The sequence below is a fragment of the Microcebus murinus genome, chromosome 14 (genome assembly GCF_040939455.1).
Source record: "Microcebus murinus isolate Inina chromosome 14, M.murinus_Inina_mat1.0, whole genome shotgun sequence".
Classification (NCBI taxonomy): Eukaryota; Metazoa; Chordata; class Mammalia; order Primates; family Cheirogaleidae; genus Microcebus; species Microcebus murinus.
The window spans coordinates 81,172,105-81,296,362 of record NC_134117.1 but is presented as its reverse complement, the minus strand read 5'-3'; the positions used below and the strand labels follow the sequence as shown (position 1 = coordinate 81,296,362).

The window sequence follows — 124,258 nt, the reverse complement described above, 5'->3', positions numbered from 1 at the left end:
GAGCCCATAGAACCCCCAAAAGCAACGGGACGAGTTCTGGTCACATACTCCCTCAAAATGACATCCTGGCCTTCTTCTGGAACTCCCTCCCCTCTCAGACTCTCAAGGTTTTCTCCAGCGTGTCTGTTCCCACAGAGCAGACCTTTGGTCTGAGACCTGACAGTGCAGATGCCACGCATGCTGCCGCGTGGCGGCGGTGTCGCGGCTTGGGACAAGAGGAGGCCCCACGGTGCGGGCTGAGGCGCCAGGCAGCGCGGCGGGCGCTGAGGGTTGGGGTCACCCCCACCCCGGGCCGCCGCCGCGCTCCCAGAAAGGGGACAGAACAAGAGGCAAAAAAAAAAAAAAAAAAAAAGAAGCAGCCTGTGGCCCCCGGTATTCCCAGGCAGTCTCCCATCCAAGTACTGACCGGGCCCGACCCTGCTTAGCTTCCGAGACCAGACGAGATCGGGGGCGTTCAGGGTGGTGTGGCCCTAGACGGCGGCGGAGGGCGCCCCTGCCCCGCTCAAGAAGCCGAGCCTCTCTGCGCTTTCCCGCCGCCGCCGCCGCCGCCGCCGCCGCCGCCGCCGCCGCCGCCGCCGCCTCCCGCCCCAGGCCCCGCGCCGGGCCGGGCCTGTTGAGTTCGCCGGCCGGGTCCCGTGGGCTCCCAGGGACGGGGGTGATGGGCGGGGCGGGGCGGGGGGCTGTCTCTCTATACACACACACACACACTCACACTCACTCACACTCACACAAGATGCGCCTCCACGGCTGGACTCGCCAAGGTGGAGCCCTCCCAGCCCCCCTCGTCTCCTCGCCCGGCCTCCTTCACCTACCCGCTGCCCACCCCCAGCGCGTCGCCGCCGCTGACGCTGACTGCGCACGCGCGCGCCCTTTGACCCCAGCCAGGGGCCGCCCTCCCCCACAACCCCTTTCAGCTGTGCCCCCCCTCGCCCTGTGGGTGGGCTGCCGCCTATTCCCCCGGGCCAGGGCTGGGGCACAGCGCAAGGGGGAGGGGAGCCAGTGTATGGGGCGTCTCTCTCTGGGGATGTGTCCCATGGGTGGGGTGGGGTGGCGTGGTTTGTGGGGCGCTGAAGAAATCAGTCCCCTCCATCTCCTACCTCTGGAAAACGCCCAAGCCCGTGGAGAACCGCCGGCACCGCTTCGTGGGGGCCGGGACCCTCCTCTGTGTCCTCCTGTGGCCCGGTCCAAGGGGCCTGGGCCTGGCCGGGGCTGCATTGGACCCCGACCACCCTGGCGTGTGGACTCGCTAAAAATCGGCCATTAGATATTGGATTCCAGCTTCATTGAGGTCATTTCACTAATGAGTGCACCGGAAAGAGTTTCCTAATCCATCTGTGAGGGTGGCAACTGAAAGAGAATTTGAAAGCTGACAGAATAGGCGAGGGAAGGCATAGGAGATTTCCACACCCAGCAAGGAAGCCTTTCCCGAAATGGAAGAAAGAAACGAGCAAACAGAGACACCGGTAGCCCGCCCGGAAAAGAGTCTGCCCCCGAGAGAAAGCACCCTGACCAGGTTCACCCGTGGGTGGGTGGCGAGCTAGCGGCGTTCAGAAGAGCGAGGCCCGCAGTCTGTGCGGAAGACACCTGCACTCGGGTGTGTGTGGCGGCCCGATTCACAAGCAGCTCTAGATGTTAAACCAAGGAGAAGCCAGGGAGTTCCCAAGGCCCCAGGTGTCCTCAGCCCACGACTGGCTGCTGTGGGAATGCGAAGCCCGGCTCCTTGTCTCAGAGCGGGGTTCCCAGGAGGATCAGGCTGAAGCTGGGACTTGGCCTCAAAGTGTCCCCTCGCATGGCCACCCCCTTCCCCTTCCTGCTCCTCTACTCCTGGTGCCCCTCCATCCAGGGGCCAGACCTTAAAGAGTCACCGCAAGAGAATCCTGGTCCCAAAGGAGCCTTCTGGGGGACCGGTGCTGAGAGAGGTTGTGGGCATGGCCCGCTGGGGCTCTGCCCGACCCAGGGCTGAGAGATGCCACCTCCCAGCTCTGGGTCCCTGCAGGAAGTGTTGGCAAGCACAGGGCCAGTCCCCCAAAGGCCCAGGTGCAGGGAGCCCAGGCCAAGCAGCCTGTGGAAGAAGCCACTTGCCGTGCCACCCCGGGAACAGGACTGCAGGCCCCGGCCCTTCCCACCTCCTCCTCCTCCTCCTCCTCCCCCCCCCGCGCCCCCCCCGGACATGGCACAGGGCTCAGAGACACCTCAGACTCTTGCTACCCAAGGTGCGAAGGGCATCAGTTGCTCCTCCAAACCCCCCCCCGCCCAGCAGACCACGTTGTCCAGCCAGCCCCCGGGCCTCCCTGGGGTGCCCAGCACAAAAGTGCAGACACCCACCGGACCCTCAGTCTCAGCTTTCGGATGTTTTTGCCACTCTAAGGACCCGCAGGCCCGCTGGGCCTTCGGGCAGGACAGAGAGCCCCGGGATCCGACGTGGAGAGCTGCGTGTACGTACGTCCCCATCAGGAGGCGGTCCCCACCTCCGCGGCTCTCCCCTCGCGGGGAGCGGCAGCCCCAGCCGGCAGCCGCAGGGCATCAGGGAAGACACCAGGCTGGGCCCCCCGCGGCACAGCGGGGGCACGTCCCCCGCACTCGACTTAGGGAAGGCTGCTGGAGACTGCTGCGGCCACCCTGCTGCCGGGTTTCTGGAGGGCTTCCTGGAAGCAGCCTCCACACCAAGCCCTTGGAAGGCCCAGGCGACGGAGGAGCCGGTCAGGCAGGGGCCGAGGACGGTGAGAGGCCGGGCGGGAAGGAGCATGTCAGGCAGGGGCAGAGGACGGTGACAGGCCGGGCGGGGAGGAGCCGGTCAGGCGGGGGCCCAGGACAGTGACGGGCCTGGCCGGGGAGGAGTGCGTCAGGCAGGGGCAGAGGAGACGGGCTGGGTAAGGGGTAGGGTGACAGTTAGGGCACAATTCACAATCGCAAAGACGTGGAAGCGACCCGAGTGCCCATCCATCCAGGAGTGCATTAATAAAATGTGGCGCGTGGACACCACGGAGTGCCATTCGGCTGTGAGGAGCAGCGGTGAGAGGGCGCCTCTCGTGTTCTCCTGGCCAGAGCTGGAACCCGTTCCAGTAAGCCAGGTATCCCAAGAATGGACACACGAGCACCACGTGAGCGCGCTCACCAGCAAATTGGTACGAACGGATGGACACCTAAGTGGACGGAGAGGAATCACCTTCATCGGGTGGGTGTCGGGCGGGTGGGGGGAGGCGATGGGCATCCACATCCATTAGGAATGGGGTGGGTGCGCACCGACTGGGGGATGGGCGCACTTGAAGCTCTGACCCCAGGGGGGAGGCTTGGAGAGGGCAACTGTACCCGACCTTAACACTGGTACCCCCACAATACGCTGGAACAACATGAGAGGTATATGAATGAGAACACAGGGGGGAGGGGTGCACGGGCAACACATGTCACCTGAATACTTGTACTCCCATCATCTGCTTGAAAAGAGAGAGAAAAGAAAATGCAATCATAGAGGTAAGAGACACTTTTTAAAAATCATGAATCCGAAGAGAAAAGTAAAAGGAGGCCTGTGGAGCAGGTCTGGGTGTGACTCCGGATCCCCCAACATCAGGTGCCACCACCAAAGATTCCTGCGTGGAGCCCATAGAACCCCCAAAAGCAACGGGACGAGTTCTGGTCACATACTCCCTCAAAATGACATCCTGGCCTTCTTCTGGAACTCCCTCCCCTCTCAGACTCTCAAGGTTTTCTCCAGCGTGTCTGTTCCCACAGAGCAGACCTTTGGTCTGAGACCTGACAGTGCAGATGCCACGCATGCTGCCGCGTGGCGGCGGTGTCGCGGCTTGGGACAAGAGGAGGCCCCACGGTGCGGGCTGAGGCGCCAGGCAGCGCGGCGGGCGCTGAGGGTTGGGGTCACCCCCACCCCGGGCCGCCGCCGCGCTCCCAGAAAGGGGACAGAACAAGAGGCAAAAAAAAAAAAAAAAAAAAAGAAGCAGCCTGTGGCCCCCGGTATTCCCAGGCAGTCTCCCATCCAAGTACTGACCGGGCCCGACCCTGCTTAGCTTCCGAGACCAGACGAGATCGGGGGCGTTCAGGGTGGTGTGGCCCTAGACGGCGGCGGAGGGCGCCCCTGCCCCGCTCAAGAAGCCGAGCCTCTCTGCGCTTTCCCGCCGCCGCCGCCGCCGCCGCCGCCTCCCGCCCCAGGCCCCGCGCCAGGCCGGGCCTGTTGAGTTCGCCGGCCGGGTCCCGTGGGCTCCCAGGGACGGGGGTGATGGGCGGGGCGGGGCGGGGGGCTGTCTCTCTATACACACACACACACACTCACACTCACTCACACTCACACAAGATGCGCCTCCACGGCTGGACTCGCCAAGGTGGAGCCCTCCCAGCCCCCCTCGTCTCCTCGCCCGGCCTCCTTCACCTACCCGCTGCCCACCCCCAGCGCGTCGCCGCCGCTGACGCTGACTGCGCACGCGCGCGCCCTTTGACCCCAGCCAGGGGCCGCCCTCCCCCACAACCCCTTTCAGCTGTGCCCCCCCTCGCCCTGTGGGTGGGCTGCCGCCTATTCCCCCGGGCCAGGGCTGGGGCACAGCGCAAGGGGGAGGGGAGCCAGTGTATGGGGCGTCTCTCTCTGGGGATGTGTCCCATGGGTGGGGTGGGGTGGCGTGGTTTGTGGGGCGCTGAAGAAATCAGTCCCCTCCATCTCCTACCTCTGGAAAACGCCCAAGCCCGTGGAGAACCGCCGGCACCGCTTCGTGGGGGCCGGGACCCTCCTCTGTGTCCTCCTGTGGCCCGGTCCAAGGGGCCTGGGCCTGGCCGGGGCTGCATTGGACCCCGACCACCCTGGCGTGTGGACTCGCTAAAAATCGGCCATTAGATATTGGATTCCAGCTTCATTGAGGTCATTTCACTAATGAGTGCACCGGAAAGAGTTTCCTAATCCATCTGTGAGGGTGGCAACTGAAAGAGAATTTGAAAGCTGACAGAATAGGCGAGGGAAGGCATAGGAGATTTCCACACCCAGCAAGGAAGCCTTTCCCGAAATGGAAGAAAGAAACGAGCAAACAGAGACACCGGTAGCCCGCCCGGAAAAGAGTCTGCCCCCGAGAGAAAGCACCCTGACCAGGTTCACCCGTGGGTGGGTGGCGAGCTAGCGGCGTTCAGAAGAGCGAGGCCCGCAGTCTGTGCGGAAGACACCTGCACTCGGGTGTGTGTGGCGGCCCGATTCACAAGCAGCTCTAGATGTTAAACCAAGGAGAAGCCAGGGAGTTCCCAAGGCCCCAGGTGTCCTCAGCCCACGACTGGCTGCTGTGGGAATGCGAAGCCCGGCTCCTTGTCTCAGAGCGGGGTTCCCAGGAGGATCAGGCTGAAGCTGGGACTTGGCCTCAAAGTGTCCCCTCGCATGGCCACCCCCTTCCCCTTCCTGCTCCTCTACTCCTGGTGCCCCTCCATCCAGGGGCCAGACCTTAAAGAGTCACCGCAAGAGAATCCTGGTCCCAAAGGAGCCTTCTGGGGGACCGGTGCTGAGAGAGGTTGTGGGCATGGCCCGCTGGGGCTCTGCCCGACCCAGGGCTGAGAGATGCCACCTCCCAGCTCTGGGTCCCTGCAGGAAGTGTTGGCAAGCACAGGGCCAGTCCCCCAAAGGCCCAGGTGCAGGGAGCCCAGGCCAAGCAGCCTGTGGAAGAAGCCACTTGCCGTGCCACCCCGGGAACAGGACTGCAGGCCCCGGCCCTTCCCACCTCCTCCTCCTCCTCCTCCTCCCCCCCCCCGCGCCCCCCCCCCGGACATGGCACAGGGCTCAGAGACACCTCAGACTCTTGCTACCCAAGGTGCGAAGGGCATCAGTTGCTCCTCCAAACCCTCCCCCGCCCAGCAGACCACGTTGTCCAGCCAGCCCCCGGGCCTCCCTGGGGTGCCCAGCACAAAAGTGCAGACACCCACCGGACCCTCAGTCTCAGCTTTCGGATGTTTTTGCCACTCTAAGGACCCGCAGGCCCGCTGGGCCTTCGGGCAGGACAGAGAGCCCCGGGATCCGACGTGGAGAGCTGCGTGTACGTACGTCCCCATCAGGAGGCGGTCCCCACCTCCGCGGCTCTCCCCTCGCGGGGAGCGGCAGCCCCAGCCGGCAGCCGCAGGGCATCAGGGAAGACACCAGGCTGGGCCCCCCGCGGCACAGCGGGGGCACGTCCCCCGCACTCGACTTAGGGAAGGCTGCTGGAGACTGCTGCGGCCACCCTGCTGCCGGGTTTCTGGAGGGCTTCCTGGAAGCAGCCTCCACACCAAGCCCTTGGAAGGCCCAGGCGACGGAGGAGCCGGTCAGGCAGGGGCCGAGGACGGTGAGAGGCCGGGCGGGAAGGAGCATGTCAGGCAGGGGCAGAGGACGGTGACAGGCCGGGCGGGGAGGAGCCGGTCAGGCGGGGGCCCAGGACAGTGACGGGCCTGGCCGGGGAGGAGTGCGTCAGGCAGGGGCAGAGGAGACGGGCTGGGTAAGGGGTAGGGTGACAGTTAGGGCACAATTCACAATCGCAAAGACGTGGAAGCGACCCGAGTGCCCATCCATCCAGGAGTGCATTAATAAAATGTGGCGCGTGGACACCACGGAGTGCCATTCGGCTGTGAGGAGCAGCGGTGAGAGGGCGCCTCTCGTGTTCTCCTGGCCAGAGCTGGAACCCGTTCCAGTAAGCCAGGTATCCCAAGAATGGACACACGAGCACCACGTGAGCGCGCTCACCAGCAAATTGGTACGAACGGATGGACACCTAAGTGGACGGAGAGGAATCACCTTCATCGGGTGGGTGTCGGGCGGGTGGGGGGAGGCGATGGGCATCCACATCCATTAGGAATGGGGTGGGTGCGCACCGACTGGGGGATGGGCGCACTTGAAGCTCTGACCCCAGGGGGGAGGCTTGGAGAGGGCAACTGTACCCGACCTTAACACTGGTACCCCCACAATACGCTGGAACAACATGAGAGGTATATGAATGAGAACACAGGGGGGAGGGGTGCACGGGCAACACATGTCACCTGAATACTTGTACTCCCATCATCTGCTTGAAAAGAGAGAGAAAAGAAAATGCAATCATAGAGGTAAGAGACACTTTTTAAAAATCATGAATCCGAAGAGAAAAGTAAAAGGAGGCCTGTGGAGCAGGTCTGGGTGTGACTCCGGATCCCCCAACATCAGGTGCCACCACCAAAGATTCCTGCGTGGAGCCCATAGAACCCCCAAAAGCAACGGGACGAGTTCTGGTCACATACTCCCTCAAAATGACATCCTGGCCTTCTTCTGGAACTCCCTCCCCTCTCAGACTCTCAAGGTTTTCTCCAGCGTGTCTGTTCCCACAGAGCAGACCTTTGGTCTGAGACCTGACAGTCCAGATGCCACGCATGCTGCCGCGTGGCGGCGGTGTCGCGGCTTGGGACAAGAGGAGGCCCCACGGTGCGGGCTGAGGCGCCAGGCACCGCGGCGGGCGCTGAGGGTTGGGGTCACCCCCACCCCGGGCCGCCGCCGCGCTCCCAGAAAGGGGACAGAACAAGAGGCAAAAAAAAAAAAAAAAAAAAAAGAAGCAGCCTGTGGCCCCCGGTATTCCCAGGCAGTCTCCCATCCAAGTACTGACCGGGCCCGACCCTGCTTAGCTTCCGAGACCAGACGAGATCGGGGGCGTTCAGGGTGGTGTGGCCCTAGACGGCGGCGGAGGGCGCCCCTGCCCCGCTCAAGAAGCCGAGCCTCTCTGCGCTTTCCCGCCGCCGCCGCCGCCGCCTCCCGCCCCAGGCCCCGCGCCGGGCCGGGCCTGTTGAGTTCGCCGGCCGGGTCCCGTGGGCTCCCAGGGACGGGGGTGATGGGCGGGGCGGGGCGGGGGGCTGTCTCTCTATACACACACACACACACTCACACTCACTCACACTCACACAAGATGCGCCTCCACGGCTGGACTCGCCAAGGTGGAGCCCTCCCAGCCCCCCTCGTCTCCTCGCCCGGCCTCCTTCACCTACCCGCTGCCCACCCCCAGCGCGTCGCCGCCGCTGACGCTGACTGCGCACGCGCGCGCCCTTTGACCCCAGCCAGGGGCCGCCCTCCCCCACAACCCCTTTCAGCTGTGCCCCCCCTCGCCCTGTGGGTGGGCTGCCGCCTATTCCCCCGGGCCAGGGCTGGGGCACAGCGCAAGGGGGAGGGGAGCCAGTGTATGGGGCGTCTCTCTCTGGGGATGTGTCCCATGGGTGGGGTGGGGTGGCGTGGTTTGTGGGGCGCTGAAGAAATCAGTCCCCTCCATCTCCTACCTCTGGAAAACGCCCAAGCCCGTGGAGAACCGCCGGCACCGCTTCGTGGGGGCCGGGACCCTCCTCTGTGTCCTCCTGTGGCCCGGTCCAAGGGGCCTGGGCCTGGCCGGGGCTGCATTGGACCCCGACCACCCTGGCGTGTGGACTCGCTAAAAATCGGCCATTAGATATTGGATTCCAGCTTCATTGAGGTCATTTCACTAATGAGTGCACCGGAAAGAGTTTCCTAATCCATCTGTGAGGGTGGCAACTGAAAGAGAATTTGAAAGCTGACAGAATAGGCGAGGGAAGGCATAGGAGATTTCCACACCCAGCAAGGAAGCCTTTCCCGAAATGGAAGAAAGAAACGAGCAAACAGAGACACCGGTAGCCCGCCCGGAAAAGAGTCTGCCCCCGAGAGAAAGCACCCTGACCAGGTTCACCCGTGGGTGGGTGGCGAGCTAGCGGCATTCAGAAGAGCGAGGCCCGCAGTCTGTGCGGAAGACACCTGCACTCGGGTGTGTGTGGCGGCCCGATTCACAAGCAGCTCTAGATGTTAAACCAAGGAGAAGCCAGGGAGTTCCCAAGGCCCCAGGTGTCCTCAGCCCACGACTGGCTGCTGTGGGAATGCGAAGCCCGGCTCCTTGTCTCAGAGCGGGGTTCCCAGGAGGATCAGGCTGAAGCTGGGACTTGGCCTCAAAGTGTCCCCTCGCATGGCCACCCCCTTCCCCTTCCTGCTCCTCTACTCCTGGTGCCCCTCCATCCAGGGGCCAGACCTTAAAGAGTCACCGCAAGAGAATCCTGGTCCCAAAGGAGCCTTCTGGGGGACCGGTGCTGAGAGAGGTTGTGGGCATGGCCCGCTGGGGCTCTGCCCGACCCAGGGCTGAGAGATGCCACCTCCCAGCTCTGGGTCCCTGCAGGAAGTGTTGGCAAGCACAGGGCCAGTCCCCCAAAGGCCCAGGTGCAGGGAGCCCAGGCCAAGCAGCCTGTGGAAGAAGCCACTTGCCGTGCCACCCCGGGAACAGGACTGCAGGCCCCGGCCCTTCCCACCTCCTCCTCCTCCTCCTCCTCCCCCCCCCCGCGCCCCCCCCCCGGACATGGCACAGGGCTCAGAGACACCTCAGACTCTTGCTACCCAAGGTGCGAAGGGCATCAGTTGCTCCTCCAAACCCTCCCCCGCCCAGCAGACCACGTTGTCCAGCCAGCCCCCGGGCCTCCCTGGGGTGCCCAGCACAAAAGTGCAGACACCCACCGGACCCTCAGTCTCAGCTTTCGGATGTTTTTGCCACTCTAAGGACCCGCAGGCCCGCTGGGCCTTCGGGCAGGACAGAGAGCCCCGGGATCCGACGTGGAGAGCTGCGTGTACGTACGTCCCCATCAGGAGGCGGTCCCCACCTCCGCGGCTCTCCCCTCGCGGGGAGCGGCAGCCCCAGCCGGCAGCCGCAGGGCATCAGGGAAGACACCAGGCTGGGCCCCCCGCGGCACAGCGGGGGCACGTCCCCCGCACTCGACTTAGGGAAGGCTGCTGGAGACTGCTGCGGCCACCCTGCTGCCGGGTTTCTGGAGGGCTTCCTGGAAGCAGCCTCCACACCAAGCCCTTGGAAGGCCCAGGCGACGGAGGAGCCGGTCAGGCAGGGGCCGAGGACGGTGAGAGGCCGGGCGGGAAGGAGCATGTCAGGCAGGGGCAGAGGACGGTGACAGGCCGGGCGGGGAGGAGCCGGTCAGGCGGGGGCCCAGGACAGTGACGGGCCTGGCCGGGGAGGAGTGCGTCAGGCAGGGGCAGAGGAGACGGGCTGGGTAAGGGGTAGGGTGACAGTTAGGGCACAATTCACAATCGCAAAGACGTGGAAGCGACCCGAGTGCCCATCCATCCAGGAGTGCATTAATAAAATGTGGCGCGTGGACACCACGGAGTGCCATTCGGCTGTGAGGAGCAGCGGTGAGAGGGCGCCTCTCGTGTTCTCCTGGCCAGAGCTGGAACCCGTTCCAGTAAGCCAGGTATCCCAAGAATGGACACACGAGCACCACGTGAGCGCGCTCACCAGCAAATTGGTACGAACGGATGGACACCTAAGTGGACGGAGAGGAATCACCTTCATCGGGTGGGTGTCGGGCGGGTGGGGGGAGGCGATGGGCATCCACATCCATTAGGAATGGGGTGGGTGCGCACCGACTGGGGGATGGGCGCACTTGAAGCTCTGACCCCAGGGGGGAGGCTTGGAGAGGGCAACTGTACCCGACCTTAACACTGGTACCCCCACAATACGCTGGAACAACATGAGAGGTATATGAATGAGAACACAGGGGGGAGGGGTGCACGGGCAACACATGTCACCTGAATACTTGTACTCCCATCATCTGCTTGAAAAGAGAGAGAAAAGAAAATGCAATCATACTTTTTCACAAGATGGCGCCGAAGGCAAAGAAGGAAGCTCCTGCCCCTCCCAAAGCCGAAGCCAAAGCAAAGGCTTTGAAGGCCAAGAAGGCAGTGCTAAAAGGCGTCCACAGCCACAAAAAAAAGAAGATCCGTACGTCACCCACCTTCCGGCGGCCAAAGACACTGCGGCTCCGGAGGCAGCCTAAATATCCTCGGAAGAGCGCCCCCAGGAGAAACAAGCTTGACCACTATGCCATCATCAAGTTCCCCTTGACCACAGAGTCTGCCATGAAGAAGATAGAAGACAACAACACACTTGTGTTCATTGTGGATGTCAAAGCCAATAAGCACCAGATCAAACAGGCTGTGAAGAAGCTCTATGACATTGATGTGGCTAAGGTCAACACCCTGATCAGGCCTGATGGAGAGAAGAAGGCATATGTTCGACTGGCTCCTGATTATGATGCTTTGGACGTTGCCAACAAGATTGGGATCATCTAAACCAAGTCCAGCTGGCTAATTCTAAATATATATATCTTCTCACCTTAAAAAAAAAAAAAAAAAAAAAAAAAAAAAAAAAAAAAGAAAATGCAATCATAGAGGTAAGAGACACTTTTTAAAAATCATGAATCCGAAGAGAAAAGTAAAAGGAGGCCTGTGGAGCAGGTCTGGGTGTGACTCCGGATCCCCCAACATCAGGTGCCACCACCAAAGATTCCTGCGTGGAGCCCATAGAACCCCCAAAAGCAACGGGACGAGTTCTGGTCACATACTCCCTCAAAATGACATCCTGGCCTTCTTCTGGAACTCCCTCCCCTCTCAGACTCTCAAGGTTTTCTCCAGCGTGTCTGTTCCCACAGAGCAGACCTTTGGTCTGAGACCTGACAGTGCAGATGCCACGCATGCTGCCGCGTGGCGGCGGTGTCGCGGCTTGGGACAAGAGGAGGCCCCACGGTGCGGGCTGAGGCGCCAGGCAGCGCGGCGGGCGCTGAGGGTTGGGGTCACCCCCACCCCGGGCCGCCGCTGCGCTCCCAGAAAGGGGACAGAACAAGAGGCAAAAAAAAAAAAAAAAAAAAAGAAGCAGCCTGTGGCCCCCGGTATTCCCAGGCAGTCTCCCATCCAAGTACTGACCGGGCCCGACCCTGCTTAGCTTCCGAGACCAGACGAGATCGGGGGCGTTCAGGGTGGTGTGGCCCTAGACGGCGGCGGAGGGCGCCCCTGCCCCGCTCAAGAAGCCGAGCCTCTCTGCGCTTTCCCGCCGCCGCCGCCGCCGCCGCCGCCGCCGCCGCCGCCTCCCGCCCCAGGCCCCGCGCCGGGCCGGGCCTGTTGAGTTCGCCGGCCGGGTCCCGTGGGCTCCCAGGGACGGGGGTGATGGGCGGGGCGGGGCGGGGGGCTGTCTCTCTATACACACACACACACACTCACACTCACTCACACTCACACAAGATGCGCCTCCACGGCTGGACTCGCCAAGGTGGAGCCCTCCCAGCCCCCCTCGTCTCCTCGCCCGGCCTCCTTCACCTACCCGCTGCCCACCCCCAGCGCGTCGCCGCCGCTGACGCTGACTGCGCACGCGCGCGCCCTTTGACCCCAGCCAGGGGCCGCCCTCCCCCACAACCCCTTTCAGCTGTGCCCCCCCTCGCCCTGTGGGTGGGCTGCCGCCTATTCCCCCGGGCCAGGGCTGGGGCACAGCGCAAGGGGGAGGGGAGCCAGTGTATGGGGCGTCTCTCTCTGGGGATGTGTCCCATGGGTGGGGTGGGGTGGCGTGGTTTGTGGGGCGCTGAAGAAATCAGTCCCCTCCATCTCCTACCTCTGGAAAACGCCCAAGCCCGTGGAGAACCGCCGGCACCGCTTCGTGGGGGCCGGGACCCTCCTCTGTGTCCTCCTGTGGCCCGGTCCAAGGGGCCTGGGCCTGGCCGGGGCTGCATTGGACCCCGACCACCCTGGCGTGTGGACTCGCTAAAAATCGGCCATTAGATATTGGATTCCAGCTTCATTGAGGTCATTTCACTAATGAGTGCACCGGAAAGAGTTTCCTAATCCATCTGTGAGGGTGGCAACTGAAAGAGAATTTGAAAGCTGACAGAATAGGCGAGGGAAGGCATAGGAGATTTCCACACCCAGCAAGGAAGCCTTTCCCGAAATGGAAGAAAGAAACGAGCAAACAGAGACACCGGTAGCCCGCCCGGAAAAGAGTCTGCCCCCGAGAGAAAGCACCCTGACCAGGTTCACCCGTGGGTGGGTGGCGAGCTAGCGGCGTTCAGAAGAGCGAGGCCCGCAGTCTGTGCGGAAGACACCTGCACTCGGGTGTGTGTGGCGGCCCGATTCACAAGCAGCTCTAGATGTTAAACCAAGGAGAAGCCAGGGAGTTCCCAAGGCCCCAGGTGTCCTCAGCCCACGACTGGCTGCTGTGGGAATGCGAAGCCCGGCTCCTTGTCTCAGAGCGGGGTTCCCAGGAGGATCAGGCTGAAGCTGGGACTTGGCCTCAAAGTGTCCCCTCGCATGGCCACCCCCTTCCCCTTCCTGCTCCTCTACTCCTGGTGCCCCTCCATCCAGGGGCCAGACCTTAAAGAGTCACCGCAAGAGAATCCTGGTCCCAAAGGAGCCTTCTGGGGGACCGGTGCTGAGAGAGGTTGTGGGCATGGCCCGCTGGGGCTCTGCCCGACCCAGGGCTGAGAGATGCCACCTCCCAGCTCTGGGTCCCTGCAGGAAGTGTTGGCAAGCACAGGGCCAGTCCCCCAAAGGCCCAGGTGCAGGGAGCCCAGGCCAAGCAGCCTGTGGAAGAAGCCACTTGCCGTGCCACCCCGGGAACAGGACTGCAGGCCCCGGCCCTTCCCACCTCCTCCTCCTCCTCCTCCTCCCCCCCCCCGCGCCCCCCCCCCCGGACATGGCACAGGGCTCAGAGACACCTCAGACTCTTGCTACCCAAGGTGCGAAGGGCATCAGTTGCTCCTCCAACCCCCCCCCCGCCCAGCAGACCACGTTGTCCAGCCAGCCCCCGGGCCTCCCTGGGGTGCCCAGCACAAAAGTGCAGACACCCACCGGACCCTCAGTCTCAGCTTTCGGATGTTTTTGCCACTCTAAGGACCCGCAGGCCCGCTGGGCCTTCGGGCAGGACAGAGAGCCCCGGGATCCGACGTGGAGAGCTGCGTGTACGTACGTCCCCATCAGGAGGCGGTCCCCACCTCCGCGGCTCTCCCCTCGCGGGGAGCGGCAGCCCCAGCCGGCAGCCGCAGGGCCTCAGGGAAGACACCAGGCTGGGCCCCCCGCGGCACAGCGGGGGCACGTCCCCCGCACTCGACTTAGGGAAGGCTGCTGGAGACTGCTGCGGCCACCCTGCTGCCGGGTTTCTGGAGGGCTTCCTGGAAGCAGCCTCCACACCAAGCCCTTGGAAGGCCCAGGCGACGGAGGAGCCGGTCAGGCAGGGGCCGAGGACGGTGAGAGGCCGGGCGGGAAGGAGCATGTCAGGCAGGGGCAGAGGACGGTGACAGGCCGGGCGGGGAGGAGCCGGTCAGGCGGGGGCCCAGGACAGTGACGGGCCTGGCCGGGGAGGAGTGCGTCAGGCAGGGGCAGAGGAGACGGGCTGGGTAAGGGGTAGGGTGACAGTTAGGGCACAATTCACAATCGCAAAGACGTGGAAGCGACCCGAGTGCCCATCCATCCAGGAGTGCATTAATAAAATGTGGCGCGTGGACACCACGGAGTGCCATTCGGCTGTGAGGAGCAGCGGTGAGAGGGCGCCTCTCGTGTTCTCCTGGCCAGAGCTGGAACCCGTTCCAGTAAGCCAGGTATCCCAAGAATGGACACACGAGCACCACGTGAGCGCGCTCACCAGCAAATTGGTACGAACGGATGGACACCTAAGTGGACGGAGAGGAATCACCTTCATCGGGTGGGTGTCGGGCGGGTGGGGGGAGGCGATGGGCATCCACATCCATTAGGAATGGGGTGGGTGCGCACCGACTGGGGGATGGGCGCACTTGAAGCTCTGACCCCAGGGGGGAGGCTTGGAGAGGGCAACTGTACCCGACCTTAACACTGGTACCCCCACAATACGCTGGAACAACATGAGAGGTATATGAATGAGAACACAGGGGGGAGGGGTGCACGGGCAACACATGTCACCTGAATACTTGTACTCCCATCATCTGCTTGAAAAGAGAGAGAAAAGAAAATGCAATCATAGAGGTAAGAGACACTTTTTAAAAATCATGAATCCGAAGAGAAAAGTAAAAGGAGGCCTGTGGAGCAGGTCTGGGTGTGACTCCGGATCCCCCAACATCAGGTGCCACCACCAAAGATTCCTGCGTGGAGCCCATAGAACCCCCAAAAGCAACGGGACGAGTTCTGGTCACATACTCCCTCAAAATGACATCCTGGCCTTCTTCTGGAACTCCCTCCCCTCTCAGACTCTCAAGGTTTTCTCCAGCGTGTCTGTTCCCACAGAGCAGACCTTTGGTCTGAGACCTGACAGTGCAGATGCCACGCATGCTGCCGCGTGGCGGCGGTGTCGCGGCTTGGGACAAGAGGAGGCCCCACGGTGCGGGCTGAGGCGCCAGGCAGCGCGGCGGGCGCTGAGGGTTGGGGTCACCCCCACCCCGGGCCGCCGCCGCGCTCCCAGAAAGGGGACAGAACAAGAGGCAAAAAAAAAAAAAAAAAAAAAGAAGCAGCCTGTGGCCCCCGGTATTCCCAGGCAGTCTCCCATCCAAGTACTGACCGGGCCCGACCCTGCTTAGCTTCCGAGACCAGACGAGATCGGGGGCGTTCAGGGTGGTGTGGCCCTAGACGGCGGCGGAGGGCGCCCCTGCCCCGCTCAAGAAGCCGAGCCTCTCTGCGCTTTCCCGCCGCCGCCGCCGCCGCCGCCGCCGCCGCCGCCGCCGCCGCCTCCCGCCCCAGGCCCCGCGCCGGGCCGGGCCTGTTGAGTTCGCCGGCCGGGTCCCGTGGGCTCCCAGGGACGGGGGTGATGGGCGGGGCGGGGCGGGGGGCTGTCTCTCTATACACACACACACACACTCACACTCACTCACACTCACACAAGATGCGCCTCCACGGCTGGACTCGCCAAGGTGGAGCCCTCCCAGCCCCCCTCGTCTCCTCGCCCGGCCTCCTTCACCTACCCGCTGCCCACCCCCAGCGCGTCGCCGCCGCTGACGCTGACTGCGCACGCGCGCGCCCTTTGACCCCAGCCAGGGGCCGCCCTCCCCCACAACCCCTTTCAGCTGTGCCCCCCCTCGCCCTGTGGGTGGGCTGCCGCCTATTCCCCCGGGCCAGGGCTGGGGCACAGCGCAAGGGGGAGGGGAGCCAGTGTATGGGGCGTCTCTCTCTGGGGATGTGTCCCATGGGTGGGGTGGGGTGGCGTGGTTTGTGGGGCGCTGAAGAAATCAGTCCCCTCCATCTCCTACCTCTGGAAAACGCCCAAGCCCGTGGAGAACCGCCGGCACCGCTTCGTGGGGGCCGGGACCCTCCTCTGTGTCCTCCTGTGGCCCGGTCCAAGGGGCCTGGGCCTGGCCGGGGCTGCATTGGACCCCGACCACCCTGGCGTGTGGACTCGCTAAAAATCGGCCATTAGATATTGGATTCCAGCTTCATTGAGGTCATTTCACTAATGAGTGCACCGGAAAGAGTTTCCTAATCCATCTGTGAGGGTGGCAACTGAAAGAGAATTTGAAAGCTGACAGAATAGGCGAGGGAAGGCATAGGAGATTTCCACACCCAGCAAGGAAGCCTTTCCCGAAATGGAAGAAAGAAACGAGCAAACAGAGACACCGGTAGCCCGCCCGGAAAAGAGTCTGCCCCCGAGAGAAAGCACCCTGACCAGGTTCACCCGTGGGTGGGTGGCGAGCTAGCGGCGTTCAGAAGAGCGAGGCCCGCAGTCTGTGCGGAAGACACCTGCACTCGGGTGTGTGTGGCGGCCCGATTCACAAGCAGCTCTAGATGTTAAACCAAGGAGAAGCCAGGGAGTTCCCAAGGCCCCAGGTGTCCTCAGCCCACGACTGGCTGCTGTGGGAATGCGAAGCCCGGCTCCTTGTCTCAGAGCGGGGTTCCCAGGAGGATCAGGCTGAAGCTGGGACTTGGCCTCAAAGTGTCCCCTCGCATGGCCACCCCCTTCCCCTTCCTGCTCCTCTACTCCTGGTGCCCCTCCATCCAGGGGCCAGACCTTAAAGAGTCACCGCAAGAGAATCCTGGTCCCAAAGGAGCCTTCTGGGGGACCGGTGCTGAGAGAGGTTGTGGGCATGGCCCGCTGGGGCTCTGCCCGACCCAGGGCTGAGAGATGCCACCTCCCAGCTCTGGGTCCCTGCAGGAAGTGTTGGCAAGCACAGGGCCAGTCCCCCAAAGGCCCAGGTGCAGGGAGCCCAGGCCAAGCAGCCTGTGGAAGAAGCCACTTGCCGTGCCACCCCGGGAACAGGACTGCAGGCCCCGGCCCTTCCCACCTCCTCCTCCTCCTCCTCCTCCCCCCCCCCGCGCCCCCCCCCCCCGGACATGGCACAGGGCTCAGAGACACCTCAGACTCTTGCTACCCAAGGTGCGAAGGGCATCAGTTGCTCCTCCAACCCCCCCCCCCGCCCAGCAGACCACGTTGTCCAGCCAGCCCCCGGGCCTCCCTGGGGTGCCCAGCACAAAAGTGCAGACACCCACCGGACCCTCAGTCTCAGCTTTCGGATGTTTTTGCCACTCTAAGGACCCGCAGGCCCGCTGGGCCTTCGGGCAGGACAGAGAGCCCCGGGATCCGACGTGGAGAGCTGCGTGTACGTACGTCCCCATCAGGAGGCGGTCCCCACCTCCGCGGCTCTCCCCTCGCGGGGAGCGGCAGCCCCAGCCGGCAGCCGCAGGGCCTCAGGGAAGACACCAGGCTGGGCCCCCCGCGGCACAGCGGGGGCACGTCCCCCGCACTCGACTTAGGGAAGGCTGCTGGAGACTGCTGCGGCCACCCTGCTGCCGGGTTTCTGGAGGGCTTCCTGGAAGCAGCCTCCACACCAAGCCCTTGGAAGGCCCAGGCGACGGAGGAGCCGGTCAGGCAGGGGCCGAGGACGGTGAGAGGCCGGGCGGGAAGGAGCATGTCAGGCAGGGGCAGAGGACGGTGACAGGCCGGGCGGGGAGGAGCCGGTCAGGCGGGGGCCCAGGACAGTGACGGGCCTGGCCGGGGAGGAGTGCGTCAGGCAGGGGCAGAGGAGACGGGCTGGGTAAGGGGTAGGGTGACAGTTAGGGCACAATTCACAATCGCAAAGACGTGGAAGCGACCCGAGTGCCCATCCATCCAGGAGTGCATTAATAAAATGTGGCGCGTGGACACCACGGAGTGCCATTCGGCTGTGAGGAGCAGCGGTGAGAGGGCGCCTCTCGTGTTCTCCTGGCCAGAGCTGGAACCCGTTCCAGTAAGCCAGGTATCCCAAGAATGGACACACGAGCACCACGTGAGCGCGCTCACCAGCAAATTGGTACGAACGGATGGACACCTAAGTGGACGGAGAGGAATCACCTTCATCGGGTGGGTGTCGGGCGGGTGGGGGGAGGCGATGGGCATCCACATCCATTAGGAATGGGGTGGGTGCGCACCGACTGGGGGATGGGCGCACTTGAAGCTCTGACCCCAGGGGGGAGGCTTGGAGAGGGCAACTGTACCCGACCTTAACACTGGTACCCCCACAATACGCTGGAACAACATGAGAGGTATATGAATGAGAACACAGGGGGGAGGGGTGCACGGGCAACACATGTCACCTGAATACTTGTACTCCCATCATCTGCTTGAAAAGAGAGAGAAAAGAAAATGCAATCATAGAGGTAAGAGACACTTTTTAAAAATCATGAATCCGAAGAGAAAAGTAAAAGGAGGCCTGTGGAGCAGGTCTGGGTGTGACTCCGGATCCCCCAACATCAGGTGCCACCACCAAAGATTCCTGCGTGGAGCCCATAGAACCCCCAAAAGCAACGGGACGAGTTCTGGTCACATACTCCCTCAAAATGACATCCTGGCCTTCTTCTGGAACTCCCTCCCCTCTCAGACTCTCAAGGTTTTCTCCAGCGTGTCTGTTCCCACAGAGCAGACCTTTGGTCTGAGACCTGACAGTGCAGATGCCACGCATGCTGCCGCGTGGCGGCGGTGTCGCGGCTTGGGACAAGAGGAGGCCCCACGGTGCGGGCTGAGGCGCCAGGCAGCGCGGCGGGCGCTGAGGGTTGGGGTCACCCCCACCCCGGGCCGCCGCCGCGCTCCCAGAAAGGGGACAGAACAAGAGGCAAAAAAAAAAAAAAAAAAAAAGAAGCAGCCTGTGGCCCCCGGTATTCCCAGGCAGTCTCCCATCCAAGTACTGACCGGGCCCGACCCTGCTTAGCTTCCGAGACCAGACGAGATCGGGGGCGTTCAGGGTGGTGTGGCCCTAGACGGCGGCGGAGGGCGCCCCTGCCCCGCTCAAGAAGCCGAGCCTCTCTGCGCTTTCCCGCCGCCGCCGCCGCCGCCGCCGCCGCCGCCGCCGCCGCCGCCTCCCGCCCCAGGCCCCGCGCCGGGCCGGGCCTGTTGAGTTCGCCGGCCGGGTCCCGTGGGCTCCCAGGGACGGGGGTGATGGGCGGGGCGGGGCGGGGGGCTGTCTCTCTATACACACACACACACACTCACACTCACTCACACTCACACAAGATGCGCCTCCACGGCTGGACTCGCCAAGGTGGAGCCCTCCCAGCCCCCCTCGTCTCCTCGCCCGGCCTCCTTCACCTACCCGCTGCCCACCCCCAGCGCGTCGCCGCCGCTGACGCTGACTGCGCACGCGCGCGCCCTTTGACCCCAGCCAGGGGCCGCCCTCCCCCACAACCCCTTTCAGCTGTGCCCCCCCTCGCCCTGTGGGTGGGCTGCCGCCTATTCCCCCGGGCCAGGGCTGGGGCACAGCGCAAGGGGGAGGGGAGCCAGTGTATGGGGCGTCTCTCTCTGGGGATGTGTCCCATGGGTGGGGTGGGGTGGCGTGGTTTGTGGGGCGCTGAAGAAATCAGTCCCCTCCATCTCCTACCTCTGGAAAACGCCCAAGCCCGTGGAGAACCGCCGGCACCGCTTCGTGGGGGCCGGGACCCTCCTCTGTGTCCTCCTGTGGCCCGGTCCAAGGGGCCTGGGCCTGGCCGGGGCTGCATTGGACCCCGACCACCCTGGCGTGTGGACTCGCTAAAAATCGGCCATTAGATATTGGATTCCAGCTTCATTGAGGTCATTTCACTAATGAGTGCACCGGAAAGAGTTTCCTAATCCATCTGTGAGGGTGGCAACTGAAAGAGAATTTGAAAGCTGACAGAATAGGCGAGGGAAGGCATAGGAGATTTCCACACCCAGCAAGGAAGCCTTTCCCGAAATGGAAGAAAGAAACGAGCAAACAGAGACACCGGTAGCCCGCCCGGAAAAGAGTCTGCCCCCGAGAGAAAGCACCCTGACCAGGTTCACCCGTGGGTGGGTGGCGAGCTAGCGGCGTTCAGAAGAGCGAGGCCCGCAGTCTGTGCGGAAGACACCTGCACTCGGGTGTGTGTGGCGGCCCGATTCACAAGCAGCTCTAGATGTTAAACCAAGGAGAAGCCAGGGAGTTCCCAAGGCCCCAGGTGTCCTCAGCCCACGACTGGCTGCTGTGGGAATGCGAAGCCCGGCTCCTTGTCTCAGAGCGGGGTTCCCAGGAGGATCAGGCTGAAGCTGGGACTTGGCCTCAAAGTGTCCCCTCGCATGGCCACCCCCTTCCCCTTCCTGCTCCTCTACTCCTGGTGCCCCTCCATCCAGGGGCCAGACCTTAAAGAGTCACCGCAAGAGAATCCTGGTCCCAAAGGAGCCTTCTGGGGGACCGGTGCTGAGAGAGGTTGTGGGCATGGCCCGCTGGGGCTCTGCCCGACCCAGGGCTGAGAGATGCCACCTCCCAGCTCTGGGTCCCTGCAGGAAGTGTTGGCAAGCACAGGGCCAGTCCCCCAAAGGCCCAGGTGCAGGGAGCCCAGGCCAAGCAGCCTGTGGAAGAAGCCACTTGCCGTGCCACCCCGGGAACAGGACTGCAGGCCCCGGCCCTTCCCACCTCCTCCTCCTCCTCCTCCTCCCCCCCCCCGCGCCCCCCCCCGGACATGGCACAGGGCTCAGAGACACCTCAGACTCTTGCTACCCAAGGTGCGAAGGGCATCAGTTGCTCCTCCAAACCCCCCCCCGCCCAGCAGACCACGTTGTCCAGCCAGCCCCCGGGCCTCCCTGGGGTGCCCAGCACAAAAGTGCAGACACCCACCGGACCCTCAGTCTCAGCTTTCGGATGTTTTTGCCACTCTAAGGACCCGCAGGCCCGCTGGGCCTTCGGGCAGGACAGAGAGCCCCGGGATCCGACGTGGAGAGCTGCGTGTACGTACGTCCCCATCAGGAGGCGGTCCCCACCTCCGCGGCTCTCCCCTCGCGGGGAGCGGCAGCCCCAGCCGGCAGCCGCAGGGCATCAGGGAAGACACCAGGCTGGGCCCCCCGCGGCACAGCGGGGGCACGTCCCCCGCACTCGACTTAGGGAAGGCTGCTGGAGACTGCTGCGGCCACCCTGCTGCCGGGTTTCTGGAGGGCTTCCTGGAAGCAGCCTCCACACCAAGCCCTTGGAAGGCCCAGGCGACGGAGGAGCCGGTCAGGCAGGGGCCGAGGACGGTGAGAGGCCGGGCGGGAAGGAGCATGTCAGGCAGGGGCAGAGGACGGTGACAGGCCGGGCGGGGAGGAGCCGGTCAGGCGGGGGCCCAGGACAGTGACGGGCCTGGCCGGGGAGGAGTGCGTCAGGCAGGGGCAGAGGAGACGGGCTGGGTAAGGGGTAGGGTGACAGTTAGGGCACAATTCACAATCGCAAAGACGTGGAAGCGACCCGAGTGCCCATCCATCCAGGAGTGCATTAATAAAATGTGGCGCGTGGACACCACGGAGTGCCATTCGGCTGTGAGGAGCAGCGGTGAGAGGGCGCCTCTCGTGTTCTCCTGGCCAGAGCTGGAACCCGTTCCAGTAAGCCAGGTATCCCAAGAATGGACACACGAGCACCACGTGAGCGCGCTCACCAGCAAATTGGTACGAACGGATGGACACCTAAGTGGACGGAGAGGAATCACCTTCATCGGGTGGGTGTCGGGCGGGTGGGGGGAGGCGATGGGCATCCACATCCATTAGGAATGGGGTGGGTGCGCACCGACTGGGGGATGGGCGCACTTGAAGCTCTGACCCCAGGGGGGAGGCTTGGAGAGGGCAACTGTACCCGACCTTAACACTGGTACCCCCACAATACGCTGGAACAACATGAGAGGTATATGAATGAGAACACAGAGGGGAGGGGTGCACGGGCAACACATGTCACCTGAATACTTGTACTCCCATCATCTGCTTGAAAAGAGAGAGAAAAGAAAATGCAATCATAGAGGTAAGAGACACTTTTTAAAAATCATGAATCCGAAGAGAAAAGTAAAAGGAGGCCTGTGGAGCAGGTCTGGGTGTGACTCCGGATCCCCCAACATCAGGTGCCACCACCAAAGATTCCTGCGTGGAGCCCATAGAACCCCCAAAAGCAACGGGACGAGTTCTGGTCACATACTCCCTCAAAATGACATCCTGGCCTTCTTCTGGAACTCCCTCCCCTCTCAGACTCTCAAGGTTTTCTCCAGCGTGTCTGTTCCCACAGAGCAGACCTTTGGTCTGAGACCTGACAGTGCAGATGCCACGCATGCTGCCGCGTGGCGGCGGTGTCGCGGCTTGGGACAAGAGGAGGCCCCACGGTGCGGGCTGAGGCGCCAGGCAGCGCGGCGGGCGCTGAGGGTTGGGGTCACCCCCACCCCGGGCCGCCGCCGCGCTCCCAGAAAGGGGACAGAACAAGAGGCAAAAAAAAAAAAAAAAAAAAAGAAGCAGCCTGTGGCCCCCGGTATTCCCAGGCAGTCTCCCATCCAAGTACTGACCGGGCCCGACCCTGCTTAGCTTCCGAGACCAGACGAGATCGGGGGCGTTCAGGGTGGTGTGGCCCTAGACGGCGGCGGAGGGCGCCCCTGCCCCGCTCAAGAAGCCGAGCCTCTCTGCGCTTTCCCGCCGCCGCCGCCGCCGCCGCCGCCGCCGCCGCCGCCGCCGCCTCCCGCCCCAGGCCCCGCGCCGGGCCGGGCCTGTTGAGTTCGCCGGCCGGGTCCCGTGGGCTCCCAGGGACGGGGGTGATGGGCGGGGCGGGGCGGGGGGCTGTCTCTCTATACACACACACACACACTCACACTCACTCACACTCACACAAGATGCGCCTCCACGGCTGGACTCGCCAAGGTGGAGCCCTCCCAGCCCCCCTCGTCTCCTCGCCCGGCCTCCTTCACCTACCCGCTGCCCACCCCCAGCGCGTCGCCGCCGCTGACGCTGACTGCGCACGCGCGCGCCCTTTGACCCCAGCCAGGGGCCGCCCTCCCCCACAACCCCTTTCAGCTGTGCCCCCCCTCGCCCTGTGGGTGGGCTGCCGCCTATTCCCCCGGGCCAGGGCTGGGGCACAGCGCAAGGGGGAGGGGAGCCAGTGTATGGGGCGTCTCTCTCTGGGGATGTGTCCCATGGGTGGGGTGGGGTGGCGTGGTTTGTGGGGCGCTGAAGAAATCAGTCCCCTCCATCTCCTACCTCTGGAAAACGCCCAAGCCCGTGGAGAACCGCCGGCACCGCTTCGTGGGGGCCGGGACCCTCCTCTGTGTCCTCCTGTGGCCCGGTCCAAGGGGCCTGGGCCTGGCCGGGGCTGCATTGGACCCCGACCACCCTGGCGTGTGGACTCGCTAAAAATCGGCCATTAGATATTGGATTCCAGCTTCATTGAGGTCATTTCACTAATGAGTGCACCGGAAAGAGTTTCCTAATCCATCTGTGAGGGTGGCAACTGAAAGAGAATTTGAAAGCTGACAGAATAGGCGAGGGAAGGCATAGGAGATTTCCACACCCAGCAAGGAAGCCTTTCCCGAAATGGAAGAAAGAAACGAGCAAACAGAGACACCGGTAGCCCGCCCGGAAAAGAGTCTGCCCCCGAGAGAAAGCACCCTGACCAGGTTCACCCGTGGGTGGGTGGCGAGCTAGCGGCGTTCAGAAGAGCGAGGCCCGCAGTCTGTGCGGAAGACACCTGCACTCGGGTGTGTGTGGCGGCCCGATTCACAAGCAGCTCTAGATGTTAAACCAAGGAGAAGCCAGGGAGTTCCCAAGGCCCCAGGTGTCCTCAGCCCACGACTGGCTGCTGTGGGAATGCGAAGCCCGGCTCCTTGTCTCAGAGCGGGGTTCCCAGGAGGATCAGGCTGAAGCTGGGACTTGGCCTCAAAGTGTCCCCTCGCATGGCCACCCCCTTCCCCTTCCTGCTCCTCTACTCCTGGTGCCCCTCCATCCAGGGGCCAGACCTTAAAGAGTCACCGCAAGAGAATCCTGGTCCCAAAGGAGCCTTCTGGGGGACCGGTGCTGAGAGAGGTTGTGGGCATGGCCCGCTGGGGCTCTGCCCGACCCAGGGCTGAGAGATGCCACCTCCCAGCTCTGGGTCCCTGCAGGAAGTGTTGGCAAGCACAGGGCCAGTCCCCCAAAGGCCCAGGTGCAGGGAGCCCAGGCCAAGCAGCCTGTGGAAGAAGCCACTTGCCGTGCCACCCCGGGAACAGGACTGCAGGCCCCGGCCCTTCCCACCTCCTCCTCCTCCTCCTCCTCCCCCCCCCCGCGCCCCCCCCCGGACATGGCACAGGGCTCAGAGACACCTCAGACTCTTGCTACCCAAGGTGCGAAGGGCATCAGTTGCTCCTCCAAACCCCCCCCCGCCCAGCAGACCACGTTGTCCAGCCAGCCCCCGGGCCTCCCTGGGGTGCCCAGCACAAAAGTGCAGACACCCACCGGACCCTCAGTCTCAGCTTTCGGATGTTTTTGCCACTCTAAGGACCCGCAGGCCCGCTGGGCCTTCGGGCAGGACAGAGAGCCCCGGGATCCGACGTGGAGAGCTGCGTGTACGTACGTCCCCATCAGGAGGCGGTCCCCACCTCCGCGGCTCTCCCCTCGCGGGGAGCGGCAGCCCCAGCCGGCAGCCGCAGGGCATCAGGGAAGACACCAGGCTGGGCCCCCCGCGGCACAGCGGGGGCACGTCCCCCGCACTCGACTTAGGGAAGGCTGCTGGAGACTGCTGCGGCCACCCTGCTGCCGGGTTTCTGGAGGGCTTCCTGGAAGCAGCCTCCACACCAAGCCCTTGGAAGGCCCAGGCGACGGAGGAGCCGGTCAGGCAGGGGCCGAGGACGGTGAGAGGCCGGGCGGGAAGGAGCATGTCAGGCAGGGGCAGAGGACGGTGACAGGCCGGGCGGGGAGGAGCCGGTCAGGCGGGGGCCCAGGACAGTGACGGGCCTGGCCGGGGAGGAGTGCGTCAGGCAGGGGCAGAGGAGACGGGCTGGGTAAGGGGTAGGGTGACAGTTAGGGCACAATTCACAATCGCAAAGACGTGGAAGCGACCCGAGTGCCCATCCATCCAGGAGTGCATTAATAAAATGTGGCGCGTGGACACCACGGAGTGCCATTCGGCTGTGAGGAGCAGCGGTGAGAGGGCGCCTCTCGTGTTCTCCTGGCCAGAGCTGGAACCCGTTCCAGTAAGCCAGGTATCCCAAGAATGGACACACGAGCACCACGTGAGCGCGCTCACCAGCAAATTGGTACGAACGGATGGACACCTAAGTGGACGGAGAGGAATCACCTTCATCGGGTGGGTGTCGGGCGGGTGGGGGGAGGCGATGGGCATCCACATCCATTAGGAATGGGGTGGGTGCGCACCGACTGGGGGATGGGCGCACTTGAAGCTCTGACCCCAGGGGGGAGGCTTGGAGAGGGCAACTGTACCCGACCTTAACACTGGTACCCCCACAATACGCTGGAACAACATGAGAGGTATATGAATGAGAACACAGAGGGGAGGGGTGCACGGGCAACACATGTCACCTGAATACTTGTACTCCCATCATCTGCTTGAAAAGAGAGAGAAAAGAAAATGCAATCATAGAGGTAAGAGACACTTTTTAAAAATCATGAATCCGAAGAGAAAAGTAAAAGGAGGCCTGTGGAGCAGGTCTGGGTGTGACTCCGGATCCCCCAACATCAGGTGCCACCACCAAAGATTCCTGCGGGGAGCCCATAGAACCCCCAAAAGCAACGGGACGAGTTCTGGTCACATACTCCCTCAAAATGACATCCTGGCCTTCTTCTGGAACTCCCTCCCCTCTCAGACTCTCAAGGTTTTCTCCAGCGTGTCTGTTCCCACAGAGCAGACCTTTGGTCTGAGACCTGACAGTGCAGATGCCACGCATGCTGCCGCGTGGCGGCGGTGTCGCGGCTTGGGACAAGAGGAGGCCCCACGGTGCGGGCTGAGGCGCCAGGCAGCGCGGCGGGCGCTGAGGGTTGGGGTCACCCCCACCCCGGGCCGCCGCCGCGCTCCCAGAAAGGGGACAGAACAAGAGGCAAAAAAAAAAAAAAAAAAAAAAGAAGCAGCCTGTGGCCCCCGGTATTCCCAGGCAGTCTCCCATCCAAGTACTGACCGGGCCCGACCCTGCTTAGCTTCCGAGACCAGACGAGATCGGGGGCGTTCAGGGTGGTGTGGCCCTAGACGGCGGCGGAGGGCGCCCCTGCCCCGCTCAAGAAGCCGAGCCTCTCTGCGCTTTCCCGCCGCCGCCGCCGCCGCCGCCGCCGCCGCCGCCGCCGCCGCCGCCTCCCGCCCCAGGCCCCGCGCCGGGCCGGGCCTGTTGAGTTCGCCGGCCGGGTCCCGTGGGCTCCCAGGGACGGGGGTGATGGGCGGGGCGGGGCGGGGGGCTGTCTCTCTATACACACACACACACACTCACACTCACTCACACTCACACAAGATGCGCCTCCACGGCTGGACTCGCCAAGGTGGAGCCCTCCCAGCCCCCCTCGTCTCCTCGCCCGGCCTCCTTCACCTACCCGCTGCCCACCCCCAGCGCGTCGCCGCCGCTGACGCTGACTGCGCACGCGCGCGCCCTTTGACCCCAGCCAGGGGCCGCCCTCCCCCACAACCCCTTTCAGCTGTGCCCCCCCTCGCCCTGTGGGTGGGCTGCCGCCTATTCCCCCGGGCCAGGGCTGGGGCACAGCGCAAGGGGGAGGGGAGCCAGTGTATGGGGCGTCTCTCTCTGGGGATGTGTCCCATGGGTGGGGTGGGGTGGCGTGGTTTGTGGGGCGCTGAAGAAATCAGTCCCCTCCATCTCCTACCTCTGGAAAACGCCCAAGCCCGTGGAGAACCGCCGGCACCGCTTCGTGGGGGCCGGGACCCTCCTCTGTGTCCTCCTGTGGCCCGGTCCAAGGGGCCTGGGCCTGGCCGGGGCTGCATTGGACCCCGACCACCCTGGCGTGTGGACTCGCTAAAAATCGGCCATTAGATATTGGATTCCAGCTTCATTGAGGTCATTTCACTAATGAGTGCACCGGAAAGAGTTTCCTAATCCATCTGTGAGGGTGGCAACTGAAAGAGAATTTGAAAGCTGACAGAATAGGCGAGGGAAGGCATAGGAGATTTCCACACCCAGCAAGGAAGCCTTTCCCGAAATGGAAGAAAGAAACGAGCAAACAGAGACACCGGTAGCCCGCCCGGAAAAGAGTCTGCCCCCGAGAGAAAGCACCCTGACCAGGTTCACCCGTGGGTGGGTGGCGAGCTAGCGGCGTTCAGAAGAGCGAGGCCCGCAGTCTGTGCGGAAGACACCTGCACTCGGGTGTGTGTGGCGGCCCGATTCACAAGCAGCTCTAGATGTTAAACCAAGGAGAAGCCAGGGAGTTCCCAAGGCCCCAGGTGTCCTCAGCCCACGACTGGCTGCTGTGGGAATGCGAAGCCCGGCTCCTTGTCTCAGAGCGGGGTTCCCAGGAGGATCAGGCTGAAGCTGGGACTTGGCCTCAAAGTGTCCCCTCGCATGGCCACCCCCTTCCCCTTCCTGCTCCTCTACTCCTGGTGCCCCTCCATCCAGGGGCCAGACCTTAAAGAGTCACCGCAAGAGAATCCTGGTCCCAAAGGAGCCTTCTGGGGGACCGGTGCTGAGAGAGGTTGTGGGCATGGCCCGCTGGGGCTCTGCCCGACCCAGGGCTGAGAGATGCCACCTCCCAGCTCTGGGTCCCTGCAGGAAGTGTTGGCAAGCACAGGGCCAGTCCCCCAAAGGCCCAGGTGCAGGGAGCCCAGGCCAAGCAGCCTGTGGAAGAAGCCACTTGCCGTGCCACCCCGGGAACAGGACTGCAGGCCCCGGCCCTTCCCACCTCCTCCTCCTCCTCCTCCTCCCCCCCCCGCGCCCCCCCCGGACATGGCACAGGGCTCAGAGACACCTCAGACTCTTGCTACCCAAGGTGCGAAGGGCATCAGTTGCTCCTCCAAACCCCCCCCCGCCCAGCAGACCACGTTGTCCAGCCAGCCCCCGGGCCTCCCTGGGGTGCCCAGCACAAAAGTGCAGACACCCACCGGACCCTCAGTCTCAGCTTTCGGATGTTTTTGCCACTCTAAGGACCCGCAGGCCCGCTGGGCCTTCGGGCAGGACAGAGAGCCCCGGGATCCGACGTGGAGAGCTGCGTGTACGTACGTCCCCATCAGGAGGCGGTCCCCACCTCCGCGGCTCTCCCCTCGCGGGGAGCGGCAGCCCCAGCCGGCAGCCGCAGGGCATCAGGGAAGACACCAGGCTGGGCCCCCCGCGGCACAGCGGGGGCACGTCCCCCGCACTCGACTTAGGGAAGGCTGCTGGAGACTGCTGCGGCCACCCTGCTGCCGGGTTTCTGGAGGGCTTCCTGGAAGCAGCCTCCACACCAAGCCCTTGGAAGGCCCAGGCGACGGAGGAGCCGGTCAGGCAGGGGCCGAGGACGGTGAGAGGCCGGGCGGGAAGGAGCATGTCAGGCAGGGGCAGAGGACGGTGACAGGCCGGGCGGGGAGGAGCCGGTCAGGCGGGGGCCCAGGACAGTGACGGGCCTGGCCGGGGAGGAGTGCGTCAGGCAGGGGCAGAGGAGACGGGCTGGGTAAGGGGTAGGGTGACAGTTAGGGCACAATTCACAATCGCAAAGACGTGGAAGCGACCCGAGTGCCCATCCATCCAGGAGTGCATTAATAAAATGTGGCGCGTGGACACCACGGAGTGCCATTCGGCTGTGAGGAGCAGCGGTGAGAGGGCGCCTCTCGTGTTCTCCTGGCCAGAGCTGGAACCCGTTCCAGTAAGCCAGGTATCCCAAGAATGGACACACGAGCACCACGTGAGCGCGCTCACCAGCAAATTGGTACGAACGGATGGACACCTAAGTGGACGGAGAGGAATCACCTTCATCGGGTGGGTGTCGGGCGGGTGGGGGGAGGCGATGGGCATCCACATCCATTAGGAATGGGGTGGGTGCGCACCGACTGGGGGATGGGCGCACTTGAAGCTCTGACCCCAGGGGGGAGGCTTGGAGAGGGCAACTGTACCCGACCTTAACACTGGTACCCCCACAATACGCTGGAACAACATGAGAGGTATATGAATGAGAACACAGAGGGGAGGGGTGCACGGGCAACACATGTCACCTGAATACTTGTACTCCCATCATCTGCTTGAAAAGAGAGAGAAAAGAAAATGCAATCATAGAGGTAAGAGACACTTTTTAAAAATCATGAATCCGAAGAGAAAAGTAAAAGGAGGCCTGTGGAGCAGGTCTGGGTGTGACTCCGGATCCCCCAACATCAGGTGCCACCACCAAAGATTCCTGCGGGGAGCCCATAGAACCCCCAAAAGCAACGGGACGAGTTCTGGTCACATACTCCCTCAAAATGACATCCTGGCCTTCTTCTGGAACTCCCTCCCCTCTCAGACTCTCAAGGTTTTCTCCAGCGTGTCTGTTCCCACAGAGCAGACCTTTGGTCTGAGACCTGACAGTGCAGATGCCACGCATGCTGCCGCGTGGCGGCGGTGTCGCGGCTTGGGACAAGAGGAGGCCCCACGGTGCGGGCTGAGGCGCCAGGCAGCGCGGCGGGCGCTGAGGGTTGGGGTCACCCCCACCCCGGGCCGCCGCCGCGCTCCCAGAAAGGGGACAGAACAAGAGGCAAAAAAAAAAAAAAAAAAAAAGAAGCAGCCTGTGGCCCCCGGTATTCCCAGGCAGTCTCCCATCCAAGTACTGACCGGGCCCGACCCTGCTTAGCTTCCGAGACCAGACGAGATCGGGGGCGTTCAGGGTGGTGTGGCCCTAGACGGCGGCGGAGGGCGCCCCTGCCCCGCTCAAGAAGCCGAGCCTCTCTGCGCTTTCCCGCCGCCGCCGCCGCCGCCGCCGCCGCCGCCGCCGCCGCCGCCGCCTCCCGCCCCAGGCCCCGCGCCGGGCCGGGCCTGTTGAGTTCGCCGGCCGGGTCCCGTGGGCTCCCAGGGACGGGGGTGATGGGCGGGGCGGGGCGGGGGGCTGTCTCTCTATACACACACACACACACTCACACTCACTCACACTCACACAAGATGCGCCTCCACGGCTGGACTCGCCAAGGTGGAGCCCTCCCAGCCCCCCTCGTCTCCTCGCCCGGCCTCCTTCACCTACCCGCTGCCCACCCCCAGCGCGTCGCCGCCGCTGACGCTGACTGCGCACGCGCGCGCCCTTTGACCCCAGCCAGGGGCCGCCCTCCCCCACAACCCCTTTCAGCTGTGCCCCCCCTCGCCCTGTGGGTGGGCTGCCGCCTATTCCCCCGGGCCAGGGCTGGGGCACAGCGCAAGGGGGAGGGGAGCCAGTGTATGGGGCGTCTCTCTCTGGGGATGTGTCCCATGGGTGGGGTGGGGTGGCGTGGTTTGTGGGGCGCTGAAGAAATCAGTCCCCTCCATCTCCTACCTCTGGAAAACGCCCAAGCCCGTGGAGAACCGCCGGCACCGCTTCGTGGGGGCCGGGACCCTCCTCTGTGTCCTCCTGTGGCCCGGTCCAAGGGGCCTGGGCCTGGCCGGGGCTGCATTGGACCCCGACCACCCTGGCGTGTGGACTCGCTAAAAATCGGCCATTAGATATTGGATTCCAGCTTCATTGAGGTCATTTCACTAATGAGTGCACCGGAAAGAGTTTCCTAATCCATCTGTGAGGGTGGCAACTGAAAGAGAATTTGAAAGCTGACAGAATAGGCGAGGGAAGGCATAGGAGATTTCCACACCCAGCAAGGAAGCCTTTCCCGAAATGGAAGAAAGAAACGAGCAAACAGAGACACCGGTAGCCCGCCCGGAAAAGAGTCTGCCCCCGAGAGAAAGCACCCTGACCAGGTTCACCCGTGGGTGGGTGGCGAGCTAGCGGCGTTCAGAAGAGCGAGGCCCGCAGTCTGTGCGGAAGACACCTGCACTCGGGTGTGTGTGGCGGCCCGATTCACAAGCAGCTCTAGATGTTAAACCAAGGAGAAGCCAGGGAGTTCCCAAGGCCCCAGGTGTCCTCAGCCCACGACTGGCTGCTGTGGGAATGCGAAGCCCGGCTCCTTGTCTCAGAGCGGGGTTCCCAGGAGGATCAGGCTGAAGCTGGGACTTGGCCTCAAAGTGTCCCCTCGCATGGCCACCCCCTTCCCCTTCCTGCTCCTCTACTCCTGGTGCCCCTCCATCCAGGGGCCAGACCTTAAAGAGTCACCGCAAGAGAATCCTGGTCCCAAAGGAGCCTTCTGGGGGACCGGTGCTGAGAGAGGTTGTGGGCATGGCCCGCTGGGGCTCTGCCCGACCCAGGGCTGAGAGATGCCACCTCCCAGCTCTGGGTCCCTGCAGGAAGTGTTGGCAAGCACAGGGCCAGTCCCCCAAAGGCCCAGGTGCAGGGAGCCCAGGCCAAGCAGCCTGTGGAAGAAGCCACTTGCCGTGCCACCCCGGGAACAGGACTGCAGGCCCCGGCCCTTCCCACCTCCTCCTCCTCCTCCTCCTCCCCCCCCCGCGCCCCCCCCGGACATGGCACAGGGCTCAGAGACACCTCAGACTCTTGCTACCCAAGGTGCGAAGGGCATCAGTTGCTCCTCCAAACCCCCCCCCGCCCAGCAGACCACGTTGTCCAGCCAGCCCCCGGGCCTCCCTGGGGTGCCCAGCACAAAAGTGCAGACACCCACCGGACCCTCAGTCTCAGCTTTCGGATGTTTTTGCCACTCTAAGGACCCGCAGGCCCGCTGGGCCTTCGGGCAGGACAGAGAGCCCCGGGATCCGACGTGGAGAGCTGCGTGTACGTACGTCCCCATCAGGAGGCGGTCCCCACCTCCGCGGCTCTCCCCTCGCGGGGAGCGGCAGCCCCAGCCGGCAGCCGCAGGGCATCAGGGAAGACACCAGGCTGGGCCCCCCGCGGCACAGCGGGGGCACGTCCCCCGCACTCGACTTAGGGAAGGCTGCTGGAGACTGCTGCGGCCACCCTGCTGCCGGGTTTCTGGAGGGCTTCCTGGAAGCAGCCTCCACACCAAGCCCTTGGAAGGCCCAGGCGACGGAGGAGCCGGTCAGGCAGGGGCCGAGGACGGTGAGAGGCCGGGCGGGAAGGAGCATGTCAGGCAGGGGCAGAGGACGGTGACAGGCCGGGCGGGGAGGAGCCGGTCAGGCGGGGGCCCAGGACAGTGACGGGCCTGGCCGGGGAGGAGTGCGTCAGGCAGGGGCAGAGGAGACGGGCTGGGTAAGGGGTAGGGTGACAGTTAGGGCACAATTCACAATCGCAAAGACGTGGAAGCGACCCGAGTGCCCATCCATCCAGGAGTGCATTAATAAAATGTGGCGCGTGGACACCACGGAGTGCCATTCGGCTGTGAGGAGCAGCGGTGAGAGGGCGCCTCTCGTGTTCTCCTGGCCAGAGCTGGAACCCGTTCCAGTAAGCCAGGTATCCCAAGAATGGACACACGAGCACCACGTGAGCGCGCTCACCAGCAAATTGGTACGAACGGATGGACACCTAAGTGGACGGAGAGGAATCACCTTCATCGGGTGGGTGTCGGGCGGGTGGGGGGAGGCGATGGGCATCCACATCCATTAGGAATGGGGTGGGTGCGCACCGACTGGGGGATGGGCGCACTTGAAGCTCTGACCCCAGGGGGGAGGCTTGGAGAGGGCAACTGTACCCGACCTTAACACTGGTACCCCCACAATACGCTGGAACAACATGAGAGGTATATGAATGAGAACACAGGGGGGAGGGGTGCACGGGCAACACATGTCACCTGAATACTTGTACTCCCATCATCTGCTTGAAAAGAGAGAGAAAAGAAAATGCAATCATAGAGGTAAGAGACACTTTTTAAAAATCATGAATCCGAAGAGAAAAGTAAAAGGAGGCCTGTGGAGCAGGTCTGGGTGTGACTCCGGATCCCCCAACATCAGGTGCCACCACCAAAGATTCCTGCGTGGAGCCCATAGAACCCCCAAAAGCAACGGGACGAGTTCTGGTCACATACTCCCTCAAAATGACATCCTGGCCTTCTTCTGGAACTCCCTCCCCTCTCAGACTCTCAAGGTTTTCTCCAGCGTGTCTGTTCCCACAGAGCAGACCTTTGGTCTGAGACCTGACAGTGCAGATGCCACGCATGCTGCCGCGTGGCGGCGGTGTCGCGGCTTGGGACAAGAGGAGGCCCCACGGTGCGGGCTGAGGCGCCAGGCAGCGCGGCGGGCGCTGAGGGTTGGGGTCACCCCCACCCCGGGCCGCCGCCGCGCTCCCAGAAAGGGGACAGAACAAGAGGCAAAAAAAAAAAAAAAAAAAAAGAAGCAGCCTGTGGCCCCCGGTATTCCCAGGCAGTCTCCCATCCAAGTACTGACCGGGCCCGACCCTGCTTAGCTTCCGAGACCAGACGAGATCGGGGGCGTTCAGGGTGGTGTGGCCCTAGACGGCGGCGGAGGGCGCCCCTGCCCCGCTCAAGAAGCCGAGCCTCTCTGCGCTTTCCCGCCGCCGCCGCCGCCGCCGCCGCCTCCCGCCCCAGGCCCCGCGCCAGGCCGGGCCTGTTGAGTTCGCCGGCCGGGTCCCGTGGGCTCCCAGGGACGGGGGTGATGGGCGGGGCGGGGCGGGGGGCTGTCTCTCTATACACACACACACACACTCACACTCACTCACACTCACACAAGATGCGCCTCCACGGCTGGACTCGCCAAGGTGGAGCCCTCCCAGCCCCCCTCGTCTCCTCGCCCGGCCTCCTTCACCTACCCGCTGCCCACCCCCAGCGCGTCGCCGCCGCTGACGCTGACTGCGCACGCGCGCGCCCTTTGACCCCAGCCAGGGGCCGCCCTCCCCCACAACCCCTTTCAGCTGTGCCCCCCCTCGCCCTGTGGGTGGGCTGCCGCCTATTCCCCCGGGCCAGGGCTGGGGCACAGCGCAAGGGGGAGGGGAGCCAGTGTATGGGGCGTCTCTCTCTGGGGATGTGTCCCATGGGTGGGGTGGGGTGGCGTGGTTTGTGGGGCGCTGAAGAAATCAGTCCCCTCCATCTCCTACCTCTGGAAAACGCCCAAGCCCGTGGAGAACCGCCGGCACCGCTTCGTGGGGGCCGGGACCCTCCTCTGTGTCCTCCTGTGGCCCGGTCCAAGGGGCCTGGGCCTGGCCGGGGCTGCATTGGACCCCGACCACCCTGGCGTGTGGACTCGCTAAAAATCGGCCATTAGATATTGGATTCCAGCTTCATTGAGGTCATTTCACTAATGAGTGCACCGGAAAGAGTTTCCTAATCCATCTGTGAGGGTGGCAACTGAAAGAGAATTTGAAAGCTGACAGAATAGGCGAGGGAAGGCATAGGAGATTTCCACACCCAGCAAGGAAGCCTTTCCCGAAATGGAAGAAAGAAACGAGCAAACAGAGACACCGGTAGCCCGCCCGGAAAAGAGTCTGCCCCCGAGAGAAAGCACCCTGACCAGGTTCACCCGTGGGTGGGTGGCGAGCTAGCGGCGTTCAGAAGAGCGAGGCCCGCAGTCTGTGCGGAAGACACCTGCACTCGGGTGTGTGTGGCGGCCCGATTCACAAGCAGCTCTAGATGTTAAACCAAGGAGAAGCCAGGGAGTTCCCAAGGCCCCAGGTGTCCTCAGCCCACGACTGGCTGCTGTGGGAATGCGAAGCCCGGCTCCTTGTCTCAGAGCGGGGTTCCCAGGAGGATCAGGCTGAAGCTGGGACTTGGCCTCAAAGTGTCCCCTCGCATGGCCACCCCCTTCCCCTTCCTGCTCCTCTACTCCTGGTGCCCCTCCATCCAGGGGCCAGACCTTAAAGAGTCACCGCAAGAGAATCCTGGTCCCAAAGGAGCCTTCTGGGGGACCGGTGCTGAGAGAGGTTGTGGGCATGGCCCGCTGGGGCTCTGCCCGACCCAGGGCTGAGAGATGCCACCTCCCAGCTCTGGGTCCCTGCAGGAAGTGTTGGCAAGCACAGGGCCAGTCCCCCAAAGGCCCAGGTGCAGGGAGCCCAGGCCAAGCAGCCTGTGGAAGAAGCCACTTGCCGTGCCACCCCGGGAACAGGACTGCAGGCCCCGGCCCTTCCCACCTCCTCCTCCTCCTCCTCCTCCCCCCCCCCGCGCCCCCCCCCCGGACATGGCACAGGGCTCAGAGACACCTCAGACTCTTGCTACCCAAGGTGCGAAGGGCATCAGTTGCTCCTCCAAACCCTCCCCCGCCCAGCAGACCACGTTGTCCAGCCAGCCCCCGGGCCTCCCTGGGGTGCCCAGCACAAAAGTGCAGACACCCACCGGACCCTCAGTCTCAGCTTTCGGATGTTTTTGCCACTCTAAGGACCCGCAGGCCCGCTGGGCCTTCGGGCAGGACAGAGAGCCCCGGGATCCGACGTGGAGAGCTGCGTGTACGTACGTCCCCATCAGGAGGCGGTCCCCACCTCCGCGGCTCTCCCCTCGCGGGGAGCGGCAGCCCCAGCCGGCAGCCGCAGGGCATCAGGGAAGACACCAGGCTGGGCCCCCCGCGGCACAGCGGGGGCACGTCCCCCGCACTCGACTTAGGGAAGGCTGCTGGAGACTGCTGCGGCCACCCTGCTGCCGGGTTTCTGGAGGGCTTCCTGGAAGCAGCCTCCACACCAAGCCCTTGGAAGGCCCAGGCGACGGAGGAGCCGGTCAGGCAGGGGCCGAGGACGGTGAGAGGCCGGGCGGGAAGGAGCATGTCAGGCAGGGGCAGAGGACGGTGACAGGCCGGGCGGGGAGGAGCCGGTCAGGCGGGGGCCCAGGACAGTGACGGGCCTGGCCGGGGAGGAGTGCGTCAGGCAGGGGCAGAGGAGACGGGCTGGGTAAGGGGTAGGGTGACAGTTAGGGCACAATTCACAATCGCAAAGACGTGGAAGCGACCCGAGTGCCCATCCATCCAGGAGTGCATTAATAAAATGTGGCGCGTGGACACCACGGAGTGCCATTCGGCTGTGAGGAGCAGCGGTGAGAGGGCGCCTCTCGTGTTCTCCTGGCCAGAGCTGGAACCCGTTCCAGTAAGCCAGGTATCCCAAGAATGGACACACGAGCACCACGTGAGCGTGCTCACCAGCAAATTGGTACGAACGGATGGACACCTAAGTGGACGGAGAGGAATCACCTTCATCGGGTGGGTGTCGGGCGGGTGGGGGGAGGCGATGGGCATCCACATCCATTAGGAATGGGGTGGGTGCGCACCGACTGGGGGATGGGCGCACTTGAAGCTCTGACCCCAGGGGGGAGGCTTGGAGAGGGCAACTGTACCCGACCTTAACACTGGTACCCCCACAATACGCTGGAACAACATGAGAGGTATATGAATGAGAACACAGGGGGGAGGGGTGCACGGGCAACACATGTCACCTGAATACTTGTACTCCCATCATCTGCTTGAAAAGAGAGAGAAAAGAAAATGCAATCATAGAGGTAAGAGACACTTTTTAAAAATCATGAATCCGAAGAGAAAAGTAAAAGGAGGCCTGTGGAGCAGGTCTGGGTGTGACTCCGGATCCCCCAACATCAGGTGCCACCACCAAAGATTCCTGCGTGGAGCCCATAGAACCCCCAAAAGCAACGGGACGAGTTCTGGTCACATACTCCCTCAAAATGACATCCTGGCCTTCTTCTGGAACTCCCTCCCCTCTCAGACTCTCAAGGTTTTCTCCAGCGTGTCTGTTCCCACAGAGCAGACCTTTGGTCTGAGACCTGACAGTCCAGATGCCACGCATGCTGCCGCGTGGCGGCGGTGTCGCGGCTTGGGACAAGAGGAGGCCCCACGGTGCGGGCTGAGGCGCCAGGCACCGCGGCGGGCGCTGAGGGTTGGGGTCACCCCCACCCCGGGCCGCCGCCGCGCTCCCAGAAAGGGGACAGAACAAGAGGCAAAAAAAAAAAAAAAAAAAAAAGAAGCAGCCTGTGGCCCCCGGTATTCCCAGGCAGTCTCCCATCCAAGTACTGACCGGGCCCGACCCTGCTTAGCTTCCGAGACCAGACGAGATCGGGGGCGTTCAGGGTGGTGTGGCCCTAGACGGCGGCGGAGGGCGCCCCTGCCCCGCTCAAGAAGCCGAGCCTCTCTGCGCTTTCCCGCCGCCGCCGCCGCCGCCTCCCGCCCCAGGCCCCGCGCCGGGCCGGGCCTGTTGAGTTCGCCGGCCGGGTCCCGTGGGCTCCCAGGGACGGGGGTGATGGGCGGGGCGGGGCGGGGGGCTGTCTCTCTATACACACACACACACACTCACACTCACTCACACTCACACAAGATGCGCCTCCACGGCTGGACTCGCCAAGGTGGAGCCCTCCCAGCCCCCCTCGTCTCCTCGCCCGGCCTCCTTCACCTACCCGCTGCCCACCCCCAGCGCGTCGCCGCCGCTGACGCTGACTGCGCACGCGCGCGCCCTTTGACCCCAGCCAGGGGCCGCCCTCCCCCACAACCCCTTTCAGCTGTGCCCCCCCTCGCCCTGTGGGTGGGCTGCCGCCTATTCCCCCGGGCCAGGGCTGGGGCACAGCGCAAGGGGGAGGGGAGCCAGTGTATGGGGCGTCTCTCTCTGGGGATGTGTCCCATGGGTGGGGTGGGGTGGCGTGGTTTGTGGGGCGCTGAAGAAATCAGTCCCCTCCATCTCCTACCTCTGGAAAACGCCCAAGCCCGTGGAGAACCGCCGGCACCGCTTCGTGGGGGCCGGGACCCTCCTCTGTGTCCTCCTGTGGCCCGGTCCAAGGGGCCTGGGCCTGGCCGGGGCTGCATTGGACCCCGACCACCCTGGCGTGTGGACTCGCTAAAAATCGGCCATTAGATATTGGATTCCAGCTTCATTGAGGTCATTTCACTAATGAGTGCACCGGAAAGAGTTTCCTAATCCATCTGTGAGGGTGGCAACTGAAAGAGAATTTGAAAGCTGACAGAATAGGCGAGGGAAGGCATAGGAGATTTCCACACCCAGCAAGGAAGCCTTTCCCGAAATGGAAGAAAGAAACGAGCAAACAGAGACACCGGTAGCCCGCCCGGAAAAGAGTCTGCCCCCGAGAGAAAGCACCCTGACCAGGTTCACCCGTGGGTGGGTGGCGAGCTAGCGGCATTCAGAAGAGCGAGGCCCGCAGTCTGTGCGGAAGACACCTGCACTCGGGTGTGTGTGGCGGCCCGATTCACAAGCAGCTCTAGATGTTAAACCAAGGAGAAGCCAGGGAGTTCCCAAGGCCCCAGGTGTCCTCAGCCCACGACTGGCTGCTGTGGGAATGCGAAGCCCGGCTCCTTGTCTCAGAGCGGGGTTCCCAGGAGGATCAGGCTGAAGCTGGGACTTGGCCTCAAAGTGTCCCCTCGCATGGCCACCCCCTTCCCCTTCCTGCTCCTCTACTCCTGGTGCCCCTCCATCCAGGGGCCAGACCTTAAAGAGTCACCGCAAGAGAATCCTGGTCCCAAAGGAGCCTTCTGGGGGACCGGTGCTGAGAGAGGTTGTGGGCATGGCCCGCTGGGGCTCTGCCCGACCCAGGGCTGAGAGATGCCACCTCCCAGCTCTGGGTCCCTGCAGGAAGTGTTGGCAAGCACAGGGCCAGTCCCCCAAAGGCCCAGGTGCAGGGAGCCCAGGCCAAGCAGCCTGTGGAAGAAGCCACTTGCCGTGCCACCCCGGGAACAGGACTGCAGGCCCCGGCCCTTCCCACCTCCTCCTCCTCCTCCTCCTCCCCCCCCCCGCGCCCCCCCCCCCGGACATGGCACAGGGCTCAGAGACACCTCAGACTCTTGCTACCCAAGGTGCGAAGGGCATCAGTTGCTCCTCCAAACCCTCCCCCGCCCAGCAGACCACGTTGTCCAGCCAGCCCCCGGGCCTCCCTGGGGTGCCCAGCACAAAAGTGCAGACACCCACCGGACCCTCAGTCTCAGCTTTCGGATGTTTTTGCCACTCTAAGGACCCGCAGGCCCGCTGGGCCTTCGGGCAGGACAGAGAGCCCCGGGATCCGACGTGGAGAGCTGCGTGTACGTACGTCCCCATCAGGAGGCGGTCCCCACCTCCGCGGCTCTCCCCTCGCGGGGAGCGGCAGCCCCAGCCGGCAGCCGCAGGGCATCAGGGAAGACACCAGGCTGGGCCCCCCGCGGCACAGCGGGGGCACGTCCCCCGCACTCGACTTAGGGAAGGCTGCTGGAGACTGCTGCGGCCACCCTGCTGCCGGGTTTCTGGAGGGCTTCCTGGAAGCAGCCTCCACACCAAGCCCTTGGAAGGCCCAGGCGACGGAGGAGCCGGTCAGGCAGGGGCCGAGGACGGTGAGAGGCCGGGCGGGAAGGAGCATGTCAGGCAGGGGCAGAGGACGGTGACAGGCCGGGCGGGGAGGAGCCGGTCAGGCGGGGGCCCAGGACAGTGACGGGCCTGGCCGGGGAGGAGTGCGTCAGGCAGGGGCAGAGGAGACGGGCTGGGTAAGGGGTAGGGTGACAGTTAGGGCACAATTCACAATCGCAAAGACGTGGAAGCGACCCGAGTGCCCATCCATCCAGGAGTGCATTAATAAAATGTGGCGCGTGGACACCACGGAGTGCCATTCGGCTGTGAGGAGCAGCGGTGAGAGGGCGCCTCTCGTGTTCTCCTGGCCAGAGCTGGAACCCGTTCCAGTAAGCCAGGTATCCCAAGAATGGACACACGAGCACCACGTGAGCGCGCTCACCAGCAAATTGGTACGAACGGATGGACACCTAAGTGGACGGAGAGGAATCACCTTCATCGGGTGGGTGTCGGGCGGGTGGGGGGAGGCGATGGGCATCCACATCCATTAGGAATGGGGTGGGTGCGCACCGACTGGGGGATGGGCGCACTTGAAGCTCTGACCCCAGGGGGGAGGCTTGGAGAGGGCAACTGTACCCGACCTTAACACTGGTACCCCCACAATACGCTGGAACAACATGAGAGGTATATGAATGAGAACACAGGGGGGAGGGGTGCACGGGCAACACATGTCACCTGAATACTTGTACTCCCATCATCTGCTTGAAAAGAGAGAGAAAAGAAAATGCAATCATACTTTTTCACAAGATGGCGCCGAAGGCAAAGAAGGAAGCTCCTGCCCCTCCCAAAGCCGAAGCCAAAGCAAAGGCTTTGAAGGCCAAGAAGGCAGTGCTAAAAGGCGTCCACAGCCACAAAAAAAAGAAGATCCGTACGTCACCCACCTTCCGGCGGCCAAAGACACTGCGGCTCCGGAGGCAGCCTAAATATCCTCGGAAGAGCGCCCCCAGGAGAAACAAGCTTGACCACTATGCCATCATCAAGTTCCCCTTGACCACAGAGTCTGCCATGAAGAAGATAGAAGACAACAACACACTTGTGTTCATTGTGGATGTCAAAGCCAATAAGCACCAGATCAAACAGGCTGTGAAGAAGCTCTATGACATTGATGTGGCTAAGGTCAACACCCTGATCAGGCCTGATGGAGAGAAGAAGGCATATGTTCGACTGGCTCCTGATTATGATGCTTTGGACGTTGCCAACAAGATTGGGATCATCTAAACCAAGTCCAGCTGGCTAATTCTAAATATATATATCTTCTCACCTTAAAAAAAAAAAAAAAAAAAAAAAAAAAAAAAAAAGAAAATGCAATCATAGAGGTAAGAGACACTTTTTAAAAATCATGAATCCGAAGAGAAAAGTAAAAGGAGGCCTGTGGAGCAGGTCTGGGTGTGACTCCGGATCCCCCAACATCAGGTGCCACCACCAAAGATTCCTGCGTGGAGCCCATAGAACCCCCAAAAGCAACGGGACGAGTTCTGGTCACATACTCCCTCAAAATGACATCCTGGCCTTCTTCTGGAACTCCCTCCCCTCTCAGACTCTCAAGGTTTTCTCCAGCGTGTCTGTTCCCACAGAGCAGACCTTTGGTCTGAGACCTGACAGTGCAGATGCCACGCATGCTGCCGCGTGGCGGCGGTGTCGCGGCTTGGGACAAGAGGAGGCCCCACGGTGCGGGCTGAGGCGCCAGGCAGCGCGGCGGGCGCTGAGGGTTGGGGTCACCCCCACCCCGGGCCGCCGCCGCGCTCCCAGAAAGGGGACAGAACAAGAGGCAAAAAAAAAAAAAAAAAAAAAAAGAAGCAGCCTGTGGCCCCCGGTATTCCCAGGCAGTCTCCCATCCAAGTACTGACCGGGCCCGACCCTGCTTAGCTTCCGAGACCAGACGAGATCGGGGGCGTTCAGGGTGGTGTGGCCCTAGACGGCGGCGGAGGGCGCCCCTGCCCCGCTCAAGAAGCCGAGCCTCTCTGCGCTTTCCCGCCGCCGCCGCCGCCGCCGCCGCCGCCGCCGCCGCCTCCCGCCCCAGGCCCCGCGCCGGGCCGGGCCTGTTGAGTTCGCCGGCCGGGTCCCGTGGGCTCCCAGGGACGGGGGTGATGGGCGGGGCGGGGCGGGGGGCTGTCTCTCTATACACACACACACACACTCACACTCACTCACACTCACACAAGATGCGCCTCCACGGCTGGACTCGCCAAGGTGGAGCCCTCCCAGCCCCCCTCGTCTCCTCGCCCGGCCTCCTTCACCTACCCGCTGCCCACCCCCAGCGCGTCGCCGCCGCTGACGCTGACTGCGCACGCGCGCGCCCTTTGACCCCAGCCAGGGGCCGCCCTCCCCCACAACCCCTTTCAGCTGTGCCCCCCCTCGCCCTGTGGGTGGGCTGCCGCCTATTCCCCCGGGCCAGGGCTGGGGCACAGCGCAAGGGGGAGGGGAGCCAGTGTATGGGGCGTCTCTCTCTGGGGATGTGTCCCATGGGTGGGGTGGGGTGGCGTGGTTTGTGGGGCGCTGAAGAAATCAGTCCCCTCCATCTCCTACCTCTGGAAAACGCCCAAGCCCGTGGAGAACCGCCGGCACCGCTTCGTGGGGGCCGGGACCCTCCTCTGTGTCCTCCTGTGGCCCGGTCCAAGGGGCCTGGGCCTGGCCGGGGCTGCATTGGACCCCGACCACCCTGGCGTGTGGACTCGCTAAAAATCGGCCATTAGATATTGGATTCCAGCTTCATTGAGGTCATTTCACTAATGAGTGCACCGGAAAGAGTTTCCTAATCCATCTGTGAGGGTGGCAACTGAAAGAGAATTTGAAAGCTGACAGAATAGGCGAGGGAAGGCATAGGAGATTTCCACACCCAGCAAGGAAGCCTTTCCCGAAATGGAAGAAAGAAACGAGCAAACAGAGACACCGGTAGCCCGCCCGGAAAAGAGTCTGCCCCCGAGAGAAAGCACCCTGACCAGGTTCACCCGTGGGTGGGTGGCGAGCTAGCGGCGTTCAGAAGAGCGAGGCCCGCAGTCTGTGCGGAAGACACCTGCACTCGGGTGTGTGTGGCGGCCCGATTCACAAGCAGCTCTAGATGTTAAACCAAGGAGAAGCCAGGGAGTTCCCAAGGCCCCAGGTGTCCTCAGCCCACGACTGGCTGCTGTGGGAATGCGAAGCCCGGCTCCTTGTCTCAGAGCGGGGTTCCCAGGAGGATCAGGCTGAAGCTGGGACTTGGCCTCAAAGTGTCCCCTCGCATGGCCACCCCCTTCCCCTTCCTGCTCCTCTACTCCTGGTGCCCCTCCATCCAGGGGCCAGACCTTAAAGAGTCACCGCAAGAGAATCCTGGTCCCAAAGGAGCCTTCTGGGGGACCGGTGCTGAGAGAGGTTGTGGGCATGGCCCGCTGGGGCTCTGCCCGACCCAGGGCTGAGAGATGCCACCTCCCAGCTCTGGGTCCCTGCAGGAAGTGTTGGCAAGCACAGGGCCAGTCCCCCAAAGGCCCAGGTGCAGGGAGCCCAGGCCAAGCAGCCTGTGGAAGAAGCCACTTGCCGTGCCACCCCGGGAACAGGACTGCAGGCCCCGGCCCTTCCCACCTCCTCCTCCTCCTCCTCCTCCCCCCCCCCGCGCCCCCCCCCCCGGACATGGCACAGGGCTCAGAGACACCTCAGACTCTTGCTACCCAAGGTGCGAAGGGCATCAGTTGCTCCTCCAACCCCCCCCCGCCCAGCAGACCACGTTGTCCAGCCAGCCCCCGGGCCTCCCTGGGGTGCCCAGCACAAAAGTGCAGACACCCACCGGACCCTCAGTCTCAGCTTTCGGATGTTTTTGCCACTCTAAGGACCCGCAGGCCCGCTGGGCCTTCGGGCAGGACAGAGAGCCCCGGGATCCGACGTGGAGAGCTGCGTGTACGTACGTCCCCATCAGGAGGCGGTCCCCACCTCCGCGGCTCTCCCCTCGCGGGGAGCGGCAGCCCCAGCCGGCAGCCGCAGGGCATCAGGGAAGACACCAGGCTGGGCCCCCCGCGGCACAGCGGGGGCACGTCCCCCGCACTCGACTTAGGGAAGGCTGCTGGAGACTGCTGCGGCCACCCTGCTGCCGGGTTTCTGGAGGGCTTCCTGGAAGCAGCCTCCACACCAAGCCCTTGGAAGGCCCAGGCGACGGAGGAGCCGGTCAGGCAGGGGCCGAGGACGGTGAGAGGCCGGGCGGGAAGGAGCATGTCAGGCAGGGGCAGAGGACGGTGACAGGCCGGGCGGGGAGGAGCCGGTCAGGCGGGGGCCCAGGACAGTGACGGGCCTGGCCGGGGAGGAGTGCGTCAGGCAGGGGCAGAGGAGACGGGCTGGGTAAGGGGTAGAGTGACAGTTAGGGCACAATTCACAATCGCAAAGACGTGGAAGCGACCCGAGTGCCCATCCATCCAGGAGTGCATTAATAAAATGTGGCGCGTGGACACCACGGAGTGCCATTCGGCTGTGAGGAGCAGCGGTGAGAGGGCGCCTCTCGTGTTCTCCTGGCCAGAGCTGGAACCCGTTCCAGTAAGCCAGGTATCCCAAGAATGGACACACGAGCACCACGTGAGCGCGCTCACCAGCAAATTGGTACGAACGGATGGACACCTAAGTGGACGGAGAGGAATCACCTTCATCGGGTGGGTGTCGGGCGGGTGGGGGGAGGCGATGGGCATCCACATCCATTAGGAATGGGGTGGGTGCGCACCGACTGGGGGATGGGCGCACTTGAAGCTCTGACCCCAGGGGGGAGGCTTGGAGAGGGCAACTGTACCCGACCTTAACACTGGTACCCCCACAATACGCTGGAACAACATGAGAGGTATATGAATGAGAACACAGGGGGGAGGGGTGCACGGGCAACACATGTCACCTGAATACTTGTACTCCCATCATCTCCTTGAAAAGAGAGAGAAAAGAAAATGCAATCATAGAGGTAAGAGACACTTTTTAAAAATCATGAATCCGAAGAGAAAAGTAAAAGGAGGCCTGTGGAGCAGGTCTGGGTGTGACTCCGGATCCCCCAACATCAGGTGCCACCACCAAAGATTCCTGCGTGGAGCCCATAGAACCCCCAAAAGCAACGGGACGAGTTCTGGTCACATACTCCCTCAAAATGACATCCTGGCCTTCTTCTGGAACTCCCTCCCCTCTCAGACTCTCAAGGTTTTCTCCAGCGTGTCTGTTCCCACAGAGCAGACCTTTGGTCTGAGACCTGACAGTCCAGATGCCACGCATGCTGCCGCGTGGCGGCGGTGTCGCGGCTTGGGACAAGAGGAGGCCCCACGGTGCGGGCTGAGGCGCCAGGCACCGCGGCGGGCGCTGAGGGTTGGGGTCACCCCCACCCCGGGCCGCCGCCGCGCTCCCAGAAAGGGGACAGAACAAGAGGCAAAAAAAAAAAAAAAAAAAAAAGCAGCAGCCTGTGGCCCCCGGTATTCCCAGGCAGTCTCCCATCCAAGTACTGACCGGGCCCGACCCTGCTTAGCTTCCGAGACCAGACGAGATCGGGGGCGTTCAGGGTGGTGTGGCCCTAGACGGCGGCGGAGGGCGCCCCTGCCCCGCTCAAGAAGCCGAGCCTCTCTGCGCTTTCCCGCCGCCGCCGCCGCCGCCTCCCGCCCCAGGCCCCGCGCCAGGCCGGGCCTGTTGAGTTCGCCGGCCGGGTCCCGTGGGCTCCCAGGGACGGGGGTGATGGGCGGGGCGGGGCGGGGGGCTGTCTCTCTATACACACACACACACACTCACACTCACTCACACTCACACAAGATGCGCCTCCACGGCTGGACTCGCCAAGGTGGAGCCCTCCCAGCCCCCCTCGTCTCCTCGCCCGGCCTCCTTCACCTACCCGCTGCCCACCCCCAGCGCGTCGCCGCCGCTGACGCTGACTGCGCACGCGCGCGCCCTTTGACCCCAGCCAGGGGCCGCCCTCCCCCACAACCCCTTTCAGCTGTGCCCCCCCTCGCCCTGTGGGTGGGCTGCCGCCTATTCCCCCGGGCCAGGGCTGGGGCACAGCGCAAGGGGGAGGGGAGCCAGTGTATGGGGCGTCTCTCTCTGGGGATGTGTCCCATGGGTGGGGTGGGGTGGCGTGGTTTGTGGGGCGCTGAAGAAATCAGTCCCCTCCATCTCCTACCTCTGGAAAACGCCCAAGCCCGTGGAGAACCGCCGGCACCGCTTCGTGGGGGCCGGGACCCTCCTCTGTGTCCTCCTGTGGCCCGGTCCAAGGGGCCTGGGCCTGGCCGGGGCTGCATTGGACCCCGACCACCCTGGCGTGTGGACTCGCTAAAAATCGGCCATTAGATATTGGATTCCAGCTTCATTGAGGTCATTTCACTAATGAGTGCACCGGAAAGAGTTTCCTAATCCATCTGTGAGGGTGGCAACTGAAAGAGAATTTGAAAGCTGACAGAATAGGCGAGGGAAGGCATAGGAGATTTCCACACCCAGCAAGGAAGCCTTTCCCGAAATGGAAGAAAGAAACGAGCAAACAGAGACACCGGTAGCCCGCCCGGAAAAGAGTCTGCCCCCGAGAGAAAGCACCCTGACCAGGTTCACCCGTGGGTGGGTGGCGAGCTAGCGGCGTTCAGAAGAGCGAGGCCCGCAGTCTGTGCGGAAGACACCTGCACTCGGGTGTGTGTGGCGGCCCGATTCACAAGCAGCTCTAGATGTTAAACCAAGGAGAAGCCAGGGAGTTCCCAAGGCCCCAGGTGTCCTCAGCCCACGACTGGCTGCTGTGGGAATGCGAAGCCCGGCTCCTTGTCTCAGAGCGGGGTTCCCAGGAGGATCAGGCTGAAGCTGGGACTTGGCCTCAAAGTGTCCCCTCGCATGGCCACCCCCTTCCCCTTCCTGCTCCTCTACTCCTGGTGCCCCTCCATCCAGGGGCCAGACCTTAAAGAGTCACCGCAAGAGAATCCTGGTCCCAAAGGAGCCTTCTGGGGGACCGGTGCTGAGAGAGGTTGTGGGCATGGCCCGCTGGGGCTCTGCCCGACCCAGGGCTGAGAGATGCCACCTCCCAGCTCTGGGTCCCTGCAGGAAGTGTTGGCAAGCACAGGGCCAGTCCCCCAAAGGCCCAGGTGCAGGGAGCCCAGGCCAAGCAGCCTGTGGAAGAAGCCACTTGCCGTGCCACCCCGGGAACAGGACTGCAGGCCCCGGCCCTTCCCACCTCCTCCTCCTCCTCCTCCTCCCCCCCCCCCGCGCCCCCCCCCCGGACATGGCACAGGGCTCAGAGACACCTCAGACTCTTGCTACCCAAGGTGCGAAGGGCATCAGTTGCTCCTCCAAACCCTCCCCCGCCCAGCAGACCACGTTGTCCAGCCAGCCCCCGGGCCTCCCTGGGGTGCCCAGCACAAAAGTGCAGACACCCACCGGACCCTCAGTCTCAGCTTTCGGATGTTTTTGCCACTCTAAGGACCCGCAGGCCCGCTGGGCCTTCGGGCAGGACAGAGAGCCCCGGGATCCGACGTGGAGAGCTGCGTGTACGTACGTCCCCATCAGGAGGCGGTCCCCACCTCCGCGGCTCTCCCCTCGCGGGGAGCGGCAGCCCCAGCCGGCAGCCGCAGGGCATCAGGGAAGACACCAGGCTGGGCCCCCCGCGGCACAGCGGGGGCACGTCCCCCGCACTCGACTTAGGGAAGGCTGCTGGAGACTGCTGCGGCCACCCTGCTGCCGGGTTTCTGGAGGGCTTCCTGGAAGCAGCCTCCACACCAAGCCCTTGGAAGGCCCAGGCGACGGAGGAGCCGGTCAGGCAGGGGCCGAGGACGGTGAGAGGCCGGGCGGGAAGGAGCATGTCAGGCAGGGGCAGAGGACGGTGACAGGCCGGGCGGGGAGGAGCCGGTCAGGCGGGGGCCCAGGACAGTGACGGGCCTGGCCGGGGAGGAGTGCGTCAGGCAGGGGCAGAGGAGACGGGCTGGGTAAGGGGTAGGGTGACAGTTAGGGCACAATTCACAATCGCAAAGACGTGGAAGCGACCCGAGTGCCCATCCATCCAGGAGTGCATTAATAAAATGTGGCGCGTGGACACCACGGAGTGCCATTCGGCTGTGAGGAGCAGCGGTGAGAGGGCGCCTCTCGTGTTCTCCTGGCCAGAGCTGGAACCCGTTCCAGTAAGCCAGGTATCCCAAGAATGGACACACGAGCACCACGTGAGCGCGCTCACCAGCAAATTGGTACGAACGGATGGACACCTAAGTGGACGGAGAGGAATCACCTTCATCGGGTGGGTGTCGGGCGGGTGGGGGGAGGCGATGGGCATCCACATCCATTAGGAATGGGGTGGGTGCGCACCGACTGGGGGATGGGCGCACTTGAAGCTCTGACCCCAGGGGGGAGGCTTGGAGAGGGCAACTGTACCCGACCTTAACACTGGTACCCCCACAATACGCTGGAACAACATGAGAGGTATATGAATGAGAACACAGGGGGGAGGGGTGCACGGGCAACACATGTCACCTGAATACTTGTACTCCCATCATCTGCTTGAAAAGAGAGAGAAAAGAAAATGCAATCATAGAGGTAAGAGACACTTTTTAAAAATCATGAATCCGAAGAGAAAAGTAAAAGGAGGCCTGTGGAGCAGGTCTGGGTGTGACTCCGGATCCCCCAACATCAGGTGCCACCACCAAAGATTCCTGCGTGGAGCCCATAGAACCCCCAAAAGCAACGGGACGAGTTCTGGTCACATACTCCCTCAAAATGACATCCTGGCCTTCTTCTGGAACTCCCTCCCCTCTCAGACTCTCAAGGTTTTCTCCAGCGTGTCTGTTCCCACAGAGCAGACCTTTGGTCTGAGACCTGACAGTCCAGATGCCACGCATGCTGCCGCGTGGCGGCGGTGTCGCGGCTTGGGACAAGAGGAGGCCCCACGGTGCGGGCTGAGGCGCCAGGCACCGCGGCGGGCGCTGAGGGTTGGGGTCACCCCCACCCCGGGCCGCCGCCGCGCTCCCAGAAAGGGGACAGAACAAGAGGCAAAAAAAAAAAAAAAAAAAAAAAGCAGCAGCCTGTGGCCCCCGGTATTCCCAGGCAGTCTCCCATCCAAGTACTGACCGGGCCCGACCCTGCTTAGCTTCCGAGACCAGACGAGATCGGGGGCGTTCAGGGTGGTGTGGCCCTAGACGGCGGCGGAGGGCGCCCCTGCCCCGCTCAAGAAGCCGAGCCTCTCTGCGCTTTCCCGCCGCCGCCGCCGCCGCCGCCGCCGCCGCCGCCGCCGCCGCCGCCGCCTCCCGCCCCAGGCCCCGCGCCGGGCCGGGCCTGTTGAGTTCGCCGGCCGGGTCCCGTGGGCTCCCAGGGACGGGGGTGATGGGCGGGGCGGGGCGGGGGGCTGTCTCTCTATACACACACACACACACTCACACTCACTCACACTCACACAAGATGCGCCTCCACGGCTGGACTCGCCAAGGTGGAGCCCTCCCAGCCCCCCTCGTCTCCTCGCCCGGCCTCCTTCACCTACCCGCTGCCCACCCCCAGCGCGTCGCCGCCGCTGACGCTGACTGCGCACGCGCGCGCCCTTTGACCCCAGCCAGGGGCCGCCCTCCCCCACAACCCCTTTCAGCTGTGCCCCCCCTCGCCCTGTGGGTGGGCTGCCGCCTATTCCCCCGGGCCAGGGCTGGGGCACAGCGCAAGGGGGAGGGGAGCCAGTGTATGGGGCGTCTCTCTCTGGGGATGTGTCCCATGGGTGGGGTGGGGTGGCGTGGTTTGTGGGGCGCTGAAGAAATCAGTCCCCTCCATCTCCTACCTCTGGAAAACGCCCAAGCCCGTGGAGAACCGCCGGCACCGCTTCGTGGGGGCCGGGACCCTCCTCTGTGTCCTCCTGTGGCCCGGTCCAAGGGGCCTGGGCCTGGCCGGGGCTGCATTGGACCCCGACCACCCTGGCGTGTGGACTCGCTAAAAATCGGCCATTAGATATTGGATTCCAGCTTCATTGAGGTCATTTCACTAATGAGTGCACCGGAAAGAGTTTCCTAATCCATCTGTGAGGGTGGCAACTGAAAGAGAATTTGAAAGCTGACAGAATAGGCGAGGGAAGGCATAGGAGATTTCCACACCCAGCAAGGAAGCCTTTCCCGAAATGGAAGAAAGAAACGAGCAAACAGAGACACCGGTAGCCCGCCCGGAAAAGAGTCTGCCCCCGAGAGAAAGCACCCTGACCAGGTTCACCCGTGGGTGGGTGGCGAGCTAGCGGCGTTCAGAAGAGCGAGGCCCGCAGTCTGTGCGGAAGACACCTGCACTCGGGTGTGTGTGGCGGCCCGATTCACAAGCAGCTCTAGATGTTAAACCAAGGAGAAGCCAGGGAGTTCCCAAGGCCCCAGGTGTCCTCAGCCCACGACTGGCTGCTGTGGGAATGCGAAGCCCGGCTCCTTGTCTCAGAGCGGGGTTCCCAGGAGGATCAGGCTGAAGCTGGGACTTGGCCTCAAAGTGTCCCCTCGCATGGCCACCCCCTTCCCCTTCCTGCTCCTCTACTCCTGGTGCCCCTCCATCCAGGGGCCAGACCTTAAAGAGTCACCGCAAGAGAATCCTGGTCCCAAAGGAGCCTTCTGGGGGACCGGTGCTGAGAGAGGTTGTGGGCATGGCCCGCTGGGGCTCTGCCCGACCCAGGGCTGAGAGATGCCACCTCCCAGCTCTGGGTCCCTGCAGGAAGTGTTGGCAAGCACAGGGCCAGTCCCCCAAAGGCCCAGGTGCAGGGAGCCCAGGCCAAGCAGCCTGTGGAAGAAGCCACTTGCCGTGCCACCCCGGGAACAGGACTGCAGGCCCCGGCCCTTCCCACCTCCTCCTCCTCCTCCTCCTCCCCCCCCCCGCGCCCCCCCCCCCGGACATGGCACAGGGCTCAGAGACACCTCAGACTCTTGCTACCCAAGGTGCGAAGGGCATCAGTTGCTCCTCCAAACCCTCCCCCGCCCAGCAGACCACGTTGTCCAGCCAGCCCCCGGGCCTCCCTGGGGTGCCCAGCACAAAAGTGCAGACACCCACCGGACCCTCAGTCTCAGCTTTCGGATGTTTTTGCCACTCTAAGGACCCGCAGGCCCGCTGGGCCTTCGGGCAGGACAGAGAGCCCCGGGATCCGACGTGGAGAGCTGCGTGTACGTACGTCCCCATCAGGAGGCGGTCCCCACCTCCGCGGCTCTCCCCTCGCGGGGAGCGGCAGCCCCAGCCGGCAGCCGCAGGGCATCAGGGAAGACACCAGGCTGGGCCCCCCGCGGCACAGCGGGGGCACGTCCCCCGCACTCGACTTAGGGAAGGCTGCTGGAGACTGCTGCGGCCACCCTGCTGCCGGGTTTCTGGAGGGCTTCCTGGAAGCAGCCTCCACACCAAGCCCTTGGAAGGCCCAGGCGACGGAGGAGCCGGTCAGGCAGGGGCCGAGGACGGTGAGAGGCCGGGCGGGAAGGAGCATGTCAGGCAGGGGCAGAGGACGGTGACAGGCCGGGCGGGGAGGAGCCGGTCAGGCGGGGGCCCAGGACAGTGACGGGCCTGGCCGGGGAGGAGTGCGTCAGGCAGGGGCAGAGGAGACGGGCTGGGTAAGGGGTAGGGTGACAGTTAGGGCACAATTCACAATCGCAAAGACGTGGAAGCGACCCGAGTGCCCATCCATCCAGGAGTGCATTAATAAAATGTGGCGCGTGGACACCACGGAGTGCCATTCGGCTGTGAGGAGCAGCGGTGAGAGGGCGCCTCTCGTGTTCTCCTGGCCAGAGCTGGAACCCGTTCCAGTAAGCCAGGTATCCCAAGAATGGACACACGAGCACCACGTGAGCGCGCTCACCAGCAAATTGGTACGAACGGATGGACACCTAAGTGGACGGAGAGGAATCACCTTCATCGGGTGGGTGTCGGGCGGGTGGGGGGAGGCGATGGGCATCCACATCCATTAGGAATGGGGTGGGTGCGCACCGACTGGGGGATGGGCGCACTTGAAGCTCTGACCCCAGGGGGGAGGCTTGGAGAGGGCAACTGTACCCGACCTTAACACTGGTACCCCCACAATACGCTGGAACAACATGAGAGGTATATGAATGAGAACACAGGGGGGAGGGGTGCACGGGCAACACATGTCACCTGAATACTTGTACTCCCATCATCTGCTTGAAAAGAGAGAGAAAAGAAAATGCAATCATACTTTTTCACAAGATGGCGCCGAAGGCAAAGAAGGAAGCTCCTGCCCCTCCCAAAGCCGAAGCCAAAGCAAAGGCTTTGAAGGCCAAGAAGGCAGTGCTAAAAGGCGTCCACAGCCACAAAAAAAAGAAGATCCGTACGTCACCCACCTTCCGGCGGCCAAAGACACTGCGGCTCCGGAGGCAGCCTAAATATCCTCGGAAGAGCGCCCCCAGGAGAAACAAGCTTGACCACTATGCCATCATCAAGTTCCCCTTGACCACAGAGTCTGCCATGAAGAAGATAGAAGACAACAACACACTTGTGTTCATTGTGGATGTCAAAGCCAATAAGCACCAGATCAAACAGGCTGTGAAGAAGCTCTATGACATTGATGTGGCTAAGGTCAACACCCTGATCAGGCCTGATGGAGAGAAGAAGGCATATGTTCGACTGGCTCCTGATTATGATGCTTTGGACGTTGCCAACAAGATTGGGATCATCTAAACCAAGTCCAGCTGGCTAATTCTAAATATATATATCTTCTCACCTTAAAAAAAAAAAAAAAAAAAAAAAAAAAAAAAAAAAAGAAAATGCAATCATAGAGGTAAGAGACACTTTTTAAAAATCATGAATCCGAAGAGAAAAGTAAAAGGAGGCCTGTGGAGCAGGTCTGGGTGTGACTCCGGATCCCCCAACATCAGGTGCCACCACCAAAGATTCCTGCGTGGAGCCCATAGAACCCCCAAAAGCAACGGGACGAGTTCTGGTCACATACTCCCTCAAAATGACATCCTGGCCTTCTTCTGGAACTCCCTCCCCTCTCAGACTCTCAAGGTTTTCTCCAGCGTGTCTGTTCCCACAGAGCAGACCTTTGGTCTGAGACCTGACAGTGCAGATGCCACGCATGCTGCCGCGTGGCGGCGGTGTCGCGGCTTGGGACAAGAGGAGGCCCCACGGTGCGGGCTGAGGCGCCAGGCAGCGCGGCGGGCGCTGAGGGTTGGGGTCACCCCCACCCCGGGCCGCCGCCGCGCTCCCAGAAAGGGGACAGAACAAGAGGCAAAAAAAAAAAAAAAAAAAAAGAAGCAGCCTGTGGCCCCCGGTATTCCCAGGCAGTCTCCCATCCAAGTACTGACCGGGCCCGACCCTGCTTAGCTTCCGAGACCAGACGAGATCGGGGGCGTTCAGGGTGGTGTGGCCCTAGACGGCGGCGGAGGGCGCCCCTGCCCCGCTCAAGAAGCCGAGCCTCTCTGCGCTTTCCCGCCGCCGCCGCCGCCGCCGCCGCCGCCGCCGCCGCCTCCCGCCCCAGGCCCCGCGCCGGGCCGGGCCTGTTGAGTTCGCCGGCCGGGTCCCGTGGGCTCCCAGGGACGGGGGTGATGGGCGGGGCGGGGCGGGGGGCTGTCTCTCTATACACACACACACACACTCACACTCACTCACACTCACACAAGATGCGCCTCCACGGCTGGACTCGCCAAGGTGGAGCCCTCCCAGCCCCCCTCGTCTCCTCGCCCGGCCTCCTTCACCTACCCGCTGCCCACCCCCAGCGCGTCGCCGCCGCTGACGCTGACTGCGCACGCGCGCGCCCTTTGACCCCAGCCAGGGGCCGCCCTCCCCCACAACCCCTTTCAGCTGTGCCCCCCCTCGCCCTGTGGGTGGGCTGCCGCCTATTCCCCCGGGCCAGGGCTGGGGCACAGCGCAAGGGGGAGGGGAGCCAGTGTATGGGGCGTCTCTCTCTGGGGATGTGTCCCATGGGTGGGGTGGGGTGGCGTGGTTTGTGGGGCGCTGAAGAAATCAGTCCCCTCCATCTCCTACCTCTGGAAAACGCCCAAGCCCGTGGAGAACCGCCGGCACCGCTTCGTGGGGGCCGGGACCCTCCTCTGTGTCCTCCTGTGGCCCGGTCCAAGGGGCCTGGGCCTGGCCGGGGCTGCATTGGACCCCGACCACCCTGGCGTGTGGACTCGCTAAAAATCGGCCATTAGATATTGGATTCCAGCTTCATTGAGGTCATTTCACTAATGAGTGCACCGGAAAGAGTTTCCTAATCCATCTGTGAGGGTGGCAACTGAAAGAGAATTTGAAAGCTGACAGAATAGGCGAGGGAAGGCATAGGAGATTTCCACACCCAGCAAGGAAGCCTTTCCCGAAATGGAAGAAAGAAACGAGCAAACAGAGACACCGGTAGCCCGCCCGGAAAAGAGTCTGCCCCCGAGAGAAAGCACCCTGACCAGGTTCACCCGTGGGTGGGTGGCGAGCTAGCGGCGTTCAGAAGAGCGAGGCCCGCAGTCTGTGCGGAAGACACCTGCACTCGGGTGTGTGTGGCGGCCCGATTCACAAGCAGCTCTAGATGTTAAACCAAGGAGAAGCCAGGGAGTTCCCAAGGCCCCAGGTGTCCTCAGCCCACGACTGGCTGCTGTGGGAATGCGAAGCCCGGCTCCTTGTCTCAGAGCGGGGTTCCCAGGAGGATCAGGCTGAAGCTGGGACTTGGCCTCAAAGTGTCCCCTCGCATGGCCACCCCCTTCCCCTTCCTGCTCCTCTACTCCTGGTGCCCCTCCATCCAGGGGCCAGACCTTAAAGAGTCACCGCAAGAGAATCCTGGTCCCAAAGGAGCCTTCTGGGGGACCGGTGCTGAGAGAGGTTGTGGGCATGGCCCGCTGGGGCTCTGCCCGACCCAGGGCTGAGAGATGCCACCTCCCAGCTCTGGGTCCCTGCAGGAAGTGTTGGCAAGCACAGGGCCAGTCCCCCAAAGGCCCAGGTGCAGGGAGCCCAGGCCAAGCAGCCTGTGGAAGAAGCCACTTGCCGTGCCACCCCGGGAACAGGACTGCAGGCCCCGGCCCTTCCCACCTCCTCCTCCTCCTCCTCCTCCCCCCCCCCGCGCCCCCCCCCCCGGACATGGCACAGGGCTCAGAGACACCTCAGACTCTTGCTACCCAAGGTGCGAAGGGCATCAGTTGCTCCTCCAACCCCCCCCCGCCCAGCAGACCACGTTGTCCAGCCAGCCCCCGGGCCTCCCTGGGGTGCCCAGCACAAAAGTGCAGACACCCACCGGACCCTCAGTCTCAGCTTTCGGATGTTTTTGCCACTCTAAGGACCCGCAGGCCCGCTGGGCCTTCGGGCAGGACAGAGAGCCCCGGGATCCGACGTGGAGAGCTGCGTGTACGTACGTCCCCATCAGGAGGCGGTCCCCACCTCCGTGGCTCTCCCCTCGCGGGGAGCGGCAGCCCCAGCCGGCAGCCGCAGGGCATCAGGGAAGACACCAGGCTGGGCCCCCCGCGGCACAGCGGGGGCACGTCCCCCGCACTCGACTTAGGGAAGGCTGCTGGAGACTGCTGCGGCCACCCTGCTGCCGGGTTTCTGGAGGGCTTCCTGGAAGCAGCCTCCACACCAAGCCCTTGGAAGGCCCAGGCGACGGAGGAGCCGGTCAGGCAGGGGCCGAGGACGGTGAGAGGCCGGGCGGGAAGGAGCATGTCAGGCAGGGGCAGAGGACGGTGACAGGCCGGGCGGGGAGGAGCCGGTCAGGCGGGGGCCCAGGACAGTGACGGGCCTGGCCGGGGAGGAGTGCGTCAGGCAGGGGCAGAGGAGACGGGCTGGGTAAGGGGTAGAGTGACAGTTAGGGCACAATTCACAATCGCAAAGACGTGGAAGCGACCCGAGTGCCCATCCATCCAGGAGTGCATTAATAAAATGTGGCGCGTGGACACCACGGAGTGCCATTCGGCTGTGAGGAGCAGCGGTGAGAGGGCGCCTCTCGTGTTCTCCTGGCCAGAGCTGGAACCCGTTCCAGTAAGCCAGGTATCCCAAGAATGGACACACGAGCACCACGTGAGCGCGCTCACCAGCAAATTGGTACGAACGGATGGACACCTAAGTGGACGGAGAGGAATCACCTTCATCGGGTGGGTGTCGGGCGGGTGGGGGGAGGCGATGGGCATCCACATCCATTAGGAATGGGGTGGGTGCGCACCGACTGGGGGATGGGCGCACTTGAAGCTCTGACCCCAGGGGGGAGGCTTGGAGAGGGCAACTGTACCCGACCTTAACACTGGTACCCCCACAATACGCTGGAACAACATGAGAGGTATATGAATGAGAACACAGGGGGGAGGGGTGCACGGGCAACACATGTCACCTGAATACTTGTACTCCCATCATCTGCTTGAAAAGAGAGAGAAAAGAAAATGCAATCATAGAGGTAAGAGACACTTTTTAAAAATCATGAATCCGAAGAGAAAAGTAAAAGGAGGCCTGTGGAGCAGGTCTGGGTGTGACTCCGGATCCCCCAACATCAGGTGCCACCACCAAAGATTCCTGCGTGGAGCCCATAGAACCCCCAAAAGCAACGGGACGAGTTCTGGTCACATACTCCCTCAAAATGACATCCTGGCCTTCTTCTGGAACTCCCTCCCCTCTCAGACTCTCAAGGTTTTCTCCAGCGTGTCTGTTCCCACAGAGCAGACCTTTGGTCTGAGACCTGACAGTCCAGATGCCACGCATGCTGCCGCGTGGCGGCGGTGTCGCGGCTTGGGACAAGAGGAGGCCCCACGGTGCGGGCTGAGGCGCCAGGCACCGCGGCGGGCGCTGAGGGTTGGGGTCACCCCCACCCCGGGCCGCCGCCGCGCTCCCAGAAAGGGGACAGAACAAGAGGCAAAAAAAAAAAAAAAAAAAAAAGCAGCAGCCTGTGGCCCCCGGTATTCCCAGGCAGTCTCCCATCCAAGTACTGACCGGGCCCGACCCTGCTTAGCTTCCGAGACCAGACGAGATCGGGGGCGTTCAGGGTGGTGTGGCCCTAGACGGCGGCGGAGGGCGCCCCTGCCCCGCTCAAGAAGCCGAGCCTCTCTGCGCTTTCCCGCCGCCGCCGCCGCCGCCTCCCGCCCCAGGCCCCGCGCCAGGCCGGGCCTGTTGAGTTCGCCGGCCGGGTCCCGTGGGCTCCCAGGGACGGGGGTGATGGGCGGGGCGGGGCGGGGGGCTGTCTCTCTATACACACACACACACACTCACACTCACTCACACTCACACAAGATGCGCCTCCACGGCTGGACTCGCCAAGGTGGAGCCCTCCCAGCCCCCCTCGTCTCCTCGCCCGGCCTCCTTCACCTACCCGCTGCCCACCCCCAGCGCGTCGCCGCCGCTGACGCTGACTGCGCACGCGCGCGCCCTTTGACCCCAGCCAGGGGCCGCCCTCCCCCACAACCCCTTTCAGCTGTGCCCCCCCTCGCCCTGTGGGTGGGCTGCCGCCTATTCCCCCGGGCCAGGGCTGGGGCACAGCGCAAGGGGGAGGGGAGCCAGTGTATGGGGCGTCTCTCTCTGGGGATGTGTCCCATGGGTGGGGTGGGGTGGCGTGGTTTGTGGGGCGCTGAAGAAATCAGTCCCCTCCATCTCCTACCTCTGGAAAACGCCCAAGCCCGTGGAGAACCGCCGGCACCGCTTCGTGGGGGCCGGGACCCTCCTCTGTGTCCTCCTGTGGCCCGGTCCAAGGGGCCTGGGCCTGGCCGGGGCTGCATTGGACCCCGACCACCCTGGCGTGTGGACTCGCTAAAAATCGGCCATTAGATATTGGATTCCAGCTTCATTGAGGTCATTTCACTAATGAGTGCACCGGAAAGAGTTTCCTAATCCATCTGTGAGGGTGGCAACTGAAAGAGAATTTGAAAGCTGACAGAATAGGCGAGGGAAGGCATAGGAGATTTCCACACCCAGCAAGGAAGCCTTTCCCGAAATGGAAGAAAGAAACGAGCAAACAGAGACACCGGTAGCCCGCCCGGAAAAGAGTCTGCCCCCGAGAGAAAGCACCCTGACCAGGTTCACCCGTGGGTGGGTGGCGAGCTAGCGGCGTTCAGAAGAGCGAGGCCCGCAGTCTGTGCGGAAGACACCTGCACTCGGGTGTGTGTGGCGGCCCGATTCACAAGCAGCTCTAGATGTTAAACCAAGGAGAAGCCAGGGAGTTCCCAAGGCCCCAGGTGTCCTCAGCCCACGACTGGCTGCTGTGGGAATGCGAAGCCCGGCTCCTTGTCTCAGAGCGGGGTTCCCAGGAGGATCAGGCTGAAGCTGGGACTTGGCCTCAAAGTGTCCCCTCGCATGGCCACCCCCTTCCCCTTCCTGCTCCTCTACTCCTGGTGCCCCTCCATCCAGGGGCCAGACCTTAAAGAGTCACCGCAAGAGAATCCTGGTCCCAAAGGAGCCTTCTGGGGGACCGGTGCTGAGAGAGGTTGTGGGCATGGCCCGCTGGGGCTCTGCCCGACCCAGGGCTGAGAGATGCCACCTCCCAGCTCTGGGTCCCTGCAGGAAGTGTTGGCAAGCACAGGGCCAGTCCCCCAAAGGCCCAGGTACAGGGAGCCCAGGCCAAGCAGCCTGTGGAAGAAGCCACTTGCCGTGCCACCCCGGGAACAGGACTGCAGGCCCCGGCCCTTCCCACCTCCTCCTCCTCCTCCTCCTCCCCCCCCCCCGCGCCCCCCCCGGACATGGCACAGGGCTCAGAGACACCTCAGACTCTTGCTACCCAAGGTGCAAAGGGCATCAGTTGCTCCTCCAAACCCCCCCCCCCGCCCAGCAGACCACGTTGTCCAGCCAGCCCCCGGGCCTCCCTGGGGTGCCCAGCACAAAAGTGCAGACACCCACCGGACCCTCAGTCTCAGCTTTCGGATGTTTTTGCCACTCTAAGGACCCGCAGGCCCGCTGGGCCTTCGGGCAGGACAGAGAGCCCCGGGATCCGACGTGGAGAGCTGCGTGTACGTACGTCCCCATCAGGAGGCGGTCCCCACCTCCGCGGCTCTCCCCTCGCGGGGAGCGGCAGCCCCAGCCGGCAGCCGCAGGGCCTCAGGGAAGACACCAGGCTGGGCCCCCCGCGGCACAGCGGGGGCACGTCCCCCGCACTCGACTTAGGGAAGGCTGCTGGAGACTGCTGCGGCCACCCTGCTGCCGGGTTTCTGGAGGGCTTCCTGGAAGCAGCCTCCACACCAAGCCCTTGGAAGGCCCAGGCGACGGAGGAGCCGGTCAGGCAGGGGCCGAGGACGGTGAGAGGCCGGGCGGGAAGGAGCATGTCAGGCAGGGGCAGAGGACGGTGACAGGCCGGGCGGGGAGGAGCCGGTCAGGCGGGGGCCCAGGACAGTGACGGGCCTGGCCGGGGAGGAGTGCGTCAGGCAGGGGCAGAGGAGACGGGCTGGGTAAGGGGTAGAGTGACAGTTAGGGCACAATTCACAATCGCAAAGACGTGGAAGCGACCCGAGTGCCCATCCATCCAGGAGTGCATTAATAAAATGTGGCGCGTTGACACCACGGAGTGCCATTCGGCTGTGAGGAGCAGCGGTGAGAGGGCGCCTCTCGTGTTCTCCTGGCCAGAGCTGGAACCCGTTCCAGTAAGCCAGGTATCCCAAGAATGGACACACGAGCACCACGTGAGCGCGCTCACCAGCAAATTGGTATGAACGGATGGACACCTAAGTGGACGGAGAGGAATCACCTTCATCGGGTGGGTGTCGGGCGGGTGGGGGGAGGCGATGGGCATCCACATCCATTAGGAATGGGGTGGGTGCGCACCGACTGGGGGATGGGCGCACTTGAAGCTCTGACCCCAGGGGGGAGGCTTGGAGAGGGCAACTGTACCCGACCTTAACACTGGTACCCCCACAATACGCTGGAACAACATGAGAGGTATATGAATGAGAACACAGGGGGGAGGGGTGCACGGGCAACACATGTCACCTGAATACTTGTACTCCCATCATCTGCTTGAAAAGAGAGAGAAAAGAAAATGCAATCATAGAGGTAAGAGACACTTTTTAAAAATCATGAATCCGAAGAGAAAAGTAAAAGGAGGCCTGTGGAGCAGGTCTGGGTGTGACTCCGGATCCCCCAACATCAGGTGCCACCACCAAAGATTCCTGCGTGGAGCCCATAGAACCCCCAAAAGCAACGGGACGAGTTCTGGTCACATACTCCCTCAAAATGACATCCTGGCCTTCTTCTGGAACTCCCTCCCCTCTCAGACTCTCAAGGTTTTCTCCAGCGTGTCGGTTCCCACAGAGCAGACCTTTGGTCTGAGACCTGACAGTCCAGATGCCACGCATGCTGCCGCGTGGCGGCGGTGTCGCGGCTTGGGACAAGAGGAGGCCCCACGGTGCGGGCTGAGGCGCCAGGCAGCGCGGCGGGCGCTGAGGGTTGGGGTCACCCCCACCCCGGGCCGCCGCCGCGCTCCCAGAAAGGGGACAGAACAAGAGGCAAAAAAAAAAAAAAAAAAAAAGAAGCAGCCTGTGGCCCCCGGTATTCCCAGGCAGTCTCCCATCCAAGTACTGACCGGGCCCGACCCTGCTTAGCTTCCGAGACCAGACGAGATCGGGGGCGTTCAGGGTGGTGTGGCCCTAGACGGCGGCGGAGGGCGCCCCTGCCCCGCTCAAGAAGCCGAGCCTCTCTGCGCTTTCCCCCCGCCGCCGCCGCCGCCGCCGCCGCCGCCGCCGCCGCCGCCTCCCGCCCCAGGCCCCGCGCCGGGCCGGGCCTGTTGAGTTCGCCGGCCGGGTCCCGTGGGCTCCCAGGGACGGGGGTGATGGGCGGGGCGGGGCGGGGGGCTGTCTCTCTATACACACACACACACACTCACACTCACTCACACTCACACAAGATGCGCCTCCACGGCTGGACTCGCCAAGGTGGAGCCCTCCCAGCCCCCCTCGTCTCCTCGCCCGGCCTCCTTCACCTACCCGCTGCCCACCCCCAGCGCGTCGCCGCCGCTGACGCTGACTGCGCACGCGCGCGCCCTTTGACCCCAGCCAGGGGCCGCCCTCCCCCACAACCCCTTTCAGCTGTGCCCCCCCTCGCCCTGTGGGTGGGCTGCCGCCTATTCCCCCGGGCCAGGGCTGGGGCACAGCGCAAGGGGGAGGGGAGCCAGTGTATGGTGCGTCTCTCTCTGGGGATGTGTCCCATGGGTGGGGTGGGGTGGCGTGGTTTGTGGGGCGCTGAAGAAATCAGTCCCCTCCATCTCCTACCTCTGGAAAACGCCCAAGCCCGTGGAGAACCGCCGGCACCGCTTCGTGGGGGCCGGGACCCTCCTCTGTGTCCTCCTGTGGCCCGGTCCAAGGGGCCTGGGCCTGGCCGGGGCTGCATTGGACCCCGACCACCCTGGCGTGTGGACTCGCTAAAAATCGGCCATTTGATATTGGATTCCAGCTTCATTGAGGTCATTTCACTAATGAGTGCACCGGAAAGAGTTTCCTAATCCATCTGTGAGGGTGGCAACTGAAAGAGAATTTGAAAGCTGACAGAATAGGCGAGGGAAGGCATAGGAGATTTCCACACCCAGCAAGGAAGCCTTTCCCGAAATGGAAGAAAGAAACGAGCAAACAGAGACACCGGTAGCCCGCCCGGAAAAGAGTCTGCCCCCGAGAGAAAGCACCCTGACCAGGTTCACCCGTGGGTGGGTGGCGAGCTAGCGGCGTTCAGAAGAGCGAGGCCCGCAGTCTGTGCGGAAGACACCTGCACTCGGGTGTGTGTGGCGGCCCGATTCACAAGCAGCTCTAGATGTTAAACCAAGGAGAAGCCAGGGAGTTCCCAAGGCCCCAGGTGTCCTCAGCCCACGACTGGCTGCTGTGGGAATGCGAAGCCCGGCTCCTTGTCTCAGAGCGGGGTTCCCAGGAGGATCAGGCTGAAGCTGGGACTTGGCCTCAAAGTGTCCCCTCGCATGGCCACCCCCTTCCCCTTCCTGCTCCTCTACTCCTGGTGCCCCTCCATCCAGGGGCCAGACCTTAAAGAGTCACCGCAAGAGAATCCTGGTCCCAAAGGAGCCTTCTGGGGGACCGGTGCTGAGAGAGGTTGTGGGCATGGCCCGCTGGGGCTCTGCCCGACCCAGGGCTGAGAGTTGCCACCTCCCAGCTCTGGGTCCCTGCAGGAAGTGTTGGCAAGCACAGGGCCAGTCCCCCAAAGGCCCAGGTACAGGGAGCCCAGGCCAAGCAGCCTGTGGAAGAAGCCACTTGCCGTGCCACCCCGGGAACAGGACTGCAGGCCCCGGCCCTTCCCACCTCCTCCTCCTCCTCCTCCTCCCCCCCCCCGCGCCCCGCCCCCGGACATGGCACAGGGCTCAGAGACACCTCAGACTCTTGCTACCCAAGGTGCGAAGGGCATCAGTTGCTCCTCCAACCCCCCCCCGCCCAGCAGACCACGTTGTCCAGCCAGCCCCCGGGCCTCCCTGGGGTGCCCAGCACAAAAGTGCAGACACCCACCGGACCCTCAGTCTCAGCTTTCGGATGTTTTTGCCACTCTAAGGACCCACAGGCCCGCTGGGCCTTCGGGCAGGACAGAGAGCCCCGGGATCCGACGTCGAGAGCTGCGTGTACGTACGTCCCCATCAGGAGGCGGTCCCCACCTCCGCGGCTCTCCCCTCGCGGGGAGCGGCAGCCCCAGCCGGCAGCCGCAGGGCATCAGGGAAGACACCAGGCTGGGCCCCCCGCGGCACAGCGGGGGCACGTCCCCCGCACTCGACTTAGGGAAGGCTGCTGGAGACTGCTGCGGCCACCCTGCTGCCGGGTTTCTGGAGGGCTTCCTGGAAGCAGCCTCCACACCAAGCCCTTGGAAGGCCCAGGCGACGGAGGAGCCGGTCAGGCAGGGGCCGAGGACGGTGAGAGGCCGGGCGGGAAGGAGCATGTCAGGCAGGGGCAGAGGACGGTGACAGGCCGGGCGGGGAGGAGCCGGTCAGGCGGGGGCCCAGGACAGTGACGGGCCTGGCCGGGGAGGAGTGCGTCAGGCAGGGGCAGAGGAGACGGGCTGGGTAAGGGGTAGGGTGACAGTTAGGGCACAATTCACAATCGCAAAGACGTGGAAGCGACCCGAGTGCCCATCCATCCAGGAGTGCATTAATAAAATGTGGCGCGTGGACACCACGGAGTGCCATTCGGCTGTGAGGAGCAGCGGTGAGAGGGCGCCTCTCGTGTTCTCCTGGCCAGAGCTGGAACCCGTTCCAGTAAGCCAGGTATCCCAAGAATGGACACACGAGCACCACGTGAGCGCGCTCACCAGCAAATTGGTACGAACGGATGGACACCTAAGTGGACGGAGAGGAATCACCTTCATCGGGTGGGTGTCGGGCGGGTGGGGGGAGGCGATGGGCATCCACATCCATTAGGAATGGGGTGGGTGCGCACCGACTGGGGGATGGGCGCACTTGAAGCTCTGACCCCAGGGGGGAGGCTTGGAGAGGGCAACTGTACCCGACCTTAACACTGGTACCCCCACAATACGCTGGAACAACATGAGAGGTATATGAATGAGAACACAGGGGGGAGGGGTGCACGGGCAACACATGTCACCTGAATACTTGTACTCCCATCATCTGCTTGAAAAGAGAGAGAAAAGAAAATGCAATCATAGAGGTAAGAGACACTTTTTAAAAATCATGAATCCGAAGAGAAAAGTAAAAGGAGGCCTGTGGAGCAGGTCTGGGTGTGACTCCGGATCCCCCAACATCAGGTGCCACCACCAAAGATTCCTGCGTGGAGCCCATAGAACCCCCAAAAGCAACGGGACGAGTTCTGGTCACATACTCCCTCAAAATGACATCCTGGCCTTCTTCTGGAACTCCCTCCCCTCTCAGACTCTCAAGGTTTTCTCCAGCGTGTCTGTTCCCACAGAGCAGACCTTTGGTCTGAGACCTGACAGTGCAGATGCCACGCATGCTGCCGCGTGGCGGCGGTGTCGCGGCTTGGGACAAGAGGAGGCCCCACGGTGCGGGCTGAGGCGCCAGGCAGCGCGGCGGGCGCTGAGGGTTGGGGTCACCCCCACCCCGGGCCGCCGCCGCGCTCCCAGAAAGGGGACAGAACAAGAGGCAAAAAAAAAAAAAAAAAAAAAGAAGCAGCCTGTGGCCCCCGGTATTCCCAGGCAGTCTCCCATCCAAGTACTGACCGGGCCCGACCCTGCTTAGCTTCCGAGACCAGACGAGATCGGGGGCGTTCAGGGTGGTGTGGCCCTAGACGGCGGCGGAGGGCGCCCCTGCCCCGCTCAAGAAGCCGAGCCTCTCTGAGCTTTCCCGCCGCCGCCGCCGCCGCCGCCGCCGCCGCCGCCGCCTCCCGCCCCAGGCCCCGCGCCGGGCCGGGCCTGTTGAGTTCGCCGGCCGGGTCCCGTGGGCTCCCAGGGACGGGGGTGATGGGCGGGGCGGGGCGGGGGGCTGTCTCTCTATACACACACACACACACTCACACTCACTCACACTCACACAAGATGCGCCTCCACGGCTGGACTCGCCAAGGTGGAGCCCTCCCAGCCCCCCTCGTCTCCTCGCCCGGCCTCCTTCACCTACCCGCTGCCCACCCCCAGCGCGTCGCCGCCGCTGACGCTGACTGCGCACGCGCGCGCCCTTTGACCCCAGCCAGGGGCCGCCCTCCCCCACAACCCCTTTCAGCTGTGCCCCCCCTCGCCCTGTGGGTGGGCTGCCGCCTATTCCCCCGGGCCAGGGCTGGGGCACAGCGCAAGGGGGAGGGGAGCCAGTGTATGGGGCGTCTCTCTCTGGGGATGTGTCCCATGGGTGGGGTGGGGTGGCGTGGTTTGTGGGGCGCTGAAGAAATCAGTCCCCTCCATCTCCTACCTCTGGAAAACGCCCAAGCCCGTGGAGAACCGCCGGCACCGCTTCGTGGGGGCCGGGACCCTCCTCTGTGTCCTCCTGTGGCCCGGTCCAAGGGGCCTGGGCCTGGCCGGGGCTGCATTGGACCCCGACCACCCTGGCGTGTGGACTCGCTAAAAATCGGCCATTAGATATTGGATTCCAGCTTCATTGAGGTCATTTCACTAATGAGTGCACCGGAAAGAGTTTCCTAATCCATCTGTGAGGGTGGCAACTGAAAGAGAATTTGAAAGCTGACAGAATAGGCGAGGGAAGGCATAGGAGATTTCCACACCCAGCAAGGAAGCCTTTCCCGAAATGGAAGAAAGAAACGAGCAAACAGAGACACCGGTAGCCCGCCCGGAAAAGAGTCTGCCCCCGAGAGAAAGCACCCTGACCAGGTTCACCCGTGGGTGGGTGGCGAGCTAGCGGCGTTCAGAAGAGCGAGGCCCGCAGTCTGTGCGGAAGACACCTGCACTCGGGTGTGTGTGGCGGCCCGATTCACAAGCAGCTCTAGATGTTAAACCAAGGAGAAGCCAGGGAGTTCCCAAGGCCCCAGGTGTCCTCAGCCCACGACTGGCTGCTGTGGGAATGCGAAGCCCGGCTCCTTGTCTCAGAGCGGGGTTCCCAGGAGGATCAGGCTGAAGCTGGGACTTGGCCTCAAAGTGTCCCCTCGCATGGCCACCCCCTTCCCCTTCCTGCTCCTCTACTCCTGGTGCCCCTCCATCCAGGGGCCAGACCTTAAAGAGTCACCGCAAGAGAATCCTGGTCCCAAAGGAGCCTTCTGGGGGACCGGTGCTGAGAGAGGTTGTGGGCATGGCCCGCTGGGGCTCTGCCCGACCCAGGGCTGAGAGATGCCACCTCCCAGCTCTGGGTCCCTGCAGGAAGTGTTGGCAAGCACAGGGCCAGTCCCCCAAAGGCCCAGGTGCAGGGAGCCCAGGCCAAGCAGCCTGTGGAAGAAGCCACTTGCCGTGCCACCCCGGGAACAGGACTGCAGGCCCCGGCCCTTCCCACCTCCTCCTCCTCCTCCTCCTCCCCCCCCCGCGCCCCCCCCCCCGGACATGGCACAGGGCTCAGAGACACCTCAGACTCTTGCTACCCAAGGTGCGAAGGGCATCAGTTGCTCCTCCAACCCCCCCCCCCGCCCAGCAGACCACGTTGTCCAGCCAGCCCCCGGGCCTCCCTGGGGTGCCCAGCACAAAAGTGCAGACACCCACCGGACCCTCAGTCTCAGCTTTCGGATGTTTTTGCCACTCTAAGGACCCGCAGGCCCGCTGGGCCTTCGGGCAGGACAGAGAGCCCCGGGATCCGACGTGGAGAGCTGCGTGTACGTACGTCCCCATCAGGAGGCGGTCCCCACCTCCGCGGCTCTCCCCTCGCGGGGAGCGGCAGCCCCAGCCGGCAGCCGCAGGGCATCAGGGAAGACACCAGGCTGGGCCCCCCGCGGCACAGCGGGGGCACGTCCCCCGCACTCGACTTAGGGAAGGCTGCTGGAGACTGCTGCGGCCACCCTGCTGCCGGGTTTCTGGAGGGCTTCCTGGAAGCAGCCTCCACACCAAGCCCTTGGAAGGCCCAGGCGACGGAGGAGCCGGTCAGGCAGGGGCCGAGGACGGTGAGAGGCCGGGCGGGAAGGAGCATGTCAGGCAGGGGCAGAGGACGGTGACAGGCCGGGCGGGGAGGAGCCGGTCAGGCGGGGGCCCAGGACAGTGACGGGCCTGGCCGGGGAGGAGTGCGTCAGGCAGGGGCAGAGGAGACGGGCTGGGTAAGGGGTAGGGTGACAGTTAGGGCACAATTCACAATCGCAAAGACGTGGAAGCGACCCGAGTGCCCATCCATCCAGGAGTGCATTAATAAAATGTGGCGCGTGGACACCACGGAGTGCCATTCGGCTGTGAGGAGCAGCGGTGAGAGGGCGCCTCTCGTGTTCTCCTGGCCAGAGCTGGAACCCGTTCCAGTAAGCCAGGTATCCCAAGAATGGACACACGAGCACCACGTGAGCGCGCTCACCAGCAAATTGGTACGAACGGATGGACACCTAAGTGGACGGAGAGGAATCACCTTCATCGGGTGGGTGTCGGGCGGGTGGGGGGAGGCGATGGGCATCCACATCCATTAGGAATGGGGTGGGTGCGCACCGACTGGGGGATGGGCGCACTTGAAGCTCTGACCCCAGGGGGGAGGCTTGGAGAGGGCAACTGTACCCGACCTTAACACTGGTACCCCCACAATACGCTGGAACAACATGAGAGGTATATGAATGAGAACACAGGGGGGAGGGGTGCACGGGCAACACATGTCACCTGAATACTTGTACTCCCATCATCTGCTTGAAAAGAGAGAGAAAAGAAAATGCAATCATAGAGGTAAGAGACACTTTTTAAAAATCATGAATCCGAAGAGAAAAGTAAAAGGAGGCCTGTGGAGCAGGTCTGGGTGTGACTCCGGATCCCCCAACATCAGGTGCCACCACCAAAGATTCCTGCGTGGAGCCCATAGAACCCCCAAAAGCAACGGGACGAGTTCTGGTCACATACTCCCTCAAAATGACATCCTGGCCTTCTTCTGGAACTCCCTCCCCTCTCAGACTCTCAAGGTTTTCTCCAGCGTGTCTGTTCCCACAGAGCAGACCTTTGGTCTGAGACCTGACAGTGCAGATGCCACGCATGCTGCCGCGTGGCGGCGGTGTCGCGGCTTGGGACAAGAGGAGGCCCCACGGTGCGGGCTGAGGCGCCAGGCAGCGCGGCGGGCGCTGAGGGTTGGGGTCACCCCCACCCCGGGCCGCCGCCGCGCTCCCAGAAAGGGGACAGAACAAGAGGCAAAAAAAAAAAAAAAAAAAAAGAAGCAGCCTGTGGCCCCCGGTATTCCCAGGCAGTCTCCCATCCAAGTACTGACCGGGCCCGACCCTGCTTAGCTTCCGAGACCAGACGAGATCGGGGGCGTTCAGGGTGGTGTGGCCCTAGACGGCGGCGGAGGGCGCCCCTGCCCCGCTCAAGAAGCCGAGCCTCTCTGCGCTTTCCCGCCGCCGCCGCCGCCGCCGCCGCCGCCGCCGCCGCCTCCCGCCCCAGGCCCCGCGCCGGGCCGGGCCTGTTGAGTTCGCCGGCCGGGTCCCGTGGGCTCCCAGGGACGGGGGTGATGGGCGGGGCGGGGCGGGGGGCTGTCTCTCTATACACACACACACACACTCACACTCACTCACACTCACACAAGATGCGCCTCCACGGCTGGACTCGCCAAGGTGGAGCCCTCCCAGCCCCCCTCGTCTCCTCGCCCGGCCTCCTTCACCTACCCGCTGCCCACCCCCAGCGCGTCGCCGCCGCTGACGCTGACTGCGCACGCGCGCGCCCTTTGACCCCAGCCAGGGGCCGCCCTCCCCCACAACCCCTTTCAGCTGTGCCCCCCCTCGCCCTGTGGGTGGGCTGCCGCCTATTCCCCCGGGCCAGGGCTGGGGCACAGCGCAAGGGGGAGGGGAGCCAGTGTATGGGGCGTCTCTCTCTGGGGATGTGTCCCATGGGTGGGGTGGGGTGGCGTGGTTTGTGGGGCGCTGAAGAAATCAGTCCCCTCCATCTCCTACCTCTGGAAAACGCCCAAGCCCGTGGAGAACCGCCGGCACCGCTTCGTGGGGGCCGGGACCCTCCTCTGTGTCCTCCTGTGGCCCGGTCCAAGGGGCCTGGGCCTGGCCGGGGCTGCATTGGACCCCGACCACCCTGGCGTGTGGACTCGCTAAAAATCGGCCATTAGATATTGGATTCCAGCTTCATTGAGGTCATTTCACTAATGAGTGCACCGGAAAGAGTTTCCTAATCCATCTGTGAGGGTGGCAACTGAAAGAGAATTTGAAAGCTGACAGAATAGGCGAGGGAAGGCATAGGAGATTTCCACACCCAGCAAGGAAGCCTTTCCCGAAATGGAAGAAAGAAACGAGCAAACAGAGACACCGGTAGCCCGCCCGGAAAAGAGTCTGCCCCCGAGAGAAAGCACCCTGACCAGGTTCACCCGTGGGTGGGTGGCGAGCTAGCGGCGTTCAGAAGAGCGAGGCCCGCAGTCTGTGCGGAAGACACCTGCACTCGGGTGTGTGTGGCGGCCCGATTCACAAGCAGCTCTAGATGTTAAACCAAGGAGAAGCCAGGGAGTTCCCAAGGCCCCAGGTGTCCTCAGCCCACGACTGGCTGCTGTGGGAATGCGAAGCCCGGCTCCTTGTCTCAGAGCGGGGTTCCCAGGAGGATCAGGCTGAAGCTGGGACTTGGCCTCAAAGTGTCCCCTCGCATGGCCACCCCCTTCCCCTTCCTGCTCCTCTACTCCTGGTGCCCCTCCATCCAGGGGCCAGACCTTAAAGAGTCACCGCAAGAGAATCCTGGTCCCAAAGGAGCCTTCTGGGGGACCGGTGCTGAGAGAGGTTGTGGGCATGGCCCGCTGGGGCTCTGCCCGACCCAGGGCTGAGAGATGCCACCTCCCAGCTCTGGGTCCCTGCAGGAAGTGTTGGCAAGCACAGGGCCAGTCCCCCAAAGGCCCAGGTGCAGGGAGCCCAGGCCAAGCAGCCTGTGGAAGAAGCCACTTGCCGTGCCACCCCGGGAACAGGACTGCAGGCCCCGGCCCTTCCCACCTCCTCCTCCTCCTCCTCCTCCCCCCCCCGCGCCCCCCCCCGGACATGGCACAGGGCTCAGAGACACCTCAGACTCTTGCTACCCAAGGTGCAAAGGGCATCAGTTGCTCCTCCAAACCCCCCCCCGCCCAGCAGACCACGTTGTCCAGCCAGCCCCCGGGCCTCCCTGGGGTGCCCAGCACAAAAGTGCAGACACCCACCGGACCCTCAGTCTCAGCTTTTGGATGTTTTTGCCACTCTAAGGACCCGCAGGCCCGCTGGGCCTTCGGGCAGGACAGAGAGCCCCGGGATCCGACGTGGAGAGCTGCGTGTACGTACGTCCCCATCAGGAGGCGGTCCCCACCTCCGCGGCTCTCCCCTCGCGGGGAGCGGCAGCCCCAGCCGGCAGCCGCAGGGCATCAGGGAAGACACCAGGCTGGGCCCCCCGCGGCACAGCGGGGGCACGTCCCCCGCACTCGACTTAGGGAAGGCTGCTGGAGACTGCTGCGGCCACCCTGCTGCCGGGTTTCTGGAGGGCTTCCTGGAAGCAGCCTCCACACCAAGCCCTTGGAAGGCCCAGGCGACGGAGGAGCCGGTCAGGCAGGGGCCGAGGACGGTGAGAGGCCGGGCGGGAAGGAGCATGTCAGGCAGGGGCAGAGGACGGTGACAGGCCGGGCGGGGAGGAGCCGGTCAGGCGGGGGCCCAGGACAGTGACGGGCCTGGCCGGGGAGGAGTGCGTCAGGCAGGGGCAGAGGAGACGGGCTGGGTAAGGGGTAGGGTGACAGTTAGGGCACAATTCACAATCGCAAAGACGTGGAAGCGACCCGAGTGCCCATCCATCCAGGAGTGCATTAATAAAATGTGGCGCGTGGACACCACGGAGTGCCATTCGGCTGTGAGGAGCAGCGGTGAGAGGGCGCCTCTCGTGTTCTCCTGGCCAGAGCTGGAACCCGTTCCAGTAAGCCAGGTATCCCAAGAATGGACACACGAGCACCACGTGAGCGCGCTCACCAGCAAATTGGTACGAACGGATGGACACCTAAGTGGACGGAGAGGAATCACCTTCATCGGGTGGGTGTCGGGCGGGTGGGGGGAGGCGATGGGCATCCACATCCATTAGGAATGGGGTGGGTGCGCACCGACTGGGGGATGGGCGCACTTGAAGCTCTGACCCCAGGGGGGAGGCTTGGAGAGGGCAACTGTACCCGACCTTAACACTGGTACCCCCACAATACGCTGGAACAACATGAGAGGTATATGAATGAGAACACAGGGGGGAGGGGTGCACGGGCAACACATGTCACCTGAATACTTGTACTCCCATCATCTGCTTGAAAAGAGAGAGAAAAGAAAATGCAATCATAGAGGTAAGAGACACTTTTTAAAAATCATGAATCCGAAGAGAAAAGTAAAAGGAGGCCTGTGGAGCAGGTCTGGGTGTGACTCCGGATCCCCCAACATCAGGTGCCACCACCAAAGATTCCTGCGTGGAGCCCATAGAACCCCCAAAAGCAACGGGACGAGTTCTGGTCACATACTCCCTCAAAATGACATCCTGGCCTTCTTCTGGAACTCCCTCCCCTCTCAGACTCTCAAGGTTTTCTCCAGCGTGTCTGTTCCCACAGAGCAGACCTTTGGTCTGAGACCTGACAGTGCAGATGCCACGCATGCTGCCGCGTGGCGGCGGTGTCGCGGCTTGGGACAAGAGGAGGCCCCACGGTGCGGGCTGAGGCGCCAGGCAGCGCGGCGGGCGCTGAGGGTTGGGGTCACCCCCACCCCGGGCCGCCGCCGCGCTCCCAGAAAGGGGACAGAACAAGAGGCAAAAAAAAAAAAAAAAAAAAGAAGCAGCCTGTGGCCCCCGGTATTCCCAGGCAGTCTCCCATCCAAGTACTGACCGGGCCCGACCCTGCTTAGCTTCCGAGACCAGACGAGATCGGGGGCGTTCAGGGTGGTGTGGCCCTAGACGGCGGCGGAGGGCGCCCCTGCCCCGCTCAAGAAGCCGAGCCTCTCTGCGCTTTCCCGCCGCCGCCGCCGCCGCCGCCGCCGCCGCCGCCGCCGCCGCCTCCCGCCCCAGGCCCCGCGCCGGGCCGGGCCTGTTGAGTTCGCCGGCCGGGTCCCGTGGGCTCCCAGGGACGGGGGTGATGGGCGGGGCGGGGCGGGGGGCTGTCTCTCTATACACACACACACACACTCACACTCACTCACACTCACACAAGATGCGCCTCCACGGCTGGACTCGCCAAGGTGGAGCCCTCCCAGCCCCCCTCGTCTCCTCGCCCGGCCTCCTTCACCTACCCGCTGCCCACCCCCAGCGCGTCGCCGCCGCTGACGCTGACTGCGCACGCGCGCGCCCTTTGACCCCAGCCAGGGGCCGCCCTCCCCCACAACCCCTTTCAGCTGTGCCCCCCCTCGCCCTGTGGGTGGGCTGCCGCCTATTCCCCCGGGCCAGGGCTGGGGCACAGCGCAAGGGGGAGGGGAGCCAGTGTATGGGGCGTCTCTCTCTGGGGATGTGTCCCATGGGTGGGGTGGGGTGGCGTGGTTTGTGGGGCGCTGAAGAAATCAGTCCCCTCCATCTCCTACCTCTGGAAAACGCCCAAGCCCGTGGAGAACCGCCGGCACCGCTTCGTGGGGGCCGGGACCCTCCTCTGTGTCCTCCTGTGGCCCGGTCCAAGGGGCCTGGGCCTGGCCGGGGCTGCATTGGACCCCGACCACCCTGGCGTGTGGACTCGCTAAAAATCGGCCATTAGATATTGGATTCCAGCTTCATTGAGGTCATTTCACTAATGAGTGCACCGGAAAGAGTTTCCTAATCCATCTGTGAGGGTGGCAACTGAAAGAGAATTTGAAAGCTGACAGAATAGGCGAGGGAAGGCATAGGAGATTTCCACACCCAGCAAGGAAGCCTTTCCCGAAATGGAAGAAAGAAACGAGCAAACAGAGACACCGGTAGCCCGCCCGGAAAAGAGTCTGCCCCCGAGAGAAAGCACCCTGACCAGGTTCACCCGTGGGTGGGTGGCGAGCTAGCGGCGTTCAGAAGAGCGAGGCCCGCAGTCTGTGCGGAAGACACCTGCACTCGGGTGTGTGTGGCGGCCCGATTCACAAGCAGCTCTAGATGTTAAACCAAGGAGAAGCCAGGGAGTTCCCAAGGCCCCAGGTGTCCTCAGCCCACGACTGGCTGCTGTGGGAATGCGAAGCCCGGCTCCTTGTCTCAGAGCGGGGTTCCCAGGAGGATCAGGCTGAAGCTGGGACTTGGCCTCAAAGTGTCCCCTCGCATGGCCACCCCCTTCCCCTTCCTGCTCCTCTACTCCTGGTGCCCCTCCATCCAGGGGCCAGACCTTAAAGAGTCACCGCAAGAGAATCCTGGTCCCAAAGGAGCCTTCTGGGGGACCGGTGCTGAGAGAGGTTGTGGGCATGGCCCGCTGGGGCTCTGCCCGACCCAGGGCTGAGAGATGCCACCTCCCAGCTCTGGGTCCCTGCAGGAAGTGTTGGCAAGCACAGGGCCAGTCCCCCAAAGGCCCAGGTGCAGGGAGCCCAGGCCAAGCAGCCTGTGGAAGAAGCCACTTGCCGTGCCACCCCGGGAACAGGACTGCAGGCCCCGGCCCTTCCCACCTCCTCCTCCTCCTCCTCCTCCCCCCCCCGCGCCCCCCCCCGGACATGGCACAGGGCTCAGAGACACCTCAGACTCTTGCTACCCAAGGTGCAAAGGGCATCAGTTGCTCCTCCAAACCCCCCCCCCCCAGCAGACCACGTTGTCCAGCCAGCCCCCGGGCCTCCCTGGGGTGCCCAGCACAAAAGTGCAGACACCCACCGGACCCTCAGTCTCAGCTTTTGGATGTTTTTGCCACTCTAAGGACCCGCAGGCCCGCTGGGCCTTCGGGCAGGACAGAGAGCCCCGGGATCCGACGTGGAGAGCTGCGTGTACGTACGTCCCCATCAGGAGGCGGTCCCCACCTCCGCGGCTCTCCCCTCGCGGGGAGCGGCAGCCCCAGCCGGCAGCCGCAGGGCATCAGGGAAGACACCAGGCTGGGCCCCCCGCGGCACAGCGGGGGCACGTCCCCCGCACTCGACTTAGGGAAGGCTGCTGGAGACTGCTGCGGCCACCCTGCTGCCGGGTTTCTGGAGGGCTTCCTGGAAGCAGCCTCCACACCAAGCCCTTGGAAGGCCCAGGCGACGGAGGAGCCGGTCAGGCAGGGGCCGAGGACGGTGAGAGGCCGGGCGGGAAGGAGCATGTCAGGCAGGGGCAGAGGACGGTGACAGGCCGGGCGGGGAGGAGCCGGTCAGGCGGGGGCCCAGGACAGTGACGGGCCTGGCCGGGGAGGAGTGCGTCAGGCAGGGGCAGAGGAGACGGGCTGGGTAAGGGGTAGGGTGACAGTTAGGGCACAATTCACAATCGCAAAGACGTGGAAGCGACCCGAGTGCCCATCCATCCAGGAGTGCATTAATAAAATGTGGCGCGTGGACACCACGGAGTGCCATTCGGCTGTGAGGAGCAGCGGTGAGAGGGCGCCTCTCGTGTTCTCCTGGCCAGAGCTGGAACCCGTTCCAGTAAGCCAGGTATCCCAAGAATGGACACACGAGCACCACGTGAGCGCGCTCACCAGCAAATTGGTACGAACGGATGGACACCTAAGTGGACGGAGAGGAATCACCTTCATCGGGTGGGTGTCGGGCGGGTGGGGGGAGGCGATGGGCATCCACATCCATTAGGAATGGGGTGGGTGCGCACCGACTGGGGGATGGGCGCACTTGAAGCTCTGACCCCAGGGGGGAGGCTTGGAGAGGGCAACTGTACCCGACCTTAACACTGGTACCCCCACAATACGCTGGAACAACATGAGAGGTATATGAATGAGAACACAGGGGGGAGGGGTGCACGGGCAACACATGTCACCTGAATACTTGTACTCCCATCATCTGCTTGAAAAGAGAGAGAAAAGAAAATGCAATCATAGAGGTAAGAGACACTTTTTAAAAATCATGAATCCGAAGAGAAAAGTAAAAGGAGGCCTGTGGAGCAGGTCTGGGTGTGACTCCGGATCCCCCAACATCAGGTGCCACCACCAAAGATTCCTGCGGGGAGCCCATAGAACCCCCAAAAGCAACGGGACGAGTTCTGGTCACATACTCCCTCAAAATGACATCCTGGCCTTCTTCTGGAACTCCCTCCCCTCTCAGACTCTCAAGGTTTTCTCCAGCGTGTCTGTTCCCACAGAGCAGACCTTTGGTCTGAGACCTGACAGTGCAGATGCCACGCATGCTGCCGCGTGGCGGCGGTGTCGCGGCTTGGGACAAGAGGAGGCCCCACGGTGCGGGCTGAGGCGCCAGGCAGCGCGGCGGGCGCTGAGGGTTGGGGTCACCCCCACCCCGGGCCGCCGCCGCGCTCCCAGAAAGGGGACAGAACAAGAGGCAAAAAAAAAAAAAAAAAAAAAGAAGCAGCCTGTGGCCCCCGGTATTCCCAGGCAGTCTCCCATCCAAGTACTGACCGGGCCCGACCCTGCTTAGCTTCCGAGACCAGACGAGATCGGGGGCGTTCAGGGTGGTGTGGCCCTAGACGGCGGCGGAGGGCGCCCCTGCCCCGCTCAAGAAGCCGAGCCTCTCTGCGCTTTCCCGCCGCCGCCGCCGCCGCCGCCGCCGCCGCCGCCGCCGCCGCCGCCTCCCGCCCCAGGCCCCGCGCCGGGCCGGGCCTGTTGAGTTCGCCGGCCGGGTCCCGTGGGCTCCCAGGGACGGGGGTGATGGGCGGGGCGGGGCGGGGGGCTGTCTCTCTATACACACACACACACACTCACACTCACTCACACTCACACAAGATGCGCCTCCACGGCTGGACTCGCCAAGGTGGAGCCCTCCCAGCCCCCCTCGTCTCCTCGCCCGGCCTCCTTCACCTACCCGCTGCCCACCCCCAGCGCGTCGCCGCCGCTGACGCTGACTGCGCACGCGCGCGCCCTTTGACCCCAGCCAGGGGCCGCCCTCCCCCACAACCCCTTTCAGCTGTGCCCCCCCTCGCCCTGTGGGTGGGCTGCCGCCTATTCCCCCGGGCCAGGGCTGGGGCACAGCGCAAGGGGGAGGGGAGCCAGTGTATGGGGCGTCTCTCTCTGGGGATGTGTCCCATGGGTGGGGTGGGGTGGCGTGGTTTGTGGGGCGCTGAAGAAATCAGTCCCCTCCATCTCCTACCTCTGGAAAACGCCCAAGCCCGTGGAGAACCGCCGGCACCGCTTCGTGGGGGCCGGGACCCTCCTCTGTGTCCTCCTGTGGCCCGGTCCAAGGGGCCTGGGCCTGGCCGGGGCTGCATTGGACCCCGACCACCCTGGCGTGTGGACTCGCTAAAAATCGGCCATTAGATATTGGATTCCAGCTTCATTGAGGTCATTTCACTAATGAGTGCACCGGAAAGAGTTTCCTAATCCATCTGTGAGGGTGGCAACTGAAAGAGAATTTGAAAGCTGACAGAATAGGCGAGGGAAGGCATAGGAGATTTCCACACCCAGCAAGGAAGCCTTTCCCGAAATGGAAGAAAGAAACGAGCAAACAGAGACACCGGTAGCCCGCCCGGAAAAGAGTCTGCCCCCGAGAGAAAGCACCCTGACCAGGTTCACCCGTGGGTGGGTGGCGAGCTAGCGGCGTTCAGAAGAGCGAGGCCCGCAGTCTGTGCGGAAGACACCTGCACTCGGGTGTGTGTGGCGGCCCGATTCACAAGCAGCTCTAGATGTTAAACCAAGGAGAAGCCAGGGAGTTCCCAAGGCCCCAGGTGTCCTCAGCCCACGACTGGCTGCTGTGGGAATGCGAAGCCCGGCTCCTTGTCTCAGAGCGGGGTTCCCAGGAGGATCAGGCTGAAGCTGGGACTTGGCCTCAAAGTGTCCCCTCGCATGGCCACCCCCTTCCCCTTCCTGCTCCTCTACTCCTGGTGCCCCTCCATCCAGGGGCCAGACCTTAAAGAGTCACCGCAAGAGAATCCTGGTCCCAAAGGAGCCTTCTGGGGGACCGGTGCTGAGAGAGGTTGTGGGCATGGCCCGCTGGGGCTCTGCCCGACCCAGGGCTGAGAGATGCCACCTCCCAGCTCTGGGTCCCTGCAGGAAGTGTTGGCAAGCACAGGGCCAGTCCCCCAAAGGCCCAGGTGCAGGGAGCCCAGGCCAAGCAGCCTGTGGAAGAAGCCACTTGCCGTGCCACCCCGGGAACAGGACTGCAGGCCCCGGCCCTTCCCACCTCCTCCTCCTCCTCCTCCTCCCCCCCCCGCGCCCCCCCCGGACATGGCACAGGGCTCAGAGACACCTCAGACTCTTGCTACCCAAGGTGCGAAGGGCATCAGTTGCTCCTCCAAACCCCCCCCCGCCCAGCAGACCACGTTGTCCAGCCAGCCCCCGGGCCTCCCTGGGGTGCCCAGCACAAAAGTGCAGACACCCACCGGACCCTCAGTCTCAGCTTTCGGATGTTTTTGCCACTCTAAGGACCCGCAGGCCCGCTGGGCCTTCGGGCAGGACAGAGAGCCCCGGGATCCGACGTGGAGAGCTGCGTGTACGTACGTCCCCATCAGGAGGCGGTCCCCACCTCCGCGGCTCTCCCCTCGCGGGGAGCGGCAGCCCCAGCCGGCAGCCGCAGGGCATCAGGGAAGACACCAGGCTGGGCCCCCCGCGGCACAGCGGGGGCACGTCCCCCGCACTCGACTTAGGGAAGGCTGCTGGAGACTGCTGCGGCCACCCTGCTGCCGGGTTTCTGGAGGGCTTCCTGGAAGCAGCCTCCACACCAAGCCCTTGGAAGGCCCAGGCGACGGAGGAGCCGGTCAGGCAGGGGCCGAGGACGGTGAGAGGCCGGGCGGGAAGGAGCATGTCAGGCAGGGGCAGAGGACGGTGACAGGCCGGGCGGGGAGGAGCCGGTCAGGCGGGGGCCCAGGACAGTGACGGGCCTGGCCGGGGAGGAGTGCGTCAGGCAGGGGCAGAGGAGACGGGCTGGGTAAGGGGTAGGGTGACAGTTAGGGCACAATTCACAATCGCAAAGACGTGGAAGCGACCCGAGTGCCCATCCATCCAGGAGTGCATTAATAAAATGTGGCGCGTGGACACCACGGAGTGCCATTCGGCTGTGAGGAGCAGCGGTGAGAGGGCGCCTCTCGTGTTCTCCTGGCCAGAGCTGGAACCCGTTCCAGTAAGCCAGGTATCCCAAGAATGGACACACGAGCACCACGTGAGCGCGCTCACCAGCAAATTGGTACGAACGGATGGACACCTAAGTGGACGGAGAGGAATCACCTTCATCGGGTGGGTGTCGGGCGGGTGGGGGGAGGCGATGGGCATCCACATCCATTAGGAATGGGGTGGGTGCGCACCGACTGGGGGATGGGCGCACTTGAAGCTCTGACCCCAGGGGGGAGGCTTGGAGAGGGCAACTGTACCCGACCTTAACACTGGTACCCCCACAATACGCTGGAACAACATGAGAGGTATATGAATGAGAACACAGGGGGGAGGGGTGCACGGGCAACACATGTCACCTGAATACTTGTACTCCCATCATCTGCTTGAAAAGAGAGAGAAAAGAAAATGCAATCATACTTTTTCACAAGATGGCGCCGAAGGCAAAGAAGGAAGCTCCTGCCCCTCCCAAAGCCGAAGCCAAAGCAAAGGCTTTGAAGGCCAAGAAGGCAGTGCTAAAAGGCGTCCACAGCCACAAAAAAAAGAAGATCCGTACGTCACCCACCTTCCGGCGGCCAAAGACACTGTGGCTCCGGAGGCAGCCTAAATATCCTCGGAAGAGCGCCCCCAGGAGAAACAAGCTTGACCACTATGCCATCATCAAGTTCCCCTTGACCACAGAGTCTGCCATGAAGAAGATAGAAGACAACAACACACTTGTGTTCATTGTGGATGTCAAAGCCAATAAGCACCAGATCAAACAGGCTGTGAAGAAGCTCTATGACATTGATGTGGCTAAGGTCAACACCCTGATCAGGCCTGATGGAGAGAAGAAGGCATATGTTCGACTGGCTCCTGATTATGATGCTTTGGACGTTGCCAACAAGATTGGGATCATCTAAACCAAGTCCAGCTGGCTAATTCTAAATATATATATCTTCTCACCTTAAAAAAAAAAAAAAAAAAAAAAGAAAATGCAATCATAGAGGTAAGAGACACTTTTTAAAAATCATGAATCCGAAGAGAAAAGTAAAAGGAGGCCTGTGGAGCAGGTCTGGGTGTGACTCCGGATCCCCCAACATCAGGTGCCACCACCAAAGATTCCTGCGTGGAGCCCATAGAACCCCCAAAAGCAACGGGACGAGTTCTGGTCACATACTCCCTCAAAATGACATCCTGGCCTTCTTCTGGAACTCCCTCCCCTCTCAGACTCTCAAGGTTTTCTCCAGCGTGTCTGTTCCCACAGAGCAGACCTTTGGTCTGAGACCTGACAGTGCAGATGCCACGCATGCTGCCGCGTGGCGGCGGTGTCGCGGCTTGGGACAAGAGGAGGCCCCACGGTGCGGGCTGAGGCGCCAGGCAGCGCGGCGGGCGCTGAGGGTTGGGGTCACCCCCACCCCGGGCCGCCGCCGCGCTCCCAGAAAGGGGACAGAACAAGAGGCAAAAAAAAAAAAAAAAAAAAAGAAGCAGCCTGTGGCCCCCGGTATTCCCAGGCAGTCTCCCATCCAAGTACTGACCGGGCCCGACCCTGCTTAGCTTCCGAGACCAGACGAGATCGGGGGCGTTCAGGGTGGTGTGGCCCTAGACGGCGGCGGAGGGCGCCCCTGCCCCGCTCAAGAAGCCGAGCCTCTCTGCGCTTTCCCGCCGCCGCCGCCGCCGCCGCCGCCGCCGCCGCCGCCTCCCGCCCCAGGCCCCGCGCCGGGCCGGGCCTGTTGAGTTCGCCGGCCGGGTCCCGTGGGCTCCCAGGGACGGGGGTGATGGGCGGGGCGGGGCGGGGGGCTGTCTCTCTATACACACACACACACACTCACACTCACTCACACTCACACAAGATGCGCCTCCACGGCTGGACTCGCCAAGGTGGAGCCCTCCCAGCCCCCCTCGTCTCCTCGCCCGGCCTCCTTCACCTACCCGCTGCCCACCCCCAGCGCGTCGCCGCCGCTGACGCTGACTGCGCACGCGCGCGCCCTTTGACCCCAGCCAGGGGCCGCCCTCCCCCACAACCCCTTTCAGCTGTGCCCCCCCTCGCCCTGTGGGTGGGCTGCCGCCTATTCCCCCGGGCCAGGGCTGGGGCACAGCGCAAGGGGGAGGGGAGCCAGTGTATGGGGCGTCTCTCTCTGGGGATGTGTCCCATGGGTGGGGTGGGGTGGCGTGGTTTGTGGGGCGCTGAAGAAATCAGTCCCCTCCATCTCCTACCTCTGGAAAACGCCCAAGCCCGTGGAGAACCGCCGGCACCGCTTCGTGGGGGCCGGGACCCTCCTCTGTGTCCTCCTGTGGCCCGGTCCAAGGGGCCTGGGCCTGGCCGGGGCTGCATTGGACCCCGACCACCCTGGCGTGTGGACTCGCTAAAAATCGGCCATTAGATATTGGATTCCAGCTTCATTGAGGTCATTTCACTAATGAGTGCACCGGAAAGAGTTTCCTAATCCATCTGTGAGGGTGGCAACTGAAAGAGAATTTGAAAGCTGACAGAATAGGCGAGGGAAGGCATAGGAGATTTCCACACCCAGCAAGGAAGCCTTTCCCGAAATGGAAGAAAGAAACGAGCAAACAGAGACACCGGTAGCCCGCCCGGAAAAGAGTCTGCCCCCGAGAGAAAGCACCCTGACCAGGTTCACCCGTGGGTGGGTGGCGAGCTAGCGGCGTTCAGAAGAGCGAGGCCCGCAGTCTGTGCGGAAGACACCTGCACTCGGGTGTGTGTGGCGGCCCGATTCACAAGCAGCTCTAGATGTTAAACCAAGGAGAAGCCAGGGAGTTCCCAAGGCCCCAGGTGTCCTCAGCCCACGACTGGCTGCTGTGGGAATGCGAAGCCCGGCTCCTTGTCTCAGAGCGGGGTTCCCAGGAGGATCAGGCTGAAGCTGGGACTTGGCCTCAAAGTGTCCCCTCGCATGGCCACCCCCTTCCCCTTCCTGCTCCTCTACTCCTGGTGCCCCTCCATCCAGGGGCCAGACCTTAAAGAGTCACCGCAAGAGAATCCTGGTCCCAAAGGAGCCTTCTGGGGGACCGGTGCTGAGAGAGGTTGTGGGCATGGCCCGCTGGGGCTCTGCCCGACCCAGGGCTGAGAGATGCCACCTCCCAGCTCTGGGTCCCTGCAGGAAGTGTTGGCAAGCACAGGGCCAGTCCCCCAAAGGCCCAGGTGCAGGGAGCCCAGGCCAAGCAGCCTGTGGAAGAAGCCACTTGCCGTGCCACCCCGGGAACAGGACTGCAGGCCCCGGCCCTTCCCACCTCCTCCTCCTCCTCCTCCTCCCCCCCCCCGCGCCCCCCCCCCCGGACATGGCACAGGGCTCAGAGACACCTCAGACTCTTGCTACCCAAGGTGCGAAGGGCATCAGTTGCTCCTCCAACCCCCCCCCGCCCAGCAGACCACGTTGTCCAGCCAGCCCCCGGGCCTCCCTGGGGTGCCCAGCACAAAAGTGCAGACACCCACCGGACCCTCAGTCTCAGCTTTCGGATGTTTTTGCCACTCTAAGGACCCGCAGGCCCGCTGGGCCTTCGGGCAGGACAGAGAGCCCCGGGATCCGACGTGGAGAGCTGCGTGTACGTACGTCCCCATCAGGAGGCGGTCCCCACCTCCGCGGCTCTCCCCTCGCGGGGAGCGGCAGCCCCAGCCGGCAGCCGCAGGGCATCAGGGAAGACACCAGGCTGGGCCCCCCGCGGCACAGCGGGGGCACGTCCCCCGCACTCGACTTAGGGAAGGCTGCTGGAGACTGCTGCGGCCACCCTGCTGCCGGGTTTCTGGAGGGCTTCCTGGAAGCAGCCTCCACACCAAGCCCTTGGAAGGCCCAGGCGACGGAGGAGCCGGTCAGGCAGGGGCCGAGGACGGTGAGAGGCCGGGCGGGAAGGAGCATGTCAGGCAGGGGCAGAGGACGGTGACAGGCCGGGCGGGGAGGAGCCGGTCAGGCGGGGGCCCAGGACAGTGACGGGCCTGGCCGGGGAGGAGTGCGTCAGGCAGGGGCAGAGGAGACGGGCTGGGTAAGGGGTAGAGTGACAGTTAGGGCACAATTCACAATCGCAAAGACGTGGAAGCGACCCGAGTGCCCATCCATCCAGGAGTGCATTAATAAAATGTGGCGCGTGGACACCACGGAGTGCCATTCGGCTGTGAGGAGCAGCGGTGAGAGGGCGCCTCTCGTGTTCTCCTGGCCAGAGCTGGAACCCGTTCCAGTAAGCCAGGTATCCCAAGAATGGACACACGAGCACCACGTGAGCGCGCTCACCAGCAAATTGGTACGAACGGATGGACACCTAAGTGGACGGAGAGGAATCACCTTCATCGGGTGGGTGTCGGGCGGGTGGGGGGAGGCGATGGGCATCCACATCCATTAGGAATGGGGTGGGTGCGCACCGACTGGGGGATGGGCGCACTTGAAGCTCTGACCCCAGGGGGGAGGCTTGGAGAGGGCAACTGTACCCGACCTTAACACTGGTACCCCCACAATACGCTGGAACAACATGAGAGGTATATGAATGAGAACACAGGGGGGAGGGGTGCACGGGCAACACATGTCACCTGAATACTTGTACTCCCATCATCTGCTTGAAAAGAGAGAGAAAAGAAAATGCAATCATAGAGGTAAGAGACACTTTTTAAAAATCATGAATCCGAAGAGAAAAGTAAAAGGAGGCCTGTGGAGCAGGTCTGGGTGTGACTCCGGATCCCCCAACATCAGGTGCCACCACCAAAGATTCCTGCGTGGAGCCCATAGAACCCCCAAAAGCAACGGGACGAGTTCTGGTCACATACTCCCTCAAAATGACATCCTGGCCTTCTTCTGGAACTCCCTCCCCTCTCAGACTCTCAAGGTTTTCTCCAGCGTGTCTGTTCCCACAGAGCAGACCTTTGGTCTGAGACCTGACAGTGCAGATGCCACGCATGCTGCCGCGTGGCGGCGGTGTCGCGGCTTGGGACAAGAGGAGGCCCCACGGTGCGGGCTGAGGCGCCAGGCACCGCGGCGGGCGCTGAGGGTTGGGGTCACCCCCACCCCGGGCCGCCGCCGCGCTCCCAGAAAGGGGACAGAACAAGAGGCAAAAAAAAAAAAAAAAAAAAAAGAAGCAGCCTGTGGCCCCCGGTATTCCCAGGCAGTCTCCCATCCAAGTACTGACCGGGCCCGACCCTGCTTAGCTTCCGAGACCAGACGAGATCGGGGGCGTTCAGGGTGGTGTGGCCCTAGACGGCGGCGGAGGGCGCCCCTGCCCCGCTCAAGAAGCCGAGCCTCTCTGCGCTTTCCCGCCGCCGCCGCCGCCGCCTCCCGCCCCAGGCCCCGCGCCAGGCCGGGCCTGTTGAGTTCGCCGGCCGGGTCCCGTGGGCTCCCAGGGACGGGGGTGATGGGCGGGGCGGGGCGGGGGGCTGTCTCTCTATACACACACACACACACTCACACTCACTCACACTCACACAAGATGCGCCTCCACGGCTGGACTCGCCAAGGTGGAGCCCTCCCAGCCCTCCTCGTCTCCTCGCCCGGCCTCCTTCACCTACCCGCTGCCCACCCCCAGCGCGTCGCCGCCGCTGACGCTGACTGCGCACGCGCGCGCCCTTTGACCCCAGCCAGGGGCCGCCCTCCCCCACAACCCCTTTCAGCTGTGCCCCCCCTCGCCCTGTGGGTGGGCTGCCGCCTATTCCCCCGGGCCAGGGCTGGGGCACAGCGCAAGGGGGAGGGGAGCCAGTGTATGGGGCGTCTCTCTCTGGGGATGTGTCCCATGGGTGGGGTGGGGTGGCGTGGTTTGTGGGGCGCTGAAGAAATCAGTCCCCTCCATCTCCTACCTCTGGAAAACGCCCAAGCCCGTGGAGAACCGCCGGCACCGCTTCGTGGGGGCCGGGACCCTCCTCTGTGTCCTCCTGTGGCCCGGTCCAAGGGGCCTGGGCCTGGCCGGGGCTGCATTGGACCCCGACCACCCTGGCGTGTGGACTCGCTAAAAATCGGCCATTAGATATTGGATTCCAGCTTCATTGAGGTCATTTCACTAATGAGTGCACCGGAAAGAGTTTCCTAATCCATCTGTGAGGGTGGCAACTGAAAGAGAATTTGAAAGCTGACAGAATAGGCGAGGGAAGGCATAGGAGATTTCCACACCCAGCAAGGAAGCCTTTCCCGAAATGGAAGAAAGAAACGAGCAAACAGAGACACCGGTAGCCCGCCCGGAAAAGAGTCTGCCCCCGAGAGAAAGCACCCTGACCAGGTTCACCCGTGGGTGGGTGGCGAGCTAGCGGCGTTCAGAAGAGCGAGGCCCGCAGTCTGTGCGGAAGACACCTGCACTCGGGTGTGTGTGGCGGCCCGATTCACAAGCAGCTCTAGATGTTAAACCAAGGAGAAGCCAGGGAGTTCCCAAGGCCCCAGGTGTCCTCAGCCCACGACTGGCTGCTGTGGGAATGCGAAGCCCGGCTCCTTGTCTCAGAGCGGGGTTCCCAGGAGGATCAGGCTGAAGCTGGGACTTGGCCTCAAAGTGTCCCCTCGCATGGCCACCCCCTTCCCCTTCCTGCTCCTCTACTCCTGGTGCCCCTCCATCCAGGGGCCAGACCTTAAAGAGTCACCGCAAGAGAATCCTGGTCCCAAAGGAGCCTTCTGGGGGACCGGTGCTGAGAGAGGTTGTGGGCATGGCCCGCTGGGGCTCTGCCCGACCCAGGGCTGAGAGATGCCACCTCCCAGCTCTGGGTCCCTGCAGGAAGTGTTGGCAAGCACAGGGCCAGTCCCCCAAAGGCCCAGGTGCAGGGAGCCCAGGCCAAGCAGCCTGTGGAAGAAGCCACTTGCCGTGCCACCCCGGGAACAGGACTGCAGGCCCCGGCCCTTCCCACCTCCTCCTCCTCCTCCTCCTCCCCCCCCCCCGCGCCCCCCCCCGGACATGGCACAGGGCTCAGAGACACCTCAGACTCTTGCTACCCAAGGTGCGAAGGGCATCAGTTGCTCCTCCAACCCCCCCCCGCCCAGCAGACCACGTTGTCCAGCCAGCCCCCGGGCCTCCCTGGGGTGCCCAGCACAAAAGTGCAGACACCCACCGGACCCTCAGTCTCAGCTTTCGGATGTTTTTGCCACTCTAAGGACCCGCAGGCCCGCTGGGCCTTCGGGCAGGACAGAGAGCCCCGGGATCCGACGTGGAGAGCTGCGTGTACGTACGTCCCCATCAGGAGGCGGTCCCCACCTCCGCGGCTCTCCCCTCGCGGGGAGCGGCAGCCCCAGCCGGCAGCCGCAGGGCATCAGGGAAGACACCAGGCTGGGCCCCCCGCGGCACAGCGGGGGCACGTCCCCCGCACTCGACTTAGGGAAGGCTGCTGGAGACTGCTGCGGCCACCCTGCTGCCGGGTTTCTGGAGGGCTTCCTGGAAGCAGCCTCCACACCAAGCCCTTGGAAGGCCCAGGCGACGGAGGAGCCGGTCAGGCAGGGGCCGAGGACGGTGAGAGGCCGGGCGGGAAGGAGCATGTCAGGCAGGGGCAGAGGACGGTGACAGGCCGGGCGGGGAGGAGCCGGTCAGGCGGGGGCCCAGGACAGTGACGGGCCTGGCCGGGGAGGAGTGCGTCAGGCAGGGGCAGAGGAGACGGGCTGGGTAAGGGGTAGAGTGACAGTTAGGGCACAATTCACAATCGCAAAGACGTGGAAGCGACCCGAGTGCCCATCCATCCAGGAGTGCATTAATAAAATGTGGCGCGTGGACACCACGGAGTGCCATTCGGCTGTGAGGAGCAGCGGTGAGAGGGCGCCTCTCGTGTTCTCCTGGCCAGAGCTGGAACCCGTTCCAGTAAGCCAGGTATCCCAAGAATGGACACACGAGCACCACGTGAGCGCGCTCACCAGCAAATTGGTACGAACGGATGGACACCTAAGTGGACGGAGAGGAATCACCTTCATCGGGTGGGTGTCGGGCGGGTGGGGGGAGGCGATGGGCATCCACATCCATTAGGAATGGGGTGGGTGCGCACCGACTGGGGGATGGGCGCACTTGAAGCTCTGACCCCAGGGGGGAGGCTTGGAGAGGGCAACTGTACCCGACCTTAACACTGGTACCCCCACAATACGCTGGAACAACATGAGAGGTATATGAATGAGAACACAGGGGGGAGGGGTGCACGGGCAACACATGTCACCTGAATACTTGTACTCCCATCATCTGCTTGAAAAGAGAGAGAAAAGAAAATGCAATCATAGAGGTAAGAGACACTTTTTAAAAATCATGAATCCGAAGAGAAAAGTAAAAGGAGGCCTGTGGAGCAGGTCTGGGTGTGACTCCGGATCCCCCAACATCAGGTGCCACCACCAAAGATTCCTGCGTGGAGCCCATAGAACCCCCAAAAGCAACGGGACGAGTTCTGGTCACATACTCCCTCAAAATGACATCCTGGCCTTCTTCTGGAACTCCCTCCCCTCTCAGACTCTCAAGGTTTTCTCCAGCGTGTCTGTTCCCACAGAGCAGACCTTTGGTCTGAGACCTGACAGTCCAGATGCCACGCATGCTGCCGCGTGGCGGCGGTGTCGCGGCTTGGGACAAGAGGAGGCCCCACGGTGCGGGCTGAGGCGCCAGGCACCGCGGCGGGCGCTGAGGGTTGGGGTCACCCCCACCCCGGGCCGCCGCCGCGCTCCCAGAAAGGGGACAGAACAAGAGGCAAAAAAAAAAAAAAAAAAAAAAGAAGCAGCCTGTGGCCCCCGGTATTCCCAGGCAGTCTCCCATCCAAGTACTGACCGGGCCCGACCCTGCTTAGCTTCCGAGACCAGACGAGATCGGGGGCGTTCAGGGTGGTGTGGCCCTAGACGGCGGCGGAGGGCGCCCCTGCCCCGCTCAAGAAGCCGAGCCTCTCTGCGCTTTCCCGCCGCCGCCGCCGCCGCCTCCCGCCCCAGGCCCCGCGCCAGGCCGGGCCTGTTGAGTTCGCCGGCCGGGTCCCGTGGGCTCCCAGGGACGGGGGTGATGGGCGGGGCGGGGCGGGGGGCTGTCTCTCTATACACACACACACACACTCACACTCACTCACACTCACACAAGATGCGCCTCCACGGCTGGACTCGCCAAGGTGGAGCCCTCCCAGCCCCCCTCGTCTCCTCGCCCGGCCTCCTTCACCTACCCGCTGCCCACCCCCAGCGCGTCGCCGCCGCTGACGCTGACTGCGCACGCGCGCGCCCTTTGACCCCAGCCAGGGGCCGCCCTCCCCCACAACCCCTTTCAGCTGTGCCCCCCCTCGCCCTGTGGGTGGGCTGCCGCCTATTCCCCCGGGCCAGGGCTGGGGCACAGCGCAAGGGGGAGGGGAGCCAGTGTATGGGGCGTCTCTCTCTGGGGATGTGTCCCATGGGTGGGGTGGGGTGGCGTGGTTTGTGGGGCGCTGAAGAAATCAGTCCCCTCCATCTCCTACCTCTGGAAAACGCCCAAGCCCGTGGAGAACCGCCGGCACCGCTTCGTGGGGGCCGGGACCCTCCTCTGTGTCCTCCTGTGGCCCGGTCCAAGGGGCCTGGGCCTGGCCGGGGCTGCATTGGACCCCGACCACCCTGGCGTGTGGACTCGCTAAAAATCGGCCATTAGATATTGGATTCCAGCTTCATTGAGGTCATTTCACTAATGAGTGCACCGGAAAGAGTTTCCTAATCCATCTGTGAGGGTGGCAACTGAAAGAGAATTTGAAAGCTGACAGAATAGGCGAGGGAAGGCATAGGAGATTTCCACACCCAGCAAGGAAGCCTTTCCCGAAATGGAAGAAAGAAACGAGCAAACAGAGACACCGGTAGCCCGCCCGGAAAAGAGTCTGCCCCCGAGAGAAAGCACCCTGACCAGGTTCACCCGTGGGTGGGTGGCGAGCTAGCGGCGTTCAGAAGAGCGAGGCCCGCAGTCTGTGCGGAAGACACCTGCACTCGGGTGTGTGTGGCGGCCCGATTCACAAGCAGCTCTAGATGTTAAACCAAGGAGAAGCCAGGGAGTTCCCAAGGCCCCAGGTGTCCTCAGCCCACGACTGGCTGCTGTGGGAATGCGAAGCCCGGCTCCTTGTCTCAGAGCGGGGTTCCCAGGAGGATCAGGCTGAAGCTGGGACTTGGCCTCAAAGTGTCCCCTCGCATGGCCACCCCCTTCCCCTTCCTGCTCCTCTACTCCTGGTGCCCCTCCATCCAGGGGCCAGACCTTAAAGAGTCACCGCAAGAGAATCCTGGTCCCAAAGGAGCCTTCTGGGGGACCGGTGCTGAGAGAGGTTGTGGGCATGGCCCGCTGGGGCTCTGCCCGACCCAGGGCTGAGAGATGCCACCTCCCAGCTCTGGGTCCCTGCAGGAAGTGTTGGCAAGCACAGGGCCAGTCCCCCAAAGGCCCAGGTGCAGGGAGCCCAGGCCAAGCAGCCTGTGGAAGAAGCCACTTGCCGTGCCACCCCGGGAACAGGACTGCAGGCCCCGGCCCTTCCCACCTCCTCCTCCTCCTCCTCCTCCCCCCCCCCGCGCCCCCCCCCGGACATGGCACAGGGCTCAGAGACACCTCAGACTCTTGCTACCCAAGGTGCGAAGGGCATCAGTTGCTCCTCCAACCCCCCCCCCCCGCCCAGCAGACCACGTTGTCCAGCCAGCCCCCGGGCCTCCCTGGGGTGCCCAGCACAAAAGTGCAGACACCCACCGGACCCTCAGTCTCAGCTTTCGGATGTTTTTGCCACTCTAAGGACCCGCAGGCCCGCTGGGCCTTCGGGCAGGACAGAGAGCCCCGGGATCCGACGTGGAGAGCTGCGTGTACGTACGTCCCCATCAGGAGGCGGTCCCCACCTCCGCGGCTCTCCCCTCGCGGGGAGCGGCAGCCCCAGCCGGCAGCCGCAGGGCATCAGGGAAGACACCAGGCTGGGCCCCCCGCGGCACAGCGGGGGCACGTCCCCCGCACTCGACTTAGGGAAGGCTGCTGGAGACTGCTGCGGCCACCCTGCTGCCGGGTTTCTGGAGGGCTTCCTGGAAGCAGCCTCCACACCAAGCCCTTGGAAGGCCCAGGCGACGGAGGAGCCGGTCAGGCAGGGGCCGAGGACGGTGAGAGGCCGGGCGGGAAGGAGCATGTCAGGCAGGGGCAGAGGACGGTGACAGGCCGGGCGGGGAGGAGCCGGTCAGGCGGGGGCCCAGGACAGTGACGGGCCTGGCCGGGGAGGAGTGCGTCAGGCAGGGGCAGAGGAGACGGGCTGGGTAAGGGGTAGGGTGACAGTTAGGGCACAATTCACAATCGCAAAGACGTGGAAGCGACCCGAGTGCCCATCCATCCAGGAGTGCATTAATAAAATGTGGCGCGTGGACACCACGGAGTGCCATTCGGCTGTGAGGAGCAGCGGTGAGAGGGCGCCTCTCGTGTTCTCCTGGCCAGAGCTGGAACCCGTTCCAGTAAGCCAGGTATCCCAAGAATGGACACACGAGCACCACGTGAGCGCGCTCACCAGCAAATTGGTACGAACGGATGGACACCTAAGTGGACGGAGAGGAATCACCTTCATCGGGTGGGTGTCGGGCGGGTGGGGGGAGGCGATGGGCATCCACATCCATTAGGAATGGGGTGGGTGCGCACCGACTGGGGGATGGGCGCACTTGAAGCTCTGACCCCAGGGGGGAGGCTTGGAGAGGGCAACTGTACCCGACCTTAACACTGGTACCCCCACAATACGCTGGAACAACATGAGAGGTATATGAATGAGAACACAGGGGGGAGGGGTGCACGGGCAACACATGTCACCTGAATACTTGTACTCCCATCATCTGCTTGAAAAGAGAGAGAAAAGAAAATGCAATCATAGAGGTAAGAGACACTTTTTAAAAATCATGAATCCGAAGAGAAAAGTAAAAGGAGGCCTGTGGAGCAGGTCTGGGTGTGACTCCGGATCCCCCAACATCAGGTGCCACCACCAAAGATTCCTGCGTGGAGCCCATAGAACCCCCAAAAGCAACGGGACGAGTTCTGGTCACATACTCCCTCAAAATGACATCCTGGCCTTCTTCTGGAACTCCCTCCCCTCTCAGACTCTCAAGGTTTTCTCCAGCGTGTCTGTTCCCACAGAGCAGACCTTTGGTCTGAGACCTGACAGTGCAGATGCCACGCATGCTGCCGCGTGGCGGCGGTGTCGCGGCTTGGGACAAGAGGAGGCCCCACGGTGCGGGCTGAGGCGCCAGGCAGCGCGGCGGGCGCTGAGGGTTGGGGTCACCCCCACCCCGGGCCGCCGCCGCGCTCCCAGAAAGGGGACAGAACAAGAGGCAAAAAAAAAAAAAAAAAAAAAAGAAGCAGCCTGTGGCCCCCGGTATTCCCAGGCAGTCTCCCATCCAAGTACTGACCGGGCCCGACCCTGCTTAGCTTCCGAGACCAGACGAGATCGGGGGCGTTCAGGGTGGTGTGGCCCTAGACGGCGGCGGAGGGCGCCCCTGCCCCGCTCAAGAAGCCGAGCCTCTCTGAGCTTTCCCGCCGCCGCCGCCGCCGCCGCCGCCGCCGCCTCCCGCCCCAGGCCCCGCGCCGGGCCGGGCCTGTTGAGTTCGCCGGCCGGGTCCCGTGGGCTCCCAGGGACGGGGGTGATGGGCGGGGCGGGGCGGGGGGCTGTCTCTCTATACACACACACACACACTCACACTCACTCACACTCACACAAGATGCGCCTCCACGGCTGGACTCGCCAAGGTGGAGCCCTCCCAGCCCCCCTCGTCTCCTCGCCCGGCCTCCTTCACCTACCCGCTGCCCACCCCCAGCGCGCGTCGCCGCCGCTGACGCTGACTGCGCACGCGCGCGCCCTTTGACCCCAGCCAGGGGCCGCCCTCCCCCACAACCCCTTTCAGCTGTGCCCCCCCTCGCCCTGTGGGTGGGCTGCCGCCTATTCCCCCGGGCCAGGGCTGGGGCACAGCGCAAGGGGGAGGGGAGCCAGTGTATGGGGCGTCTCTCTCTGGGGATGTGTCCCATGGGTGGGGTGGGGTGGCGTGGTTTGTGGGGCGCTGAAGAAATCAGTCCCCTCCATCTCCTACCTCTGGAAAACGCCCAAGCCCGTGGAGAACCGCCGGCACCGCTTCGTGGGGGCCGGGACCCTCCTCTGTGTCCTCCTGTGGCCCGGTCCAAGGGGCCTGGGCCTGGCCGGGGCTGCATTGGACCCCGACCACCCTGGCGTGTGGACTCGCTAAAAATCGGCCATTAGATATTGGATTCCAGCTTCATTGAGGTCATTTCACTAATGAGTGCACCGGAAAGAGTTTCCTAATCCATCTGTGAGGGTGGCAACTGAAAGAGAATTTGAAAGCTGACAGAATAGGCGAGGGAAGGCATAGGAGATTTCCACACCCAGCAAGGAAGCCTTTCCCGAAATGGAAGAAAGAAACGAGCAAACAGAGACACCGGTAGCCCGCCCGGAAAAGAGTCTGCCCCCGAGAGAAAGCACCCTGACCAGGTTCACCCGTGGGTGGGTGGCGAGCTAGCGGCGTTCAGAAGAGCGAGGCCCGCAGTCTGTGCGGAAGACACCTGCACTCGGGTGTGTGTGGCGGCCCGATTCACAAGCAGCTCTAGATGTTAAACCAAGGAGAAGCCAGGGAGTTCCCAAGGCCCCAGGTGTCCTCAGCCCACGACTGGCTGCTGTGGGAATGCGAAGCCCGGCTCCTTGTCTCAGAGCGGGGTTCCCAGGAGGATCAGGCTGAAGCTGGGACTTGGCCTCAAAGTGTCCCCTCGCATGGCCACCCCCTTCCCCTTCCTGCTCCTCTACTCCTGGTGCCCCTCCATCCAGGGGCCAGACCTTAAAGAGTCACCGCAAGAGAATCCTGGTCCCAAAGGAGCCTTCTGGGGGACCGGTGCTGAGAGAGGTTGTGGGCATGGCCCGCTGGGGCTCTGCCCGACCCAGGGCTGAGAGATGCCACCTCCCAGCTCTGGGTCCCTGCAGGAAGTGTTGGCAAGCACAGGGCCAGTCCCCCAAAGGCCCAGGTGCAGGGAGCCCAGGCCAAGCAGCCTGTGGAAGAAGCCACTTGCCGTGCCACCCCGGGAACAGGACTGCAGGCCCCGGCCCTTCCCACCTCCTCCTCCTCCTCCTCCTCCCCCCCCCCGCGCCCCCCCCCCCCGGACATGGCACAGGGCTCAGAGACACCTCAGACTCTTGCTACCCAAGGTGCGAAGGGCATCAGTTGCTCCTCCAACCCCCCCCCCCGCCCAGCAGACCACGTTGTCCAGCCAGCCCCCGGGCCTCCCTGGGGTGCCCAGCACAAAAGTGCAGACACCCACCGGACCCTCAGTCTCAGCTTTCGGATGTTTTTGCCACTCTAAGGACCCGCAGGCCCGCTGGGCCTTCGGGCAGGACAGAGAGCCCCGGGATCCGACGTGGAGAGCTGCGTGTACGTACGTCCCCATCAGGAGGCGGTCCCCACCTCCGCGGCTCTCCCCTCGCGGGGAGCGGCAGCCCCAGCCGGCAGCCGCAGGGCATCAGGGAAGACACCAGGCTGGGCCCCCCGCGGCACAGCGGGGGCACGTCCCCCGCACTCGACTTAGGGAAGGCTGCTGGAGACTGCTGCGGCCACCCTGCTGCCGGGTTTCTGGAGGGCTTCCTGGAAGCAGCCTCCACACCAAGCCCTTGGAAGGCCCAGGCGACGGAGGAGCCGGTCAGGCAGGGGCCGAGGACGGTGAGAGGCCGGGCGGGAAGGAGCATGTCAGGCAGGGGCAGAGGACGGTGACAGGCCGGGCGGGGAGGAGCCGGTCAGGCGGGGGCCCAGGACAGTGACGGGCCTGGCCGGGGAGGAGTGCGTCAGGCAGGGGCAGAGGAGACGGGCTGGGTAAGGGGTAGGGTGACAGTTAGGGCACAATTCACAATCGCAAAGACGTGGAAGCGACCCGAGTGCCCATCCATCCAGGAGTGCATTAATAAAATGTGGCGCGTGGACACCACGGAGTGCCATTCGGCTGTGAGGAGCAGCGGTGAGAGGGCGCCTCTCGTGTTCTCCTGGCCAGAGCTGGAACCCGTTCCAGTAAGCCAGGTATCCCAAGAATGGACACACGAGCACCACGTGAGCGCGCTCACCAGCAAATTGGTACGAACGGATGGACACCTAAGTGGACGGAGAGGAATCACCTTCATCGGGTGGGTGTCGGGCGGGTGGGGGGAGGCGATGGGCATCCACATCCATTAGGAATGGGGTGGGTGCGCACCGACTGGGGGATGGGCGCACTTGAAGCTCTGACCCCAGGGGGGAGGCTTGGAGAGGGCAACTGTACCCGACCTTAACACTGGTACCCCCACAATACGCTGGAACAACATGAGAGGTATATGAATGAGAACACAGGGGGGAGGGGTGCACGGGCAACACATGTCACCTGAATACTTGTACTCCCATCATCTGCTTGAAAAGAGAGAGAAAAGAAAATGCAATCATAGAGGTAAGAGACACTTTTTAAAAATCATGAATCCGAAGAGAAAAGTAAAAGGAGGCCTGTGGAGCAGGTCTGGGTGTGACTCCGGATCCCCCAACATCAGGTGCCACCACCAAAGATTCCTGCGTGGAGCCCATAGAACCCCCAAAAGCAACGGGACGAGTTCTGGTCACATACTCCCTCAAAATGACATCCTGGCCTTCTTCTGGAACTCCCTCCCCTCTCAGACTCTCAAGGTTTTCTCCAGCGTGTCTGTTCCCACAGAGCAGACCTTTGGTCTGAGACCTGACAGTGCAGATGCCACGCATGCTGCCGCGTGGCGGCGGTGTCGCGGCTTGGGACAAGAGGAGGCCCCACGGTGCGGGCTGAGGCGCCAGGCAGCGCGGCGGGCGCTGAGGGTTGGGGTCACCCCCACCCCGGGCCGCCGCCGCGCTCCCAGAAAGGGGACAGAACAAGAGGCAAAAAAAAAAAAAAAAAAAAAAGAAGCAGCCTGTGGCCCCCGGTATTCCCAGGCAGTCTCCCATCCAAGTACTGACCGGGCCCGACCCTGCTTAGCTTCCGAGACCAGACGAGATCGGGGGCGTTCAGGGTGGTGTGGCCCTAGACGGCGGCGGAGGGCGCCCCTGCCCCGCTCAAGAAGCCGAGCCTCTCTGAGCTTTCCCGCCGCCGCCGCCGCCGCCGCCGCCGCCGCCTCCCGCCCCAGGCCCCGCGCCGGGCCGGGCCTGTTGAGTTCGCCGGCCGGGTCCCGTGGGCTCCCAGGGACGGGGGTGATGGGCGGGGCGGGGCGGGGGGCTGTCTCTCTATACACACACACACACACTCACACTCACTCACACTCACACAAGATGCGCCTCCACGGCTGGACTCGCCAAGGTGGAGCCCTCCCAGCCCCCCTCGTCTCCTCGCCCGGCCTCCTTCACCTACCCGCTGCCCACCCCCAGCGCGCGTCGCCGCCGCTGACGCTGACTGCGCACGCGCGCGCCCTTTGACCCCAGCCAGGGGCCGCCCTCCCCCACAACCCCTTTCAGCTGTGCCCCCCCTCGCCCTGTGGGTGGGCTGCCGCCTATTCCCCCGGGCCAGGGCTGGGGCACAGCGCAAGGGGGAGGGGAGCCAGTGTATGGGGCGTCTCTCTCTGGGGATGTGTCCCATGGGTGGGGTGGGGTGGCGTGGTTTGTGGGGCGCTGAAGAAATCAGTCCCCTCCATCTCCTACCTCTGGAAAACGCCCAAGCCCGTGGAGAACCGCCGGCACCGCTTCGTGGGGGCCGGGACCCTCCTCTGTGTCCTCCTGTGGCCCGGTCCAAGGGGCCTGGGCCTGGCCGGGGCTGCATTGGACCCCGACCACCCTGGCGTGTGGACTCGCTAAAAATCGGCCATTAGATATTGGATTCCAGCTTCATTGAGGTCATTTCACTAATGAGTGCACCGGAAAGAGTTTCCTAATCCATCTGTGAGGGTGGCAACTGAAAGAGAATTTGAAAGCTGACAGAATAGGCGAGGGAAGGCATAGGAGATTTCCACACCCAGCAAGGAAGCCTTTCCCGAAATGGAAGAAAGAAACGAGCAAACAGAGACACCGGTAGCCCGCCCGGAAAAGAGTCTGCCCCCGAGAGAAAGCACCCTGACCAGGTTCACCCGTGGGTGGGTGGCGAGCTAGCGGCGTTCAGAAGAGCGAGGCCCGCAGTCTGTGCGGAAGACACCTGCACTCGGGTGTGTGTGGCGGCCCGATTCACAAGCAGCTCTAGATGTTAAACCAAGGAGAAGCCAGGGAGTTCCCAAGGCCCCAGGTGTCCTCAGCCCACGACTGGCTGCTGTGGGAATGCGAAGCCCGGCTCCTTGTCTCAGAGCGGGGTTCCCAGGAGGATCAGGCTGAAGCTGGGACTTGGCCTCAAAGTGTCCCCTCGCATGGCCACCCCCTTCCCCTTCCTGCTCCTCTACTCCTGGTGCCCCTCCATCCAGGGGCCAGACCTTAAAGAGTCACCGCAAGAGAATCCTGGTCCCAAAGGAGCCTTCTGGGGGACCGGTGCTGAGAGAGGTTGTGGGCATGGCCCGCTGGGGCTCTGCCCGACCCAGGGCTGAGAGATGCCACCTCCCAGCTCTGGGTCCCTGCAGGAAGTGTTGGCAAGCACAGGGCCAGTCCCCCAAAGGCCCAGGTGCAGGGAGCCCAGGCCAAGCAGCCTGTGGAAGAAGCCACTTGCCGTGCCACCCCGGGAACAGGACTGCAGGCCCCGGCCCTTCCCACCTCCTCCTCCTCCTCCTCCTCCCCCCCCCCGCGCCCCCCCCCCCGGACATGGCACAGGGCTCAGAGACACCTCAGACTCTTGCTACCCAAGGTGCGAAGGGCATCAGTTGCTCCTCCAACCCCCCCCCCCGCCCAGCAGACCACGTTGTCCAGCCAGCCCCCGGGCCTCCCTGGGGTGCCCAGCACAAAAGTGCAGACACCCACCGGACCCTCAGTCTCAGCTTTCGGATGTTTTTGCCACTCTAAGGACCCGCAGGCCCGCTGGGCCTTCGGGCAGGACAGAGAGCCCCGGGATCCGACGTGGAGAGCTGCGTGTACGTACGTCCCCATCAGGAGGCGGTCCCCACCTCCGCGGCTCTCCCCTCGCGGGGAGCGGCAGCCCCAGCCGGCAGCCGCAGGGCATCAGGGAAGACACCAGGCTGGGCCCCCCGCGGCACAGCGGGGGCACGTCCCCCGCACTCGACTTAGGGAAGGCTGCTGGAGACTGCTGCGGCCACCCTGCTGCCGGGTTTCTGGAGGGCTTCCTGGAAGCAGCCTCCACACCAAGCCCTTGGAAGGCCCAGGCGACGGAGGAGCCGGTCAGGCAGGGGCCGAGGACGGTGAGAGGCCGGGCGGGAAGGAGCATGTCAGGCAGGGGCAGAGGACGGTGACAGGCCGGGCGGGGAGGAGCCGGTCAGGCGGGGGCCCAGGACAGTGACGGGCCTGGCCGGGGAGGAGTGCGTCAGGCAGGGGCAGAGGAGACGGGCTGGGTAAGGGGTAGGGTGACAGTTAGGGCACAATTCACAATCGCAAAGACGTGGAAGCGACCCGAGTGCCCATCCATCCAGGAGTGCATTAATAAAATGTGGCGCGTGGACACCACGGAGTGCCATTCGGCTGTGAGGAGCAGCGGTGAGAGGGCGCCTCTCGTGTTCTCCTGGCCAGAGCTGGAACCCGTTCCAGTAAGCCAGGTATCCCAAGAATGGACACACGAGCACCACGTGAGCGCGCTCACCAGCAAATTGGTACGAACGGATGGACACCTAAGTGGACGGAGAGGAATCACCTTCATCGGGTGGGTGTCGGGCGGGTGGGGGGAGGCGATGGGCATCCACATCCATTAGGAATGGGGTGGGTGCGCACCGACTGGGGGATGGGCGCACTTGAAGCTCTGACCCCAGGGGGGAGGCTTGGAGAGGGCAACTGTACCCGACCTTAACACTGGTACCCCCACAATACGCTGGAACAACATGAGAGGTATATGAATGAGAACACAGGGGGGAGGGGTGCACGGGCAACACATGTCACCTGAATACTTGTACTCCCATCATCTGCTTGAAAAGAGAGAGAAAAGAAAATGCAATCATAGAGGTAAGAGACACTTTTTAAAAATCATGAATCCGAAGAGAAAAGTAAAAGGAGGCCTGTGGAGCAGGTCTGGGTGTGACTCCGGATCCCCCAACATCAGGTGCCACCACCAAAGATTCCTGCGTGGAGCCCATAGAACCCCCAAAAGCAACGGGACGAGTTCTGGTCACATACTCCCTCAAAATGACATCCTGGCCTTCTTCTGGAACTCCCTCCCCTCTCAGACTCTCAAGGTTTTCTCCAGCGTGTCTGTTCCCACAGAGCAGACCTTTGGTCTGAGACCTGACAGTGCAGATGCCACGCATGCTGCCGCGTGGCGGCGGTGTCGCGGCTTGGGACAAGAGGAGGCCCCACGGTGCGGGCTGAGGCGCCAGGCAGCGCGGCGGGCGCTGAGGGTTGGGGTCACCCCCACCCCGGGCCGCCGCCGCGCTCCCAGAAAGGGGACAGAACAAGAGGCAAAAAAAAAAAAAAAAAAAAAGAAGCAGCCTGTGGCCCCCGGTATTCCCAGGCAGTCTCCCATCCAAGTACTGACCGGGCCCGACCCTGCTTAGCTTCCGAGACCAGACGAGATCGGGGGCGTTCAGGGTGGTGTGGCCCTAGACGGCGGCGGAGGGCGCCCCTGCCCCGCTCAAGAAGCCGAGCCTCTCTGCGCTTTCCCGCCGCCGCCGCCGCCGCCGCCGCCGCCGCCGCCGCCGCCGCCGCCGCCTCCCGCCCCAGGCCCCGCGCCGGGCCGGGCCTGTTGAGTTCGCCGGCCGGGTCCCGTGGGCTCCCAGGGACGGGGGTGATGGGCGGGGCGGGGCGGGGGGCTGTCTCTCTATACACACACACACACACTCACACTCACTCACACTCACACAAGATGCGCCTCCACGGCTGGACTCGCCAAGGTGGAGCCCTCCCAGCCCCCCTCGTCTCCTCGCCCGGCCTCCTTCACCTACCCGCTGCCCACCCCCAGCGCGTCGCCGCCGCTGACGCTGACTGCGCACGCGCGCGCCCTTTGACCCCAGCCAGGGGCCGCCCTCCCCCACAACCCCTTTCAGCTGTGCCCCCCCTCGCCCTGTGGGTGGGCTGCCGCCTATTCCCCCGGGCCAGGGCTGGGGCACAGCGCAAGGGGGAGGGGAGCCAGTGTATGGGGCGTCTCTCTCTGGGGATGTGTCCCATGGGTGGGGTGGGGTGGCGTGGTTTGTGGGGCGCTGAAGAAATCAGTCCCCTCCATCTCCTACCTCTGGAAAACGCCCAAGCCCGTGGAGAACCGCCGGCACCGCTTCGTGGGGGCCGGGACCCTCCTCTGTGTCCTCCTGTGGCCCGGTCCAAGGGGCCTGGGCCTGGCCGGGGCTGCATTGGACCCCGACCACCCTGGCGTGTGGACTCGCTAAAAATCGGCCATTAGATATTGGATTCCAGCTTCATTGAGGTCATTTCACTAATGAGTGCACCGGAAAGAGTTTCCTAATCCATCTGTGAGGGTGGCAACTGAAAGAGAATTTGAAAGCTGACAGAATAGGCGAGGGAAGGCATAGGAGATTTCCACACCCAGCAAGGAAGCCTTTCCCGAAATGGAAGAAAGAAACGAGCAAACAGAGACACCGGTAGCCCGCCCGGAAAAGAGTCTGCCCCCGAGAGAAAGCACCCTGACCAGGTTCACCCGTGGGTGGGTGGCGAGCTAGCGGCGTTCAGAAGAGCGAGGCCCGCAGTCTGTGCGGAAGACACCTGCACTCGGGTGTGTGTGGCGGCCCGATTCACAAGCAGCTCTAGATGTTAAACCAAGGAGAAGCCAGGGAGTTCCCAAGGCCCCAGGTGTCCTCAGCCCACGACTGGCTGCTGTGGGAATGCGAAGCCCGGCTCCTTGTCTCAGAGCGGGGTTCCCAGGAGGATCAGGCTGAAGCTGGGACTTGGCCTCAAAGTGTCCCCTCGCATGGCCACCCCCTTCCCCTTCCTGCTCCTCTACTCCTGGTGCCCCTCCATCCAGGGGCCAGACCTTAAAGAGTCACCGCAAGAGAATCCTGGTCCCAAAGGAGCCTTCTGGGGGACCGGTGCTGAGAGAGGTTGTGGGCATGGCCCGCTGGGGCTCTGCCCGACCCAGGGCTGAGAGATGCCACCTCCCAGCTCTGGGTCCCTGCAGGAAGTGTTGGCAAGCACAGGGCCAGTCCCCCAAAGGCCCAGGTGCAGGGAGCCCAGGCCAAGCAGCCTGTGGAAGAAGCCACTTGCCGTGCCACCCCGGGAACAGGACTGCAGGCCCCGGCCCTTCCCACCTCCTCCTCCTCCTCCTCCTCCCCCCCCCGCGCCCCCCCCCCGGACATGGCACAGGGCTCAGAGACACCTCAGACTCTTGCTACCCAAGGTGCAAAGGGCATCAGTTGCTCCTCCAAACCCCCCCCCGCCCAGCAGACCACGTTGTCCAGCCAGCCCCCGGGCCTCCCTGGGGTGCCCAGCACAAAAGTGCAGACACCCACCGGACCCTCAGTCTCAGCTTTTGGATGTTTTTGCCACTCTAAGGACCCGCAGGCCCGCTGGGCCTTCGGGCAGGACAGAGAGCCCCGGGATCCGACGTGGAGAGCTGCGTGTACGTACGTCCCCATCAGGAGGCGGTCCCCACCTCCGCGGCTCTCCCCTCGCGGGGAGCGGCAGCCCCAGCCGGCAGCCGCAGGGCATCAGGGAAGACACCAGGCTGGGCCCCCCGCGGCACAGCGGGGGCACGTCCCCCGCACTCGACTTAGGGAAGGCTGCTGGAGACTGCTGCGGCCACCCTGCTGCCGGGTTTCTGGAGGGCTTCCTGGAAGCAGCCTCCACACCAAGCCCTTGGAAGGCCCAGGCGACGGAGGAGCCGGTCAGGCAGGGGCCGAGGACGGTGAGAGGCCGGGCGGGAAGGAGCATGTCAGGCAGGGGCAGAGGACGGTGACAGGCCGGGCGGGGAGGAGCCGGTCAGGCGGGGGCCCAGGACAGTGACGGGCCTGGCCGGGGAGGAGTGCGTCAGGCAGGGGCAGAGGAGACGGGCTGGGTAAGGGGTAGGGTGACAGTTAGGGCACAATTCACAATCGCAAAGACGTGGAAGCGACCCGAGTGCCCATCCATCCAGGAGTGCATTAATAAAATGTGGCGCGTGGACACCACGGAGTGCCATTCGGCTGTGAGGAGCAGCGGTGAGAGGGCGCCTCTCGTGTTCTCCTGGCCAGAGCTGGAACCCGTTCCAGTAAGCCAGGTATCCCAAGAATGGACACACGAGCACCACGTGAGCGCGCTCACCAGCAAATTGGTACGAACGGATGGACACCTAAGTGGACGGAGAGGAATCACCTTCATCGGGTGGGTGTCGGGCGGGTGGGGGGAGGCGATGGGCATCCACATCCATTAGGAATGGGGTGGGTGCGCACCGACTGGGGGATGGGCGCACTTGAAGCTCTGACCCCAGGGGGGAGGCTTGGAGAGGGCAACTGTACCCGACCTTAACACTGGTACCCCCACAATACGCTGGAACAACATGAGAGGTATATGAATGAGAACACAGGGGGGAGGGGTGCACGGGCAACACATGTCACCTGAATACTTGTACTCCCATCATCTGCTTGAAAAGAGAGAGAAAAGAAAATGCAATCATAGAGGTAAGAGACACTTTTTAAAAATCATGAATCCGAAGAGAAAAGTAAAAGGAGGCCTGTGGAGCAGGTCTGGGTGTGACTCCGGATCCCCCAACATCAGGTGCCACCACCAAAGATTCCTGCGGGGAGCCCATAGAACCCCCAAAAGCAACGGGACGAGTTCTGGTCACATACTCCCTCAAAATGACATCCTGGCCTTCTTCTGGAACTCCCTCCCCTCTCAGACTCTCAAGGTTTTCTCCAGCGTGTCTGTTCCCACAGAGCAGACCTTTGGTCTGAGACCTGACAGTGCAGATGCCACGCATGCTGCCGCGTGGCGGCGGTGTCGCGGCTTGGGACAAGAGGAGGCCCCACGGTGCGGGCTGAGGCGCCAGGCAGCGCGGCGGGCGCTGAGGGTTGGGGTCACCCCCACCCCGGGCCGCCGCCGCGCTCCCAGAAAGGGGACAGAACAAGAGGCAAAAAAAAAAAAAAAAAAAAAAGAAGCAGCCTGTGGCCCCCGGTATTCCCAGGCAGTCTCCCATCCAAGTACTGACCGGGCCCGACCCTGCTTAGCTTCCGAGACCAGACGAGATCGGGGGCGTTCAGGGTGGTGTGGCCCTAGACGGCGGCGGAGGGCGCCCCTGCCCCGCTCAAGAAGCCGAGCCTCTCTGCGCTTTCCCGCCGCCGCCGCCGCCGCCGCCGCCGCCGCCGCCGCCCCCGCCGCCTCCCGCCCCAGGCCCCGCGCCGGGCCGGGCCTGTTGAGTTCGCCGGCCGGGTCCCGTGGGCTCCCAGGGACGGGGGTGATGGGCGGGGCGGGGCGGGGGGCTGTCTCTCTATACACACACACACACACTCACACTCACTCACACTCACACAAGATGCGCCTCCACGGCTGGACTCGCCAAGGTGGAGCCCTCCCAGCCCCCCTCGTCTCCTCGCCCGGCCTCCTTCACCTACCCGCTGCCCACCCCCAGCGCGTCGCCGCCGCTGACGCTGACTGCGCACGCGCGCGCCCTTTGACCCCAGCCAGGGGCCGCCCTCCCCCACAACCCCTTTCAGCTGTGCCCCCCCTCGCCCTGTGGGTGGGCTGCCGCCTATTCCCCCGGGCCAGGGCTGGGGCACAGCGCAAGGGGGAGGGGAGCCAGTGTATGGGGCGTCTCTCTCTGGGGATGTGTCCCATGGGTGGGGTGGGGTGGCGTGGTTTGTGGGGCGCTGAAGAAATCAGTCCCCTCCATCTCCTACCTCTGGAAAACGCCCAAGCCCGTGGAGAACCGCCGGCACCGCTTCGTGGGGGCCGGGACCCTCCTCTGTGTCCTCCTGTGGCCCGGTCCAAGGGGCCTGGGCCTGGCCGGGGCTGCATTGGACCCCGACCACCCTGGCGTGTGGACTCGCTAAAAATCGGCCATTAGATATTGGATTCCAGCTTCATTGAGGTCATTTCACTAATGAGTGCACCGGAAAGAGTTTCCTAATCCATCTGTGAGGGTGGCAACTGAAAGAGAATTTGAAAGCTGACAGAATAGGCGAGGGAAGGCATAGGAGATTTCCACACCCAGCAAGGAAGCCTTTCCCGAAATGGAAGAAAGAAACGAGCAAACAGAGACACCGGTAGCCCGCCTGGAAAAGAGTCTGCCCCCGAGAGAAAGCACCCTGACCAGGTTCACCCGTGGGTGGGTGGCGAGCTAGCGGCGTTCAGAAGAGCGAGGCCCGCAGTCTGTGCGGAAGACACCTGCACTCGGGTGTGTGTGGCGGCCCGATTCACAAGCAGCTCTAGATGTTAAACCAAGGAGAAGCCAGGGAGTTCCCAAGGCCCCAGGTGTCCTCAGCCCACGACTGGCTGCTGTGGGAATGCGAAGCCCGGCTCCTTGTCTCAGAGCGGGGTTCCCAGGAGGATCAGGCTGAAGCTGGGACTTGGCCTCAAAGTGTCCCCTCGCATGGCCACCCCCTTCCCCTTCCTGCTCCTCTACTCCTGGTGCCCCTCCATCCAGGGGCCAGACCTTAAAGAGTCACCGCAAGAGAATCCTGGTCCCAAAGGAGCCTTCTGGGGGACCGGTGCTGAGAGAGGTTGTGGGCATGGCCCGCTGGGGCTCTGCCCGACCCAGGGCTGAGAGATGCCACCTCCCAGCTCTGGGTCCCTGCAGGAAGTGTTGGCAAGCACAGGGCCAGTCCCCCAAAGGCCCAGGTGCAGGGAGCCCAGGCCAAGCAGCCTGTGGAAGAAGCCACTTGCCGTGCCACCCCGGGAACAGGACTGCAGGCCCCGGCCCTTCCCACCTCCTCCTCCTCCTCCTCCTCCCCCCCCCGCGCCCCCCCCCCCGGACATGGCACAGGGCTCAGAGACACCTCAGACTCTTGCTACCCAAGGTGCGAAGGGCATCAGTTGCTCCTCCAAACCCCCCCCCGCCCAGCAGACCACGTTGTCCAGCCAGCCCCCGGGCCTCCCTGGGGTGCCCAGCACAAAAGTGCAGACACCCACCGGACCCTCAGTCTCAGCTTTCGGATGTTTTTGCCACTCTAAGGACCCGCAGGCCCGCTGGGCCTTCGGGCAGGACAGAGAGCCCCGGGATCCGACGTGGAGAGCTGCGTGTACGTACGTCCCCATCAGGAGGCGGTCCCCACCTCCGCGGCTCTCCCCTCGCGGGGAGCGGCAGCCCCAGCCGGCAGCCGCAGGGCATCAGGGAAGACACCAGGCTGGGCCCCCCGCGGCACAGCGGGGGCACGTCCCCCGCACTCGACTTAGGGAAGGCTGCTGGAGACTGCTGCGGCCACCCTGCTGCCGGGTTTCTGGAGGGCTTCCTGGAAGCAGCCTCCACACCAAGCCCTTGGAAGGCCCAGGCGACGGAGGAGCCGGTCAGGCAGGGGCCGAGGACGGTGAGAGGCCGGGCGGGAAGGAGCATGTCAGGCAGGGGCAGAGGACGGTGACAGGCCGGGCGGGGAGGAGCCGGTCAGGCGGGGGCCCAGGACAGTGACGGGCCTGGCCGGGGAGGAGTGCGTCAGGCAGGGGCAGAGGAGACGGGCTGGGTAAGGGGTAGGGTGACAGTTAGGGCACAATTCACAATCGCAAAGACGTGGAAGCGACCCGAGTGCCCATCCATCCAGGAGTGCATTAATAAAATGTGGCGCGTGGACACCACGGAGTGCCATTCGGCTGTGAGGAGCAGCGGTGAGAGGGCGCCTCTCGTGTTCTCCTGGCCAGAGCTGGAACCCGTTCCAGTAAGCCAGGTATCCCAAGAATGGACACACGAGCACCACGTGAGCGCGCTCACCAGCAAATTGGTACGAACGGATGGACACCTAAGTGGACGGAGAGGAATCACCTTCATCGGGTGGGTGTCGGGCGGGTGGGGGGAGGCGATGGGCATCCACATCCATTAGGAATGGGGTGGGTGCGCACCGACTGGGGGATGGGCGCACTTGAAGCTCTGACCCCAGGGGGGAGGCTTGGAGAGGGCAACTGTACCCGACCTTAACACTGGTACCCCCACAATACGCTGGAACAACATGAGAGGTATATGAATGAGAACACAGGGGGGAGGGGTGCACGGGCAACACATGTCACCTGAATACTTGTACTCCCATCATCTGCTTGAAAAGAGAGAGAAAAGAAAATGCAATCATAGAGGTAAGAGACACTTTTTAAAAATCATGAATCCGAAGAGAAAAGTAAAAGGAGGCCTGTGGAGCAGGTCTGGGTGTGACTCCGGATCCCCCAACATCAGGTGCCACCACCAAAGATTCCTGCGTGGAGCCCATAGAACCCCCAAAAGCAACGGGACGAGTTCTGGTCACATACTCCCTCAAAATGACATCCTGGCCTTCTTCTGGAACTCCCTCCCCTCTCAGACTCTCAAGGTTTTCTCCAGCGTGTCTGTTCCCACAGAGCAGACCTTTGGTCTGAGACCTGACAGTGCAGATGCCACGCATGCTGCCGCGTGGCGGCGGTGTCGCGGCTTGGGACAAGAGGAGGCCCCACGGTGCGGGCTGAGGCGCCAGGCAGCGCGGCGGGCGCTGAGGGTTGGGGTCACCCCCACCCCGGGCCGCCGCCACGCTCCCAGAAAGGGGACAGAACAAGAGGCAAAAAAAAAAAAAAAAAAAAAAGAAGCAGCCTGTGGCCCCCGGTATTCCCAGGCAGTCTCCCATCCAAGTACTGACCGGGCCCGACCCTGCTTAGCTTCCGAGACCAGACGAGATCGGGGGCGTTCAGGGTGGTGTGGCCCTAGACGGCGGCGGAGGGCGCCCCTGCCCCGCTCAAGAAGCCGAGCCTCTCTGCGCTTTCCCGCCGCCGCCGCCGCCGCCGCCGCCTCCCGCCCCAGGCCCCGCGCCGGGCCGGGCCTGTTGAGTTCGCCGGCCGGGTCCCGTGGGCTCCCAGGGACGGGGGTGATGGGCGGGGCGGGGCGGGGGGCTGTCTCTCTATACACACACACACACACTCACACTCACTCACACTCACACAAGATGCGCCTCCACGGCTGGACTCGCCAAGGTGGAGCCCTCCCAGCCCCCCTCGTCTCCTCGCCCGGCCTCCTTCACCTACCCGCTGCCCACCCCCAGCGCGTCGCCGCCGCTGACGCTGACTGCGCACGCGCGCGCCCTTTGACCCCAGCCAGGGGCCGCCCTCCCCCACAACCCCTTTCAGCTGTGCCCCCCCTCGCCCTGTGGGTGGGCTGCCGCCTATTCCCCCGGGCCAGGGCTGGGGCACAGCGCAAGGGGGAGGGGAGCCAGTGTATGGGGCGTCTCTCTCTGGGGATGTGTCCCATGGGTGGGGTGGGGTGGCGTGGTTTGTGGGGCGCTGAAGAAATCAGTCCCCTCCATCTCCTACCTCTGGAAAACGCCCAAGCCCGTGGAGAACCGCCGGCACCGCTTCGTGGGGGCCGGGACCCTCCTCTGTGTCCTCCTGTGGCCCGGTCCAAGGGGCCTGGGCCTGGCCGGGGCTGCATTGGACCCCGACCACCCTGGCGTGTGGACTCGCTAAAAATCGGCCATTAGATATTGGATTCCAGCTTCATTGAGGTCATTTCACTAATGAGTGCACCGGAAAGAGTTTCCTAATCCATCTGTGAGGGTGGCAACTGAAAGAGAATTTGAAAGCTGACAGAATAGGCGAGGGAAGGCATAGGAGATTTCCACACCCAGCAAGGAAGCCTTTCCCGAAATGGAAGAAAGAAACGAGCAAACAGAGACACCGGTAGCCCGCCCGGAAAAGAGTCTGCCCCTGAGAGAAAGCACCCTGACCAGGTTCACCCGTGGGTGAGTGGCGAGCTAGCGGCGTTCAGAAGAGCGAGGCCCGCAGTCTGTGCGGAAGACACCTGCACTCGGGTGTGTGTGGCGGCCCGATTCACAAGCAGCTCTAGATGTTAAACCAAGGAGAAGCCAGGGAGTTCCCAAGGCCCCAGGTGTCCTCAGCCCACGACTGGCTGCTGTGGGAATGCGAAGCCCGGCTCCTTGTCTCAGAGCGGGGTTCCCAGGAGGATCAGGCTGAAGCTGGGACTTGGCCTCAAAGTGTCCCCTCGCATGGCCACCCCCTTCCCCTTCCTGCTCCTCTACTCCTGGTGCCCCTCCATCCAGGGGCCAGACCTTAAAGAGTCACCGCAAGAGAATCCTGGTCCCAAAGGAGCCTTCTGGGGGACCGGTGCTGAGAGAGGTTGTGGGCATGGCCCGCTGGGGCTCTGCCCGACCCAGGGCTGAGAGATGCCACCTCCCAGCTCTGGGTCCCTGCAGGAAGTGTTGGCAAGCACAGGGCCAGTCCCCCAAAGGCCCAGGTGCAGGGAGCCCAGGCCAAGCAGCCTGTGGAAGAAGCCACTTGCCGTGCCACCCCGGGAACAGGACTGCAGGCCCCGGCCCTTCCCACCTCCTCCTCCTCCTCCTCCTCCCCCCCCCCGCGCCCCCCGCCCGGACATGGCACAGGGCTCAGAGACACCTCAGACTCTTGCTACCCAAGGTGCGAAGGGCATCAGTTGCTCCTCCAACCCCCCCCCGCCCAGCAGACCACGTTGTCCAGCCAGCCCCCGGGCCTCCCTGGGGTGCCCAGCACAAAAGTGCAGACACCCACCGGACCCTCAGTCTCAGCTTTCGGATGTTTTTGCCACTCTAAGGACCCGCAGGCCCGCTGGGCCTTCGGGCAGGACAGAGAGCCCCGGGATCCGACGTGGAGAGCTGCGTGTACGTACGTCCCCATCAGGAGGCGGTCCCCACCTCCGCGGCTCTCCCCTCGCGGGGAGCGGCAGCCCCAGCCGGCAGCCGCAGGGCATCAGGGAAGACACCAGGCTGGGCCCCCCGCGGCACAGCGGGGGCACGTCCCCCGCACTCGACTTAGGGAAGGCTGCTGGAGACTGCTGCGGCCACCCTGCTGCCGGGTTTCTGGAGGGCTTCCTGGAAGCAGCCTCCACACCAAGCCCTTGGAAGGCCCAGGCGACGGAGGAGCCGGTCAGGCAGGGGCCGAGGACGGTGAGAGGCCGGGCGGGAAGGAGCATGTCAGGCAGGGGCAGAGGACGGTGACAGGCCGGGCGGGGAGGAGCCGGTCAGGCGGGGGCCCAGGACAGTGACGGGCCTGGCCGGGGAGGAGTGCGTCAGGCAGGGGCAGAGGAGACGGGCTGGGTAAGGGGTAGAGTGACAGTTAGGGCACAATTCACAATCGCAAAGACGTGGAAGCGACCCGAGTGCCCATCCATCCAGGAGTGCATTAATAAAATGTGGCGCGTGGACACCACGGAGTGCCATTCGGCTGTGAGGAGCAGCGGTGAGAGGGCGCCTCTCGTGTTCTCCTGGCCAGAGCTGGAACCCGTTCCAGTAAGCCAGGTATCCCAAGAATGGACACACGAGCACCACGTGAGCGCGCTCACCAGCAAATTGGTACGAACGGATGGACACCTAAGTGGACGGAGAGGAATCACCTTCATCGGGTGGGTGTCGGGCGGGTGGGGGGAGGCGATGGGCATCCACATCCATTAGGAATGGGGTGGGTGCGCACCGACTGGGGGATGGGCGCACTTGAAGCTCTGACCCCAGGGGGGAGGCTTGGAGAGGGCAACTGTACCCGACCTTAACACTGGTACCCCCACAATACGCTGGAACAACATGAGAGGTATATGAATGAGAACACAGGGGGGAGGGGTGCACGGGCAACACATGTCACCTGAATACTTGTACTCCCATCATCTGCTTGAAAAGAGAGAGAAAAGAAAATGCAATCATAGAGGTAAGAGACACTTTTTAAAAATCATGAATCCGAAGAGAAAAGTAAAAGGAGGCCTGTGGAGCAGGTCTGGGTGTGACTCCGGATCCCCCAACATCAGGTGCCACCACCAAAGATTCCTGCGTGGAGCCCATAGAACCCCCAAAAGCAACGGGACGAGTTCTGGTCACATACTCCCTCAAAATGACATCCTGGCCTTCTTCTGGAACTCCCTCCCCTCTCAGACTCTCAAGGTTTTCTCCAGCGTGTCTGTTCCCACAGAGCAGACCTTTGGTCTGAGACCTGACAGTCCAGATGCCACGCATGCTGCCGCGTGGCGGCGGTGTCGCGGCTTGGGACAAGAGGAGGCCCCACGGTGCGGGCTGAGGCGCCAGGCAGCGCGGCGGGCGCTGAGGGTTGGGGTCACCCCCACCCCGGGCCGCCGCCGCGCTCCCAGAAAGGGGACAGAACAAGAGGCAAAAAAAAAAAAAAAAAAAAAAAGAAGCAGCCTGTGGCCCCCGGTATTCCCAGGCGGTCTCCCATCCAAGTACTGACCGGGCCCGACCCTGCTTAGCTTCCGAGACCAGACGAGATCGGGGGCGTTCAGGGTGGTGTGGCCCTAGACGGCGGCGGAGGGCGCCCCTGCCCCGCTCAAGAAGCCGAGCCTCTCTGCGCTTTCCCGCCGCCGCCGCCGCCGCCTCCCGCCCCAGGCCCCGCGCCAGGCCGGGCCTGTTGAGTTCGCCGGCCGGGTCCCGTGGGCTCCCAGGGACGGGGGTGATGGGCGGGGCGGGGCGGGGGGCTGTCTCTCTATACACACACACACACACTCACACTCACTCACACTCACACAAGATGCGCCTCCACGGCTGGACTCGCCAAGGTGGAGCCCTCCCAGCCCCCCTCGTCTCCTCGCCCGGCCTCCTTCACCTACCCGCTGCCCACCCCCAGCGCGTCGCCGCCGCTGACGCTGACTGCGCACGCGCGCGCCCTTTGACCCCAGCCAGGGGCCGCCCTCCCCCACAACCCCTTTCAGCTGTGCCCCCCCTCGCCCTGTGGGTGGGCTGCCGCCTATTCCCCCGGGCCAGGGCTGGGGCACAGCGCAAGGGGGAGGGGAGCCAGTGTATGGGGCGTCTCTCTCTGGGGATGTGTCCCATGGGTGGGGTGGGGTGGCGTGGTTTGTGGGGCGCTGAAGAAATCAGTCCCCTCCATCTCCTACCTCTGGAAAACGCCCAAGCCCGTGGAGAACCGCCGGCACCGCTTCGTGGGGGCCGGGACCCTCCTCTGTGTCCTCCTGTGGCCCGGTCCAAGGGGCCTGGGCCTGGCCGGGGCTGCATTGGACCCCGACCACCCTGGCGTGTGGACTCGCTAAAAATCGGCCATTAGATATTGGATTCCAGCTTCATTGAGGTCATTTCACTAATGAGTGCACCGGAAAGAGTTTCCTAATCCATCTGTGAGGGTGGCAACTGAAAGAGAATTTGAAAGCTGACAGAATAGGCGAGGGAAGGCATAGGAGATTTCCACACCCAGCAAGGAAGCCTTTCCCGAAATGGAAGAAAGAAACGAGCAAACAGAGACACCGGTAGCCCGCCCGGAAAAGAGTCTGCCCCCGAGAGAAAGCACCCTGACCAGGTTCACCCGTGGGTGGGTGGCGAGCTAGCGGCGTTCAGAAGAGCGAGGCCCGCAGTCTGTGCGGAAGACACCTGCACTCGGGTGTGTGTGGCGGCCCGATTCACAAGCAGCTCTAGATGTTAAACCAAGGAGAAGCCAGGGAGTTCCCAAGGCCCCAGGTGTCCTCAGCCCACGACTGGCTGCTGTGGGAATGCGAAGCCCGGCTCCTTGTCTCAGAGCGGGGTTCCCAGGAGGATCAGGCTGAAGCTGGGACTTGGCCTCAAAGTGTCCCCTCGCATGGCCACCCCCTTCCCCTTCCTGCTCCTCTACTCCTGGTGCCCCTCCATCCAGGGGCCAGACCTTAAAGAGTCACCGCAAGAGAATCCTGGTCCCAAAGGAGCCTTCTGGGGGACCGGTGCTGAGAGAGGTTGTGGGCATGGCCCGCTGGGGCTCTGCCCGACCCAGGGCTGAGAGATGCCACCTCCCAGCTCTGGGTCCCTGCAGGAAGTGTTGGCAAGCACAGGGCCAGTCCCCCAAAGGCCCAGGTGCAGGGAGCCCAGGCCAAGCAGCCTGTGGAAGAAGCCACTTGCCGTGCCACCCCGGGAACAGGACTGCAGGCCCCGGCCCTTCCCACCTCCTCCTCCTCCTCCTCCTCCCCCCCCACGCGCCCCCCCCCCGGACATGGCACAGGGCTCAGAGACACCTCAGACTCTTGCTACCCAAGGTGCGAAGGGCATCAGTTGCTCCTCCAACCCCCACCCGCCCAGCAGACCACGTTGTCCAGCCAGCCCCCGGGCCTCCCTGGGGTGCCCAGCACAAAAGTGCAGACACCCACCGGACCCTCAGTCTCAGCTTTCGGATGTTTTTGCCACTCTAAGGACCCGCAGGCCCGCTGGGCCTTCGGGCAGGACAGAGAGCCCCGGGATCCGACGTGGAGAGCTGCGTGTACGTACGTCCCCATCAGGAGGCGGTCCCCACCTCCGCGGCTCTCCCCTCGCGGGGAGCGGCAGCCCCAGCCGGCAGCCGCAGGGCATCAGGGAAGACACCAGGCTGGGCCCCCCGCGGCACAGCGGGGGCACGTCCCCCGCACTCGACTTAGGGAAGGCTGCTGGAGACTGCTGCGGCCACCCTGCTGCCGGGTTTCTGGAGGGCTTCCTGGAAGCAGCCTCCACACCAAGCCCTTGGAAGGCCCAGGCGACGGAGGAGCCGGTCAGGCAGGGGCCGAGGACGGTGAGAGGCCGGGCGGGAAGGAGCATGTCAGGCAGGGGCAGAGGACGGTGACAGGCCGGGCGGGGAGGAGCCGGTCAGGCGGGGGCCCAGGACAGTGACGGGCCTGGCCGGGGAGGAGTGCGTCAGGCAGGGGCAGAGGAGACGGGCTGGGTAAGGGGTAGAGTGACAGTTAGGGCACAATTCACAATCGCAAAGACGTGGAAGCGACCCGAGTGCCCATCCATCCAGGAGTGCATTAATAAAATGTGGCGCGTGGACACCACGGAGTGCCATTCGGCTGTGAGGAGCAGCGGTGAGAGGGCGCCTCTCGTGTTCTCCTGGCCAGAGCTGGAACCCGTTCCAGTAAGCCAGGTATCCCAAGAATGGACACACGAGCACCACGTGAGCGCGCTCACCAGCAAATTGGTACGAACGGATGGACACCTAAGTGGACGGAGAGGAATCACCTTCATCGGGTGGGTGTCGGGCGGGTGGGGGGAGGCGATGGGCATCCACATCCATTAGGAATGGGGTGGGTGCGCACCGACTGGGGGATGGGCGCACTTGAAGCTCTGACCCCAGGGGGGAGGCTTGGAGAGGGCAACTGTACCCGACCTTAACACTGGTACCCCCACAATACGCTGGAACAACATGAGAGGTATATGAATGAGAACACAGGGGGGAGGGGTGCACGGGCAACACATGTCACCTGAATACTTGTACTCCCATCATCTGCTTGAAAAGAGAGAGAAAAGAAAATGCAATCATAGAGGTAAGAGACACTTTTTAAAAATCATGAATCCGAAGAGAAAAGTAAAAGGAGGCCTGTGGAGCAGGTCTGGGTGTGACTCCGGATCCCCCAACATCAGGTGCCACCACCAAAGATTCCTGCGTGGAGCCCATAGAACCCCCAAAAGCAACGGGACGAGTTCTGGTCACATACTCCCTCAAAATGACATCCTGGCCTTCTTCTGGAACTCCCTCCCCTCTCAGACTCTCAAGGTTTTCTCCAGCGTGTCTGTTCCCACAGAGCAGACCTTTGGTCTGAGACCTGACAGTCCAGATGCCACGCATGCTGCCGCGTGGCGGCGGTGTCGCGGCTTGGGACAAGAGGAGGCCCCACGGTGCGGGCTGAGGCGCCAGGCACCGCGGCGGGCGCTGAGGGTTGGGGTCACCCCCACCCCGGGCCGCCGCCGCGCTCCCAGAAAGGGGACAGAACAAGAGGCAAAAAAAAAAAAAAAAAAAAAAGAAGCAGCCTGTGGCCCCCGGTATTCCCAGGCAGTCTCCCATCCAAGTACTGACCGGGCCCGACCCTGCTTAGCTTCCGAGACCAGACGAGATCGGGGGCGTTCAGGGTGGTGTGGCCCTAGACGGCGGCGGAGGGCGCCCCTGCCCCGCTCAAGAAGCCGAGCCTCTCTGCGCTTTCCCGCCGCCGCCGCCGCCGCCTCCCGCCCCAGGCCCCGCGCCAGGCCGGGCCTGTTGAGTTCGCCGGCCGGGTCCCGTGGGCTCCCAGGGACGGGGGTGATGGGCGGGGCGGGGCGGGGGGCTGTCTCTCTATACACACACACACACACTCACACTCACTCACACTCACACAAGATGCGCCTCCACGGCTGGACTCGCCAAGGTGGAGCCCTCCCAGCCCCCCTCGTCTCCTCGCCCGGCCTCCTTCACCTACCCGCTGCCCACCCCCAGCGCGTCGCCGCCGCTGACGCTGACTGCGCACGCGCGCGCCCTTTGACCCCAGCCAGGGGCCGCCCTCCCCCACAACCCCTTTCAGCTGTGCCCCCCCTCGCCCTGTGGGTGGGCTGCCGCCTATTCCCCCGGGCCAGGGCTGGGGCACAGCGCAAGGGGGAGGGGAGCCAGTGTATGGGGCGTCTCTCTCTGGGGATGTGTCCCATGGGTGGGGTGGGGTGGCGTGGTTTGTGGGGCGCTGAAGAAATCAGTCCCCTCCATCTCCTACCTCTGGAAAACGCCCAAGCCCGTGGAGAACCGCCGGCACCGCTTCGTGGGGGCCGGGACCCTCCTCTGTGTCCTCCTGTGGCCCGGTCCAAGGGGCCTGGGCCTGGCCGGGGCTGCATTGGACCCCGACCACCCTGGCGTGTGGACTCGCTAAAAATCGGCCATTAGATATTGGATTCCAGCTTCATTGAGGTCATTTCACTAATGAGTGCACCGGAAAGAGTTTCCTAATCCATCTGTGAGGGTGGCAACTGAAAGAGAATTTGAAAGCTGACAGAATAGGCGAGGGAAGGCATAGGAGATTTCCACACCCAGCAAGGAAGCCTTTCCCGAAATGGAAGAAAGAAACGAGCAAACAGAGACACCGGTAGCCCGCCCGGAAAAGAGTCTGCCCCCGAGAGAAAGCACCCTGACCAGGTTCACCCGTGGGTGGGTGGCGAGCTAGCGGCGTTCAGAAGAGCGAGGCCCGCAGTCTGTGCGGAAGACACCTGCACTCGGGTGTGTGTGGCGGCCCGATTCACAAGCAGCTCTAGATGTTAAACCAAGGAGAAGCCAGGGAGTTCCCAAGGCCCCAGGTGTCCTCAGCCCACGACTGGCTGCTGTGGGAATGCGAAGCCCGGCTCCTTGTCTCAGAGCGGGGTTCCCAGGAGGATCAGGCTGAAGCTGGGACTTGGCCTCAAAGTGTCCCCTCGCATGGCCACCCCCTTCCCCTTCCTGCTCCTCTACTCCTGGTGCCCCTCCATCCAGGGGCCAGACCTTAAAGAGTCACCGCAAGAGAATCCTGGTCCCAAAGGAGCCTTCTGGGGGACCGGTGCTGAGAGAGGTTGTGGGCATGGCCCGCTGGGGCTCTGCCCGACCCAGGGCTGAGAGATGCCACCTCCCAGCTCTGGGTCCCTGCAGGAAGTGTTGGCAAGCACAGGGCCAGTCCCCCAAAGGCCCAGGTGCAGGGAGCCCAGGCCAAGCAGCCTGTGGAAGAAGCCACTTGCCGTGCCACCCCGGGAACAGGACTGCAGGCCCCGGCCCTTCCCACCTCCTCCTCCTCCTCCTCCTCCCCCCCCCCGCGCCCCCCCCCGGACATGGCACAGGGCTCAGAGACACCTCAGACTCTTGCTACCCAAGGTGCGAAGGGCATCAGTTGCTCCTCCAACCCCCCCCCCCGCCCAGCAGACCACGTTGTCCAGCCAGCCCCCGGGCCTCCCTGGGGTGCCCAGCACAAAAGTGCAGACACCCACCGGACCCTCAGTCTCAGCTTTCGGATGTTTTTGCCACTCTAAGGACCCGCAGGCCCGCTGGGCCTTCGGGCAGGACAGAGAGCCCCGGGATCCGACGTGGAGAGCTGCGTGTACGTACGTCCCCATCAGGAGGCGGTCCCCACCTCCGCGGCTCTCCCCTCGCGGGGAGCGGCAGCCCCAGCCGGCAGCCGCAGGGCATCAGGGAAGACACCAGGCTGGGCCCCCCGCGGCACAGCGGGGGCACGTCCCCCGCACTCGACTTAGGGAAGGCTGCTGGAGACTGCTGCGGCCACCCTGCTGCCGGGTTTCTGGAGGGCTTCCTGGAAGCAGCCTCCACACCAAGCCCTTGGAAGGCCCAGGCGACGGAGGAGCCGGTCAGGCAGGGGCCGAGGACGGTGAGAGGCCGGGCGGGAAGGAGCATGTCAGGCAGGGGCAGAGGACGGTGACAGGCCGGGCGGGGAGGAGCCGGTCAGGCGGGGGCCCAGGACAGTGACGGGCCTGGCCGGGGAGGAGTGCGTCAGGCAGGGGCAGAGGAGACGGGCTGGGTAAGGGGTAGGGTGACAGTTAGGGCACAATTCACAATCGCAAAGACGTGGAAGCGACCCGAGTGCCCATCCATCCAGGAGTGCATTAATAAAATGTGGCGCGTGGACACCACGGAGTGCCATTCGGCTGTGAGGAGCAGCGGTGAGAGGGCGCCTCTCGTGTTCTCCTGGCCAGAGCTGGAACCCGTTCCAGTAAGCCAGGTATCCCAAGAATGGACACACGAGCACCACGTGAGCGCGCTCACCAGCAAATTGGTACGAACGGATGGACACCTAAGTGGACGGAGAGGAATCACCTTCATCGGGTGGGTGTCGGGCGGGTGGGGGGAGGCGATGGGCATCCACATCCATTAGGAATGGGGTGGGTGCGCACCGACTGGGGGATGGGCGCACTTGAAGCTCTGACCCCAGGGGGGAGGCTTGGAGAGGGCAACTGTACCCGACCTTAACACTGGTACCCCCACAATACGCTGGAACAACATGAGAGGTATATGAATGAGAACACAGGGGGGAGGGGTGCACGGGCAACACATGTCACCTGAATACTTGTACTCCCATCATCTGCTTGAAAAGAGAGAGAAAAGAAAATGCAATCATAGAGGTAAGAGACACTTTTTAAAAATCATGAATCCGAAGAGAAAAGTAAAAGGAGGCCTGTGGAGCAGGTCTGGGTGTGACTCCGGATCCCCCAACATCAGGTGCCACCACCAAAGATTCCTGCGTGGAGCCCATAGAACCCCCAAAAGCAACGGGACGAGTTCTGGTCACATACTCCCTCAAAATGACATCCTGGCCTTCTTCTGGAACTCCCTCCCCTCTCAGACTCTCAAGGTTTTCTCCAGCGTGTCTGTTCCCACAGAGCAGACCTTTGGTCTGAGACCTGACAGTGCAGATGCCACGCATGCTGCCGCGTGGCGGCGGTGTCGCGGCTTGGGACAAGAGGAGGCCCCACGGTGCGGGCTGAGGCGCCAGGCAGCGCGGCGGGCGCTGAGGGTTGGGGTCACCCCCACCCCGGGCCGCCGCCGCGCTCCCAGAAAGGGGACAGAACAAGAGGCAAAAAAAAAAAAAAAAAAAAAGAAGCAGCCTGTGGCCCCCGGTATTCCCAGGCAGTCTCCCATCCAAGTACTGACCGGGCCCGACCCTGCTTAGCTTCCGAGACCAGACGAGATCGGGGGCGTTCAGGGTGGTGTGGCCCTAGACGGCGGCGGAGGGCGCCCCTGCCCCGCTCAAGAAGCCGAGCCTCTCTGAGCTTTCCCGCCGCCGCCGCCGCCGCCGCCGCCGCCGCCGCCGCCTCCCGCCCCAGGCCCCGCGCCGGGCCGGGCCTGTTGAGTTCGCCGGCCGGGTCCCGTGGGCTCCCAGGGACGGGGGTGATGGGCGGGGCGGGGCGGGGGGCTGTCTCTCTATACACACACACACACACTCACACTCACTCACACTCACACAAGATGCGCCTCCACGGCTGGACTCGCCAAGGTGGAGCCCTCCCAGCCCCCCTCGTCTCCTCGCCCGGCCTCCTTCACCTACCCGCTGCCCACCCCCAGCGCGTCGCCGCCGCTGACGCTGACTGCGCACGCGCGCGCCCTTTGACCCCAGCCAGGGGCCGCCCTCCCCCACAACCCCTTTCAGCTGTGCCCCCCCTCGCCCTGTGGGTGGGCTGCCGCCTATTCCCCCGGGCCAGGGCTGGGGCACAGCGCAAGGGGGAGGGGAGCCAGTGTATGGGGCGTCTCTCTCTGGGGATGTGTCCCATGGGTGGGGTGGGGTGGCGTGGTTTGTGGGGCGCTGAAGAAATCAGTCCCCTCCATCTCCTACCTCTGGAAAACGCCCAAGCCCGTGGAGAACCGCCGGCACCGCTTCGTGGGGGCCGGGACCCTCCTCTGTGTCCTCCTGTGGCCCGGTCCAAGGGGCCTGGGCCTGGCCGGGGCTGCATTGGACCCCGACCACCCTGGCGTGTGGACTCGCTAAAAATCGGCCATTAGATATTGGATTCCAGCTTCATTGAGGTCATTTCACTAATGAGTGCACCGGAAAGAGTTTCCTAATCCATCTGTGAGGGTGGCAACTGAAAGAGAATTTGAAAGCTGACAGAATAGGCGAGGGAAGGCATAGGAGATTTCCACACCCAGCAAGGAAGCCTTTCCCGAAATGGAAGAAAGAAACGAGCAAACAGAGACACCGGTAGCCCGCCCGGAAAAGAGTCTGCCCCCGAGAGAAAGCACCCTGACCAGGTTCACCCGTGGGTGGGTGGCGAGCTAGCGGCGTTCAGAAGAGCGAGGCCCGCAGTCTGTGCGGAAGACACCTGCACTCGGGTGTGTGTGGCGGCCCGATTCACAAGCAGCTCTAGATGTTAAACCAAGGAGAAGCCAGGGAGTTCCCAAGGCCCCAGGTGTCCTCAGCCCACGACTGGCTGCTGTGGGAATGCGAAGCCCGGCTCCTTGTCTCAGAGCGGGGTTCCCAGGAGGATCAGGCTGAAGCTGGGACTTGGCCTCAAAGTGTCCCCTCGCATGGCCACCCCCTTCCCCTTCCTGCTCCTCTACTCCTGGTGCCCCTCCATCCAGGGGCCAGACCTTAAAGAGTCACCGCAAGAGAATCCTGGTCCCAAAGGAGCCTTCTGGGGGACCGGTGCTGAGAGAGGTTGTGGGCATGGCCCGCTGGGGCTCTGCCCGACCCAGGGCTGAGAGATGCCACCTCCCAGCTCTGGGTCCCTGCAGGAAGTGTTGGCAAGCACAGGGCCAGTCCCCCAAAGGCCCAGGTGCAGGGAGCCCAGGCCAAGCAGCCTGTGGAAGAAGCCACTTGCCGTGCCACCCCGGGAACAGGACTGCAGGCCCCGGCCCTTCCCACCTCCTCCTCCTCCTCCTCCTCCCCCCCCCCGCGCCCCCCCCCCGGACATGGCACAGGGCTCAGAGACACCTCAGACTCTTGCTACCCAAGGTGCGAAGGGCATCAGTTGCTCCTCCAACCCCCCCCCCCGCCCAGCAGACCACGTTGTCCAGCCAGCCCCCGGGCCTCCCTGGGGTGCCCAGCACAAAAGTGCAGACACCCACCGGACCCTCAGTCTCAGCTTTCGGATGTTTTTGCCACTCTAAGGACCCGCAGGCCCGCTGGGCCTTCGGGCAGGACAGAGAGCCCCGGGATCCGACGTGGAGAGCTGCGTGTACGTACGTCCCCATCAGGAGGCGGTCCCCACCTCCGCGGCTCTCCCCTCGCGGGGAGCGGCAGCCCCAGCCGGCAGCCGCAGGGCATCAGGGAAGACACCAGGCTGGGCCCCCCGCGGCACAGCGGGGGCACGTCCCCCGCACTCGACTTAGGGAAGGCTGCTGGAGACTGCTGCGGCCACCCTGCTGCCGGGTTTCTGGAGGGCTTCCTGGAAGCAGCCTCCACACCAAGCCCTTGGAAGGCCCAGGCGACGGAGGAGCCGGTCAGGCAGGGGCCGAGGACGGTGAGAGGCCGGGCGGGAAGGAGCATGTCAGGCAGGGGCAGAGGACGGTGACAGGCCGGGCGGGGAGGAGCCGGTCAGGCGGGGGCCCAGGACAGTGACGGGCCTGGCCGGGGAGGAGTGCGTCAGGCAGGGGCAGAGGAGACGGGCTGGGTAAGGGGTAGGGTGACAGTTAGGGCACAATTCACAATCGCAAAGACGTGGAAGCGACCCGAGTGCCCATCCATCCAGGAGTGCATTAATAAAATGTGGCGCGTGGACACCACGGAGTGCCATTCGGCTGTGAGGAGCAGCGGTGAGAGGGCGCCTCTCGTGTTCTCCTGGCCAGAGCTGGAACCCGTTCCAGTAAGCCAGGTATCCCAAGAATGGACACACGAGCACCACGTGAGCGCGCTCACCAGCAAATTGGTACGAACGGATGGACACCTAAGTGGACGGAGAGGAATCACCTTCATCGGGTGGGTGTCGGGCGGGTGGGGGGAGGCGATGGGCATCCACATCCATTAGGAATGGGGTGGGTGCGCACCGACTGGGGGATGGGCGCACTTGAAGCTCTGACCCCAGGGGGGAGGCTTGGAGAGGGCAACTGTACCCGACCTTAACACTGGTACCCCCACAATACGCTGGAACAACATGAGAGGTATATGAATGAGAACACAGGGGGGAGGGGTGCACGGGCAACACATGTCACCTGAATACTTGTACTCCCATCATCTGCTTGAAAAGAGAGAGAAAAGAAAATGCAATCATAGAGGTAAGAGACACTTTTTAAAAATCATGAATCCGAAGAGAAAAGTAAAAGGAGGCCTGTGGAGCAGGTCTGGGTGTGACTCCGGATCCCCCAACATCAGGTGCCACCACCAAAGATTCCTGCGTGGAGCCCATAGAACCCCCAAAAGCAACGGGACGAGTTCTGGTCACATACTCCCTCAAAATGACATCCTGGCCTTCTTCTGGAACTCCCTCCCCTCTCAGACTCTCAAGGTTTTCTCCAGCGTGTCTGTTCCCACAGAGCAGACCTTTGGTCTGAGACCTGACAGTGCAGATGCCACGCATGCTGCCGCGTGGCGGCGGTGTCGCGGCTTGGGACAAGAGGAGGCCCCACGGTGCGGGCTGAGGCGCCAGGCAGCGCGGCGGGCGCTGAGGGTTGGGGTCACCCCCACCCCGGGCCGCCGCCGCGCTCCCAGAAAGGGGACAGAACAAGAGGCAAAAAAAAAAAAAAAAAAAAAAAGAAGCAGCCTGTGGCCCCCGGTATTCCCAGGCAGTCTCCCATCCAAGTACTGACCGGGCCCGACCCTGCTTAGCTTCCGAGACCAGACGAGATCGGGGGCGTTCAGGGTGGTGTGGCCCTAGACGGCGGCGGAGGGCGCCCCTGCCCCGCTCAAGAAGCCGAGCCTCTCTGAGCTTTCCCGCCGCCGCCGCCGCCGCCGCCGCCGCCGCCTCCCGCCCCAGGCCCCGCGCCGGGCCGGGCCTGTTGAGTTCGCCGGCCGGGTCCCGTGGGCTCCCAGGGACGGGGGTGATGGGCGGGGCGGGGCGGGGGGCTGTCTCTCTATACACACACACACACACTCACACTCACTCACACTCACACAAGATGCGCCTCCACGGCTGGACTCGCCAAGGTGGAGCCCTCCCAGCCCCCCTCATCTCCTCGCCCGGCCTCCTTCACCTACCCGCTGCCCACCCCCAGCGCGCGTCGCCGCCGCTGACGCTGACTGCGCACGCGCGCGCCCTTTGACCCCAGCCAGGGGCCGCCCTCCCCCACAACCCCTTTCAGCTGTGCCCCCCCTCGCCCTGTGGGTGGGCTGCCGCCTATTCCCCCGGGCCAGGGCTGGGGCACAGCGCAAGGGGGAGGGGAGCCAGTGTATGGGGCGTCTCTCTCTGGGGATGTGTCCCATGGGTGGGGTGGGGTGGCGTGGTTTGTGGGGCGCTGAAGAAATCAGTCCCCTCCATCTCCTACCTCTGGAAAACGCCCAAGCCCGTGGAGAACCGCCGGCACCGCTTCGTGGGGGCCGGGACCCTCCTCTGTGTCCTCCTGTGGCCCGGTCCAAGGGGCCTGGGCCTGGCCGGGGCTGCATTGGACCCCGACCACCCTGGCGTGTGGACTCGCTAAAAATCGGCCATTAGATATTGGATTCCAGCTTCATTGAGGTCATTTCACTAATGAGTGCACCGGAAAGAGTTTCCTAATCCATCTGTGAGGGTGGCAACTGAAAGAGAATTTGAAAGCTGACAGAATAGGCGAGGGAAGGCATAGGAGATTTCCACACCCAGCAAGGAAGCCTTTCCCGAAATGGAAGAAAGAAACGAGCAAACAGAGACACCGGTAGCCCGCCCGGAAAAGAGTCTGCCCCCGAGAGAAAGCACCCTGACCAGGTTCACCCGTGGGTGGGTGGCGAGCTAGCGGCGTTCAGAAGAGCGAGGCCCGCAGTCTGTGCGGAAGACACCTGCACTCGGGTGTGTGTGGCGGCCCGATTCACAAGCAGCTCTAGATGTTAAACCAAGGAGAAGCCAGGGAGTTCCCAAGGCCCCAGGTGTCCTCAGCCCACGACTGGCTGCTGTGGGAATGCGAAGCCCGGCTCCTTGTCTCAGAGCGGGGTTCCCAGGAGGATCAGGCTGAAGCTGGGACTTGGCCTCAAAGTGTCCCCTCGCATGGCCACCCCCTTCCCCTTCCTGCTCCTCTACTCCTGGTGCCCCTCCATCCAGGGGCCAGACCTTAAAGAGTCACCGCAAGAGAATCCTGGTCCCAAAGGAGCCTTCTGGGGGACCGGTGCTGAGAGAGGTTGTGGGCATGGCCCGCTGGGGCTCTGCCCGACCCAGGGCTGAGAGATGCCACCTCCCAGCTCTGGGTCCCTGCAGGAAGTGTTGGCAAGCACAGGGCCAGTCCCCCAAAGGCCCAGGTGCAGGGAGCCCAGGCCAAGCAGCCTGTGGAAGAAGCCACTTGCCGTGCCACCCCGGGAACAGGACTGCAGGCCCCGGCCCTTCCCACCTCCTCCTCCTCCTCCTCCTCCCCCCCCCCGCGCCCCCCCCCCCGGACATGGCACAGGGCTCAGAGACACCTCAGACTCTTGCTACCCAAGGTGCGAAGGGCATCAGTTGCTCCTCCAACCCCCCCCCCCGCCCAGCAGACCACGTTGTCCAGCCAGCCCCCGGGCCTCCCTGGGGTGCCCAGCACAAAAGTGCAGACACCCACCGGACCCTCAGTCTCAGCTTTCGGATGTTTTTGCCACTCTAAGGACCCGCAGGCCCGCTGGGCCTTCGGGCAGGACAGAGAGCCCCGGGATCCGACGTGGAGAGCTGCGTGTACGTACGTCCCCATCAGGAGGCGGTCCCCACCTCCGCGGCTCTCCCCTCGCGGGGAGCGGCAGCCCCAGCCGGCAGCCGCAGGGCATCAGGGAAGACACCAGGCTGGGCCCCCCGCGGCACAGCGGGGGCACGTCCCCCGCACTCGACTTAGGGAAGGCTGCTGGAGACTGCTGCGGCCACCCTGCTGCCGGGTTTCTGGAGGGCTTCCTGGAAGCAGCCTCCACACCAAGCCCTTGGAAGGCCCAGGCGACGGAGGAGCCGGTCAGGCAGGGGCCGAGGACGGTGAGAGGCCGGGCGGGAAGGAGCATGTCAGGCAGGGGCAGAGGACGGTGACAGGCCGGGCGGGGAGGAGCCGGTCAGGCGGGGGCCCAGGACAGTGACGGGCCTGGCCGGGGAGGAGTGCGTCAGGCAGGGGCAGAGGAGACGGGCTGGGTAAGGGGTAGGGTGACAGTTAGGGCACAATTCACAATCGCAAAGACGTGGAAGCGACCCGAGTGCCCATCCATCCAGGAGTGCATTAATAAAATGTGGCGCGTGGACACCACGGAGTGCCATTCGGCTGTGAGGAGCAGCGGTGAGAGGGCGCCTCTCGTGTTCTCCTGGCCAGAGCTGGAACCCGTTCCAGTAAGCCAGGTATCCCAAGAATGGACACACGAGCACCACGTGAGCGCGCTCACCAGCAAATTGGTACGAACGGATGGACACCTAAGTGGACGGAGAGGAATCACCTTCATCGGGTGGGTGTCGGGCGGGTGGGGGGAGGCGATGGGCATCCACATCCATTAGGAATGGGGTGGGTGCGCACCGACTGGGGGATGGGCGCACTTGAAGCTCTGACCCCAGGGGGGAGGCTTGGAGAGGGCAACTGTACCCGACCTTAACACTGGTACCCCCACAATACGCTGGAACAACATGAGAGGTATATGAATGAGAACACAGGGGGGAGGGGTGCACGGGCAACACATGTCACCTGAATACTTGTACTCCCATCATCTGCTTGAAAAGAGAGAGAAAAGAAAATGCAATCATAGAGGTAAGAGACACTTTTTAAAAATCATGAATCCGAAGAGAAAAGTAAAAGGAGGCCTGTGGAGCAGGTCTGGGTGTGACTCCGGATCCCCCAACATCAGGTGCCACCACCAAAGATTCCTGCGTGGAGCCCATAGAACCCCCAAAAGCAACGGGACGAGTTCTGGTCACATACTCCCTCAAAATGACATCCTGGCCTTCTTCTGGAACTCCCTCCCCTCTCAGACTCTCAAGGTTTTCTCCAGCGTGTCTGTTCCCACAGAGCAGACCTTTGGTCTGAGACCTGACAGTGCAGATGCCACGCATGCTGCCGCGTGGCGGCGGTGTCGCGGCTTGGGACAAGAGGAGGCCCCACGGTGCGGGCTGAGGCGCCAGGCAGCGCGGCGGGCGCTGAGGGTTGGGGTCACCCCCACCCCGGGCCGCCGCCGCGCTCCCAGAAAGGGGACAGAACAAGAGGCAAAAAAAAAAAAAAAAAAAAAGAAGCAGCCTGTGGCCCCCGGTATTCCCAGGCAGTCTCCCATCCAAGTACTGACCGGGCCCGACCCTGCTTAGCTTCCGAGACCAGACGAGATCGGGGGCGTTCAGGGTGGTGTGGCCCTAGACGGCGGCGGAGGGCGCCCCTGCCCCGCTCAAGAAGCCGAGCCTCTCTGCGCTTTCCCGCCGCCGCCGCCGCCGCCGCCGCCGCCGCCGCCGCCGCCGCCGCCTCCCGCCCCAGGCCCCGCGCCGGGCCGGGCCTGTTGAGTTCGCCGGCCGGGTCCCGTGGGCTCCCAGGGACGGGGGTGATGGGCGGGGCGGGGCGGGGGGCTGTCTCTCTATACACACACACACACACTCACACTCACTCACACTCACACAAGATGCGCCTCCACGGCTGGACTCGCCAAGGTGGAGCCCTCCCAGCCCCCCTCGTCTCCTCGCCCGGCCTCCTTCACCTACCCGCTGCCCACCCCCAGCGCGTCGCCGCCGCTGACGCTGACTGCGCACGCGCGCGCCCTTTGACCCCAGCCAGGGGCCGCCCTCCCCCACAACCCCTTTCAGCTGTGCCCCCCCTCGCCCTGTGGGTGGGCTGCCGCCTATTCCCCCGGGCCAGGGCTGGGGCACAGCGCAAGGGGGAGGGGAGCCAGTGTATGGGGCGTCTCTCTCTGGGGATGTGTCCCATGGGTGGGGTGGGGTGGCGTGGTTTGTGGGGCGCTGAAGAAATCAGTCCCCTCCATCTCCTACCTCTGGAAAACGCCCAAGCCCGTGGAGAACCGCCGGCACCGCTTCGTGGGGGCCGGGACCCTCCTCTGTGTCCTCCTGTGGCCCGGTCCAAGGGGCCTGGGCCTGGCCGGGGCTGCATTGGACCCCGACCACCCTGGCGTGTGGACTCGCTAAAAATCGGCCATTAGATATTGGATTCCAGCTTCATTGAGGTCATTTCACTAATGAGTGCACCGGAAAGAGTTTCCTAATCCATCTGTGAGGGTGGCAACTGAAAGAGAATTTGAAAGCTGACAGAATAGGCGAGGGAAGGCATAGGAGATTTCCACACCCAGCAAGGAAGCCTTTCCCGAAATGGAAGAAAGAAACGAGCAAACAGAGACACCGGTAGCCCGCCCGGAAAAGAGTCTGCCCCCGAGAGAAAGCACCCTGACCAGGTTCACCCGTGGGTGGGTGGCGAGCTAGCGGCGTTCAGAAGAGCGAGGCCCGCAGTCTGTGCGGAAGACACCTGCACTCGGGTGTGTGTGGCGGCCCGATTCACAAGCAGCTCTAGATGTTAAACCAAGGAGAAGCCAGGGAGTTCCCAAGGCCCCAGGTGTCCTCAGCCCACGACTGGCTGCTGTGGGAATGCGAAGCCCGGCTCCTTGTCTCAGAGCGGGGTTCCCAGGAGGATCAGGCTGAAGCTGGGACTTGGCCTCAAAGTGTCCCCTCGCATGGCCACCCCCTTCCCCTTCCTGCTCCTCTACTCCTGGTGCCCCTCCATCCAGGGGCCAGACCTTAAAGAGTCACCGCAAGAGAATCCTGGTCCCAAAGGAGCCTTCTGGGGGACCGGTGCTGAGAGAGGTTGTGGGCATGGCCCGCTGGGGCTCTGCCCGACCCAGGGCTGAGAGATGCCACCTCCCAGCTCTGGGTCCCTGCAGGAAGTGTTGGCAAGCACAGGGCCAGTCCCCCAAAGGCCCAGGTGCAGGGAGCCCAGGCCAAGCAGCCTGTGGAAGAAGCCACTTGCCGTGCCACCCCGGGAACAGGACTGCAGGCCCCGGCCCTTCCCACCTCCTCCTCCTCCTCCTCCTCCCCCCCCCGCGCCCCCCCCCCGGACATGGCACAGGGCTCAGAGACACCTCAGACTCTTGCTACCCAAGGTGCAAAGGGCATCAGTTGCTCCTCCAAACCCCCCCCCGCCCAGCAGACCACGTTGTCCAGCCAGCCCCCGGGCCTCCCTGGGGTGCCCAGCACAAAAGTGCAGACACCCACCGGACCCTCAGTCTCAGCTTTTGGATGTTTTTGCCACTCTAAGGACCCGCAGGCCCGCTGGGCCTTCGGGCAGGACAGAGAGCCCCGGGATCCGACGTGGAGAGCTGCGTGTACGTACGTCCCCATCAGGAGGCGGTCCCCACCTCCGCGGCTCTCCCCTCGCGGGGAGCGGCAGCCCCAGCCGGCAGCCGCAGGGCATCAGGGAAGACACCAGGCTGGGCCCCCCGCGGCACAGCGGGGGCACGTCCCCCGCACTCGACTTAGGGAAGGCTGCTGGAGACTGCTGCGGCCACCCTGCTGCCGGGTTTCTGGAGGGCTTCCTGGAAGCAGCCTCCACACCAAGCCCTTGGAAGGCCCAGGCGACGGAGGAGCCGGTCAGGCAGGGGCCGAGGACGGTGAGAGGCCGGGCGGGAAGGAGCATGTCAGGCAGGGGCAGAGGACGGTGACAGGCCGGGCGGGGAGGAGCCGGTCAGGCGGGGGCCCAGGACAGTGACGGGCCTGGCCGGGGAGGAGTGCGTCAGGCAGGGGCAGAGGAGACGGGCTGGGTAAGGGGTAGGGTGACAGTTAGGGCACAATTCACAATCGCAAAGACGTGGAAGCGACCCGAGTGCCCATCCATCCAGGAGTGCATTAATAAAATGTGGCGCGTGGACACCACGGAGTGCCATTCGGCTGTGAGGAGCAGCGGTGAGAGGGCGCCTCTCGTGTTCTCCTGGCCAGAGCTGGAACCCGTTCCAGTAAGCCAGGTATCCCAAGAATGGACACACGAGCACCACGTGAGCGCGCTCACCAGCAAATTGGTACGAACGGATGGACACCTAAGTGGACGGAGAGGAATCACCTTCATCGGGTGGGTGTCGGGCGGGTGGGGGGAGGCGATGGGCATCCACATCCATTAGGAATGGGGTGGGTGCGCACCGACTGGGGGATGGGCGCACTTGAAGCTCTGACCCCAGGGGGGAGGCTTGGAGAGGGCAACTGTACCCGACCTTAACACTGGTACCCCCACAATACGCTGGAACAACATGAGAGGTATATGAATGAGAACACAGGGGGGAGGGGTGCACGGGCAACACATGTCACCTGAATACTTGTACTCCCATCATCTGCTTGAAAAGAGAGAGAAAAGAAAATGCAATCATAGAGGTAAGAGACACTTTTTAAAAATCATGAATCCGAAGAGAAAAGTAAAAGGAGGCCTGTGGAGCAGGTCTGGGTGTGACTCCGGATCCCCCAACATCAGGTGCCACCACCAAAGATTCCTGCGGGGAGCCCATAGAACCCCCAAAAGCAACGGGACGAGTTCTGGTCACATACTCCCTCAAAATGACATCCTGGCCTTCTTCTGGAACTCCCTCCCCTCTCAGACTCTCAAGGTTTTCTCCAGCGTGTCTGTTCCCA

At 63.6% G+C, this 124,258-nt stretch overlaps 3 protein-coding genes and 35 pseudogenes across 3 annotated transcripts; 4 read left to right on the top strand and 34 right to left on the bottom strand.

Moving 5' to 3' along the window:
- Positions 1–357: 357 nt before the first annotated feature.
- LOC142876069 (uncharacterized) lies at positions 358–476 on the bottom strand (annotated as a pseudogene).
- A 3,475-nt stretch (positions 477–3,951) lies between these two features.
- Positions 3,952–4,070, bottom strand: LOC142876068 (uncharacterized; annotated as a pseudogene).
- Positions 4,071–7,525: 3,455 nt separating this feature from the next.
- On the bottom strand, positions 7,526–7,644 carry LOC142876067 (uncharacterized; annotated as a pseudogene).
- A 2,969-nt stretch (positions 7,645–10,613) lies between these two features.
- On the top strand, positions 10,614–11,180 carry LOC142875614 (large ribosomal subunit protein uL23). Its single transcript, XM_076010361.1, has one exon. The coding sequence runs from the start codon at positions 10,622–10,624 to the stop codon at positions 11,090–11,092; it is 471 nt and encodes a 156-aa protein (XP_075866476.1). The 5' UTR covers positions 10,614–10,621; the 3' UTR covers positions 11,093–11,180.
- Positions 11,181–11,673: 493 nt separating this feature from the next.
- LOC142876066 (uncharacterized) lies at positions 11,674–11,792 on the bottom strand (annotated as a pseudogene).
- Positions 11,793–15,259: 3,467 nt separating this feature from the next.
- On the bottom strand, positions 15,260–15,378 carry LOC142876065 (uncharacterized; annotated as a pseudogene).
- Positions 15,379–18,853: 3,475 nt separating this feature from the next.
- On the bottom strand, positions 18,854–18,972 carry LOC142876064 (uncharacterized; annotated as a pseudogene).
- A 3,471-nt stretch (positions 18,973–22,443) lies between these two features.
- LOC142876062 (uncharacterized) lies at positions 22,444–22,562 on the bottom strand (annotated as a pseudogene).
- A 3,472-nt stretch (positions 22,563–26,034) lies between these two features.
- LOC142876061 (uncharacterized) lies at positions 26,035–26,153 on the bottom strand (annotated as a pseudogene).
- Positions 26,154–29,625: 3,472 nt separating this feature from the next.
- LOC142876060 (uncharacterized) lies at positions 29,626–29,744 on the bottom strand (annotated as a pseudogene).
- A 3,472-nt stretch (positions 29,745–33,216) lies between these two features.
- On the bottom strand, positions 33,217–33,335 carry LOC142876059 (uncharacterized; annotated as a pseudogene).
- A 3,455-nt stretch (positions 33,336–36,790) lies between these two features.
- Positions 36,791–36,909, bottom strand: LOC142876058 (uncharacterized; annotated as a pseudogene).
- A 2,970-nt stretch (positions 36,910–39,879) lies between these two features.
- LOC142875613 (large ribosomal subunit protein uL23) lies at positions 39,880–40,401 on the top strand. The gene has a single exon (XM_076010360.1). It carries the CDS (start codon positions 39,888–39,890, stop codon positions 40,356–40,358), a length of 471 nt encoding a protein of 156 aa, XP_075866475.1. The 5' UTR covers positions 39,880–39,887; the 3' UTR covers positions 40,359–40,401.
- A 537-nt stretch (positions 40,402–40,938) lies between these two features.
- Positions 40,939–41,057, bottom strand: LOC142876057 (uncharacterized; annotated as a pseudogene).
- A 3,467-nt stretch (positions 41,058–44,524) lies between these two features.
- LOC142876056 (uncharacterized) lies at positions 44,525–44,643 on the bottom strand (annotated as a pseudogene).
- A 3,451-nt stretch (positions 44,644–48,094) lies between these two features.
- Positions 48,095–48,213, bottom strand: LOC142876055 (uncharacterized; annotated as a pseudogene).
- A 3,000-nt stretch (positions 48,214–51,213) lies between these two features.
- Positions 51,214–51,735, top strand: LOC142875612 (large ribosomal subunit protein uL23). The gene has a single exon (XM_076010359.1). It carries the CDS (start codon positions 51,222–51,224, stop codon positions 51,690–51,692), a length of 471 nt encoding a protein of 156 aa, XP_075866474.1. The 5' UTR covers positions 51,214–51,221; the 3' UTR covers positions 51,693–51,735.
- Positions 51,736–52,272: 537 nt separating this feature from the next.
- Positions 52,273–52,391, bottom strand: LOC142876054 (uncharacterized; annotated as a pseudogene).
- A 3,467-nt stretch (positions 52,392–55,858) lies between these two features.
- LOC142876053 (uncharacterized) lies at positions 55,859–55,977 on the bottom strand (annotated as a pseudogene).
- Positions 55,978–59,426: 3,449 nt separating this feature from the next.
- LOC142876050 (uncharacterized) lies at positions 59,427–59,545 on the bottom strand (annotated as a pseudogene).
- Positions 59,546–63,016: 3,471 nt separating this feature from the next.
- Positions 63,017–63,135, bottom strand: LOC142876049 (uncharacterized; annotated as a pseudogene).
- A 3,467-nt stretch (positions 63,136–66,602) lies between these two features.
- On the bottom strand, positions 66,603–66,721 carry LOC142876048 (uncharacterized; annotated as a pseudogene).
- A 3,463-nt stretch (positions 66,722–70,184) lies between these two features.
- Positions 70,185–70,303, bottom strand: LOC142876047 (uncharacterized; annotated as a pseudogene).
- A 3,469-nt stretch (positions 70,304–73,772) lies between these two features.
- LOC142876046 (uncharacterized) lies at positions 73,773–73,891 on the bottom strand (annotated as a pseudogene).
- Positions 73,892–76,884: 2,993 nt separating this feature from the next.
- On the top strand, positions 76,885–77,436 carry LOC142875611 (large ribosomal subunit protein uL23 pseudogene; annotated as a pseudogene).
- Positions 77,437–77,929: 493 nt separating this feature from the next.
- On the bottom strand, positions 77,930–78,048 carry LOC142876045 (uncharacterized; annotated as a pseudogene).
- A 3,467-nt stretch (positions 78,049–81,515) lies between these two features.
- LOC142876044 (uncharacterized) lies at positions 81,516–81,634 on the bottom strand (annotated as a pseudogene).
- Positions 81,635–85,082: 3,448 nt separating this feature from the next.
- On the bottom strand, positions 85,083–85,201 carry LOC142876043 (uncharacterized; annotated as a pseudogene).
- Positions 85,202–88,651: 3,450 nt separating this feature from the next.
- On the bottom strand, positions 88,652–88,770 carry LOC142876042 (uncharacterized; annotated as a pseudogene).
- A 3,466-nt stretch (positions 88,771–92,236) lies between these two features.
- LOC142876041 (uncharacterized) lies at positions 92,237–92,355 on the bottom strand (annotated as a pseudogene).
- A 3,464-nt stretch (positions 92,356–95,819) lies between these two features.
- LOC142876039 (uncharacterized) lies at positions 95,820–95,938 on the bottom strand (annotated as a pseudogene).
- Positions 95,939–99,416: 3,478 nt separating this feature from the next.
- Positions 99,417–99,535, bottom strand: LOC142876038 (uncharacterized; annotated as a pseudogene).
- A 3,476-nt stretch (positions 99,536–103,011) lies between these two features.
- On the bottom strand, positions 103,012–103,130 carry LOC142876037 (uncharacterized; annotated as a pseudogene).
- A 3,455-nt stretch (positions 103,131–106,585) lies between these two features.
- Positions 106,586–106,704, bottom strand: LOC142875876 (uncharacterized; annotated as a pseudogene).
- Positions 106,705–110,152: 3,448 nt separating this feature from the next.
- Positions 110,153–110,271, bottom strand: LOC142876036 (uncharacterized; annotated as a pseudogene).
- A 3,448-nt stretch (positions 110,272–113,719) lies between these two features.
- Positions 113,720–113,838, bottom strand: LOC142876034 (uncharacterized; annotated as a pseudogene).
- Positions 113,839–117,307: 3,469 nt separating this feature from the next.
- Positions 117,308–117,426, bottom strand: LOC142876032 (uncharacterized; annotated as a pseudogene).
- Positions 117,427–120,890: 3,464 nt separating this feature from the next.
- On the bottom strand, positions 120,891–121,009 carry LOC142876031 (uncharacterized; annotated as a pseudogene).
- Positions 121,010–124,258: the final 3,249 nt, after the last annotated feature.

What these genes read in the sequence shown, in the direction of transcription:
- LOC142875614 (XM_076010361.1), top strand. Translation starts at nt 10,622, where the DNA reads ATGGCGCCGAAGGCAAAGAAGGAAGCTCCTGCCCCTCCCAAAGCCGAA.
- LOC142875613 (XM_076010360.1), top strand. Translation starts at nt 39,888, where the DNA reads ATGGCGCCGAAGGCAAAGAAGGAAGCTCCTGCCCCTCCCAAAGCCGAA.
- LOC142875612 (XM_076010359.1), top strand. Translation starts at nt 51,222, where the DNA reads ATGGCGCCGAAGGCAAAGAAGGAAGCTCCTGCCCCTCCCAAAGCCGAA.